Below are 144179 nucleotides of genomic sequence, written 5' to 3' on the forward strand. Positions count from 1 at the left end.
GAGATCCTTTTCACAGATGTCTGTGCTTTTTCTCACAGTAAACACAGTGATTGGTGCCAGGAGCCCGTGTCACCCTCAAGCATGTGTCACATAGAGGAGGTCACGAGGCTAATGCAGAGCATGAGGAACACGCCCTTCCCAAACTTGTTATAGGGCCTTTGTGCAAGGCATCAACCTGCATTCATTTCACTCAGTAAAGCCAAGCCTGCACCAGATCATTGTGAATTCATAAGTGTATGTAAATATCTCTGCTCACGTTAAGTAATGTGAAAGTAAAAAAAAAAAAAAAATCACAGGGAGGAAAAAAAACGTATGTTGTCTGTAGTAACTTCTTAGTTTGTGTCGACTTGTCCAATTGGCTGCTTCGCTGATGCTGTTGTAAATGTACTCCACCCTAATTCTAGTTCCTCAAATTTGACACCAGCTCTCCCTCCCACAGACTGATGCAAGTGTTTGTCATACACTGTGCAGCTCAAGGAGAAGACTTGAAACTCCTACACAGTGTATTCTGAAATAAGACAAAAGATTTCTTGCACTTTTAGTGATAGAAAAGTGATAGAATACACTTAAATACATTGTGATCTTTAATTCATGACATTTAAAACATGGAGCGGGTGTGTTTATATGCATATGAACACTGAACTGTTTGGGATGATGCAAACTCCAGGAACTGCATGATAAATATGATGGAATAAATATTCATATAATATTCAGTGGAATAAAAACCTGACAAACTCACTTCAAACTCAGTTGTACTCTTTAGCGGAAATAATCTGATCACCTCATCTCACTAATTATATCTTGAATAGAGGTAAATTACTGCACTCAATAACATCATTCATACATCAATGTCCACTGCCCTATTACAAATAATAGCCAGTCTATCTGGTTCTCGCTTTATGATATTCATTTTGCTGTTATTAATTGTAATTATATAAAATTGTATTTCTCATGAGAATAATAGTTTAATTTAGTCAATTATCAGTCATTATCAATACACTTTTCATTTTTGGGAAGAGAGCCAAAATATTGTCAGTCACGACTTCTTGGTTTTGAATAATGCGTGGAAGAGAACAAAGGTTTATTCACACTAACATTCTGTTATGCAATCCCACTCAGTCCCATCGCTGCTGTGAAGTCTGCAGCGTCGGCTCTGACCCTCCGTGTCCAGCCAGTCCCTGACAGACTGTGTCCATCCATTATGTTCGCTCCCACAGGAGAATGTTTCTTGCAAAAAGTGCACAAACAGAATCCAAAGGCGTGACAACTCAGAGCATTCTGTGCTCCTGTCCCTCACACTTGGACGGAGCATTTAGCACCACCTGGGGATACGGCACAAATTACAGCGCAGATAAAAAGTACACACAGCCCATGGACTTTTTCCATTTTGCTGTCACTGAATCACAAAGGTGTGACTCATTTGTTTCCATCAGCAAACAGGTTAATGACACAAAGTGAAAACAAAGCTTCATGTGATCTAAATTAAGAACAAATACGTACCTAGAAAATACCTCTAGCAGTGCATACATCCACCAATGCTGAACAGTCTCCTTATGAAAACACATTTAAAATAATAATTAATGTAATGACCGAGCACCCTACGGAAGTGGGTCCTATTACCCAGGTGAGCAGCTTTGAATACAGGAAAAAAGTCATAGGACTTCTGGTGGGTGGATGGTGAGTGATCTGAGAAGGAGGCAAAAAATAAACAGGAGAGAGACAGGAATAATAAGAGCAGAGATGGTTGATCCAGGGGAGTGAACATAGGACAAATCATGTCATTAACATACAACCTGAAGTGTTGAATTTGCAATGGAGAAATTGGAATATGAAATATCGCCAATGCAATCATGTCTAACATGAATGTGTTAAAGCAAATTCTACCAACCTGTCGAGCCAGGTGGAGACCATAGGGGAAGGTTTTTAGTTGGATCCGTTTCAAATTGCAAACTCATGAATATCAGTCCCCTCAACAAACCGGTTTTTCATTAAGATCCATGAATTATTCTCAGATGAATCAATAATGTTGGAAAGCGCCCAATCTCACAAAGTTGCAAGATTCCTGGACCTGCCCCCAGTTCCGGTCGTGCACCAAAATGTAATGGTTTCCTCCCCGACCCAAGTGTCATTGTCATCTGTTTAAGAGTTTTCGCACAACCTTGGCAACTACAGATAAAGAAAACATAATCTGCTTGGCAGAGGTAAAGTAAAGGTCATTTCACATGAATGTAGTTTTTTTATTTTTAAAGTCACAAAACTTGAATAGAGCTCACCTGTGTGTAGTGATTTCAAGATAAGTGCGTCTGAATGTGAAATGTCTTTGAAACGTAAAAAAAAAGGTAATTCCAGGCAATTTTGCAACAAAGCTTTTGAAAAGTAGCAATCTCTGGAAGAAACCAGCACATTTCCTAGAGTGACTGTCAGTCACACACTGCCCTACATAAAGCTACAGGTCTATGTGATAGAAGCTTTAGAGAGCAGTCACCTAGAGGCCTGTGGACACTGAAGGATCCTCAGGGTTCCAGAGTTGAGATGAACAACAACTGTGCAAGTGCCATAACTGGGGGAGTGTTAACCACAAGGCATGTGGAAGAGTGACACAAAAAAATCTAGGATGGGTCTTCCAAAAGTGAACTTTTTGTACATCTTACTGAGATAGATGCAGTACAGAGCGATCTTACAGAAAAACCTGTGTCAGAGTCCAAACCTCAAGAATCTGGTGAGACAGAGAAAATCACTGCTCACTTGGTCTCTATGCAATTCACATCAACTTTAAGCTGCAGGTGTTCCTAGTTGTCTCTTTAAATCACAATGTTGTTGAGTTATATAAATAAAGTCAATCTGGATCATTTCTAGATGTTTTTAGACATTTCTCTGTTGATTGTGTAAAAGCCCAAGTACATCTAATACATTCCACATTGTCAAATGAAAACATGAGAAAAGGGAATTTCTTGGCATTGCATCCGGTCATTGGAAGATCAACGCTTTTTCAAAATAAGGGGCTATAAAAGGGGCCACAATTTACTCAGAGGGGCCAATTATATGTTGAATACCCATGCACACTTCCTGATTCAGTTGGGTGCACATTTAAGTCATTCCTTGTTAACAGTTAGCTTTCTAGCTTTGTGTAGCACATTGTGTACTTCAAATAAGCTTAGAAAATACAACATATCATCACATTTTTTAAAGACTACTGACAGGACAGGGGCACTTCGGGGCCCAATCAGATTTCAGCTTGGGCCAGTGCCACCCCTGACCCCACCTCTAGATCTGCCTTTGCAAATAATCAAGTCACAATCAACCTGAAAACATTACTGGTGCAACTGGTATCTCTTATGTTAAATTTAAATAGCTCATAATCCATCGACTCTCCCATCATCCTCCCATCTGTGCAGTCCACTTAAAAAACACGCCTGTGGGCCAGTTTGGCTTTCCAAGTCTAAAACCCCTTACACAGACTAGGCAATGTCTCACTTATTGGAATAAAAAGAAACTAAATTAAGTTGGATCATTGTTGTCACACACCAACTTGACTGCCTCAATATGTTTCACACAAAAAAATAAAGACAAAGTCAAACCGACTGCATTTTAGTGATTTATTTGTACAATAGGAATTGCACTGTACAAATACCCCAGCTCAGATGCGAAGGCAAGAACATGTCAGCATCTGCTCTGTTCTGCCCGACCCGAACATCCCTCAAACCACACTGTGAGCTTAGACCGACGGAAACAGATATGCACAGAAAAACAATGATAATACAAATGAAGCTAAAAAAATAAATAAAGCAGCTGCCAGCCAAAAAAATTAACATTTACAGGGCAAGAAGAGACCCTTCCTTCCCAACTAAGTGCCAAAGCGTACTGAAAATATGGAAATTAAAAAAGGCTAAATAAAGCCTACAAAAATAATATCATGTCCACGTTTACCTGTCCAACCTTTATGGCAGTGGCGTGATTATGGTCTCAGTTTAAATAGCATGTAAAAATGGAACTCTCAGTAGACGAATACAGAAAAAGGCATATGGTGATATCTCTATCAGGTCAATGCCCCATGACACTTACACCACGTACACATGTATATACCATCCATAGACACACTAATGGTGGGAGCTTTTACACACATGATGGGACACACACACACAAAAAAAAAAAAAAATCCTTATCCATCCCACCCCCCTTTTAAATCACGTTTGACAGCAATGGAGCGTGGTGTCTGCAAAGTGTTCTCTCAAAGCAATATCAATTCACATTCACTCAAATGTCCATTAGTAAACCACTAATGTTACCATGGTAACTCAAAACGTCGTATAAAAATATAACAAAGACTGAAAACGGATGCACTCGACAAAAGTATATCTACAACGTCTCGAATGGGGGGTGGGTGGGGGGGGCTGAGCGACGTGGCTAAGAACAGCTCGACTTTCCAAATCTCTCCAGAATGCATAAGGACTCTCTCCGCATCAAGTCTGAGTAGCAGCAGATTTTCCCCTCTCGCCGATAGCGACACAGTGGAAGCCGCGGGTTCCGTCGGGACCCCTGGGCAGCCTCATGACGCCTGGTGGGAGGCCGTCAGCGTTCTGCATCTTGCGACCCAGCATCGGGCTTCCGACCGGGCTGCTCTCCTGAGACGCCACCTGCTTGCGCCGCTGGACCCACGGGCTCCCTGAAGGGGTGAGGCTGCTGTCCGAGGAGTAGTCTGCCCAGCGGCGCCCGGCCTCGGGGCTCAGTCGGCCCTCGCTGGCCAGGGGAGACTTGTGGGAATGTGGGGACTTGCGCTGGGGACAGGGGCTGCCGCGGGGGCTGGACCACGGGCTGTTGCGCGGGGAGATGACGGGACTCAGGTGATTGTTCTGGATGCTGATGCTGGCGGTGGTCGGGCTGAGCTTGTTGCAGGACTGGGACTTCCTGGCGAGCCGCGGGGACGTGGGGTTGCTCTCGGTGTCTGAGGAGCTGCAGGCGGAGTCGTCCCCGTGGTACTGAAGCTCCCGGATTCTGCTGTTGAGCGAGCGGCTCTTGCGCATCCCTCCCTCCTCCCGGGGCCGTTCTTTGGGCACCTTCTTCTTGGGCGGCTTGGTGCCAATCAGGACCACTTTCAACCCGAGCAAATTGGCCCTGCCATCGTCGCTCCCCACGGCTTCGTTGGCTTTGACGGCAGCCTCCACCTCCTCGAACTCCACGATGGCACACTCCTCAGAGCCCAGCTGAGTGTAGCGGCTGCTCAGCCTCTTCAGGTCAGCCGGCAGGTCCTTCCCAGGCTTAAGGACTCGGACGGAAGCAATGGCGCCGTAGGTTCCAAAAGCCTTCAGCAACAGCTTCATCAGCTGCTCCTGCTGGGTGGCTCCTCCCTCGTTCCCTCCGTTATCCTTCGTGAGAGTAGCCAGCTCTGGCCACTGCTGCAGATCACTTAGCAGCAGCATGCGGCTGGGCAGCGACTCGCTGGCAAAGACCGGCACTGCGGATTGACGCCGCACCTTACGGCCCTCTTCATTCAGCTCAAGTATCTTGGAGTGTCTGAGAGCATAGGCAGTTGTTCTCCAGTCACGAGTCAAGTGTTTCACCTGCAAAGAGATGAGGGGTTGTGTTACATGGGTGAAATTAAACGGTTTAGAATTGCAACCTCTAAACCACCAGGTCACACCTTTGATCGCTGCAACGGTTTGCACTTTGAAAGCTTTAAGGCTTGAAATGTTTAATAAAAAGGCTCAATAACTTAGGCTTGTCAGCATTAGGGCTGGGCAATGATTCAAACTAATTCATGATCAATAATTCTACCGATGTTATAATACTAATAATAGCACCATAGAAAAACTTCAATATTTATATCGATATGATGCTTTTGCATTGTGTAAGCAATGTGACAAAATTGATATACCTCAGATTTGTACAATATTTTATTATTATCATCATTCTCTGCTCATAAAGAATTTAAAAACACAACCTCTACTCAGGCAGGGGCAGATCCAGGGTTGGGGTGAAATACTCCTGTCCTGTAAAATAGTCACTTACTAATATGACACTTTGTTATAGAATTCTATCTTTTAAACTGTTTAAAATGTTTCGTGGCTTTGCTCAAAGCTATAGAGCAAACAGTAAACAAAGAGTTACTTAAATGTGCACCTTACTGAATCAGGAGTAAAGATCCGTCTTTAAACTTAAGATATAATGTGACATTTATTGTGATAATTATCAATATCGACTTATTTCATTTTTTATCTTGATATAATTGTTGGCCTCACCGCCCAGCCCGAGTCAGCATGATCTATGATTAGTGCCTTTCTTTAACTCATAGGTCCTGAATCAATAACTGAGTCTGTTTGTGGATATAAGCAATTCGATTAAAATATCCTGAATTCACTGCATTAGTCAGATCATCGCTGTATAATTTTCTCAGCTTTAAAATGTGTCACCTCGGTGTTGCCAAGCTCACAGTTGAATCCTTGTTTCTATTAAAAATCAGTGAGTGTGAGGGGACGCAGATCACTTGCAACATAAACAGAAAAACACAAACACGCAGTAGCACCCGCTTGTGAATCAATAAGAGAATAGCGTTGCATCCCAACAAGTCATGTTGATATTAGAGACATTCATTACTATTCAATTCTCACAAGCATCTGCATCATTGCAATTACAATGTCAAGCGCCTGGTTCTTATTTGAAAACAGATTTTTTTTTTCCCCCTCAGCTTTGTTATTGACGTTTTATTTGTACATTTATTTTGTCAGTGTTCAAAATACTAAATATGATTGTCGTTGGATACTATATGCAGCTGACTCTCAGCTCAGGGATATCAGTAGACAAGAGGAAAAGCCCATAATGAGCCACCAGCGAACAATTCAGCTTTCAGAGTGGACGAGAGATATATATATATATATATATATATATATATATATATATATATATATATATATATATATATATATATATATATATATATATATATATATATATATATATATATATATATATTTCAGCCTATAATAGTGAAAGGCTTTGTGTGCGCAATATGCAGCCCAATTAGCGCAGGGAATTCAGAGGACTTCTTATTGTGTTACTGGCTTCGAAGCCATGGTTACCTTTTTGAATGATGTGAGCAGCTTGACGCTGACAAATCCCAGTTTGTTACGCCGGACGTGTTTGAGCAGGAAGGCATCGTGCTCCAGGTTCTCGTCGGACAGGTAGTACTCAATCTGAGCGACCAGCTTCTGGATGAGCTCTGGATCCGGGGGCTGCCAGCTGTCCTCCTCCAGCTCCCCCCCACTGGTGCCGGCCCCGCTGCGTATGGGAAGACAAAACACGTATTGTCAGAATGTTTCATACCTTAAAACTGCAATCGAGGCGGTGGACTAGTGGCAGAAACCTGGACTATGGGCAGAAAAGGTCTCTGGTTCGTCTCTGGTTCGACTCCACGGAGAAACAAAAAAAAGACGAACCTGGATTGATCTGTCCAAAAATCCAAGAGGATTCTCCCTACCCTGTCTATTGCCCCTGAGCAAGGCACCTTGCTCCCCCAACATCTGCTCCCCGAGCGCCGTACATGGCTGCCCACTGCTCTGTGTCCTGCACCAGATGGGTTAAAAGCAGAGGTTAAATTTCCCTCCTTGAGCATGAGTGTGCTTGTGTTTGGGACAAATCAATGTATCTTAATCTTAATCAATCGAATACAGAGTAAAATCCGATGCAGAAATACCTTGCTACCTGAAGGAAAATGTTTCTTAGCCCAACTTGAACCCTGGTGTTTGGAGGAGGCAGTTGTTCTTTTAATGCAAAGGGAGCATTTTGTTAACCCAATCATATGATGGACTTAAATGTGTAGCTATCTGACATTGTTTTTATAAAAATGTTTCAAAACCCTTAAACTGCAAACATTACCACTGTTACACGTCTCACTTTCATTAATACAATAGGCCAGAGGTTGACAAGTTGTTGGCAGCAATGCAGCATTATCCCAGCATGCCTCTCTGCAACATGAGGGAAAAGGGATGGACTGTCTTCCTCCTTTCAGATTTTTGACTCAGAGCCTGTTGACAAGCTGCGTCTCCAGCCATGTCACCATGACTCGCTGCCAGACCTTGACCCACAGTGTCGCCCCTGTCCCGGAACTGCCAAGACCTCTCCATCTGAAGGCCGTGAGTCCCAGGCTCTACCTCCCACACATAATATGGTCGCTCACCAAATCAAATTCGCACACTTTACAGAAAACTGCTACCAATACGGTAGATGTTTAAAAAGGCAAAAAGCACAAAGATCTCCCGCAGGCACTTGGCCAAAGCTGTGAAGCAGCACAGTCGGGTAGACTCTGCAGATTAAGAGTGAGGGTCTGAATGAAATTTTTGTGGATGACTCATCACTGCCTCCCTCGCACACCCTTGGTGAGCAGCTTTCCAGCCGAATGACCACACAGCTGGCACAAGCCCACGGCTTCCACAGGATAACCACCAGCATTCAGAGGAAAAGACTGTCCCCACATGATCACAAGAGATGTGAACAGGACATGTGCGTTCAAGAAATCACAGCAGAGATGATAGATACTGGGAGAATTCCACACTTTTCACATGATTAAGATTAAGATCGATTAAGATACATTTATTTGTCCCAAACACATGCACAGACATGCAAGGAGGGAAATTTAACCTCTGCTTTTAACCCATCTGGTGCAGGACACACAGAGCAGTGAGTAGCCATGTACGGCGCCCGGGGAGCAGATGTTGGGGGGGAGTAAGGTGCCTTGCTCAGGGGCACTAGACAGGGAAGGGAGAATCCTCTTGGATTTTTGGACAGATCAATCCAGGTTCGTCTTTTTGTTGTTTCTCCGGGGAGTCGAACCAGAGACGAACCAGAGACCTTTTCTGCCCATAGTCCAAGTTTCTGACACTAGTCCACAGCCTCTCCCTCTACATACATCCATCACTGTTATTGCGCAATGTGTAGCAGGAATATGGGGTGCAACAGCCACATGAAAAGACAGCTGATAGACTACACTTTCCTTTATTAGTACCCAGCATGCCATCAGATGTTTGATGCTCTTCATGCCGTGTGGAGAACAGAAATGTGCACAGGTGTCTGTGCCGGCGAGTCACTAAAGGTGTGACCTGCAAGCAAAACAAGAGAGGGATGCATTTCCCTCTTTGGCCTTTTCTACAAATGACTCACTCTTGTCGCACGTTGTCCAAGTGAGGAACTTGCAGGTCAAAGGATAAAAATAGCAGGCCATGACGCAGGGGAATTAGATTGGTAGTTAAGGTGGCCATCCTTTATCTCAGGTCACAGGTGTCTGGTTAAACAGGACCGGTGCTGCCTGCAGGTGGTTACACTCCTCACTTCCCTGCTGTCCCGCCCAGGAGATAATAATAATAATAATAATAATAATAATAATAAAAAAAATAATATCCCTCTAGTATGTCTGTCTGTGAGGATTTGCACTCCCGGTTGGAAGCATCCATTGTCCTCCTGGGCACATTGCGATGCTGTTTCCCTTTCTTGTGGTCATCTGTTTGGATTGTCGCTCTGTTTGAACAGCATCTGTGTACACAACTGGCATTCTCCCAGTGGAACCAACCAATCTGCCAGCACATGAGCAGCGAGTGAAGCTATGGCTAATAGAGAGAGATGCAGAAACACACCGTGTAACCTTGCCACTGAGAGGAAAGTGTTTCTTAGCCCAGCTTGAACCCTGGGGCTTGGAGGAGGCGGTCGACTTGCAATCATGGAACTTAAACGTGCCAATGATTAAAAGCGCAGGTCTTTTAGTACAAAAGGAGGATGATGGACTTAATTGTTCAGTTATCGGACAGATACACTGTTGTTCAGGAAACTTGGAAGTATTGTGCAACACCAACCTGGATTTGTCATTCCTCCCGATGTCGTCCTCGCTGCAGCTTCCCCCGAGGAAGTCGATGAAGCTGGCGGACCCGTCGGGCTCCTCGTCCTCCGCCGCCTGGATGGCCACCGTGATCGTCACCGCAGCGTGCTGATCCACGGTGATTACCTCATCGAAGCCGAGCTCCGCTGACGCATCCGGGGCGCACGCCACCGGGTTCGGACAGAGGACGTCCACGGACCCGCTCATGGTGCCCGGGTGAGCCGGGGTGCTCCGGCCGGCTCCCCCCTCTCCTCCCCGGGCGGCAGCGGCAGCCTCCTCCGCCTGGTCGCTTCGGATCCGGCTCGGGTCGAAGGCGCGGGCAGGATGCGCGGTGCGTAAAGCCGGTCGACGCTTCTTCTTCTTCTTCTCCTCCTTCTCCGGGCTCCAGTAATGGCGGAGCAGCACCCAGGGGGTTCCGAGGACTCGCTCCACGGCTCGCCAGAGACCCCCGATCCAGATCCGACCCGGTGCAGGGCCCTGAGGGGCAGCGGGGCTCTCGGCAGCCGGCGAGACGCAGCCTGGACCTGGCGAGACGGACGGGCTGCTGGAGCCTCCGCGCTGTGCCTGTGCCTCCTCTTCCTCCTCCTCCTCCTCCTCCTCCTCCTCCTCCTCCACCGCCGCTGCTGCTGCTGCCACTGCTGCTACTTCCTCAAATGTAAGAGGCTTTGTGCTCTTGAGACGAGCTCTCGGATTGGGCCGCGGAGGCAGCGTGTCGTCGCCCTGGTTCCCGGCCCACAGGCAGGAGCCGACACACGGCCGGGAGGGAGGCAGCAGGAAGGCCAGGCAGCGCAGGAAGGCGCTCACCAAGGCGTGCATGCTACCGGCACTCTCTTATTTACCCTCCACACAAACACACAAACACACACATACACACACGCATATACACATGCACTCTGAGTGTTGTTTATTTCCCGCGAGAACACGAATACCCCGGTTTGCATGCGTCTAAGTAGGAGAGCAAATTCACGTGTTCCACTTCCTGCTAATTAGGAAAAGGCCGTGCCAAGTGCCAAGGACGACCCCCCCCACACACACACACACCCCACCCCCCCTCTAACGCTGCTAATTGGATGATTGGCTTTGGGCTCTTGGTCGCACGCAGGAAGGAAGTGGTTCACGCAGGAGGAAAACCCATAAATTAGTAGTAGGTGTCATTGGAAGACAAGTTAGGATTGCAGACCATTAGTAGCCTAGTTCTTGAAAGACAAATGATACATTGTGTTTGGTGATTTAGTGGATAAATCAGAATCAGAAGTATTTTATTGCCAAGTACGTTCACACATACAAGGAATTTGCTCTGGTAATTGGTGCAAACAATGAACATAGAACATAAAGACGCAATAAATACAGCATGCATGGAGAGCAATAAAAATGGGAAACCAGTATATATTTACTCACTGTTTACTTTTAATTTACTGACTTTTTATCAATATTTATACAAAGTAACATTTATTTTGAGATAAACATTTCTGAATAAAAATATATAAATCCTGACCAGGGCTGAGGATTCGATATTACATTAGATAGATAGATAGATTACTTTATTCATCCCCGAAGGGAAATTAAGTCGTCATAGCAGCCGGTATATTTGAATACAATAAAATACAATACAGTAGAATAAAATAAAAAATATTGAGGTAGAAAGAATAAAAACAGAAACACAAGATAAATAGGTAGATAAGGTGCAGTGGCAAGATGATGGTAATAGTATTGATATGATGGTAATGTTATTGTTAGACAGTATATAAAAATAGTACAGTACATATAGTATATAATATAACATTTTATATATGATAGTAATTATACCAATATACCATATATTATTAGACAAGTGCAGTGTCATTAACCTGGCATCTTCAGAATTATTCCTCTTCCTTATGAGTCCTCCTCCCACAGATCTACAATATTCTGTCACTGTTTAGTGTTTTAGTGCTGGATTTTGTAAACACTATTTTCATAGGGTGCAGAGGGAATTAGACAACTTTCTATTTATCCTACCTGGTTTATCTGCAGTGAAGATTATATAAGTCAGTGTTTTCCATTAAATGACCATGAATTAGCTTCATTACCGTTCATGAGTGGGGTTTATATATAATGACATATAATGACATGATTTACTTAATTGCTGTGCATGTTGGGTATTGTAGGGGTGGAATTAAATAAGTATATTGTCGTCCAGACTCGTGAGATACAATTATCGATATAATAGCGGTAAGTATTGTTATTTTTATTTTTTTTAATCTGACAATTCTCTGCCAATTGCCGGTTTATGGCTACTTTACATTGGAATGATGGCACATGTCGGCATTGACAAGTTTCAGTGTGTGATCTTGTACAATTTTTTGTACATTGTTTCATCTCAGTTTGTTAAACTCTGTGAAGCTGACACAAAATTGCAGTGACTAAAAACACAAATCCTGTGTGCCAAGTGTGAAGCTGATAAGATAGAGCTTTCTCAAGATTTGAGTTCAAGAGAGCAAGCACAAAATATCTGAAATACACAATTTCTTCCGCTTTAGTCTTAATGAACAAGCTCACGCTCAGCTAATTTGAGGTGGATTCAATTCTAGTTTTGTATTTCTTTAAAATTAGACATTGACTTCACCTATTTCTTTGACGGTCACTCACTATTCCAAACAGTTTGATTTGCTCCTGTAATTTCATTCATGCAGAGTTATTGTTATGTTCAGTGACTGCATAAGTCATGTTTTCTTTATTCCTCATTTATTCAGAGTATTTTATTTAGCTTTCTCTTACACCGCCTCTCATTTCAGATTCCACTTCCAGTCTTTGTGTTCCTCACCGCTGTGAATTTCTTTTTTTCACCTTTGTCTCAGTGTCTCCTCCTGTATCCAGTCTCCTTGCTGCCTTCTCTCTGTGCTACATGGTCTTTGTTCCTTGTGACAGTGTTTCAGTCTATCCTTGTGTTTAAGCTCCTTTGTGCTTTTTCACTTTGCTTAGCTTTTTGACTCTGCCTGGCCCTTAATTGATGTTGTTTGTGTGTCTGCCTGATCACATGTGGACCTTATAACTTGTTTTTATTTTCACACAAAATCCACTGCTTGTGTCAGTCACAGCTAAACACACAGACAAATTATACTGACTGGCACTTTGCTGTGTGTTTAAGACAGTTTCAAATGTTTTTTTCATGATCCTTACTGTATAAGTTGACATTGCAGCGCTGTTGGAAACTCCTGCAGGAGCGACAGTAAAGTGGAACCTTCATAGTTGTGAGTTGTAAGTTCAAACCGCTCTCCGTAATCAGCATTGAAAGACCAAGTTTAAAAGTAATTTGTGAACTCTCCCTGTACAGGTGGGTTATACACGCACAAAGTTAACTTTAGAAGCACTGATTGAATGCAAGGTGATTTATAGCACAAGAGCACATGTGGGTGTTGTCATGGGGGAATTATAATCACAGACTCTGTAAGGGATACCTCAAGTCCATTTTTGCAGCCTGTTGCCGGACTGTACTAATAACCCTGCAATCACCCACACCAGTGTTGTGGGCCGTTGCCATCCCTACATGAAATATCTTTAATACTCCCCACTTGCAAGCCAGGCTCACAGCTGGTGAGCAGTCTGACTCACTCTCCGCACCACATGCCAGTTTGTGTACAATGCAACATGGGGGCCTGCTGTGGGGGATGGGGGTGGGTTCCAACAATTATTCTGAAGACATTCAGGTTCTTATAGTTTGTTATTGAGAATTTTCTTTTCTCAGAGCAAAGTCTTGAAGGTAATTTCCACTATTCGGTGTGAGTAAACCATGTCTAACAGCTTATCATGCCTTGTTTAATTAAAAATATCAGCATATTTGGAAAAATCCTGAAGCAACAGAATTGAGACCAGCTCCTCTTTTCAGAAAACATCATTGATTGAACAGATGGCCTTAATCTCTTGCACCTGCTTCTTTTCTCACTTCTCTCACCTCTCTGACACGTTATTGTGAATAAGATTAGCGACACGAAGACAGATTTTATTACAGGGTTGTTCGGTTGAGTTGGATCAAATTGCACGGGGTGCATCTAAATCTAGAAACGCCATGTTCATATATCAGTCATGAAATAATTTCCTGGGCATTTTCAATCATTTTTAATAATTGCCACTTTCCCACCTCTGGCTCCTATTGCAACACCAACCCTCCAAGGAGAATATCTCTTTGAAGTATCTCCCCTAAGTGTATTTCTTTGGTCATATGAAATAGAAAAATCTTCACCGCAGGTACAAAAAGTAAATTACTTACATAATGCTGAGGCCAATTGTTTTATGTTGATGAAATATCTCAACAAGCACTGGATGGAATACACAATTTAGTACAAATATTCATGGTCTCCAGAGGAAGAATTATTATTATTTTAAGGGATTTTTTCTTTGTAACCTGCATGAGGTTGACATCTGTTTGATTTGCAGAGATGTAACAATGGATTACGACAAATCAGCAAGTGCCTGAGGCCCCGTGTAGAGAGGGGCCCCCTGAGACGAGCTGATTACCTTAGTCAACAGCAATGGCAATTTGTGAGAAACCGCTTGTTAGACTGCAGCAATGCAATGGTCAGAAACCCCCACCAAGGACAGATCTCAGCCAAAGTCTTTGTCATTCAGAGCAGCAGCGAAATTAACCATAAATGTTATGGTATGAGCCATGAAGCACACTTATGAATCACGGAGTTTGGTTTGATGTGTGTAGGCCCCAGCAGGTCCCTTTTGCCACCTTTTTCCCTGGGGTCCCCTCAAGACCCTAGAAACCCCCATGGAGGCTTGGCATGAAATTCAAATCAGCGTGTTAACGTCGTCGTCGTTGTGAGCATATTAGCACCTAGTGCCTACAGCCTCACAGAGCTGTTATCAGGGCACCTGACTTCTTTTGTGTGTCACTAGAAACAGCACCCTTTTAAAAGCAGTACTTATATAATCAGCAGATACATAAGACTTTTAAACTCCTCTGAACTGCAATAACTCCACCAAACCAGCACCCTGGAATATTTGCATATTTGCACCAGCACCATAATAAGCATATTTGAATATTTGCACTACTGAACAAATTGAACTATTGTTGCTCTATTTTTCTCTTCATCTGTAAAGATATATATTTAGATATATATATTTTATTTTCTATTTTAAATTTTTGATATTCTATTTTATTGTTAATCTATTTTATTCTTTTTTATTCTATTTTATACTATTTCTATTTTTATTTTATTTTTTTGGGTTGAAATGACTGAGCATTGCTTAAAGAGAGCCTGTGACCCAAGTATTTCATTGACAGTGACTGCTTCATGTTATCTCTGTTCATTTGACAATAAAAATCTTGAATCTTGAATCTTGAGAGGTTTCTATCTATCCAGGAATAATACATTTGATTGATTCGGTGTCTGTGTTTCCTCTGGGACGTATATTAAGAAATGTAAAGTGGAGCTACAACCTTTAGATTTAAACACAACTGGAATTTACATTGTATTTTTTCAATGATGGCCTGTCACACAAGCTGTTGATGCTCACCTCCCATAACATGTGTCAGAATGTGCTTCATGAATAGACAGTGACAGGCAGTGTGTGGGATGTCCCTTTCATGAATCTGGACTTCTCTGAGCAACCGCTTATTACTGCTCGAGTAAAAAGGCTGAAAATACTCGGCACCATCTATTCAGTCATTCGATTAGGTGTTATTAGATAAACTGACTGAGATTATATGTCATCTGGATTATAGCCTACTGTACATAGAGCAAAGAAAGAGCATCCAACATGTGGGTAGACAGAATCCAAAGTGGTATGTACTCACAACATGACGAAGAGTTTAAAAATGTCAATAAATTCCACGAAACAAAGAATATTTTAACTTCATAGGAACTCAAATGGTACTTCTTCGCATTTTCAGGGGTTTTCTGACTCGTCAAAAAGTTCTAAGCATTTAAAGTTTGGATTACCCTACATTGAAATGTTCACTCTGTGTACATTTAGCTGTTATATAGAACAGGACGTTCATGGCAGGAATGAATCAGGATAGAAAAAGACAGGTTCCGTGTATGGCTGCACTGACACGCCTACTGTAACCAAAGTAGAGCCATAATTTGTGTTATTGGATGCACCTATGCCTCTTTTCATGTAATGACAAGATGTCCATGGTGAAAGAGGTCTGTCATCAGAGCTGTTTGGGTTATTATCGCTGCAATCTCAGGCAAAAACAAAGCGGGAGGAAGAAAACAGGCCCAAATATGATGTTATCTGGTGCAAGTACAAGCAATCATTTGCTTTTTGAAAGGTTTTGTTTTAATTGTGTTTAGAATGATGATGGAAAAAGTCCACGCAAATATGACGCTATTACGTGTAATTGGCAAAAAGATCTGCAGTGTGATGTGAAATGCTGAAGGGGGACCCTGGTGTGACCTGCTGTTCCTCTCGCTCTCTGAACAATTGCAACTTGTCAAGTGCAGTGTATGCAGCAGACTTAATGGTTGTTGAGAAAGCTAGATTCACATGAGACCAATCATTGTGGGATGCTACCCCCAGTTTTTTTTATCCTAATTTGATTTAAGAAAATGTAATCATGGAATATAGACAATGTTCAAACAATATACAAACTACAGTAAATCAGGTTTACACTGCTACTACTACAACTACAACTGCCACTACTACTACTACAACTACTTCTACTATTACTACTACTAACAATAATAATAACAATAATAATGATGATGATAATAATATATTTTATTTGTGTAGCACTTTTAACAATGCTCAATGTTAAAAAATGTTTACTCTCTTCCAGAAGTCACTGCATCTATGGACATTTTACAATTTGTTGTTTCCAAAGCTCGAACTTAGTTAGGAAAGAAAGCTTGAAGGTTTTTGCATCTGATTCATGCAATAATTTACAGACTGATATTTAGCTTCAAGACCATATGTAAAGTTGAACAAGTTCTTGTAAAATCCAGGTTGCCGGTGTGCAAGTGTTTAATGTGATTGAGTTTTACTTTTACTGTTGAAACTGTGTTTCTTTTGTAAAGTGATTGATTGGATCTCACTGGGACTAACCTGGTTAAATAAAGTCTAATACATAAATAATTTAAACTGCTACAACATTAGGCAATAATACCTGATCATTTTTGGAGGAGCATAACAGAATAAGGCCACCTGGGGTAATCTGAGTAGTCTGGGACATTGGGTTATGTGGGACACCTAAGCTTCATTCCTTTTCTAACAAATCTAGCTACAAGGACTATAAAGTAGCATGGACATCATGTGACTGAAAGCACATGACTTCATGGGTGTGATGTTACATAAAGGGGAGGGGCAAATGTCCATCAGAAGCTCCCCCTTGGAATAGCATTGAAAAGGTCAATGACAGAAGATTCTGGCAAGATTCATTTAATAATGTAAGTCTGTGATAAATTTGACAAAGCTCCTAATTGTTATCAAATTATGTTTGTTTGTGATGTATTCAAGCATCAAAATATGCATTGAGCCGGGAAAAAGTGTTTTTTAAAACATTTTTTAGCCATCCCTTATGATCAAACATGATTGATAGTGTGGGACAGCATGCTTTGGTAATCTGGGACTGGGACAGTTAGTGAAAGTTTCTCAATACGGGAAATATGCATTTAGGGACTGAAGTAAAACAATGATCAACAATGAAGTAGCATATGATCTGCAGTTATCAGACAGGAGATAATGGTTAATACAATCTGTCGGTGTAAAATAATGCTTTTTAGAAATTGGTAATATTGACCTTGACATGCATAACGCTGTGGGCGATTCAGACTCTCTTTAAACGTGTGTCTCAGAATACAAAGTGACCCGTCCCAGATGATCAAATTCAGCCAGAAGTTTCTATTATGTCCCAAAGAATATGAGAGCTGTGTAATGTCTCCTCTGAGTATGACATCTCTATTCTTTCTCCTGCTGTGGTCAGAGAACATCTGCAGGATTACAGAAAGGTATAATACGTAGATCTACTGTGTAAAGTCAAGATTGAAAAATAAAGATTAGCTGAGGTCACCCCTAGAGAGAGGAACATTTCAGGAGCTGTTTCTTCTACGGATCCTTTTTTTTGGTAACACGGGAAGTGAGCGTAACCAAGCAACGCCGTCGTCACCATGGTTACAGTGCTTGCCAGAAGTGGAGACGAGAGTCGGTTCGGAGCGATCAATCTGAGACGCAGCAGTTCAGCAGCAAGTGAGTCTTTGCATTACGACGATTAACAGTCCGGAAGTGGGTTCGGATCGTGACTCAGCTGTTTCACCGCTGACGTCGCTCTGAACGGCTAACTCCAGCACACACTAAATGGAACTTAAGGGCAAAACTATGCGCTCTCACAAACACAACACGTGTGTGAGTGACAGAGGGATGCTTCCCACCCCCATGGTAAATATAACTTTGGAACATTCCTCTGTGTCACAGTGTAACTACACAACATCAAGATACTCACTGTTGTCTGTGTGTGTTATTCAATGCAACACAATTGATGTGCAGGTCAACAGCTGCAAGTTGCACCTCACAACTGACAGGTCACTGGTTCCACTGGTTCTGGATAGGGCCCAGGCGATGGTGAGTCAGGACAGACCACACATTAATGGTCCATCCCTCATTTCCAATGCTTCACTGTTTATTGTGTTCACCATTTTACAGACCGACCCTCAAGATACTGGGAAAGACCTGAACATGAATTGGAACCTAACAATGGATCGCTCCAATCAAGGTAACCATAACCCAGTCCATCCATTCACACACCTACTGGGAGGTTGTTTTTGTGTGATTCAACCTATGGATTCCACATTTGATTGTATTCATATTTAATTTATTTAATTTACTTTATTTATAAAGCACCTTTCAAAACAAAGTTACAAGGTGCTTTACAAGTTAAGAATGAAGGCCAAATATAGGAAACAATTAAAAAGCAAACACTACAAAATGACTTAAAAGCAATTTGAAGAGCACACAGAGCACAGATACAGAAATAAAAAAAGTTGAAGATGAGAAAAGAGTAATAAAAGGATAAAATAAAACATTATGAAATGACATTAACATTAACACAAGGAGAAAGCACACCTATAAATATACATCTATAAAAGAGATTTAAAAGAGGATAAGGAGTTTGCTAGATGGACCTTCTCAGGGAGATTCTTCCAAAGAGTGGCAGCCTTGTCAGGAAAGGCCTGGTCTCCACTGGTCCTCAACCGGGACTGTGGAGTATCGAGTAGGGCCTTCGGTGAGGACCTCAGGTTACAACCTGGCCTATACGGTGTACTTAGGTGAAAGTCCAGTAAGGGCTTTAAAAGTCAGCAATAAAATCATTTAGAAAATCAAATCGATTTGGAAATTTACTGGAAGCCAGTTAGGAAGAGCTCAAATGTGAGTTATATGCTCTGTTTTAGCAGAGTTGGTGAGGAGTGTGGCTGCTGCATTCTGGACAAGCTGTAATTTATGTAGACTCTATTGGCTCAGGCAGGTGACGAGAGAATTACAATAATTCGAGCGAGTAGAAATGAAAGCATGCAGTTTCCCCTCAATGGAAACATGCAGCAGCTCAAAAAGATTTCTGAGCTGCAGAAAATGCGACTGGTAAACTGTGTTGACATGATTATTTAAGGTGAGGTCGTAATCAATATCAAGCTGCAAGACGTTTTGGGCCATCCAGTCTTTTACATCCATGCTCATGTACGTAATCTATGATATCATCTCTGTAGGAGCCAGGTTGCTTGCGTGCAGCCAGAGAATATTTGTGAAGACAACACCACCCGTGCCATCATTTGTCAGTGACTCTACAGATATTGCACATCATGATGTACCACCAGCAGCTGCCGCTCTGTGTGGTCTGGCTACACTCTCACATGCTGCACAAGAAGCAAGCGACAAATCGAAGAGACCAACCAACAGCGCTCAAGCCGCACACTACCACAATGTCTTAAACCTTCCCAAGCCAGCTGGTAAGAATTGCAATATAACTCAACACATATTTTGACATAAGGAAACCGTTTTTTTGGAGATTTTGATATTTAATACATGACAGCATAACCTGTGCTGTTAATTCAGTGTGTCATGTCTCTGCCAGGTGGTTCTGGAGGATATAACAGTGCTGCTCCCGGGGGCCCCTTCACCCAGCTGCCCTGGGACAGTTTTGAGTCTGACTTTCAACGCATTGACTTGGACAGGTACCTCTGCCCTGTCATTTACTTTTGGTGTTGTAGAACATCTTGATTTAGCTGGAAGTTGCTGTAAACTGGACAAAAAATCTGCACGAGTCATATCAGTTCTCTGTGTCTTTCCTATTCTCATGTCATCCTTATTTTAGTGTAATGAACTCAGTTTGGCTGTTAATAGTATTTACAGAGGAAACCACAAGCCCTCATCTAAATTGGCGAGGGCTTTAGGTCGCCACCAGGGAGCAGCAAAGTCTCAATAAAAGCCCAACCCATGTCTCCAATGAGCAGTGTTCGCTGACAAATAATTGAGAGATCAGGAACATCCCACTTGAACTTTACAAGATTGATTGTTGTAATGGAAATAATTACAAGTCACATGTTAAATATTCTTTCCTGTAAAAATATTTTTTTGTTATACATCTGTAATAGCTCATCGATAAAAATGTCATGACGATGAAGTAATGATCAGAATAAAACCTACATTGTGAAACATTTGTCTTTTCCAGGCGCTGTCTAGAGAAATGTCCTCAGCTGGGCATCATGGAAAAACTGCAGCTTCTCAACCTCCAGCACAACCTGATCACAAGAATCCAGCATTTGTCCCATCTGCAGCATCTGGTTTTCCTGAACTTGTACGACAATCACATCTCTGACATGACTGGCATTGAAGCTCTAAGTTCTCTCAGGATCCTAATGCTCGGGAAGAACAGGTTGGTTTTCATTACAGACACAGTCACAAGCACAGGAATACAAATACAGGTCAGATTTGTCTGAACTGCGTCTGTTATATGTTGAAGGTATAACTGTAGTTTATATCTGTAGCAGTACAGCAAATAATGACTAATGACTATGTATTTTTCTTTATTGAACGTAACATATTTAAAGGAGGTCCCTGGTTTAATGTGAAATGCAGCAACACTTAAATATTACAATGTGGCCAAGACACATCTTTATTAAATGTGGATGTTGCTTGTATCTTATCTAAGACATTTTGGATTTAGAGTTTGAATCATTTAATAAACTACATGTTTTTCCTTTTCTAGCATCTTTATTTCAGTGTTGGCCATTTTTACACAGTGATTTTTACAAAGATCTTACAGATGCACATGTATTCCACAGCCATAAAACACGAGACCCATCTTTTTAGACTTACTTCCACGGTCAGGTGCAGTTTCCGAAGAGAAAAGAATTTTCTTCATATTCCTTTGGCATTTTTCAAGAGACCGCGGCCTTTCATCGTGAACTGTAACTTGATCTGAATCTATAAGGACAGTCCTGAACAATAGGTCACTGTACACTACTGTAAGTTCAGTTTCCCTGGGGAATGTAACCTTTTGATACGCTTGTTGCGCTGCCAGCTGTCCTCCGCTAGCAACCACACACAAACACACACACACTCTCTCTACCAGGTGTCTTCACCTGGTACAGTCATGAGAGCTGAAATGTTATTGATTTATTTGTGACAATTTGTATTTCATGTACATTTTATATAAATTATTCCTGATACTTCTCAGAATCAAGAAGATCCGCTGCCTGGGAAGCCTGTCCAAACTGAATATCCTCGATTTACATGAGAATCAGGTACCTACTCTCACCTACAGCGTGTGTTTGTGTGTTCAGTCTTGTTTGTTTTGTCACCAAAACTGTATCTGGATTCACAATGTAAAGCTGCTTAGTTCTGTAGAAGTGAATTGTCTCCTCTACCTCTTCCACACTGTTGATAACTGCTGGTTTGTAATGTGAGATGCAGATCTCAGAATGCTAGAGTCATATAGACTCAACAGCGCGAAACCTAGCAGGCGTGTGAATTTATGTAGTCTCAGCTTATTACACTGACCTATAAAACGAGATCTACCCAGTCCACTGGTATAAAATGAATTGTCCAGTTGTCAAATTAAACTTTAAATAGTGCAGCTCTATTTTGTCGTTCTGGTGTCCTGAACACTCTTGGGAACACATAGGTCATGCCTGGAAAACAGTGTGCCATATTTATGCCAGAAATCATATTGGTATTATGATCATTCTTTAACTACCTAGGGACCCAGTCTTCAGCTTGTGATTTAGTTCTCAGCACAGTGAGAGAACAAAGGACTGTTAATCATCAGGGTCTACTCCCACATCCATTTTCTCAGTGACCCCAGTATAAGTCGTTCAACAGGCACATTTTCTTTCTCTTGCATTTCACAGGTACACCTCACTAGAACAAATGCAGTCTAATAAATCCAATAACTCCTGCATCCATGAGAGCTATAATGTTCAGTCTGTGTTTTTGTGAAGTATTGATTTAACTTTATCTTCATTTTGGAGGCTGCAGTTTGGCAATGCTCTTAAATTTCAGTGCGTTATGTGGACACATGTTTCAATTTATCACCATTTTGCATATTGAGATCATATATATATATATATATACCATGTATACAGTTTATGATCTGCAAACTGCTCACATTAAATATAGGTTAAATATACATTATCTGATATAGTTCAAATAAAGTATTTGTTGCCATACAGTAACTGAAAAAAATATTTATTTATTTTGAATCATTATCCACCTGTTCATAGATATTAGCAGTCTGCACACAACGGATTCTTTTCATAAAGATCTCTGCATTATTTCTTGAGAAATTCACAAAAAAAGTCAAAAAACTATCTCACAGTGGCAAAGGAAGTAAAAAAAATCATCCAGCATCCCAAATCCTGATCCCTACCAAAGCTTAGCGGATTCTTCTCAGATGTATTTATATTTTGTGTGTAATCTTGCTTAAAATCATTTGAAAAAAAAAAATCATATGGTTGTATAAAAACCTTTGTAAAACAATTTCAATCAAACTTGAACCTTCTAGCCTCCATGAATGTGAGATTTGTTTCAGGGCTGCTGTGAGAGACTGCATTAGTTTAAGCTCCAGTAGGTGTAACTAAGAAGCTGCCAACAGAGTGTGTGTTTACAGCATTGGCAGTGGTTTTTAGCTGTGGCAGATTACACTATTCTGCAATCAATGTGAGTATACATGTATTAGTAGGTGCTGTTTGCTCAGCCTCTACAGCAGGGCTTGGCTCACTGATGTCAAAAGCCAGAGGAATGAAAACTATCTAAGTAACACAGATGTTAGGTGAGGATTTTAGCAAAACAAATAGAAGAAAGAAAACAATACGATAGATTAGAAAAGTGTCCCTTGGTCAAATCCGTGTTTTGCCAGCAGTCTGCCTCCGCCCCCTCCTCAGAGAGCAACTCCAGACCTCTCTAATGTTGGCTCCTCTTTACACGAGCAGGCGTCCCAATTACTATTCAATGACTGCTCAGTGTTATGTTATTTTCCCTCACACAGGACGCTTTGTTGCCCTAAGACCCGTGCATTGGCTCTTTTTCCTACATCTACATCTGCACAGTCAATTTAAACATTACTGATAATGTGACAATTAAGTGAGTGACTTTAGAATGAGGTAATAAATATACTCTTTCGTGCTGTCCTCGCTGGTAATGAAAGCACATTGTATATACAGGTAGCCCTTTTTTGGAAGGTGCCCCTTGAGGAGCAGATGATAAAGCTATTACTTCAAGCGGGACAGGTTTCTTTTCAATTACTTACACCAAAGCCTTCTGCTTTGTGCACTTAAACAACTGTTCAATCGGCCATATCCAACTTTTTCCGAACTCGCCAGAGACCTGACCACCCAAACGTAATGTGAATCACTATGCAATGATAATACAAGATGATGAAGTGAGGGAATTCAGCGAGGGGATTCAATAGGAGAATGAATTAAAATAATGAAGTCATGGTTTTTCTACCCACTCAGGTTGTTGTCGACTTCCTGTCGTCCACATAACACCAGCTGCTTGTCCTCTTACCTTTGGTTTGCTCTCTCTGACCACAAGTAGTACATCACTGTCATCCTTTCTTCCACACATTCTTTTCACACGTTTTTAGGAGGAATGCCGTTTCATTTCCAGTTTTTGAGTACTATTCAAGAGGAGATATTCTCTTTTGGAGTGTGCATCCAACTCACACAGTCTAAGTAAGAAGTGATGAGGTCATAGTGCAGAGTGACCTGACCTTGTTGGATAACCTTTTTTGATTCACATTCTGATTTTCTACTAGTGTTTCACAAAGATGTCAACATAAATCCTCTTCTCTCTCAAATTCTGCTCACAGGTATTTATTAAAATGAAATCTTATAACTGCAGCACAGATCAAACATTACCTTACTATATTCCGCAAGCCCGACCTACACCATAGGAATTCATGATGTGAAATACAAGGTCCTCAAATATCTTCAGACGAGGTCATCCAAAGTCTACCTTTTAGTTTGAGTGGAGATACTGTGTCCGTGTGTTGACAGATATGTGATATACAGACGCCTGTCCTGTGTCCGTCAGGAAAGCCCAAGTCTGGTTCTAAGATGATGTTGTTTCAATCTTTGCAAGTGTTTTTGCTCATATTACTATATACAGGGATAGTTCTATGCACACATGGTTACTTTACATCTTCTGATATTTAAAGCAGAAATCGTCCTGTCACAAATCTCTTACATGTGAAACGCTGTCGTCCTGTTGGTGTGTCATGATAATGTGTTGACTGAGGGTGTTCCCTCCTGTGAGACCATATACCGCACTATTCTAAAGCCTTTGGATGCAGCGTGATGATCTCACTCTGTTGTGTCCAGCACCAGATGAGGCTGTATTACTGTTTCTACTCAAATTCTTTTAACAGTGCTGCTCAATGCATATGTTCACATGATCAGTAGACATAATCATCTTTAATTAAAGTTAATATCTATATTGTCAAACTGACCATAATCTGTGTCTTGAGGTCTCATACAACACACAGCTGACACATTTACTGGAGTTGGACACAACTGGAGTTGTGCCTGTAAGAACTATTGATTGTCAAAAAGTCTAATTTAATCATATATACAGTCTATATATTGAGCTAGCAATACAGAAACAACAATGAAATCCCCAAACTTTATTTTTATTGTTTTTGACCTATTTCACATCATGTGAAATGTCATCATGTTTTGACAGAATCCTTGATAATCTTTTGACCTTACCTTGGCATGTACAGTGTGCACTACAGAGAGTAAACACATCATCCCCTTTGGGGAACAGCCACTGGGAATTCACAAGAACTGTGTCATTATGACAGAGGACCCTAAATAATCTCCCCCAGGGAGAGAGAGAGAGGAAGGGGGAAGGCCGGGGAAGTGTTCACTCCAGTATGGTGTTTGTTATTATGATTTGAGAAGTCAAACAGGAGTCAAGGCTTGTAACTTACTCTAAATCAGTTCTTTCAAATATGTGATACAGATAGTCCATGTGAAAGGGTTCACTTGCGGTATGCGAGAGGAATGGAAGCGCCATTTCTGTTTCAGTGTCAATTTGCAGAAAGGAGAAGCCTCGAGCATTGCAAAGAAAGGGGAGAACACTGCTTTTTGGGTTTCTTTCACCCCTCAACAATAAGCTGCTGCAGGCTAAGGAATTCTAAACGGATTTAATCTGATTATCCTCAAATACATGGCCTGAATGTGAGAGTGAGCACTGAATGTATACAATTCAACTGTGTTATGCTCTGCTGTTCCTACCTCCTTTGTTGTCACTCTACATGTTGAATATGATTATCTAGATCTGCTCTCTGACATAACACTCTGTCTTCACTGTGCTTTCCTGCAGATCTGCAGGATCGAGAACATTTCTCACCTGAGTGAGCTGCAGGTGTTGAACCTGGCAGGAAACAACATCTCCAGAGTGGAAAATCTGCAGAAGCTCGACTGTTTGACTGAACTCAACCTGAGGCACAACTGCATCTCTTTTGTGGTGAGGGGCCTCTTTTTCAATCACTGACCGCTTCAAGCATTTTATTCACTGCATGCTCACTTTACTTCAAATTCATACAGGGAAAAGGGCACCAACTGTTCAGTGAACAAAATCTCATTTTCAATCTAGGCTGAATTTACATTTAGCAGGTTCTCTTTTCTCCTATTTGAAAGTGTAAAGTAGACTTAGAAATATAAAAAACAATGTTGGACAAGGTAACCACAATATATTTGCAGGATACAGTAGATATGGACTAAATGACTTTTGTTTTGGCAGCTCCTATAGCAGGACTTAGCACATTTTTTGCACATGCCTTCCAAAGATGATGTTCACATGCATCATTCACATGTATTGGCTCAATGTCAATGATTCAAATCTAGTCCAAGATTGTATACATGGTACATGGTCTGTATTTACAAAGCGCTCTATAGTCAGTCACAGAGATGCACAGGCTTTTGTCATTCACCATTTCACACACACATTCCAACATTTCATCTATGAACAGCACTTTTTTTACCATGAGGAGGGCACAGCCGCCACACCTTGGCATGGCATGACACGCCACGTAGAATGGTGAAGGCTGGGGTTGGAAGACTGGGATTGAACCCGCAACCTTCTGGTTATAGGAAGACCCATATAATATATATTACATCCAGTGGTTTTTAAGAGCTAACCCAATGCTCATCTCAGTTGTGTAACATCTTGTGTGCCAATTAACTTCCTGCCACACACACTCACACAGATCCTGACAACTGGTCCTGAGAAGATGAAGGTGCTGGTGTCGTGCTTCATCTTTCAGTTTATGCCATTCCTCTGGATGGTTCCTGTTTCCTCTCTAATGGGATCACATGTAGCAGTTTTTGCTGTCACAAAATAACAAACAGAGAAATGACTTCAATAGAACCTTTGTCAGGGAGTCTACAGTGTGTGTGTATCTCACTGGTGTTACCTAGAGAGACGTAGCTCATTATCCACAACCTCCCACCGACTCTCTGGTGCAGAAAGAAACTCGATATTCTAAACATGGAAATTCACTTCCCTTGGTTACTATAGTTTTAATCTGATAAACAGAACAGCTCATGCCAAAACAGGCCTCTTCATTTGTATGCAAATCCCCTCAGCCCTTTCCTGCTTATTGGGGTAGGAATACGAAGTGAATCCAACATTGTGTTGTGTGAAACCACTTCCCATCACTCAGCCTGTCCTCTGCCTCCAAGTTCTGATCAACAACCACTTCCAACCCTAATTATTGGATGCCATATTTTATTTGATACATGGGCGGAAAAAATACTACCTCTCAGCAGTTTCTTCGGTCTCTGTCATTAGTGGTATTTGCTGCCAAGTGCGCAAAATAAATAATCATCCTCCAGGTGTCCAGGTGTTTCCTTAAATGAAAGAGAAATCAGATAAAAAGGAAAAACCAAAAGAAAAGCTGTCCCCGAAAACAACTGTCAGACGGTTATTTGCTTGGCCCAGTTATGAAATTAATATATTATATCTACATTTAAGTGAACATTTTAAAGAGGTAGGTGCAAAATTTGATCAGAAATGCTTTTGCATTATTCACATTATTTAATGCATACAAATACTTATCCTATTTCATTCGACTGGTTTGTATGCACTTCAAACACTTCGAATGTAATCTACAGCATTTTGACATCCGAAATTTATTTCTATTTAAATAATTTATATTTGCATATAAATTAAACTTTCACAATAATTATAACACGCTAATACATTAGTGATTCATTCCATATCCAAGGGGAAAATGTTGTCTACACTTGCTCTATGGTGGGTCTCCACATCTAGAGATCCTGTGGCAGGCAAAAAGTCATGCATTGGACAGCTGTGGCAGCAGCAACAGTTTGTTTTATAAAGCAGCAAAAGTTAAAGTTAAAGTTAAAAGAGACTTTGCATTAGCAGTTATATTTGATGGACTTGTCTTCTTGTGGGTCAGTATTGGATCAAGCAGCATCATAGTTGAAAATGTAAAGAAAATAGTGAGTGTCTGTTCTACATTTGATATACTGTCACAGATCTATGTGAATGAACAAACATGCTGCATCAAAGTTCTCAGGGAAATTGTCAAATTTAATTCAACTTAAACAAATTTGCCCCTATACAGTTACAGCAATATTAAATAATGACTGAGATACAATAAAATATTAGTTTTAAAAAGTCTTGCAGAAAAGAGGCCTTAAAAGTAGAAAATTATCTTAAATTCAAATTAAACTAATATTTTATTTTCATCGCATTTTTAGTCTTAAGTTTCATTACAAGTGGTATCAATAAGTGGTCTTATTAAGTCTTACATTTACTTGTTTAGAGTTGTAGACACACTCTTTAAAGGCAGAGAACATGGAAATGTTACAAAGAGAAACGCAATCATCTGTTACCAAAAAAAAAGAGGAAATCTATGTGACGTGTTACAATTCTAGTGCACAAAAGCAGAGGCTTACAAGCTGACATCTCAAGTCTTTGTTATTCAAAGAGCAGCCACACACAACGGTGTACAATGTTTGAAACCCCCTCAGCCTCCACATGTGCGTTTCTTTGAGCAGTTTCCCTGCCCTTTTGTTTTGTGTGTTGTTGCATGCAAAGGAGACAACAGTGATGAGAGGTAGGTGTACATTTGTGGAGTAATGCATCTGCCAGAGCTAAGTATGAGTGTGAAAAACATAGTCACGCAAGCTGTCAGTGAGAAGAGGGTGGAGCAGGAATAAAGAGGTGAAGGCACGGGCACACAGACACATAAATACACCCCTGCAGGCAACACACAAACACACACACAAACACACACACACACACACACACACACACACACACACACACACACACACACACACACACACACACACACACACACACACACACACACACACACACACACACACACACACACACACACACACACACACACAGCTACAAGCTACAAAGCTGTGCCCAATCTCACATCAGACGCTGTCCGCTGATTGGTTCTGATCAATCAGGTTTTCTAAATGAGACCATATTGTTGGGCGATTGTTATGCAGCACATCAGCTCAGTGATGACATCATCCTGTCTGAGAAAGAGCTGCTATATTTAGTCGCAGACAGTGTGCAGCAGCTGCCTCTTCACCAGCATCCACACGGGGCTGGGAGGGAACTCACTGGGAGGGAGGTGGAGGGTCAGTATTTGCCAGGACTGGATGGTGTGACTTGCAGTTTTTTTTTTTTACAAGGAAAGAACACAATCCTGTATTAGGCAGCTGATTAAAGAAAAAGATAAAAATCAACACTCAACTGTAGCCTCGATGTAAATAATAACTTTATTCACTATGTTCAATTATTTGTCCTGAGAAGAATTATTATTAAGTGTTCATGGATCTTGTTTCTGTTCTTGTGTGGTGAACTCAACATACACTGTAAACTAGTCTTCAGCAGAACTCCTCACTGAAGGTACAGGAGGAATTGTTCTGGAGAAAAGTCAGAAAGGTTTATTAGAGTGTGCTCTGTGTCTTAAAGTGAAAAGTTGGCAAAAATCCATCTTGTTAATGACTTAAAGCTGCATCTCTAAAAAAGAGACCCACGGGTGAATCTCAATTTATTAGTCATACTGGCATTAAGCTGTGGCTTTAGGCAGTCTCACTGTTAGCTTATCGCTAATCTTCTAAATTTGAGACATGCTTCCTTTGTGAGTGCCTGCGTCTAGCCAAAATATTCCTCTGTAATGTGTTGATTGGTTTAAAGGTGCAATGCAGATTTTGTTAGCCTTGGCCAAAGCCATGCTAGCTGTTTTCTACCCCCTTTCACACTATTTATGCTAACCTACTTAGGTTTTAGTTGCAGTTTCACCATTCAGACACAAGACTGGTATCAATCTTTTCATTTCATGTTCAGAAAGGAAATCAACACAGTGGTTGTAAAGTGAATTACACATTGAAAAGTGACAAACAATTCAATCTGTTCTAGCTTGTTATCAGATATTTAGTTGAATTGATTTACCTTTATTTCATCAGCTAAAATGATCTAATCACATTCATTCCAAAGGTCAAACTTCAAACGCTGAAACACCAATAGCTCTTTCCATCATTGATCCTTCCATCAACAGTCAGCAAGTTGGCTGCTAGGATGAGCAACTGGATGTGTGGATTGGCTTTGCTGCACTCGTGTGACTAATGTGACGCTGGTACTGTTCTCTGCAGAGAAGCTAGCGTAGCCTAAATGCTCAGCCAAAATCCAATTTAAATCAAGCCTGGCAACAGTGCCGAACAAGGCTGTGGGGCGTCGGCTGCGATATGGGCGGATGTGGACGCAGCTCATTCCGGCTGCTGCTGGGCGTGTCCTCTCTGCTTCCATGTGCATCACTGGCCACACACACACAGATGCACACGCAGCACAGACCTTGAAACCACCTAACATGATCTCCCTCACACTGCTATCTGATTAGCTGAAGTCATCTGGCTGGTGGCCCTGCCCACCCCCATGTGTCTGCCCCGGTGCCTGCCAGCTGGCCAGCTGCTGCTCATCCCCACCTATACACCTCAATAAGTGCTGCATTGATTTGGATGCTGCGTCTATCCGACAAAGAAACGACCCCAACCCCAGCCAGTTTCCATCTCATCCTCAGCATTGTTCTTGGGAGACAAGGTACAGCAGCTAGTGGGCGTGCATCTGTATGTATATGTGTATCAGTGAGCCTCCTGCAGCAGGGAATCTCTGCATTAGCGCAGCACAGGCTCTGCTCTCCCTCCCTTCCCCCTTTCTCTCTCGCACACTCGCTTTCCCCTGCCCCTCCTCTCCATGTGGAGACAAGGCAGCATGCTCTACGTGTGTGTATGTGTGTGCATGCGCAGGGTGGATGGGGATGCTGTGTGCTGGTGCTGAGCGCTGCAAGGTGACTGAGGGAATGGAGAGGGATACAGAGCTCTGACGACAGTGACGATGCAGTGCCCTCTTCCCGTCCACCTTTTCACATCCCTCCACATCTATCTCTCCCCTCTCCCTCTTTCTCCTTCTCTTTCTAGACAGAGGTGGACCGCCTGCCCTGCTTGCAGCGCCTCTTTCTCAGCTGCAATAACATCACCAGGTAAGAGCTTACTGCGCTTAACTCCCTCCTGCCCGCAGTGCAGGGACAGGGATGGTGGCTGGACAGTGCCACGTCCCCCTCCCTTGGCTCCTGGCTGGGCCTTGCCAACAAAATGCATGCAGAACACACACACAGACACACACAGACACACACACACACACACACACTGAAACATGCAGTGACACGCACAGGTTTGCTTTAGTGGGCAGTGTCTTTAACCTAGAAAAGAACATCCTGGAAGTGTGCTTTGTTATTAGTAATTAACATGCCGTAACCTAAGAAATGGGTGTGACTATTTTGTTAAAGTTCTGCAGACAACGCAAAGGCAGGAGGAGGTGAAGGTGGTTAATTTCCACAGGAAATTAAATGGGAGATTAGAGGGTTGAGTGAGTTCAGGAGCAGCACTGCTGGATAAGGGTGGATAGGATGAAGAGATGAGAGCTCTGTTATGTTCCTCAGTGCGAACATCAACCTGCCTGACACACTTTTTCCAATATCTCTCTGTAAGCTTCCCTGTCTCTCTGATCCAAGAAAAAGAAATGTCATAGACGTAACTTATTAAAGCAGCATAGATATCCCAGTGAATTAAGCTGGACGAAGGACCTGTATGTAGGATTCAGGGGGAGACTGTTCATAAGCCTCCTTGAGCGTAGTGCTGTGATACATCTGACCTGATGTTCAAACACAGCCCTGTTGTCATAGTGTATGGTTCAGTATCTGACACACTATCTGAGAAACCTGATAAAAAAAAATCAACAAATAATGATCAGTTTAGATTCTAAAACTTCTCTGATCATCACACAGCGACAGCTTCTTCCTGGTACAATATATTTATAAAAAAATAAAATAATATTGTATATATTGTTTTCTCCGCAGTATTGTACATTTAGTAAATGTAATGTTAATAATAGCTTCTCTTTTGAATTTATGGTTTAAATGGCAGCATAGAAACCTGGTACCTTTTTGAAACTGGGCAATGCTGATAGGAGAAGACTTGTGCTCTGTTGCTAGGTAGAGGGACAGCCCACATGCGTTTACTTGGTGCAGTCAGTTTGGTCGGTCGAGGATGTTGGGGTCGAAAAATCCCTCATTATTATTTCACTCACTATAACATTGCATTTTTAATTTAAACTGCTTAACAGTAGAAAATAACCGATGCGAATCAGTAAATAACAGATGAAGGAGTTGTAGTGCTGCTATAGATGAAGTTGGAGACGACACAGTTTTTGACCCAACCCCACTCTCCACACACACACACACACACACACACACACACACACACACACACACACACACACACACACACACACACACACACACACACACACACACACATTGTAATTCACTTCTCATTGGACCTCTGATAGTGTCCAGTGACTGGTGTGGAGAGAATTTGTATCACTATGGAACAATTCTCATGGACTAACAATTCCCAGTGGCATCAGTGACAGTGATGAATGCAAAAATGTGGCAAAATATGTATGAGATGCACCATTTGGATCCCTCAAGAAGATTCATAAGCGCTGTAAAAAACACAAGCCCATCACTTTTGGTATAATGGAGGGTAATTAATCTGTTCTGAAGAAACTTATAAAACATGCATGGGAATTAATAACAAGTGCATGAATGCAAGCCACACGTTTGTGGCTAAAGACTCCCCTCATGCTCTGCTGAGGAATTTTATGCATGATTTAATGTTTCGATTAACTGACTCAAAATGCGTGGTCATAGCGACCTTAACTTAGACCACAATACTCATCTTGTTTTTGAAAACACTGGGAAAAAAGTAAATATGTGTTTTTAAATTGTAATTTAATTATTTTTATTTTGTTTTTATACACATATGGCCCTATGAATCCAAAATAAAGCTTAACTAAAACTAACATATAACAAATACATTGATCTAGGTTACGGTTACTGCATGTGTTCGACCTATTATAGTATTTCCAGCCTAGATTATATTGCAGAAAAGAGGTCTGACTGTACCTTCTTGTGTGTTTGTGTGTGTTTTTGCAGTATGTACAGTCTGTAATGTCCTGTTGTAGTTCTTTCTAAATGACACAGAAATTAACACTCTGTAATAGAACTACATAAGAACTGATAAGTGAGCCTCCAAACCCCCGATCAGAATTCATCACAGTACCCTCAGCTCGGCTGTGGTTAAGACGATGGATACCTACTGTCTTTGCCTTTAGTTTCATGACTGGGCATTTCAAGTGTTATTTTCTACTTCTACTTTATCTTATCTTCAATTTTGGTTAAACTCCTGTATGTCTGATATTCCTTTATATCCGTTATACTTGAAAAGAGTTTGTGAATTACATTCATTACTGTTTTAAAAAGTCTTACATTTTACTTATTGAAACCTGCAGAAACCCTGAAGATAGGAAGACAAAACATCATATGACTCTCCTAATTGATATTTGAATTGTGAAATGTTGCTCTCTATTTGTTGGAGCTACAACACTGTCCCCTGATGGTTGTACTTGTGTTAATAGTTCAGCAAAGGTTAATATCCGGGCCTCTTGTGCATCCAAACAAACCTCTGGCTAGGTTCAGGCCCGCTGCAGTGTAGAAGATCCAAGCAAATGATTCATCAAAGTTATTATCACAAATTAGCAATACAAATATCTCCCCCGCCTGACAAAGCATGACTGTGCTTTTTCATGCCTCCTTTTGCCAAAGGCTGATATCAGCAGTGCAGCGGATCTGTCTTCGTTGCCTCCTGAGTGATGTCAGGCTGCCAGTGTGCTTTCAAAATACTACTACTACTTGTTTTAGCTTGGCTTAATTCTGTCGGTAAAAGCCAAGATTGAAAGTTTAACAATCTGAGGATAAATGGGGGAATTTGTTTCGCTTGACTTACCCAGGGGATGACTCAAGCTTCCCAGTACTTATTTAGGTCAGCATGCCTCTCTATCACTGTCAAGCCTTTTCCTTTTGGAAAAAAAGTCTCATTTAAAATGTTCTTTCTTCGTTTCCAGCTTTGATCAGCTAGCCTGCGTCGGAGACTTGCGCTCCCTTTCTGAGCTCACCCTGGATGGGAATCCTGTAGCCCTGAAGACATGGTACAAGCAGGCCGTCCTGCGCTGTGTGCTTCATCTGAGACAGCTGGACATGAAGCGTATCACAGTAAGACCGAATTGATTAACTGTGTCTGTGTCTGTTTACCAGAGTAAAACTGTCCAAATGGTTCTAACTACTATACGGCTAGTAGGTTTAGAGTTTGTTCTAAACTTGGTTGAACTTCCTTCCGGATATCTTTTATTTCTGCACGTTAAATACAGTGATCACACAACCGCAAAGGGCGACCATGATGTGATGTGACAGTTTTCATCATGCTGCATATGATCGATAGAGGCAGATGTTTGGCTCTGTATATTGTTATAGTTGATGTAATTAATATGTCTTATGATTTCACAGGGCAAAACAAATTAAATCATTCCTCAGAGGCAGACTCCCATATACTGTCCGTGGGGCATCTCTAAGCTCCTGTACATCTTGATGACGATATACTCTTTATTCTTTGTTTTCTGTCGTTGGCATAGCAATCATCATGCTTTTGGTTGCATATTAAAGGAAAAAATGTGTCAGAGACTAAACTGAGATTATGAACAAAGCATTTAAAAAACACTTAATGCATGTCAGATCCATACAAACAATGTGTCTATATATAAACGCGAAGTCATCTTTTATTAAACACTGTGTCAACAAAGTGATACAGTGCATATCTGCCTGCTTTTAGAGGCTGTCAGCAGATAGCACCCAGGTCTGAGCTTGTATTTTAAAGGAATCTGAAAGAGCACCACACACCTTGCCCTCAGAACATTCTGCTGAAATAATGTAAAAAAAAAACTCATAACTCCAATTTCAACAGTTTTCATGTTTTTACTTGAATTTTAAGGAACAGGCAGGTTTCAGGACCCATTGGCCCATTACATTTCCCCAACAAACTACTTTCTGTGGCTGTCAAGTCTGAAAACAGAGAGTTTACTTAAGGGAGATCCAAAGTTTTGATTTGAAAACAGAAAAGTAACCTGAGTGCTGCAGTTTCCAACTCATTTAACTGTGTCACAATATCGCTGTGGGGGAAAATTCGTAGTAGTCACTGAAGATCTTCTCCTCCAACTAATTTGGAAAAACCTGCCCCTGTGTGCACTATACTGTCAGTGGAGGTGAGATCAAATGATCTGAGATAAGATCTGTGCCTGACTGCTGGAAGATTGGCAATTATTTATGAATGAAATTGAAAAATGAAGTTAATAATGCAAATTAGGAGATACAGTGGTACTGTTGTGCTTTGGGGTGAACAAGTGAATGTTGTTCCTCTGTCTCCTTCAGGGATTTATATGTGCCAGCAGCATTTGAATTATTTACAACAGTAAATAGAGCAAGTTAAAACAACACGCATACTGTATACTGGAGCTGACCAAAGATATTATCAGGTAGCTTATAGTCATTATATTTTATGAAATTGATTAAAACTAATTAATCATATCATCCTAATTGATTATCATTTACCTGTAGTTACATTTAAAATAGCACACAGAGCTTCTTTATCAAAGACAACAATCAGGAATCTAAAATCCTATAAATACATATAATAGGAAATAAATCATGTTTTAATTGTATTATTCAGATGGATATATTGCACCGTATATACAGTTTAATGAACTTTGTGGCAGCTACCCAAACATGGAAATTGTTATTGCTGATATTGAGCCCTCACCGTTATCAATTGATCGATTTTGCGGATACACTTTCGTCATGTTTCCCATTAGAACCAGTCCTCCTCATGAAATTCTTTAATCTCATGTCGATCTTCTTAACCCCAACCCCCAACCAGCTGACATCAGTCCTTTACTCCAGTGAGGTTTGCACGTGATCTCTATTGATCAGGCTGAAGCGTCGTCTCTACCAACCCGTCGCGGACAGCTGAATATCCCCCATTGCTCTCCGCTGGCACACTCAGATTGTGTTGGCAGCATTGCATTCTGGGAGTTTTGGCTTTCCCCTAACAGCTGGGCTCAGATGATCCGAGACTGAAAATCAGACAGATAATCCTGTGTGATGCTGCAGGCCACTGTGAGAATTTTCTCCCAGCCTCCACACACAGGGAACAGTCTCTCTGTCGGTGTCTTTTGCGGTTCCCCCTTCTCATGAGTAATTCAGAATAACTCCTTGAATGGAGCGGCACTCTGATTGCACTGGCTCTCTGTTTCAGGACGAGGATCGGCGAATGGCTAGTGTGCATGCTCGGAAAGAGGAGGAGAAGAAGAGGGAGAATCACAAGCAGACGATTCATAAGGTACCTCTCTGTTCCGATCTCTTCTTGTTGTCTTTGTCTGCTGGGATTTTGAGTTTAAATTTACAGAAACTACGCAAGGATGCCCTGTACATCAGACCCTAGATTAACAAGTGTCCTGTGAAGGGCCTTTTTAATTAAGGTTTTCTTAGTAGAAAGAAAATAAAATGAGTTGCAAAGGTTTAAAGTACTAGAGCAAGCTTTGGTATCACATAAAGTTTTGATTGTGATTATTTTAGCCATCAGCTAAATGTTATGTAATTTAAATTCAACACACATTACAGCAAGAGGCCATTATCACCGTGGCTTTCATGGTTAAGTAAGGCAGTGGTCACTACAGGAAGGAGGATTTTTAGAAGTCTTATACAATTTAAAAACAATTCAATAATGTTGCATCATATTTTATCCATAACTACTACTACTACTTACAAATAACACAATCTAATTTGAATTAAATGTATTCAGATAATCCTTAGCCTTCTTTCTTGGTCTCCATGTGACCCTTTCAGTGATTATGACAGCACCACATGAAACATGTCCACGTGGGATTACATATTTTTTTTATGAATTTGCTCAAATCCATATTACTTGAGATAATGTGGGTGGCAAATCTGAAGTAAGGTCGTTTATACATTTGGACAATAACCAACCTCCTTGGCTTCATGATGGTACATTTTAATCTGCAAATTTTTTTTTAATCAGTTTTCCCATCATAAAACATTTGATGAGAAAATATTCGGTCATGGTCAGAATTTGATTTCACAGTAACGATTTACAGGACATTGAATACACGTTTCATATGCTGTCATGAACTTTGAACCTTTCCATTCTATCCACATGACATAAAGCTCTGTGGGAAAATTGTCAATGTATCAAGTTAAAGAGTCTATAGTGCACAGTGGTACTGTGTCGGTAAATGGGTCTTAATTACCCTATATTTCTTCAAATAGTCAAAGATATTGACAGGCGTCTATTATACAATAATGTGTGTGGGGGTGTGTGTCTGCGTGTTTGAATATTGATGTGTCATCCTGCTGTGTCTGCGCTGCACGGTTGTCTTTTGCTGAGAGGTGGTCCCTGCAGATTGCATTGTCTTTCTGTAACCGAACTCCTTGCTAATCCCTGGTGTTGAGAACATGTCATATTATATGCTGCAGCCAAGGGTTCATGAGGGCAAAGGATTCACTCTGAACTGATACTGACTCACCCCTGCGTCGGGGAGTGGCACATTCCATAAGAAAGCATAGTGAAACTGCAGCTTGGCGAGAAAAAGGACAGCAGCGGAAGAGAAATCTTCTTGCTTTCAGGGTCTGTGTCACTTTTCTTATGATAAGAGCAAATCATAGTTCAATTAAAATGCTGTGGTACACATGCATACGCAATATCAGACTAATGGGTTGTGATATCTGCCAAATTAAAACTAGATGCAGTGCAGGAGGAATAGTTTTATCTGTGACCAAGGCTTAAGAGACAGGTTCCATCAGATTAGTATATCCCCTCTGTGTTCTGCTCTGGACAACTGTTTCCTGAAACCCTCTCTGACCTCAGCTTGTGTGTGTATGTGTGTGTGTTACGCTCATCTAGGAGAAGCGGCGTCTGGCGATCCGTAATGCAGCACAGCAGTGGGAGGGTGTCAGGGCCTGCCTGGAGCTGCCACCAGTACAGGGTGCAAAAGAAGAAGTGAGTCCAGAGAACAGCCCCGCCCACAGCCCCGCCCAGACAAATGGCCTCGCACAGGAGCCTTCTCCAGATGAGCCGAGGTACACAACACATGACAGATACCAGTGTTTGGTGTCACCTCATGTTTATGTTGCACAGTGAATTGTTGTTTCCTTTGCTCTACCTGTGGTGGGTTGTGATGTAGATCGGGATCATTTGATACATCTTGATTGAATCATATAAAAATACATCCCACCAAGAATTGTAGGTCTCAAGTATTTTAGTTTTTTCGTCATGCTTGCAGCATTTGTCTAGGGATGGGAATGTCTTTCAGTGGTTAATGGTAAATATAACATCAACAGTAAGATCTTAGCATTTAGCTCAGAGGACCACTTTGCCTAGATACAGCCTTCAGGGTTCCCACGGTCAAGTCATGGAATTGTAAAATGTTTATTTCCAGGCCTGGAAAAGTGCTTGAAAAAAAATAAGATCCCAAAAGTTTTGGAGAAGTCATGGAAATTTGTTTCATGTTGTTCATTTACGCTGAGTTTTAAATAATTCATGTGCTTTTAAAAGAAATACGCTCAAAATATAAGCAGGCATACTCTCTCATACTAATTGAAAAGTTCTGTGGGGAAGCAGGCGGGATAATGCACTATTCCAGGGAAGTGTAGATTTAACAATGCTTGGCTACAAATGGAAAAGTATATGCCATGGGTTACAACAGACAAAGATCTCAATCAAACTATTGTCTCATTCATTTGTGTCATTGAAGGTATACTGTATGCTTTGGAATTCTCATTGTTAGCTTAAATACTACATTTTGTCACTTTTTCATGTATACACCGAGATCTAACAAAATGTTTGGTCAAGGAAATTTGGTTTACAGTTATTGAAAAGTCATGGAAAAGTCATGGAAATCCATTGGTCAAAATGTGTATGAACCCTGAGCCTTACTGGGCGTCTAGCATTTCTTAGTTTTATTCTTAAATATTTGCTCTCAGAAACGTCACAAATGAGAATCTCAATTTGATTGTGTTTGCTCCTTTACATTTTTAAAGCCACTGTTCAAATGAGTGTTTGTTTATTTGAGCTTCATCAGACCCAGTTCAGACTTCTGTCAAAGTAAACAGTTATAAGTACATGTGTGAACGCACCCAAATGAGCGCTCTGAGGTGGTCTGATTCTCTGAGAGGAATGTAGCCAAATTCTTTTATCTGTGTAAACACAAATGTGTCCTGGGCAATATATGAAGGACTGTCTACTCAGCTGACGTCCTCTGACTCTATACAGTTTCCTGTAGTCACTCACTTATTTAATGGTGGAGCTGCGCGCTGTGCACTGATTCCCTGAGATGGGAACCTGTGAAAATAAGAATGATGTATGTTGGGTTCAGATTTCATGTGTTTTTTTTTCCATATCCAACTGAAATGGTTCTGAAATTAGTTGTTTGCTCTTTTGGTGAACGTTTATTGTTATTTTTCTTTGTAGACGAGTAAGTCCAGGGTCAGGATCAGAGCGACCACTAGGGGGAACGGAGAGCAGACTGCGCACCAACAGCCGTCCAAACAGCCCGCGAGATCCCAAGTAAGACAAAGTCCACCGCCTAAGAAACTGTGTTACAATACTGGCCTAGAGTGCTGTCATTGACACATGAGGTATGCCTCCTGGCAATATACCCTTTTGACACCTTCCTTAGGAAACAATTGGTTTCAGTTGAGCGAATTTAATACTGTTTTGTGCACTGTCAATTGTCAATTCTCTTTCATCCATCCGTCATACATCTCTGTTTGTTAGATCAGAGCCTCTCACTTTCACACATGTAGAAATATCGTCCCACACTGTCATCCCACAAAACTATTCACTAGTGTTATTTATGTTTTTGCAATTTTTTTCTCATTCAGTAAACTCATGATGTGGCTACTGAGGTGGAGAGTTGTGAATGGATTTGAACTGAACGGCATTTGGCTCCTTCTAAATATCTCAGTCTTTCTGAGCTCATCATCTGTGTTTGGTCAAATTAAATACCTATAAGACTCATTAGCTCTGAAAGACTCACTATAGATGGACTCAAAAACTGTTACTCAAGCTGCTTTCAGACATGCACTTAAGCCTGGTCATTTTCCTGAAATTTCCCAGAGGTGCTGTATACTGTATGAGAAGGCAAATGTCTGAGTCAGTTACTGTGGACATTTTCAGGAACTTTTCCTACCAGCCCCCTAGTAAAATGTCCAGAAAATATGAGAGTGAGCCTATGTGAGAATACAGCAGCTGAGTGTCCAGAAAAGTCACAGCCAGGGATTGGGCATGTTTGGGACGTTGCTAGCACACGATGGATGGACTATTTAAGGCTGCCTGCCTATATGTGGCTTTAGACTCTTTTGTTGTTTCTGCAGATACGACCAAATGCTTGTAGTATTGTTGTCAACCCCAAATTAATCATTACCGATGAATCAGTAGCTTCGTCTCCCCCCATCTGCTATGTGCTGTAAACAAATACACAGTGATTTCCACAATGGGATTTATATGCCATGTCCTGCTTCCTCCCTGCTTTAGCCGGTCACCACTCTTCACCTGAATGTTAAGGAAAGGTTCCTGTTGTTGTTTTAACTTCTGACCCTGACAATGTCCTATCAGAAAGGCAAACTGTACAGACCCAATCACCTGCATTTTCCAGAGTTTGTGTCTGAAAATAATATCTTGTTACACTGGTACTCTGTCTATATCTCTTGTTATGAATGGACACATAATTGATTGGCCCTAAACTATAAGACAACACCTCACCTCAGAGCAGTACAGAACATAGTTTTCTTATTATAATAGGGAAAACCCTGCACTGTACATGGCTCCACCATTAATCCAAGCTGTTGCTTAGCTCCTCCTTACCGGACCTTCTTGTCCTTGTGTCTTTATTTTGATTATGCAGTGTTTCTAGCAGTTGGACTATCCCTTTTTTTCTTAATTTTTTAAACTGGCAGAAAGACAGACAGGGCATTTAGAGAGATCATCCAAATTATAGATGTGATCCCTGCAGCAGCTGGTTCATCAAACGCATCTTGAGCAAAGCAATGACACCTCTATTTACATAAGAGCCGCTGCACTTGAGCTTTATGAGTTCTCCGGGAAAACGGTGTCTAAAGTCTGCTCTCCACTACCTATACTGTTTCTAAAGTGATGTTGGAAGCCCTGTGTATCATCAGTCTGTGCTGAGTCTAATGTATAGAGCTCCGATATACTTTCCCTTCAGAGAATATGATCCAGATGAGTGATGAGGGGGAGGGTGGAGATGAAAGTGGGGGCTGTGTCAAGGACTGTTATTACACATTTCAGAGCTGACTTTTCCTTCCTACACCAGGATATAAAAATGCCCCCCCCCCAGCCTCCTGACTCACGATTACGTGGAATTCATACGATCACTTTTAGTAGTATTTCCTACGACAGGGTCTATCATAATTGCATGTGGTCTGTTTAAAATCTGTGTGGTCTAACAGGTTGTTGTGATGATGATGACTCAGACAATTCAGAATCCCACACACTTATAACTTTGGAATTTAAACACTGTTGCTGGTGCTTTATGAAAAGGGCTTTTACAAAGGAAAAAAAGAAAATCCAGATTTGTGACTAAAAGGTTAAAGGAAGGATAAAACCTTCATAATGTCTGTGAATATATACAGTAGGTGTTTCATTCTACAGTGTTTAGGTTTATAGAAAGGTTGTAACGCCTACACAGTGTAGCCCAGTTTGACTCAGATAGCTGTTGAAGTATTACACCATCCTCCCCCGTGCAGAGCAAGGAGGGACAGATGATGGATGACCTTGTCTCTGTTTGTGAAGCCTGTGTATCAACACTCTTGGCTGTCTGTTGTGTGACTGTCTGTTGCGTGACATCCCGTATCAGGTTGACGGGGGTGTGAACCCTCAGGAAAATACTAACAGCGGGAGGATGTGTATTCTTTCGCACCCGGAAGAGACAGAGTATGGTTTGTTATAGGTCATCCATAATCCTGCTACTTCAGAATCTCCACAGATTCTTGGTTTTCGCAGACAGGTCAGGGGCAGACCCCGACCCATCCAAACATCTGGATCTGCTCAGTGGGAACCAAGGGAAGACAGCAGCTTCTTGGCACTCGTGTGAATGTACAGTATGTCTGTGTGTTTTTCTGAGTAGCAAACTGGGGATTGCCCTTGAAACTCTGAGAGTTAACTTATGAGTAAAACACATTTGGAAAAGTCTGAATTATATGATTATTGTCACGTTCTGGGAATTCTGTAAGTGCTTGTTGTTTCAAACAAGTTTTGCTGGAGTATGGTTGGATGTAATGTAAATATGAAGTGGTAAATTATTGGATGAATCAGTTTGAAAGAGGCCTGGGACAAACATGGATCTTGATGGAATCTAAGGTTGCTGTAAACTTTCATTTCTGATTTCTATAATAGTCTCAGAAATGTTGAAAACTGGCCAGTGACGTGAAAAGGGGAAAAGATGCAGACAAAGAAAAAGTTGTACATATGACCTTAAAAAAAAAAGTTAATTTAGAATGAAAAATGTGATATGTTTTTTGTATTTCTGCTAGAACGATAGAATGTTAATTGCAAATCTGACAACTTTTCACACATTGACCCAACATTGCTGCCTCAAAAGTTAGTTAAATATGATGGAGAATAGGAGCAAAGATAAATCTGTTGCTGTGTTAACACAAATCACCTCATTTTCGTCACTATCTCGTAGGCCTCTTTAGACCAGAAGACATTTTAAATACTGTATAACATGAGTGATTGAGCTGTGCTAATGGTGCTTGAGAAATGTTGGTGCCTCATTGCTTATATCCAGTGTGGTAGATGCATATAGATGTAGTCTCAAGCCCACAAAGCAAAACCAATTTGGAAATGCAGGAAACCTGTACGAGTCGATAAAGTAAAGTATGCATTAGGGCGTGGATACCATGTGATTGACAGCCGAGCCAATAACGTCCAATGGGTGCATGCGTGCAGTGTCCTCGAGCTCTCACCCCCTGCTCCTCCAAATATTGTTACTTGTAGTTTCATAAAATCCAAATGACGCTGGCCAAAATGCCAAAACAAATGGGTGATGTCATGGTGGATTCCCACTTGGGTAGATGCGTTTCATTGGGTGGCTGTGTATTAAGGAACATTTTTTTGATATCTGTGCTCACCATTTGCAGCCTCGGTTTGGTGATCCATTAAAATGAGGTAAAAGGGAATTTTTACAGAATCACTGTCATGCTATGAAGAATTATAGAACATTAAGCTTGTGTCACTGCCAAACTTTGACTGTGTTTCAGGCCCAAGTTTATTCCTTTGTTGTTGTATTGAGGGCAGTTGGTCACCGTGTGGGGAGATGTAGAGGGCTTTGCAATTTTCATTCATTCATTTAATGGAGGGTTGTGCTGAGATGGGGATAAAGCTTTTTGCTGTCAGGGCCCCAAAGATCTTTTAAATCCCTTCTTAACATACGCTCATCCTGTCTAACTTTGAGTTTATACTCTATCTGTCTTGGCATTAAGTTTAAATCCCCAGTTTGCAATTCGTTTGATCTCGTATCACTGAAGTGGTTCTATTGTTTATCTTATGATTCTGGTTTATTTTGCTGCCCTCTTGTACGCTGATTGTACGATAATAATTACATCTGTATCATTTGAACCATTTTTCCCTTTTTAATGCGGAAATTTCTGAAATTCAGTTTCAGCTCCGAGAGTAATGTTTCATACACATCACCACCAGTATTAAGGCTATTACTAAATTGTCGAGAGATGGCCGACCTCTTTTTTATATGGGCGCCATATAGGCAGGCAGCAATCCTTAAGGGCTGTAGGATTAAGTGAGGGATCTCTAATTGAATTACATCCTGACACCAATAGGCCGCAGCAGGATCCATGTAATTGTGACAGATTCTTTGCCCTGTCCTCCGCACCTGTTCACTTCTTCTCTCAGTGTTTGTTGCTGGGTTCATGTCAGGAGGGTATGCAGGGCCACCTGGCAGCTTTTCAGTTGTGATTACTGGGAACAATGTGCAACACTCTGCAGTGTGTCGATGGCGCATTTCCAGGCAAGCAGAAGTTACTCCCATTCTTCATGTGACTTATTTACATGTTACCCTCAATGTCCTGCACGGCTCCCACTCCCTCTGATTTTCTGCCTTTGGCATTACCACATCTTGGAGGAGTGACATATCCTGACGATTTAATTTCCTTTCAGTGTCTGATGCCTCCCCCTCTAGTTCCAGCCAAGTCCCATGTTTCTGTCCACGTGTTGGCTCGTAAGAGGAAACAGTTCTTGGTTTGGTTTCCTTTCTCGTATTGTTGTTTCCGTTCAAATGCACATTTCATTATCTGGAGGAGTTCAGTCATCTTCAATCATTTATGTACTTGTATCTACTACTTTTTTAGCTGCCGTCACTGCTCAAGAGCTTACTATTCTGTTGACATGATAAGATATGTGTCAATTCTGGTGTCCGTTTTAGACAGTGGTAGTGAAGCATTAACATTGGAATTGTGTGTGTTTTTAAGTTGTCCTATAGACTGTTTTAGTTTATGGGGGGAAAGGCAATCTGTACTTTAAGAGGATTTTTAGTGGGAGTTCAGAGGGTGACCATTGGAAAAAAATGACAGCAGGGAATACTCTGCAACAGTGTGTCCAGTTATTTTAATATATCCACAGGATCCCTGCAGTCTGTTGTGATCACCCTTTGACATTAGCCTTGAATACACGGTGCATCACTTTAGGTAACGTGTGTCTAGATACAAATACTGAGACTGTGTGGGACATTCCCTGTCAGTCACTGGTTTGTTAAGAGTGATGTAGGCTTTATCACATGGTTATTCCGGATGATGTGTTGTTGTGTACTGACAAGATTCATTTGTGCCTCAGAGTTCAGTCCGTTTTAAATAATCTTCGGGGGAAATGTTACAAATCAAAACGAGGCACAAATTAATCCTGTCAGTAAACAACAAAACGCACTACGACCTCAAGGAGTTACTGACTTTTGCTTACTACAAAACACGCACACACACACACACACACACACACACACACACACACACACACACACACACACACATACACACACACTCGCAAAAAAGCTTTGCGGTCCTGCACTCTCCCGTCTCCTGAGGCTCAGGACCATTTACCTGTCATTTACACATGATTGAATAAGTAAACTGACTTGAGGCCAAGTATCATCAACCAAAATCCAGATGTCAGTGTTGTGTCACGTTCCTCCTGCTTAAACATTTCAAAGTAACTGGTGTTAAAGAAAAGACAATCACCTGAATCTGCTGACCAAACTCTTTTGCCTCTCAGTTGGGAGGGTTTGCTGCTTTTCTGCTCTTTTGTGAGGAAAAATATTATACGATAAAACCACATTTTGACATTTAGACCAACAGTCTTGAATAGATAAAGTGCAGATGAATAATCTAGTTGCAGAACTAACTAACTTACTTGTGTTTTACATGCTTACATATTAGTTACTTTTAACATGAATATTTAATACCAGCATCTAAATTACAGCTCATTGTTCAATGTGCGTTATCTGGTGTCCCTGTATGTAAAGTAGTTCAAACCAGCTGAGCCACCACTGGTGCCATACACTGATGCTTCAATATGAATCAGCTAATGATGTCATGTATAGTAATTTATTAGTCAGAGGCACAAAAACAGTTCTTTACCTCTTTTACTGAGGTAAGTTTTGTAATGCAGGAATTTCATTTTCTTTTGTTAATTGGTTGTTGCTCCTCACTCAACCTTTCAGTCTGAGTGTGTGAAATTTGGTGCAGTTTTGATTTAAGGTTGGGCCCTGGTGGAGGTATGCACCTTTCTCCCTCTGTCCCGGACTCAGAATTCTGTCTCCGACTACGCCACTCACACACATACTTTAGGAAGATTGGTCTCAACAAGAATCTCGGATTAGAGTTCTGCAATCAAAGGATTAGTCGTCTAACCACTATGGCTTTCTGTTGCAGCGAGATTGGAAGGGTGTGAAATATGAATAGGGGTGATTAGTTAGTTGGCAGACTGAGCCCAAAATGATCAGCGTTGGGTACTGTGTGCAGCCAGTAGCCATCTGATGCCCTGCTATGCTGAAGAGTCCTCTGAGTGTCAGCGGATCCAGAAGGCTGAGCACAAGGGGTTCGGCCGTGGAGTTTATGTCTCCTTGAGACTCGTCAAGATGCGCAACTCTCGCGACTCTCTTCTCAAGCAAGGGCACTTTTAGAAAATAAATCAATTAGGCAACACAAATAGGACATTGACTAGTTTTTTTGGTTGAGATATTCTTCTTTGTGTGTTGTCTGCAGGCTTGTGGAGTCAGGGAGCAGCAGCGTGCAGAGCTTGTCCCTATCTGACTGTCACCTAGTGGAGCTGGATGGAGACACCCTGCGTTTGTTTGGACTTGGAGCCCTGGAGGCCCTGGAGAGGGGATGGGGAGTTCAGACCGCCGGTGCTGTCACCGTAATAACCTTCCGCTTCATCAGCCTTGACGCCATCGTACCGACACTGCCACGAATAAGGGTCAAGTTCCCCAATCTATCGGTGAGGGCACCAGTCACATAGAATCACCCGTGGGGTGATGTTAAAGTTCCCCTAGAAATCGTGTGCTTTTTTATTTTAGCCTCTCACTTATTTTAAACACTAAATATCATTTATCACAAAAACTGCTGTGTCATGACACTGAGAGTGAGTATTTGGTAGGTGTTGGCTGATGCGTATTTGATATCCAGTTGTATTCATTTTAGAATCTCCTGCTCAAAAGCACTAGTTCCTTCTTTGGTACAAAATTACCTTCAACACATTCTTGGGGCAGATGGTCTATGGTCCGATGATGAATTAGCCTCTTGGGCCATGGCCAATATTTTGGGCTTCAGGTGTATAGACAGTGGAAAACCAGGCCACTGTTCATCGTACACTGTCAACAGACTAGTTTATTAGTGTAATGGATAGTCATGCTAAAATTCTCTGTCACATGTTTATTGTTTTAATTATTTTATGAGTGTGTTTTTTATTTGTTCTAAAGTTATTTTTTGGTGTTTTTGTTTGTGTGAAACCCTCTGTTTTAAAAGGTGTTCTATATGAATAACGATATTATTATTATTATTACTATTATTGTTATTACTATTAGAAGTAGTAGTGAAATAATTTGGAATTATAGGTAACATGCAATTAAGTGGACATTTTTCCAAAGCCCCTCACAGTTGTTCAGCAGCATCAATGACTTAAATGATTCACTGTGACAGTCGGTACCATGATCAACTCAGACAATAAAAACAAAGAGAACTATATCCTGTTGTTCTGCTTCTCCGAAACTGACTTGTTGCTTCTGCCACAGCACCTGATCTTCCTGGAAACCAACATCAGCCGCCTGGCGCAGCTGGCAGCCCTGGCTCAGGTGAGGCGTCTGGATCAGCTGACCATTCACCCGGAGGGAAACCCCGTGGTCGGTCTGTCTCTGTGGCGCTCCTTCGTCATCTACCGCCTCCACCACCTTAACCTGCTGAAGATCAATGGCCAGGAGGTGAGGAGCAGATAGATCATTTCTTCAGCCCTCCTGCTGGCATGCTGGAAACAAATATAGTAACCAGCTATGAATTTCACTCTTAATTATAGATGTTACATTTAGTTTTACATTTCTTACACAAAGGTGTCTTGATTGCTTAATATGTTTAATTGAAGCAAAAATGTTATAAATGCAAACGTAAAGGTTCAAGGAATGATTTGAAATATGCTCATTTGTCACAGCACTTTTCTTTTAGATGATTAATTAGCATGCTATATATCATTAGTTAAATCGTTAAAGACATTACAGGAGGTTATGTGCTGAATTATTCAAGGGTTCTTATGGGACTGCCTGGCAAGTGGTCCCAGCCAAGTAATAGTTGGACACAGCAACTCCCCTGGAAAGTTGTCCCCAAATTGTCTTTATCACACTTTTTGTTTGGATTAAACCATTTAAATATAGTGGGTTAGCTTTAGCACTTCTGGTAGGGGGATTTTGTATCTGCAGTCTGACAGACAGTCATGCTGTGTCCATTGCTTGCCAGGGTAGGCTAACTGGCAGTATAGATAGAGAGTGATACTGAATGTTCCATCAAAGTCAGAAAGTGTTTCTCTTAAAATGGCAAACTAATATTCTGCTGTTTCCAACCTTAAACTAGGAGCCCATAGATTTTGGAATGACCCATCTGAGGATTTTGCCTCTTAATCCATGTGTGTGTCTGCCTCAGGTGACCATGAATGATGTGATCGCTGCCGAGCGTGTGTTTGGAACATTGGGTCACATAGCAGCCACAGAAACTCCACGTTATCGGCTCCTGCTGCTACTGGAGGAGTCCAGGTGAGAACTTGATATGAGACTCTAAAGCATTACGTAACTTTAACCACAATTTAATGACAGGTGAGTGCTGGGTCCTGGACTGTGTGTATTCGCGTTAAATATTTAAAGAATGTGGGGATTCATAAAGAGTTACAGCTTATGAGTGCGTATGCTACTGTGCATGCATGTGCATGCCTGTACCTATACGTTTGTGTGTGTGAGAAAGCGAGACACAGCCTGGCACTGAGGAGCCAGGAGAATCAGACTGTGTGTCTCAGGGTAAGGGTGGGTATTTGGCACTTCCACACAAACATTCCTCTCTCTCCCCAGCCAAAAACTATTGAGAGCTGTCATTGTCGGTCAATGAAAAACATCCTCACAAAGAAAAATCCACTGAATTTGTCACGCACCAAAGTGCATCTTAGAAAAAGACAAAAATATTTTACTATTTCGCATAAGTTTACCCGAAAAATTGGGACCTTTCGAGGTTGAATCATCCACAATAATGTGCAGGAGAATATGAGGGATTTCCTTGTTGCAAAAAAAAGGAATGAACACAATTCATTAAACCCTCTCATCACATTTTGTTGAAAAGTACAGCAGTGTCTGAGCTTCAGTCGCCTCACTTACTGTCGGAATCATGTTGAAAATTAACTTGTGAACATTAGGACATCTAGCTCCTGACTGTATCTCACCCAGATTTATACACACTCTCTTATGAATAGATAATACACAAACAGCCCAAGGCTAAGGATTATTTTCATCAGTGATGAAATCTTAATCACAGTTTGCTGCATGCAGAATTACTTCCCTTAAAGTCAATTATATCCATTTGTCTCACTAAATGCTGTCAGATTTGAAGTCTTATCCCTAAAAATCCTTCCTGCTGCAGACTTTGTTCTCTGGTTTCAGTTTATTTGCACATATAAAAAAACACACAGATGAAACCATTATCTCTTTGTTGGAGGGGATTTTCATTATAGAAGTAATTTCAGGTCGTTTGATTTCTACTTCAGTTGATGTCTTGACCTTGTTCACATGATGTCAATGAGAAGAGCTAATGTTTACTTCTATCTCAAATGTCATCTGTCCCCACTGAAGAGAAGACATCACAAGATCTTTTTTTACTGAATGCTCCCACTATATCGCTCAATGCCCATGTTGCTTATGACATCATATTATACAAAAGGCCACTATACTGCACAGGACCTTTAAATAGACTTCATGGACTCTTTGTCTGCAATGCTCAGTCAGCAAGTGACATATCATGTTAAGTATAGGCTCACAGCCAAAGGGAAGACAAGTAAAATCACAGGGTTTGTATCAGACATTGTGTGTTGTTACAACACAAACACACATATACACAAAGGTCTGCTTTGCTTAAGCGCATTTCACCTTGTTAGTCAGTGTAATGTTTGATTCTCTCTCTCTCTCTCTCTCTCTCTCTCTCTCTCTCTCTCTCTCTCTCTCTCTCTCTCTCTCTCTCTCTCTCTCTCTCTCTCTCTCTCTCTCTCTCTCTCTCTCTCTCTCTCTCTCTCTCTCTCTCTCTCTCTCTCTCTCTCTCTCTCTCTCTCTCTCTCTCTCTCTCTCTCTCTCTCTCTCTCTCTCTCTCTCTCTCTCTCTCACACACACACACACTTTACAAACTGTCCATATATCCCATATGGAATGTTTGCCTGCAGCCGCCTCCACAGAGACTATTTCAGCATCCTGGCACCGGCCTGTGGAACATGTTGGTGCAGCAGTGTATCACATGAGATGACACTACTGCTTTAAGTGTTCACATCCTGCTTCTGAATGATAAGACTGCTACTATTATAAATAACTAATTATTTATATTTTATTCAGCCACAGTTTGATTGCTGTCATCTTTTTCAGAAGAATGGACCCTAAAGTGAGAGTGTTATTTGATGGACACAAGAACACACCTTTATTTTCTTGGTGTTACTGACTTGCTGCCACTGTTTTCTCCCAGGTGTCTGTGTATCTCTTCTGTGTCTGACTCACTCATCTCTCCGGTCTCTCTTCATCTTCATCAAGGAAGCGTCAGCTGCAGTTCCTGTTGGAGGGGCGAGGGCGGCGGCCGGGGCTCAGTCCGGAGGATCTGCGAGACAGCGGGAAGCTCCTGGGAGAAGGCCTGAGCAGAGCGCTGTTCAACTACCCCAGCAGAGACTGCAGTGCAGAGAGCCCTGAGGTCAGTCCTGTGTTAATCACACCACCCCAGTGGTTTGAGAGTCTGCAGCAACTCTTGAAACAGATTTAAGTTACAAGTTTGATCGACGCATCAACCCAAATTGTGCTCTACAAATTCTAGAGTATGTTCCTACAACAGCTCACAGTCTTGTTCATCAGTGAGGACATGATGTAGCACGAGATGGACTGTTGGGTTGGTTCAGTGTCAGCAGTAATGCAGACACTGGATTGGACTGTAACGGCAGGTTGCAAATACAAGTGGCCGAAATTATTCTTTTCTATTGGGTTGCTTGGCTCAGCCATAGAGATAGCGTGAGAAGGTCATATATCAGGAGGGTGGTCGGGTTAGAACCGCTGCTCCACCGCGTCGAAAGGGGACAGTTGAGGTTGTTCAGTCTCCTGTGTGCATTCCTTAGGAGATTTACAGGGCACACCCAAATTGGAGGAGATGTCTGGGATACCCAAATTGGCCACATCCAGTTAAGTGGATAGACAATGGATGGATGGACCTGTAAAGAACTCTTGATTTACAGTATTCTTCCTGTGGCCACTGTTCCACCAGAAATATGTTTCAGAATTTTACTTTGTCAACAACACGTACACTCACAGAGCACTTAATTAGAAACACCATACTGACACTGGGTAGGGCCTCCCTTGGCTTGGTGGCATGGATTCCACAAGATGCTGGAATCTTTCCTCTGAGATTCTGCTCCATGTTGACACGACTGCATCTCATCATTAACGGGATTTTATTAGCTGCACATTCAAGATGCCAATCTCTGCTTCCACCACAAAGATTCTGCTGGATACACATCTGGTAACTGGGGAGGGCACCGAGGTCGCTGAACTCATTGTCATGTTTGTAAAACCAGTTTGAGACTTCTGCTTTGTGCAAGGAGCATTATCATGTTGCAAGAATTCATTAGAAGATTGATAAATTATGGCCATGAAGGGAAGCACAGATTCATAATAATATGCCATCTAAAACAGCCTCAACTGTCACCCTAACTCTAGCACAAGGCAGTAATGGTTTATGGATTAAATCTGAATTTTGCCCAACCAATCTAGATTCATAGTTCAAATCTTCAATTGTCCAGTTTTGCCTCAGATTTCTGGTCTTGGCTGACAAGGGTGTATTTATAATAATAAAATAATTGTGATTTATAGTTAAAACCATTTCTATGTTCCACTGCAGTATTCCTTATTCAAATAGTTCAGTTGAGCAAAACTATATTGTTATGTGAATTTTATGTATGTAACACATTTGATTATATCCTAATGGATCAGAGAGAAGAAATCTACTTTACTGCGTGAATTTCCTGAAAGTCAAGCTTCCATCGATGCCACCTGACTTTTGCTGACAAATGGAAACTACACACTCAAAACAAAAACAAATAAATAAACACCAGACACCAATTTTGGAATCACAAACCCACTTTCAGTGACTAAATACAGATGATATTACTGCTTCTTGTTCCAGAATGATTAAAATCTTTCCTCTCTTCAGTTCTACAACGATAAATCCAGGGGATTTGGGACTATGGTTGATTTAGCCTCTGAGAGGCTTAATATTTTTAGTTTTTTAAGAAATTAAATGAGTGGTATGCATTTTAGCTACCTCTGCCATTTTTTAAGATGGAAAGCATCAGCAGATCTAATGCAGATGAAATCCAATTTTATTTTCAACTCTCAGTTTTTTCTTTGTTCTGCAGTATTTGGAAGCTGTTGCTTGTACCAGAAGACTATACTTTTTTTAGGCTGACATATTCTATCTTTTCCATGAAGATGAAAGATGAAGCAATATTTATGAAAAAGAGGGGGAAATACTTAATGCAAAGCATGTAGGACTGGAGTTGTGGCCAATTTCAAGGAAAATATGAAACAAAACAAACTATATGGTCTTGACCAGGATTAGTCATCTCAAGTCTCAACATAGACTGAACTTTATATCACCACTCACTCCATTAATGTATAATCTGGAACGCACATCATCTGACCTTGAAAGCATATGTTTGGTGCTGTAGAAACATTTTGAACATTACTTTTGCACATGTACGTTGACATTCTAAAGAACCAATATCGTAATTTTCAACTTTAATAAACATGTAATAGCTACATTTAAACAATGATTAATCTGATAGGTGCACATTTGACAAATTGTCAATAAGATCAAATGTTCTTCATCCAAACTTGTTGAAAACGTTGGCAAAGATATATTGTTATTTTCTGTTATTACAGTAAATTTCTTACAACAGTCACAACAAAACAACAAAAATGACTTGCTTTTCCTTCCCTGACAGGAGAGCTCAGCGGAGTCGTCGGAGCGCTCCACCATGATAGAGCAGTACCTCCAGGAGCTGGTCCAAAGGGCATCAGACACAAACCTGAAGGGTGAAGCTCTTCATAAGCTCTGGCCCTCCATGTTTGCAGAGATGGTGAGAGACTCTGTGTTGGAGATGAGGGACCAAGCGGCCTTCCGCCAAGCCAGCCTTGCAAAACTCTCTGACACCAAGTGAAGAGGACCAAAGTTTCACTCTGAGATCACTCAAACACACACACATAAACACGTGGACATATTTCTCCTCGGGGCCTCCAGCGCTCACTATTAAAACGCCATCTCTAACACATCATCACTTAGCGACTTTATCAGTTATTAAAATCTTTGAAAGCTGAGGGTGCCTGGGTGTGTGGGAAACTCTTCCTTAAGACTTAGATTGTTTTAAACAAGTCTAAAGAAGTGGCGATGACAAAGGCATCTTGATTTGAATGTAGATTTTCACTAAAACCAGGGTCTGATTCTTCTGTGCTTAGAGCAGCGACATACTTGAAGAAAGCGAATAAAGGACTCACTGTGCATTGTGGTCCTCCCGGAGAATCTTCTGCACTTTAAAAGCCTTCTGAATGACCCCTCCTCACCGTGACTGTCATCTGCTGAAAATGACTAGTGTCTCTTTTGTCGAGACTAGAATGATTTTCCTGTCTCAAATCTTGTGTTATCCATCAATCTCTCACTTTCTCCTGCTTGATGTAAAAAGAAGGGCACAAACGAGGACAAGGAGTTTTCTTGTTTATCACTTATTTTCTGTATTGTACTTAGAATAAAAATGATTCTGTAATAACACAGGTTGTGTACATGATTCATATGATTGTTTTTTATGCCTCGACGCGGATGGCAGCAAGTAGCACGTGGTGCAAACATTCAGTTGGACACAAGGATGAACTGATAAGATGTTGTAAATCAAAGGTCCAAATTCTAGGAAGTTTTTTACCTTACAAAGTACAATTTCTTTCCCTGTTACCATTTATCTTAACAATGCTTCGAGAGAATCCTTTCAAATCTGGCACAAATGTATATTTGGACTTAAGGATGAACTGATTAGATTTGGGTGTCCAAAGGTCAAGGTCAGGGTGGCCTCCAAATTATGTCTTTGGCCTCTATAAAATGATATCTGAAGTTTGTCTGTAGTGAATTTCTTCAAATTCTTACCAGCTGCTTAAAGATGAATTGATTTAGTGGTCAGACGACAAAGGTTGCAGTGACCTCATACTTGTGTCAATGTTATATGTCAGGGACACGTAGAGGGACTGGGAGTACACTGGATGTTGAAGGCATACAACAGCCGGGTAGTAATTTAACTTCTAGAATTGTCTTTTCTGTAGAAATCGGGCTTTAAATCAGTCCAGATCAGCAGTTTTTTTCCTCTGTCCAAGGATCCTCCTGTTCCCCAAACATGAGTCAACCTCAAAACTATGTAATTTGACTTTGAGCATTATCACACCTCACAGCCACTGGTCTCCCATGAGGCCGAGGCTGTGTGTGTATTGGAGGTCCAGGAACCATGCGAGGTCCTCTGGGGGGATTGAGCTCAGACGGGAATGTCCCTGAAGGCACAGACGCTGCACCAGCTCCTCACCACCTGTCCCTGTTGCCCTCACTCAAACCAACCTGAAAAGAATTTCTTAACCCTTATTTAGTCAGGCATGAGAACACAGCACCGGCCTGGACGAGTAACCGCAGAGGGATGAAGTGTTAAGTGGCTACACACACATGCACACATGCACAGGGGTTGACAGGTACTTCTGTCCAATGTCATCCACTCCACTGGCGATCAATGCCTTGCTCGAGGAAATCTACATTTGAAGAAGACAAGAACATCAGGTTGTATGCTAAAGGTTTTTCTTTCTTCTTTTTCTACTCTTCTAGTTTTCAATAGCATCAGTGACCAGTAACTCTCGATGTATTTTTCCATTAATCAGTGAATGTTTTAAGTTGATGTTAAAGACAACGGACTCAAGAAAATTCAAACGATAAATCCAAACCAGACTTTTGGATGGTTCCCTTCCTTATTTCAGTATTTTCAGCACTTTACTCCAACATTAGCACTACACCACAATATCTACCTATTTCAGTTGGATGGTGGTTGACATTAGACTATTTAATCTTTTGGAAATGTGTTGGCCATAATCTCGCACATCTTCCCACAACAAAATATGTTTTTTGCTCCTGCAAAATAGCTTAATACAATTTCTCTTCATCAAACCAGTTTATCTGAATTAGAGGACAAACAGCTAAATGCTGAACAGAAAGTATTACTGCATTATTCAGCTTATACGGAGGTTGTTTCCCCTGAAGATCTCGTGCAAAAATACTTTGACAAGCAACAACACAGTGAAAATGTTTGGTGTCAGAAAGCTATAACTGGTTTATTTTTAGCAGCTCTCATAAATAACATTGCTTAGTGCTGACACATGTTGTTTTGTGGCTATCAACATCGTGGGGGGGGAATCTGGTCTCAAATGACTCTGTGAACTGGTGACTGCCTGCAGGCAGAGAGAGAGTGTAAGAACAATGTGTCTCATCGCTGGAAAGAAGTCAAGAAGTCTGGACAGTGAAGCACCAAACAGCTAAACACTTCAACATGAAATCCTGATGTCTTAGTGAGCAGTAGTCCACCGTAAATCTACTGCTCAAATACAGTATTTGTTTTAGTTCATTATAAAGAGGGAGGGCAGTGACTAAGTGCATGAGAATATCTCAAGTTATGATCTATTTCTCCATCTTACATATTTGTTAAGTTAGTATATATATATGACCTTTCATACTTTTTATGGATATTGCGGAATCAAGCAAGTTACCATGCTGATTTGATTATTTGATTAATTAAGATATAATGCAAAGATCTTTATGAAAATAATAAAGCATGTGTAATGTGCCAATATCAATGCACAGTTGACATCTAGTGCAGATCCAGATAATGATCTGGATTTTGTGATCTTGCTACTGTATGGTAACAAATATTCAACCGTATCAAAGTATGGATATTTGACTATCTTTAAATATTTCAGTTTGCTGGTTCATGCAATGTGGTGAATAAGTGGCCAATAAGCTATGGCAGAGGTATTTAAATTCAATTCAATTTTCATTTCAAGGTAGTGGTTCAAGGTACTTTGCATAGAAGGTTGAGACCTTAAGTGCGCCCATCATGTTATAAAATCAATAAAATTTTCTTTTCTCAAACAAATATGTATGTTCAACGCAGTTTTGGCGATTTCAGGGCTCAAGTACATCCACATACACTCAAAGGTATTTTTACAATAGAGTCCATTAATGAACAAAACGGGCCCGTGAGTAGATTGGTGGAGGAGCTGGCAGACAGAGTAGAGCTGTTTTATAAATTGTGTTCACATAGAGTAGGTCAGTGTACTAGAGCAGCTTTATTATAATAATATAATACTCACTTACCAAGTGATGATGGCTGAGCAATATTCTCTTCAAAATTCGTGTTTGGTTGAAGGACAAGCAATAAACCTAAGCACTGGTTTGGAGGCTGCAGTGTTGACGTGCTCGACCCTCTGATAAACCTGAGTGAGATGTGGCTGCCAGCTCGTTCCACCTCACAGGACCAACTATTACTTTCTCCTGGAATGAACAGAGTGCATTGTTTATTGTGAGTCATGCCCTCCAAAAAAATAAAAAAACATAACCACCTGAAACTGGAATTTCTTTCTTGGTTTCAAAATCTGGATTTTATTTAACATAAAAATGTAATTACTGCCTTGCGGTCGTACACCTCTGCCAACCAAGTTGCAGGAAATATGGTCACAATCACCTCTTCTGTTCCTAAACTATGGTGTGGAATCGTGGCCAGAAGAGATGTTTTACAGAATAATATGAGCTCAAACTGAAGTTGACCTTTGACCTCGGACAATATATTGACCTATTATTAATAAGTCAGACAATTCTAGGAATGAGTGTTGAAAAGATACCATCAGATTAGGCAGCAGTGCTGATCCTCTTTCAATGCTGGTGAAAATGAATTTATTCAGCTGAAGTGACTTATAGATGGATCGTTTGTCCTGTGTGAGACGTCCAGTGGCAGATCAATGCATATCTTGTGTGATGTCCAGTGTGAGACCATAGTAATGAAGTTCTATGGTGTCACATCACGTAATGAAGTTCATAACAACACTTTAACATTGTAACGGATTCTGAGTTTTGAGTTGTTTCAAGACATTGGGGTTAAACCAGTCAGGATGATCCGTTAGGGACCAGTTGTCTACAGATACATGCAGACACACAGTAGACAGACTCAAATTCAGAAACATGTTGACACACAGGTTTAACAATATTGACAGATTCATAATGAAGCCACTGTCAAGCCAGAGTTACACAATGGCTATAATGAGCTGCAGTGCAACACTGTACGTATCATGGCTTGGCTTAAACCACTGAACTTCACATAGATCTGTTTTGTTCTGTTGAATGAAACAAAGAGGCGAAAGAGAACAATGCACCAAGTCTTCCAGTTAATTAATTTTGTAAAAAATCTCAGCCTATACATATAATTACACTGCACTGCTCTAGGCTGTACATGCAAAAACATCCAGACCACTTTTTTAAATTAGGAGGCTTTCAAACAAACCATGTTCCATTTTCTATTATAAATGAAAAGCCTTTACCTTATCCAATTGTGTCACTGTTGAGTGATATGCACCCACTTAATTAAATGTACCTTCATGAACTTGGCCTGGACTTTAGGTTGTAGATTATAAACCACTACATAGACCACTGCAGACTACCTTCATACATCAGGTATTTCCAGGAGATTATCGTCAGTGGACTCAGGGTGGACAGACCGTAAACTAATTTTATCAGCCATTATAAAGCCATCACAAGCAAAACTGAAGCGGAGTATTACCTTTATGATGAGGAATAATGTTTATATCATTGTCGAACCACCTTTAACAGCAACAACCTCAAACAAGCACTTTCTCTAACTGTGGATCAGACCTGCAAAACATGAAGGAGGAAATAAAAATGACCTATGTTGCAACAGTCTTCAAATGTCTCAGCTCTCTTTAGTACCACAGCATCTCTATGGGTTTAGGCTCTGGACACGCCCACTCCAGAAGGTGGCTTTTCTTAAGGTGAGGCCATGCAGTAGATTTATTTCAATGTTTAGGGTTCATTGGTCTGTTGTCCTTCTGAAATCCTAAAAATCTCTTTTCTTCTTTTGCAAGTGATGCTTCCCACTAACAGGTGCTTCTTGTGATATGTAAACTCAAAATGTTCGAGTGTTTTTTTTAACCAACGCCTTTAACTTTGTGTAACTGATATGACTTGGACTGACTCCAGTCACCTTTGTTAGCCTCACAACTTTGATTTTATAAAATGTGGACAACAGTGATACAATGGGGATTTTGACACGTCCCTTTAGTGTCCACCTTTGTAGCTGCTGCCTGGAGCTGTCCACATTGTCCTCACTGAAAGTAATACATTAAATAACTGAGGTTGGCTTAGGTGACTCCAATCTGAACATGTCACTGTGTCTCTGTGTGTGTGTGTGTGTGTCTGAGAGAGAAAGCTTCTGAAAAACTGTTTAACTCTAGCTCTCTAACCCCCTCTTTCATCTTTCACTCTCTCTGTTCCACAAACACTCCCTGACTGGCACACACACACACACACATGCACGCACGCACACACACACACACACACACACACACACGCACACACACACACAGAGAGAGAGAGAGAGAGAGAGAGAGAGAGAGAGAGAGAGAGAGAGAGAGAGAGAGAGAGAGAGAGAGAGAGAGAGAGAGAGAGAGAGAGAGAGAGAGAGACATAACTTTTATAAATCTATTACAATCTCACTCTCTGCACACACACACACACACACACACACACACACACACACATGACCACAGAGAGAGAGAGAGAGAGAGAGAGAGAGAGAGAGAGAGAGAGAGAGAGAGAGAGAGAGAGAGAGAGAGAGAGAGAGAGAGAGAGAGAGAGACTTAACCATTGTTGCAGTCCCACTCTCTTCCACACACACTCGCTGAGTGCCTCACGCATTGGAGGAGAGACACAGAGAGAGAGAGAGAGAGTATTATTAGGATTAGTGCCGGCAGGGGGCGCAGCAGAGGTTGTTTTCTGTCATCCTGTGTCTCAGTGCGTCAAAGCAGACTCGCTGGAATCACAGTGGTGACCGAGCTCCGCACTTTCTCTACTGCGCCAGGATTTCAGTCACAACTTTGATCTCGGAGCTCCTGAGCTGCATGGATCCCAGCAGCTGGAGGAGGAGGAGATACACACCTGGACTCCGACCATGAGGATACCTGCAAGAGGAAGTGGATCCATGAAGGCTGCAGCGTAGGACACACTGAACAGAAAGTTCACAGAACTCCACCATCAGTAACACACAGGTACGACTGCTTATCACTTGTGGATTTCGTGATTATTTTGCTACGATGATGATTATAGTCATCATAATAATGAGTGTTAGTGTGTTTACTGTGTTTCTGCTGGTTCACACACTGAGAGGTGTCTGCACGCCCCTCTCCACCATCCTGTCTCCTTCAATCAACTTCATTTAGACAAGGTGCACTGCAGAGCTAGGTTATATGGTCCAGGGTGAGGGGTCAGAGTGCTTCTCTAACTGGGTCTCAGACCTGCTGCTGAGGAGGGTGACAGGTTTTCAGTCCCTCATTAGGAGCCAGGGGTCAGAGAGGTCAACTCACACGGTCAAGTGGAAAGAAGCCCTGTATTTATCTAGTCTGAGTCAGTGTCTGCAAGGATTGTCAAGCAGGTTGAAAGTTGCAAATGAGAAAAGTGTCAAAAGTTTGACTTGAACTGCCACAGACCCCATTTGACCAGAATTATGGATTTAAATGTTTTATTACCGGACGTGTAGGAAATTAATTACTAAAATAATCATACATTCCACCAGCGTGTTGCTAATGGATGAAATTAAAGTTAATTAAGTTAAATATATAGCATTTTTTTTTCATTTTTGAAGTGGAACCCCTGGAACCCCTCAAGGATTCTTGGGGGTCCCCGGACCCCACTTTGAGAACCCCTGATTAGTACAGTCACAACTACAGGCACAGTAATGTCATTTTCATGTTTTAGTACTTTTTACTGTTAATAATCCAGAGAGATAAAACTGTGGGAATCAACTGTAGATGGACAGAGGTTAAAGTTAAAGTTGGTCTTCACCCTCTTGTGCCTCTTGCCACACAGACAACCATTGTGTTGAAAATGCCAGGTACCACTCAGGTGTGCGCTAATGTAATCTTCTGTCTTTACACCTCAGTGTCCTCAGACTCCAGGAGAGCTATGCAGGGAGCCTGTATCTGGATTAACAGGTAACATCGGTCAGATTGTTTTTATTTCTTTATTCATTCATTTGTATTTAAATGTGGATGGATGGCTGGATCTTATTTTTTGTGTGATTGGCTCATTCTCTTCGCACCATTTAAATTTCTGAAACCATTGAGGCCATTTGAGTCCAACTACCTCTGTGTTTTGTCTGTAGACTTTCTGTGCTGCTGCTGTTGCTTTGCTCAGAACTCATGGACTGCCAGCAGACAACAGACCACAGGAAGGTGAGCAACCGTTGTGTAGCAGGTGGTGCCACTGGCAAAAAAACCCTGTTTAAACATGTGTGATCTGTTTTTTACTCTCACTCTCGTAATAGAGTACTTATACAAATATTTCCAGGAACTCTTTTATCAGCCTAATCGCGCGTGGTTGGCACAGGCGAGTGGAAAGCTCGTCTTCAATCATGACTGCATCTTGTTAACGTAGCAAAATGCCACCTCAAGATATAGGCTTTCAAAACACATTCTTTTTTCCCAGGGGAAACCTGACCCCGGTGCTAATCTGTGAAATAGCAACTGCAGAGTGAAATGTTGTGTTGATCGCAGCGAGAACCAGAGGGCTGATGTCGGCGGACCACCTCTTGATCTCTGGGGCCACAGGAGCTGCACGGAGCCAACAAGTGTATGAAGATGACTGACAGATCAACTATCATGTCAGGGTGTAGGGGTCTTGGTGCGAGTCAGCCCCATGTGTTTCCATCGGGAGTCCAGCTGTGTGACCTGTGGCTGACACGGGAGTGACAGTGGCGTAGAGTTACAAAGGCTGAGACAGGGAAAGGGGAGGTGGAGGGAGGTCTGAGGTCTCTCTGAATAGCTGCACAGGCTGATTGACAGTCGAAGAGCTTCCTGCCAGCTCTCCCTACTGCTCCTGTATTCTCTTTCCATCCGCTAAAAGTCAAAGCCAGCTGAACTTTTTACGATGGCCATGTGTTTGCCCAAAGAGGTTGCTGTGAATGGAGACAAAGTGGCCCTTAAAGAGCAGGATTTCCACGCGGCTCCACGGACAAAGCTTCCTTGGCACAGGACTCCTGCTGGCAGGTTCCTCAAACAGAGAGCTCAGTGATCACTGCTAATACGTCCCTGGCAGGGCTGCACAGGGGATAGAATCAACAGTGAAAAGTGCAGGTAGCCAATGGGGGATAGGCCACTAACAGAAACCCACTAATCAGCCAAATCACGGTTTTATAACCATGAACAGAGGTCTGTTTCACGAACAGTGGTAGGAGGCAGAGGAGCACGATAGTCATGATGATGAGATTAGGTCACTGACTTGTACTTTTATACAAGGCCATTATCTGGCAGAGATTAAAGTACCGTTGATGGAGGCTTTTCATCAATCCTTGGCATCCACATCTTGTAGTGCTATCCTGTTTCTTTGCACTTGTGGTGTGAGTAATTGTGGTTATTTCTGTCTCTTTACAGGTTCATCAAAGGGCAGAGCGCCAACAGGAGTTCAAGGCAGAACATGGAGAAATTCAGGGCTCCTGGGGTGCCTGGGGGTCCTGGTCTACCTGCTCCCGGAGCTGTGGAAAAGGGGTACAGGAGCAAAGCAGGCCCTGCCTGCCTGCTTACACTCCAACCCAACATTCGTCAAGAAGATCTGGAAGTCATCCTCAGCAGCCGGGCCACGTCATCTCATCCACGCAGCCGACACTCTCTGTGCACAGTGACACGGGTAGGCCTGTCAACAGCAGTCGTCGTGGTGAGCTGAGGAAGGAGACTCGACCAGGTGGACGAAGGTATCACTCATGGTTCTGACAAATCTGTGTTGTAATCATTGAATCGATTAAAGCAGGCAGGTGCCTTTATACAGGGCACAAGGATCACTGAATGCTTTGAAATGAAATAGTCTATCTAAATGATGTAATTTGTAAGAGAGGTGATGTACAGACAAGTAGAATTTAGCAGGAACAAGACAGGTCTGATGGTTATTGGTTTTAAACTTAATGATGATTATCCAAAATGTTTCCTGATTTTATGACGGTGTAAACACGAAGTGAAGCGTGGAACCATTTGGCCATCACCATTTGAATGAAAAGATCTGCTGCTTCTCTGTACGCTGCTCTCGCTCATCCTCTTTCTACCAACTGAGAAGAAAAAGGTTCCAGGTTCACCTTCATTCATAATATTCTGATTACACCGACATTCCTTGTTGGGGCTGTTAGGTGGCATGGATTCGTTGGTCCCTGGCACCACACCAGCTCCCCTGTGATTGCCAGAAATCCAGAGTGTAGCCTACAGCCAATGTATGATTTATCTGAAACATTCATCAAATCGGACAGCAAAAACATTAAGCTTGATTACCTTCCTACTGTCCTACATACCTTGATTACCTTGACTACCGTCTGTAGTTTCTCTGGTATATTGCAGCTCATGTCTTTGCTTGGATATGCAAGTCCTTAAAGACCCTGTAGGGCCATGATGCATGCTGAGTAGCCTGGTCTAAAAGTGACTCTGTGGAGCCGTCACTGTGGGTCATCTGACTTCCCTCCAGTGGAAAGCTAGTCTTTTATGGCCGGAGTCAAAGGCTCCGCTTGTGCTTGGCAGCTTTGTGACCTCCTTCCTGTTGTGCTTTCCTTTAAACAAACAGCACTGACAGCTGAGTAATGGATTTTTTATTTAGTTGGAATCTAAGGAGCCAAATAATAACAAAAGCTCTCATGATTTCTGGTACTGGGAGTCTGGTGCTCCCCAAAAGTTCTTGTTTGGGTAAAGCTGCTTGACAGTTTTCTTAGTCAATGAGGACATTTAGCTGAAACACCCCAACAGAGGAAGCAACTAGCCAAATATACTGCATGGCCCCTGAAGTACAGGCTGTAGTTGGGTCTTATAGAGTTAGAAGGCAATCATTTCCAAAGTGAGACAGATGATAGGTAAGTGGATTCACTTTAGTTATTTTCAGCTGGGTCTTATGTTGCTCCAGGTATGGAAGTGATTATTGGTATACTGTCCCTGGTTTAGTTGTTTGTCTTGTTTGTATTTTCAGGAGGCTCGGTCACATCGTCCCAGGGAGGTATGGCTTTGGGAGAGCTCCGTATGTTGCTCCGCTGCAGACGGACACAGGCCAGGGATCGGGGACGGCTGGCTCCCGCAGACAGAGACGCTCGGCAGCTGCCCACCACCCCACAGCCGTAGGCCAAGGTGGCCACAGGTCAAACAACCTGGACCCTTCTAACAACCTCCACCGCTACAGCATACCCTACGTTCAACCAAGGGCACAGCAGCCCAATAACCAAGTCTGGGCCCCCCTCTACCAGCCGGGATCAGTCCACCAGTCTGAGGATCAGCAGCTACAACCAGGCAGCCAGACCTCTGGGCCCCAGCAGCACCACGCAAGACCCTATAACCCTTTACCTACTTCTCTCTGTACGGGGGAGCACGCTCGCTACAGGATCTGTAACAGTAATGTACGCAATAATTTCATATCATCTGTGTAGGTCTGCTAGTGAGAGGCATTTAAAGGATTTTATAACGTCTAAGCACATCATTGATTACACTCAATACTGAAATGTCTCTATCACTTTTCATTGGTGAAAAACAGCACATGCAGATTTTGACATATTAGTGCTTTAGTTTTATTGCTTAAACTCTGATGAAGGACATTTGAAGTGCTACTATAACCTTTGTACATTATAAGGAAGAGTAAGAAGTGTTAGAAAAAGTGTGTACACTATTAAGCATTTTAAGTGGTGATATTTTCACCAGTGTGTTTCATATAAATTGTACAAATTGTTGTTTTCTTTACCCTCGAATGGGCCCTTTATATTTAAATACTTTATATTTACATCGGGAGCGGGTCCTCTCTACGGAAGCCGCCATGTTTTTGACAGTAGCCCAAATTGGACAAACTAAACACATGTTTTGAGTTTTTATGACATCTTTCATGTTTGAAAGGGGAGGGTGAGGTGGGGGGTATTCAACTGCAACATGCAAATTTACCAACAGTTGTCACCAAATTATTTTACACTGACCCTTTAACTCTAACCATAAGAGTTAAAGTAAGTCTGGTGATTCGTATTTTTTCTATACTCTACTGGTCCATGCCAGATAAACATATACAGCTCTAATTTTATCCAAACATAAAAACATAAACGTTGCCATTACAATAAAACAAACTGGAGCTGGCAAATACCTGAGATTCTCTACATCGTTCTGGATCTAAATATTTACTTGAATTTAAAGCTGTTATTACATTAAATCAATCCTTTGCATCAAAATACATCTCAACAGAGGCTGGTTCTGTATATTTTCTATGGTGTGCCATGACACAGATATTTAAGCAAAGTAAAGCAAGCCAGCGGCTTGTTTAGACAAAGGAGATATGAAGAGACACGAGGGAGGTTAGGTTTCACTGGCGAGCCTTCATAAATACTGGAATCTAACTACTTTTTGGCAAGAACGAATGAGCCACAAGTGGAAGGTTAAAACAGTTAAAACAGGGCAGGTTGACTCCAGCAGTCAATCAGAGGCTGCAGAGCATGACAATGAGAAATGTGAGCTTCCTGCAGCACTGAATCTTCATGGAAAATAAATGTATGTATGTGTTTGTGTGTCTGGTCCTTAGGCCTGTCCTCCATCCAGCAGAAACATCAGGGCTGTTCAGTGTTCTTCTTACAACAACCAACCTTTCATGGGCAGACTGTACGAGTGGGAACCCTTCAACGAGGGTAGGTTTTATTAAACATATTTATGTACTGCATGTGTCCACAGCGTGTGTACATATACAATATATGTGTATGTGAGAATATTTTCACATTTGCAAAGACTCAATTTTAGTCCTTCAACATGCTGTTTAGGTCTTGTGCTGGAAACAACTAACAGTGATCTGGATTTTAACAAATGAGTTGTAATAAAAAAATCTACTTGAATTAAAAAAAATATTTACAATGGATAGTGTTACATCAAACAAGGATACAAGTCACAGTCAGGTGGTGCTATGAGGCTACCTAGGCAGAACAGTGCTTAAAGGCATATTTCACCCAAAAATGAAAAATCACTCATTATCTACTCACCACTATACCATTGGAGGGGTGGGTGAAGTGTTTGAGTCCGCAAAACACTTTAGGAGTTTCAGGGGTAAACAGTGCTGCAGCCAAATCCAAATTGAATTGTAGTAACTGGTGACCTTGTCTTCAAACGTTAAAAAAATAAAATAAACATAAAACATAAAATGCCTCCATACTGCTCCTAGGGTGTCAAGTCTCCTAAGCACAGAGATTCAGATTCATAGGGGAAAGGTGTGTTGTGCAATAGAAGGGTGACTCGTTGTTGGCTAATTATCAATAATCATGGAATATGATTATTGAAACAATAAAGATTATTTATCTAAAAATAATTAGATTATTAATTGAAGATGATCAGTAATCAAATAACAATAAAACTATTAATGAGTAATTAAGAAAGTTTAACAATTAAGAATTATTAAATCACTAATTTGAGAATAATAAAGTTTATCAATTAAGAATAATTAAATACTCAATGGAAAACTTAACAATAATCAATCAATGAATAACAAACTATTAATGAAAAACAAGTAATTATCAATTAGAAAGTACAAGCTGTCAATTAACAATGTTAAGGTTATCAACCAAGAATAATGAAATAATTAGTCAAAACAATAAAATTATCAATTTAAGAATAATACTATCTATATTAATACTCGAAGAGGGCACCACCCTGGTAAACAGGGACCAGCAACTTAGTCTATAAATATCAGTCTCATCTGATAAAGTTAAATTGATAATCTCAATATTGGATATTAAGGATTATATAATTAACAGTGAAGGCTTGAGTTCGAGCACTGGCTATAGTTATCCAACTGTGTTCACAATGTCATGCACAAATAATCACAAGATCCAAATACTTTAAGTATAAAAGAGGATTTATTAAAAAGAAGCTATAAAAGTCAATGTTGTTCAAAATGATTCTTCACTTAACACAATCCGCTATACACAATACAGCCACATCACATTCATCACAATATATCACACTGCAATACTTCTGATAACGCTGTGTTTGTATGTGTATGTGTGTGTGTGAGTGTGTGTGTGAGTGTGTGTGTGTGTGTGTGTCTGTGTGTGGGAGAGAGAGAGGAAGAAGGGGGGTCGATGACTCACGAGTCTTAAGAGGGCCGGCTTAACCCTGGTGGTTGACTACAGAATTGGTGAAGTACTAAGCCAGAACTACAACTCAAGATGGCGGAGTCGCCTAAGAGGTTTAGAGTCCTGAATGGAGGCAGGCCTCGATGTGTATTACAGTCGATGGCCGCCGGACCATGTGGCTTAGAATAAGACTGATCAAAGATGGCCGACTTGAACCCACGGGAGACAAAGGCCGAGTGAGAACAAAGGGGTTCTTTATCTTAGCTTAGCTTTAGCCGAATGGCGTCGAGGGCTTAGAGCCAAGATGGTCAAAGATGGCTGACTTAAACACTCGTGAGACAAGGCTGAGAGAGGAGAAATGGGGTTCTTTGACTTTGTTTAGCCTTAGAGCCGAACGGCGTCAAGGTGCGTTCAGGGGCCCTAGATATCAGAATGACTATGTATAAGGTGACTGTGTGTGTGTGTGAGGATGTGTATGTCGGCGGATGTGAGCGAACAACAGAGAGAGAGAGAGAGAGAGAGAGAGAGAGAGAGAGAGAGAGAGAGAGAGAGAGAGAGCAAGTAGTAACACAGATCGGAGATGATCTTAAAAACGCCGTCAGAGGCGATCTCACAGTGAAACCGGCAAACCAGTTACGTGAGAGGTGTCTTTTTAACAGATTCACGACTCAGTGAGGCCGACCTGAAGGGAGCCGAGTCAAACCGGAAGCGCCGGGTCGTCACCGCGCGCTTTTCACAATAAGATCGACACGGCGGTCTTTCTATCAAGTTACACTCAAATAAGACACACTAAGTATAAAACTAAACTATGCCCAGACATATGTCTCTTACTTCGTGTTGCTTCGCGGGGTTTCGTGCACGACCGTGGAAGCGCGAATCCCGGAAGGAGGAAGTGGATGATTTCCTGGCCTCAGGAAGATGATCACGGAACCGCGGCGGCGGCGGCGGGATGACGCTGGGCCGAAACGGAGAGGATGCTTTTCGTTCTCCTTGGCAAAGTCTGTGCCCGTCTGCAGGAAGGGACACCCGTGTCCGGATGGTCCGTAGATGGCGGGGGAAATGTCTCTGAGCTCGGCCAGCGAGTGAGGGGATTCTCTGCCGCGCTCTCTTCAAAATAAAAGCAACTTAAAAAGAAGCTTGTTCAAATTAAAAGCTTTAAGGAAAAATAAGGAAAAATAAGCTTACGATGTACTAAAAAAGAATAAGTTAAGCTTAAACTGGATTAGAAAAGGGTAGCTTTAGACTAAAGTGAACTACAAAAAGATAAAGTTTTAGAAGTAAAACTTAAGAAAGGTCAAACAGCTGCAAGATGTGTTTCCTTTGTGTCCTCTACACTAAGAACTAAGCTGAGATGGTAGTTCTACTGTATCTGGAACTGGAAAGAAAGATTTGAGATGAGTGGGAAGTTAAATAGTTTCTGTGAACTGGCTCCCCCCCTCCGGCGGGGCTAAAGGTCTCAGGCCAATAGGGGGGTCAGAGATCAAATCTGAGGCGCGGCTAGAGACACAGCAGGGGTCACTGTAGTTTGGGGAAGCTCAAACTTTTCCTTCCAGAATACTGTTACATGGATCGGAATGTCACACAAGGCCTCAGTTCTGGGGCCTTTGTTCCTGTTAGGCCCCCAACAGGTGTCACTTACTCCAGGTTTTTTGCCTAAATATGTACATTAGCATGCTAACGCTAGTAATTAGCAATAAAAACAGACCAAACACAACCAAACTAGTATTGCTAAGACACAAAAGGTCTGAAACATAGACTGTTTATAAAGATTGATGATATGTCAGTCACCAAAAAGTGAAGCCAAAGCATCTTAATCGCCTCCTGGTGGTTGGCTGTGATATAGGTCAATAAACCCTGCTTTCTCCATTTTCGTGGGTGGGACAAGGACCAAGTCAAAATGAAGTACACGTGAAATAAACTTTTCTTAAAGATGGGTTCTGTCATTTAAGGTAGTTCTTATAACACAGATGAAAGTGTTGATTTTCCGTGTAAGTTTGATTTGATCAGTTAGTGGATCAGCATGACCTCACTACCATGGCTCCATTCCCCTGATTGCTACTGCACAGACTCTGGCTCCAGATGCACAAGATGGGTGGGGGGGAGGGGCATCTGTATTTGGGATATTTTTGGGCTTAATTTCTATATAGTGGGAAAAAGTGGAGACATGTTGTTATATACAGTCTAAAGTTTAAAAGGTCAAAATATAGACAAAACCAAAATTACTCAACACAATAAAAAATGTATTAGTTTTAAATGTGTAGCATCAGCTCCCTGACCTATGAGCCATACTAACGAAGGTGTGCTGTGATGTCAGACCTTCAGTATTTCACCTGTCTGTAGCCTCAAAGATAAATGTTCATTCACACAAACTCTCTGACCCCACTCACTCCACGTATCCAGGCAACAGTCAAAACACCTCATGAAATCTCATTTCTCAGTGAACCCTAATGGAAATAAAAGTTTCCAAATTAATATCCTGTCACACAGATGTGTATTTTGAGATCTAGTCTTTGTGCCGCAGTATTGACTGACAGCTAATGCAGATGTAAAGATGAAATAACCCCAGGTAGATATATGAGCCTGGATCATGTGATACCCATCTTGAAGAGTGTTTGAACATACTCTTGTGTATCTGTCTTAGAAATATTTGGCTTTTCAGGTTTGAGAAAATATCTAATTGATTAAGCACCTGAACATACCGGAAAGAGCAGGGATCGGGATCCTTTCACTGCTGTTTTTTGTGTCATCAAATAAAACAGGGAATGTAGTTCCAAACAAATTAAAACATTTATTGCTTTTTAATGGGACATTATGTTACTATATAAGGGATTTCAAAATTATTTTCAAAATGTTAACTCCTTCAGGCCATCTAGCACACAATATACCTAAACTGTTTAAAATGAAAATTTAGGTCAAGTCACAAATCAACCAGTCATTTTGTTACTTTTCAATCTTCTCTGATGTTGTTTTAGATCTGTGACTGACTGAAATTAAACTCATAATTTGAATCTAACAGAATACAGCGTGAGGGTCGGACTTAAGCAGACGGGCCAACTATTTACATTAGTACGATGGTAGCTGTTATGGAAATTTTCTGGAAGCTGAAAGGAGAACTCAGACAGCAGCTTATGGACAATAATTTAATGTAGACTTGATGCATCAAGGAGACCAGAAGGTTGAACAATAAAGAAACGCTAACAGAGTAACATGATATATTTTTCAACATTTTAATTGAATTCTCAGAGAATAATAATTCCTTGAGGGGACTGATATTTATGTGTGCAGTCTGGAGCAGATCCTAGTTTAAATCTGGCCTCATTAATATTGTATCAATAATATCCCATCTTCAAAATTGCAAACCTGAGCCTCACAAGAGTTTGTTCTATGAACTTTGGTGGAATTGATCTACAAATGCAAATGCGGAGGAATGCAATCTACTGAGTTCCATTGCAGTTATAAGTTTCTGTTGTTCATCATATTTTTGTTAGTCTTTTTTGCAGTTTTGTTGCCCTCTATGTTTTGTCACTGTGTGCTGTGAAACTAATATGGTGTCAAATCGTCTCTGGATACCTAAATCAATATCAACAATCTCCTCTCAGTTCAAGGGGATCAACACTGTGAACTGAACTGTCGGGCCATCGGGTTCAGGTTCTACGTGCGGCAGTCGGACAGGGTGGTCGATGGGACGCCATGTGGACAGAATGATACCTCTCTGTGTGTGGCGGCAAAGTGTAAGGTAGGTCTTTTATAATTTCATAAAGAATCCAGGGAAGAGTTTTGTTGTCATGCTACATAGTCCCATAATTGAGTTTACACTGTATATGTGGGATTTTTTAGCTCTGTAATACGTTTTCGGGCTTTGCTTAGCTTCATTGCTGGTACCAAAGACTCTTTAGGGTATCAACTTTTTTTCACGTTGAGATTTGATCCAGCAACCTCTCATGTTACTTCCTTCCATGGTGCTTGTAAAGACGTATACCTGAAAATAAAGCAGGCATGTGTTTTGCAGAAAAAGTCTGTTTAGCTTTCTCAGGCTTCTGTTTTTAACAGTTGTCATGTTGTCGCAGCTCTGCAACCTTCACATTTCAATGTCTTCCAAACAAAGTACAAATAATATAAAGACATGGATGATGAATGGAGACTTAACTGTCAAACTCATTAGTGGATTACTGCTTTCACCCAAATGTGCATTGTGAATGAGCAGGTTATTTTAGTAAACACATAATTTGGATATTCCATGGTGCAATCTTATCATATGAATCATATTTGACAATGAGTCATTTTTCTGGTATATGCTATCTGATATACTGTATGTATATCTATGTCTTATAATCAAGTAACCCAACCAAATCCAACCCATACTTTAACAATAACCCAGTCTGAAGATTTAATCTCAGCCCAGACTCATGTCTCATTTAACTCACGAATCACAGTCACTTCATTATATAAGGTTTGTAGGAGCCTGACAGTTCAACTCTGTAGTGGGACTGTTTTGCACGTCAGGCAGCAACTCTGACGCAGTGATGGTTGTGAGCAGCAGAGGGCACTACAGCATAGGACAGCTCCATGAAAAGCATGGAGGAGTGAAGTGAAGGTCAGGGTGAAGCTCTCACTTCCCCCTTGGGCCAAAGCTGCAGATCTGGGATCTCAATGTAGCACATAGTTGCACTTGTGACCCCATATTTAATGTACACCATGAAAACACACCTGTGAGCACAGAGCTGGAGAGACATGAGTCGCTGTGTGGGTCTGCTTATAGCTGGCAATGTATTCAGCCCTCTGGATTCATGACTAAATTCTTTTCAGCAGAGAAATATGTTGAAGAATGGAGGTCATTTCCAGTTGCTTGTGCTGACCTTGCTGTGTTAACCCCATCTCTTTCCCATGCGCTGTAATCCAGCAGAAATCTATGCAACAAAAAGATTTAATCAAAACAGAAAACCCTCTGATCTCTCATTTTGGCCTTGATCAGAGTCTCACTGTGAACACAGTCAACACCAAGACCCTCCACGTGGGTAGGTTGAATGATTACAAATAATGTTAACTGAACAATGATTTATGGGTCTGAATCAAGGAATTAAACACAAAGAAAGTGAATAATTTATTTTCCTGCCTTCTACTTTGCTGGATGATTATTTTAGGTTTCAAACTCATCATCAGCTTTTCAGAAAACTGAGCTATATCCCCACTGAGATTTTCTCAGCTGGTTCAGCCATTTGAATTGGAGATCACCCAATAAGCAAGCCAAGAGATAATATAAAAACATCTGGATAATTTAATTAAAATCAGAGCTGCTCTCAACAGTGAAATTAAACATGATTGTTTGGTAGTTGACCCGACAGACTCTGCACTCCCCTCCAAGGGTAACAGAGTAACAAGACTCAGCAGATACATACAATGACATATGGAATATACATAAATGCACAGGAGATGTGATTGTATGTATTTTGATTTAAAAAGAGACCAAAAGGGGGGAGGCTGGTAAAGACACAGCTAAACCTAACCCTAGCAGCAGCAGAAGAACCATAGAGCATGAAGGAATCACAGGGAAGAATAAGTGTCATTCACTCATCTTCGGTCCACTGTGCCTGACCTAACGCGATACTTTTCAAAATACTATAACAACAAGCAAAGCTTTTGAATTTAATGTTTTCTAAATACAAAATACCCAGTCATGACTGTGGATGACACAAAGACTGTTTATAAAGATGGACGACGCGTCGCCACTTCCCCGGATATGTACGCTGCTATCTGTCAATTATTTCCATCTTTATATACAGTCTTTGGAATGGCATTGTTGGTATGTTGGTTCACCATTTCTGTTTTTACTAAAGTATAGGATGCCATAAAAATACCATGCAAAGCTATGACATTTGCTCAAGATATCCAAGGTCTCTGGATAATTGCTAAGAGTTCGGTGATGCCATCATCTTTTCTCGAGTGCCACCAGCAGTTTAAAATACCAATTTGTCCAATGTTTTGATTTATAAACATGACTGTAAGAGTTATATTTCTCTCACCCTCAGCTGCACTCTGTCTTTAGTAAGTAACACATTTTTGCATGCTGATGGAAGCATTGATCTCAAAGAATTGCTTTAGAAATATCATTGAGCCATTAGCATGACCGTGTACTCTACAGTCTAAAATACAGATGACAACTGACATCCTATTATTGAATCTTGTAATATCATTTAATAGCTGATTGGAAACCAAAGCACACATCTGCACCACAGTTACACCCTCTCAGATGAGTAACTGACAGCGAGACTGATGCAATTTGTCTGGAATATATTTTATATGAACAGGTTTGATTTCATTTTAAACCCCTTTGTGAATGTCATTACAATCTGACATGTTGTTACATCATTCAGCTGTACACACTTATCTAACAGCTGTAATCGAATAACCTTCAGGCTTTAGTTTTTTTGGGGCTGCAGCAGCAGCAGTAAGGATCCATGTGGGAAGTAACTAGTTTTGATGTGGTCCTGGCAGCCTCCAGCTCTGCCCAGAGGCCAACAAGATTCTGCACAATCCAAGTGTGTGTTTTTGTTTGTGTGTGTGTGCGTGCATGTGTGTGTGTGTGTGTGTGTGTGTGTGTGTGTGTGTGTGTGTGTGTGTGTGTGTGTGTGTGTTGTGTGTGTGTGCACAAATAACAATGTAAATAGTACTTGGGATATAGTAAGATATTGCTCAAGATGAGAAGATGATTTTAGAGCTGATTAGTGTGGATGTGTGGGATGACCTCCCTATAGTAAAAAACAACATGCTTGTTGCTTGAATGTGCACAGCATTAGTGGTATCCACTGAGTTTAGGGTGAACCCTGCCTTCCTACCAAAGACGGTAAAATCTTTATGGATGACTGTAGTCCACCGGCCACCCACACATTTTTCCCAGTGCTGTTGATGGTTAATCTGACTCTGACTTCTGGTCAGTTTGTTTGTGTAGGAGAGAGAGGGGGAGTGAGTCTTCTGGGTCTTTTAGATGCCACTCGGTTTCAACCTTTAAAAATAAACTGCAGAATTAGTTAGTAGAATTTGATATAGGATGCTCACCTGCACGCGCACATTTGCTCTCTGCACGTGCAGCACCCTCTCTCAAAGGTGATGGTGGGGTGGCAGAGCGTGGATGGCAAAATTGACAGGTCATTAAACGGATAGTTTGCTCTGAAAATTCAATCATCATATACTCACTTCTATGTCAATGGAGGTGTTTGATTCCACAAAACACTTAAAAGCTCCTTACCCTTAAAACTCCAAGTGTTTTGTGAACTCAAACACTTCACCAACCCCTCCAGTGTCATAGTAGTGAGTAGATAATGGGTGAATTTTCCTTTTTCTGTCAACTATCACTTTAAGAGGGATTGTGTTTTTGTCATTTTGGTGCAACACCACCATATTCTGCTCTGGATCTTAAAAGTTCACCTTTCTTTGAGTCTGTCTGAGATACATTTACTATATGTATTTTTTTCCCCCTAAAACTAATATGGGGGTTATGTTAAAAAAATAACCCCCAATAAACACAATAAACTAAGCATTGGTCTAGTATTCCATTTGAAATAAAAGACTTGTGCACTACATGGTTGAGTAGTTGTCTCACACACAGCTGCTGTGAACTGGTGAACTGTCCCTAAGGCACAGAGCGCTGTTACTGATATACTCCAACCTGGAGCTGTGCCAATAGGAGAAATGCATCTGATTCAGATCAGATCAAAGCAAACAATTATTTCAAACTAATTATGCAATAGAAGCATCCCGCAGGTCACAGCCTGTCCTCACACAGATACTCAACATTTTTCCTAGAAGCCCAAAACACATAGATGCCTTTGCCAAAGGAAGAGCTATTTGTCATTGGGTATATGTCTCTTAAGGATAATTTTGAGTTGACTAGTTGTTTGTATACTGTGGAGGTGAGGGGGCTGGGAGAGAACCCTCACCTGCACCACGGAGGATCAATCAGCGCAGGTGAGAGCTGTTAGCTGATTGGTCCTCCCACTTTAAAAAGGCAGCAACTTCGCTGCCTCAGGGCGCCTCAGAGAATAGAGACCTGAGAGGAGCCGGACTGAAGATTGTCACTTTGAGTTTGTATGTTTGATCACGTGTGTGGTGGAATAAATATGTTAAAAGTTAATCACGACGTCTCTGGCTGTGTCCGTGAGAGCCCCGTGGCATGCACCACTGCCACATATACGTATTTATCCTGCTCATTATTTAAATAAGCAGGCTCTTTGTTGCGCAGTGCTGTGATTTCTTCAGAGGATTTTATACACCAGACTTTCTCAACCATTGGACCCCGGCCCATTTGTGATACTAGTGGGCCTCGATGGCCGCATACGTCGTCAGTTTTAGACGCCCAGTGACAGGTGAGCTAATGCTAACCGCTAGACTGTAGACTGAGTGATGGAAAAGTTCCTTAAGCGGAAAAAACAACTACAGTAATGCTGCTAATCCACCAAAAAACTTAAAACTTGTATGTAGGTACAACCCTGTATCATTTAATATGGTTTTGTTAACGGAGCTGACGATGGAGAGCCCAGAGCCCAGCGTGTGAAGTGCGGTTTGACGCTTTCAAACCATCATCATTTACCTCCGAACCCGTACATTGAACGGAGCATAAAACAACCAGTGGAGAAAGCAGAATTGCGGGATGACCGTTGCAGAGAAATGTGTGTCCGGTGTGAACAGCTAGGCTTTGTTGTAGATATTTAATACAATTAAGTTACATCAAAAACTAGAATCAATTAGCCCAAAACAATTAGGGATATATATATGTTAATGGACCCTGGACCACAACATGTATGACGAGGTGGGCCTTGAGGTTGAGAACCCCTGTAATACACCATGTCCTGCCTCCTGCTTGCTCTACGCAGACACCACCCATAACCTGAACACTCGTCATATTCTCCTGCTGTTGTGAATGCGTCTGACTCCTGCTTCATTCTTCATCGAAGGTCCAGACCCAGTTGTCCATATGTTTTCCCAAGTTCATTTCTGAAAAAAGGCTATATTATATGCACTTTATGCAAATCTATACCCAATATGATACTGAACATTTTGAGTTTTAAAGCTTGAGTGTCAGTGTCATTAAATCCCACAAAAAATGTAGATCCTTGTTTTACCACAGTAGTGTACTGCAGAACCAGACTGTTGCTGTGTGTCTGGCTGCTCTGGTGTGTTCTATTGCATTGTTTATTTTTAACTTCTGCCCCTGTCGGACAATGATAGAGTTGTCAAGTCAGAAGTCAGACAGAGTCCTGAGCTTCACCTCAATCACATCCTTCAGCAGCTCACAAGTCACCTTTTATTTGTGATTAAACTTAAGTTGAATTTTTGGCTTTTGTTTTAGTCCCTTTGCGTTTTTTCTCAGGCAGTTAACAGATTTTTCCATTTAGAAATATAAACATTTTGACTGTACCTTTGTGTTAGAGAGAAATGTGACTTAAATATGCTGTTATTTTAACTTTCCATAGAAACCAAACCATAGAGGCCATGTGATCGCTGTGGCGACACATTGCTGTTGATTAAAGGAAACACTGTCATGACCTTTGGCTCCTGGTGCCTCTGCAGGCGGCCTCCATCTCATAATTCTGAATCTGACACTGGGCCACCATCATATTTGCCTCTGACAGAGACTTGTGACTATCTTGCTTTACAACCTGAAACTAATGAGACAAATGAAGGTCTTTCAAGGTTCATACCCAGTAATTTGCAGTGTGGTTTTTGGACAGGACCATTAGCGCATGGATCGTTGGCTTCCATAAATTATCTGTGATATTGGAGCCTAAGTACTTGTACTGAACGCTTTAGGTTAGAGAGAGAGGAAAGGAGCCAAGCCCAATCTGATCCCGACAGGCTTTACAGGTTAATTTGTGCCTGAAAATGAGGCGAGCAGTTAATGTAAGCTGCACTGACTCTGTTTCACTGAGTGTGTCCTTAATAGACATGGCTACTTCTTGTTTTCTGTGATCAGCCTAGCCAATGTGATCAGCCCTAACCCAAATACTTCAAAGGTTCAGTAAAAGTACATGGCAGATTTCAAGGTAAATCTGTATACAATGTTTAGTGCTTGTGCTCAATTATACACTATCTACATTGTTGGGACATGGTTTTTGTGCAAAAAGGCAGGCCTCTCTTTCAGGCCTGTATTGGAAGTCAAAACCTGAGAGCACATGGCCTTTGTCTTGAGAAAGCCACAAGCCGCATGGGCTGGAGAATACTCAATCTCCCAGAGTGCAATGTGTTCTCTTTGTACTGAGAAGGTCAAAAACTCCGTCTCCCAGGAGGCAACATGTCCCCTTTGTTTCAGCATCTTCGCACATAGGTGCGAATATCTACCAGGGTCAACTCCAATTGGTCAGTCTGGTCCCATGACCAAGGGGCAACCGGGTCTATAAAAGATCAAGGCTCCCCCAGAGTCACTCTCTTTCTCCAACCCCTCGGAGGGCCGAAGGCTGCTCCAGCAGCGCTCTTCTCCACCGACCACCACTGAGGACAGCAGGCCGCTGGCCTTTCCTCCTGCATCGGCGAGTGGAGGAACCGGATTCCTCCAGCTCAAATATTCTCTTTCCAACAACTGGAGGTCAAAGGTCGAGCTTCCAGCTCATCTTCTCAAGAAAACCTCCACGCATCTCAAGCTTCTTCTAAACTCCTTGCAGCGACTCGGTGTCCTGCAGGTAAGAACTACGGCTTCAATAAGCAACTGAACTGCACAGCTCAACAGAACCGCGGAAGCAGAGACCACACGAACCAGAGACTCCAAAAGCCTGAACTGCTAACCGAACTGCACAGCAACTTTCTCCCTGTCCTTGGACTGGTAACATAATCTGGGCTTAATAATTTTACTAGGCTAAGCAAGACTGTTTATTTGATTCTGTGTGGAGTTTATAAGTTTGATATATGTGGTGATATTGTGTTACAAGTTAAATCAAGGTTAATGTAAGTCGGGCTCAACACAGACCCTGCCATTTTCTGATTAGCATTCTCACAGACCCCGCATATCTCTTCACCTACTTAGCTACGTCCCCCGACCAGAAGGAGGGGGGGGGGCCTGCTAGCTTAGAGATCTTAAAAGATCACAGGAAGGTGTGACTCTCTTTGTTAGCCACCAGCGAGACCCTCACACACACACACACACACACACCCACCCACACACACACCCACCCACACACACACACATCTTTATTAGTTAGTATATTGTTTAGTAATTGGTGTTTTATACTTATTATGTTTATAATAAATGCTTTCTTTTAACCTTGTCCTGTCATTAATGTTGCATAAGTGAAGTTTGCCAACCTCTACACTGTCAAGAACTCTATAAACCTTAACTGTTCATTATATAGTCTTTAATAGTAAATATTAAGATTTCTAATTGAACTAGATCTAAATGAGACTGATCTTAATCAATAAATTGGCTATCTTTTCCCTTCTATGAAGGGTGGTGCCCCGCGAGAACTTAGTCAAACTAAAGATATGATTTAATATTAATATTTTAAATATTAATGTTTTATTTTTCTATTTTTGATAACCAAATTTATTGAACGCCTAAAGGCCCACTAGCTTATGGTATCATTCCTAACCATTATTGCACAACAACATCCTGACTGTAAGGGAGTGTAGGCAGCTGTCCACTTTGAAGGACACACAGCTTTGTGTGTGCTGCTGGGTCTTTACCTTTCTGGGGGCTCAGAGGAGAGACTTCAAACCTGCTCAGCAGCACTGCACTGTGGATTTGATGGCTCAGCAGACAGCTGATGAAATATATGGGTTTGGACCAACAAGGAAAGGAGAAAAAGATTTCTCTCAGGGTGAATTCAGTGGTGGATGTAAAATCAATTTTTCTAAAGAAAGTAAGAGCAGGAAAAAATACCACACAGACAAAAAAATTACATGAAAACTTTATGACATTTTTTTAACATGCTAAGAGAGGGGAATGATTGTAAGTTTAGGATGTTCTGCAGTTCAGGAAGAAGACAAGAAAAAAGTACAAACAGCTATAAACCTGCACGTAAGTGAATGGAAAATATACAACTGTAAACGTGCAAATAGGAAAAATAATTCCAGCTTGAACAAATGTGCAAAACAGGAAACAGAAATTGAACAGTTAATCAACTGTAGGTGAACTGAATGAAGTGTAAAGTGGGTCAACAGTTAATTTAGACGAGTACTGGTGACAGTCTGCAGTAAGAGGAGTGTATGACAAGTGTATAAAATATCTATCTGCCCCAAAAATAGATTGATATGCTGTATGATTCTATTCTGGTTCAAATAACTTATATATCATACATAATCATGTATAATTATTTAGTTTCAGTGGTTTTTATTTCATTAAAGAAAACACTGTACATCATTTTAGTAATATTGTAGGATTATCTCAAATATTTGTTATTGTTTGATCAGTTTCTTTGGCCTAACTTTTTGTCCTCGAAAAGTAAAACACAACATTTCTCAGGGACTCACACGTCGACATGAGCACATTGAAAAAGCCGGCGCTGGAACTCCCCCTGAATGCAGTCACTCATTTCGGATGAACAGTGGAAGAATGATCCCTTTATGGTGGGAATTCCATTCAGCTGCCACTTCTCTCCCTTTATACCAAGGAAGTGCATTTGAGAAGGTTGTGTGTATTTTTAAAGGGCGATCACTGACCACACACTCCTCTGCTGGCGGTGGTGGGCCCAGCTGAGGGTAAAAAAATCTATCTCGCCTGGACTATTATAGACTCTGTGCTTGGTTTGCAGTGCTGATCACACTGAAGTCTGAGACGATGATGAAATAGCATTGTGTACAGTTCTGAACGATGAAGTATAAATCGCTTTGATTCGTGCGGATGATAAATGGGCCACATTTTGCTCGAGCCTTTAAAAACTATTTTCATTAATATTAATGTCTGCTAATATGCAGTGCAGCATTGACCTGACAGTTGTCAGCGCAACGTGTGATGTATTGTTGTCTCCTAATAAAGTGTTGTGACAGATAGAATGAGGCTGCGTCTGACCCGGTGTCAAGGTCTCAGGTGCAGTCCTCTCAGACTGGCGTGTTTCCCAGCACCCCGAGCGTGGCCCCGGCACAAACTCATCAAACAGGCCACTCCTCACTTCTCTGCTCTGACAGCTGCATCTGTTTTATTCATTCTCTCACTGGGGTGGACGGGCAGACTTGTTAAAAAGGGGGATGAGTGCTCTGATATACAGCCTGGCTGGCACATACTGGTCGAGGTGCCTCCATCCCATCTCTGTCTCGACAAGCACCAGCTGTAGGCTCACAGGGTGTTCCCCATCATCACCCGCAGCAAATTGTTATGGATTCATGTCAGCACGACCTCTCATCAGTAATTGGACTCAAATTAGCGCTAAATAAATTCAATAATGTTATTATCTGATGCTATAAAAATGGGGGAAATCATGATGACAGCCAAGACTGACTTATGATTGGTCAAGCACTTGTATCAGGGGGACATCCAGGAATCGGAATAGTTTGGCTTCATTTCTGGACAGTAGGAGTAAGTGGAGACACGTCATCCATCTTTATTTACAGTGTATGGGTTTAACTAGTTTGGCTACCCCCATTGGTCATGTGACCCTGATCTGTGGGGTTGTCACAGTCGGTCAGGAGTCTCCTGTGGCTCGACGGATGTCAGTGGAGGTAGGTCAGCTGCTCCATCACTTTAAGACTGAAATAATGCAACAACTAGCCAATTGGATGGCTTGTCATATATTTTGTACAAACCTTCATTGTCTTCTCCTCAAACTTTTCATCTAGCGCCATCGAACAGACAGAAGGTTCAGTTTGTCCGATATCTTTCTCTATCTAATAAATACCGGAAAAAGGAATACTGTTCCCATGAGCCACAGCTGTACTTCTCTTCTTTACCAGCGAAAGCGTGCATGCTAATTTACTGGCCTGAGACATTGATTGATTGATTGATTGATTGATTGATTGATTGGCATCATACCTATTAAAAGTCAGTAGGTGTTAAGCATGTAGCATTCAACGCAAAGCACAGCTGTGTCTCAGTTCAGCATTACAGAGCTGCTAGCCTGACTGTCGAGGCTTGCTCTTGTTAAACTGTTAAACCATGACTTCAAATATCTTGAAACACTTTACTGCCAGGAATCGCCTCTTAGAGTGCCAGTATTACTTTGACTGCATTGTAAAGAGAGAGTATAAATGAGCTGAATATAGGTTGTTATGTAATGCTCAATTTATCCGTGGAACAGAGATACACTGTGTCTTCTAACTTTCCTCCGGGGAGTCAGAGTTCAGGTTCAGCTGTGGAGCAGCAGCAGCAGCTCTGGAACAGGGATGATACATTATCCTTCTTAGTTGACACTTTTCAGGGCACTTGTTGCTGTCTTTTTGAATATGAGAACTCCAGGTTGGAGGATAGTTCAGACACTGAGAGGCTGAGATGCGAAGAAGAGGACAGATTGATGTCTTCGTTTTGGTCTAAACTTCCTGGATCCTGACGGGATCTGCAGTCCCCCCCGCTGGCTCTCACTGGCCCATGTCGGCCCTTACTGGCGCTGTGTGGCTGGTGCTGTGTTTCCATTACATTTGATTTATCTCTGGCGACAACATGCCCCATTGTGGGACCAGCCATCTCACTGGGTCACATTGGGCACCTGAAGCACTGGGATGGTGGCCCAGTCTGTAAAGAACCCTCACCAGCCTGACATGATAGAAAGTATTAACTTATTGCTTTGTCACAAAGTGGAGTCTAGCTCATTGTACGTATTTGATAATAAAGACACCCCTCGCTGACATCTAAAGCCACAAATAGAATCAAACTCTGCACTCTGGGAGGAACACTGAGGTTTAACTCTGGTAGTCTTGTTTGCTCTGGGTTCCAGACACTTGCTCTACCCTGCCACACGACTGCTGCGCTCTGCCACAGCTCATTAAGTCTTTCTTCAGGAGACAGGGGAGTGTCCAAGCTTCTGAGTGGGGGCTCGTTCAAGCCGCTGACCCATTTGATGTGTTTCCAACACATCGGTGGTTTTACTTTTCATATCCGGTATTTTATATTAGGTCTGGTAATTTCCCCTCAATAATAGTTGTGTTTCCCCCCCCCCCCTCAGTTCTGCCTTTTGTCACTCTTGAAATGATATTGTAAAGCATAAAAATAATGTTTGTATAGGCACATTTTTTAATAAATTGTCTGGATTATGTTGGTTTGGTGCCACACAGGAATACAGGACCACACGGAGAGCAGAAGTTGAGCCGGTGCTCGGCTCTGTGTTCCATTTCTTCCAACTTCCATTTCCTGATCATATTCTCATTCCTCAGCACAACAACAACTGGGCCAGCACCCGCAAATACTGATGTCAGCAGATATAAAGAAAGTATTTGCACAATCAGACCTGTGTGGATTTTCCTTTTTGGTCTTTTGTATTCAAAGGAGCACCAACAATACCTTTAGTAGTGATGAATGGAGATAAAACAAAGTGTAAGAAAGGAAATGAAACCCTGTGTGGAGGATTTTTTATGATTTATTGTTCTTTATTGCCATTTTGTTCTGTTTTATATTCTGAACAGCTCTTTTGTGATGTATGTTGCATCGTCTCAGTGATGCACTTTGTAGTCCTGACATGACAACATGCAATATCCTCAGTTTGCAGACTCTTGATATCATTAACTGCCTCATGATGGTGTGTTCAGTACGTGTGGAGACCCAGCAGGTGGACAGATCTGATAGATTGATACGTGGCCGATAAACTGGACTGATGACAGTGTCTGGGGGACAGCTGATGCGTATCGTGCTAGGTGGCTGACACACAGCAGGTTGAGTGCAGTGAGCCCCCAGGGTCCAGTCTTAGAGTCAGATTTATGGGGGTATACTACACAGATAGGAGGTTGTATATTTAGCACTCCGGTGTCACACAGGTCTTCCTCAGACAGACGGCCGTTGACAGGGATTGGCTGCTATCTGGGTGGCTGTCAATTGAAGGGACAGTTGAGCACATTTCATGCCTCGTCGGTTTGTTTGGAATGTCAGCGATCTGGAGCCGTTGATGTGTGGTCAGCACTCACTGGGTGCCAGGAATTTAGGGTCGTTTGAGAGTGAGATAAAAGATGAAGAGGTGTGTGTGTGTGCTTGTAATTGTAGGTGTCTGAGAACGTGAGAATATACGTTATTTGTGTGGGTGCTAGTAAATGTGTAAATCTATTACTAAGTGGGTGTATCTGCACTGTAGGTTATCTGCTGCCTGAGGTTAAACCCTCTGGTAAATGTGTCTGTTATCTGAAGGCGTCCAGCTGGACTGTATAGACATTAAACACAGAATCTGCTCTATTTGTTCCTCTTTTTGTCAGTCAGTCACAGTTTTGTGTTTCACAAAAGTCTCTTGTTAAGGTCAAGTCTGCTGAGTAACTAGTGGGGCTTGGAGCCTTCACTGGCCACATTCTGTGACCTGCTATCAAGTCTCCCTAGGTAAAAAAATGCAGTTGTCACTATGCCGGCAGACTTGGTTTACAACATGTAAGACAATAACATTCATTTTGGATTCATGTCTGTTCCAAGCTGAAATCATCAAGTTTCCAGTTTGAATCAGTTTTTAAATGTCCAGGCGAATGCAATTTAATAACAGTCATTTGCCAATTCAGATTCACATGCTGTCTTTGTCATGGTTCTGTGTGCCATAATGATGAGGTTGCAATTTTAAAGGGGCATTCCACAAACTGTATTTATGAAGATCATTTTAGTGGTTTGACTTTTATACCTCCACCAAGGAAGTTCTGTCTGTGTTTCTTTGTTTCTATGCAGCATTACACAAAAACTACTCAACCATATTCTATGAAATGTTATGAATGGGCCAGAGGAAGAATCATTTCGGCGTCAATCTGGATCAGGGGGCAGACCCAAGATTTCTTTCTTTCTCTTCTACTTTCTTATCACTGATTAATTCATGGACCTCATGAAGATTGTTCAGCTTTAGTGCTGGTATGCACTTTACTGACGTTCTGCTTTTTGTACTTTGCCATCCAGACATGACACCCTGTTGTGGAAGCAGAATTATGGAAATAAACACTTTAGGAGCAAACTTAAACCAATCAATCATCCTAGGAAGCTAGAATATACTGTGTGTTCCGTTGATGGCCATGATGTTGATCCAAACACCACAGACAGAGATGGGAAAACAATCACAGACGTCAGCTGCTGGAGTGTGTGATTGAAATGAAAGCCCACAAGCAGAACCTGTGCAGATGCTCCACGATGGCATCTGGTAGGAGACCTCTGATGTACAGTAACTGTTTTATATCTCCCTCTGCAGACCAATTTTTTTTTTTCAATGAAGCAAATATAAACAGCAGCCTGCCTCAGCCACACCTTGCCCCTCCCAGCACCAAATCCCCTCAGTCCACATGCTTTATAGATCAACTCTCCTCCCTCCTCTCCACTCCTGCCTTCATCAGTCAAACACATTTCTTAAAGGGAGCAATCATGGGACGAACAAGCCCGGCCTTGCTGCCTAATACATATCCCAGATGCACAGAAATCATGTGTTCTCTCTTCCTGTGTTCTTACTAATCAAGTTAACAGATTAGGCTGTTTTGGACGAGATGGATACAAATGAATGGAGATGTTGGAGTTGACATTTGTTGGATATTTTGAATAAACCTGCCAAGAAGTGGAAGTGCTGTGTCCACATCCTCTTCCCTCATCCTTAGCTGTGGACATGTATGGAGAATGATGTACGGGAGATTAATGACAGAAGCATTACAGCTGCCAGGTACAGTGTTTCCCTCTGAGGCCACACCTGCTAAAGTGTTTGCAGTCATGGTGACTTCTAATGAGCTTTGGTTTGAAATGTCCAACAAAAGCAAAGCGAGGCTGGAAAGGTGACAGAGACTAAGAAGAGGGGTTGAGTACAAATATTGTGTGAGTGTGTGTCCGACAGTGTGCAGCCCACCTGCTGTAGAGCAGGACTCTGACGTGTGTGCGTTGGCCACTGGAGGAATCAGGCGCCTGGAGCCAAAACCGATTCGAGGCCGACTCGCTTGTTGAAGGAAACAAAGACCCGCGGATGTACTAGAGCGTCAATCTGGCCTCTGGGCGCTTTGCCTCCATAATGAGATGTGTCCAGATCAGAAGCAGCTCAGGGGGAGCTGGAGAGCACGTCTGTAGGTCCTTCATAACGGATGGGCCGCTGAAAAGGGCCGTTCCTTCCTACGTGTCTGCAGCTGGACTGTGTTTTACTAGAGAGATTACTCAGCCGCTCACTGTGTGTATACTGTATGTGTTGCTCCATGGTGTCTTTGGTGTGTACGTGTGTGTTTATGTCTCGGTTGAAACCGCTCCAACATAAGCCAAGCCCGTTGCAGGTGTGAAGATAGTCGTCTCAAACTACTCCTCTGCCGTTGGAGAATATCATGAAAGGGGGACAGGTGGTAACTTGACATGAATATCATTACCCAATAAATACTTTGCAATCTGTTCAGCTAATACCTGCAGTCCCAAGGTTCATAGTAGCTGTTGATTTGACTGGTGTTTAAAGCTTTACAAATTTTCACATGGTAGTGTCTAAGCCAAGGGAATCCTGTCGTCCATTAATTCAATATACAGTATTTATCTATTTACTCATCTGTAATTCTTCTCTTTATCTGCCTAATGGATTGTAATAGCGTGTTTTATTTTAAACATCTTACATCTTTATTAGCTGAAACTAAACCTGTGTGTTTTTAAAGTAATTTTTCATGCACATGCAAAAAATGTCCATTCTTATAGCTGTAGTTGTTATCTGCTGTGTAGTAAAGCAGTTTTTAAAATGACAAAAAATGTAATTGCATACTAAAATGACCCTCAGGAGAGCACATACAGTATCTGTATCAACAGTCCCCCAAGCTGCACCAAATTTCACACACTTGTATATATTAGCTACCTCTTTTTTAATCAAGATCCGTGAATTATTCCTTGGAAAAAATTTCACAATGTGAAAGAAAGTGAAAAAGAATCCCTGTTTCCACCCTCTGAACCAGATCAGGTAATTACAGACAGGAATCCGACTTAACTTTTCTATATTTCAAGTAATACATCACATCTACATTATGATCTATTTGAAAAATAAAATAAATGTCTTGTCCTGCCATTCTGCTTTGCATTAATTTTAAGCTAATTTCATCAAATCTATTCCACTGTTAAGAACTTTGAACATTTCATTTTTTTGCTAGCTCTGACTGGGCTTAGTTAAGTTAGCTGGTTTACATCATATACTGAAATGGATAAAAAGTTTGTAAAAGTCATGGAGGATCATTTTAAGTTATAAGTAAAACTCATCATAAAGATTTGTAATAATGGTGTATCGTATCATCTTGTCCATCCTTTAGTTTCCCTCCATCTGTGCTCGGCTGCTCAGCCCATCTGACTCACAGCCTTTCAGTGCCTGTAGTAGTTGATTGTGCAGGGGCCTGTTGTGGTCTCAGTATGCCACTTCAAACCATAGAAGATTTCAATTATCTCATGTGTATCGAAGGCCCAGAAGTCTCTTTGTGCAGAACCAGGTCCAGCCACAATGTCCCAGGTGCGTTTGGGCCTGTCCGTGCAACTTTATGAGAAAACCAACTGTCAGAAACGAGGATGAAGAGCGTGGCCCTTCTCTTCCTTCAGTGTGTCCTGGTGAATTAGGGTTAAATGTTGTGGAAACAACAGTGGGACAATAAGAAAACCATATGATGAGTTGGGTCTCCTTTGCTGCAGCAGTTGAGCTTCCAGTGATGCCACGTGGCTCGTAAGGAAGTATTTGGGGCTCAAAGAGGGAAAAGGGTTCTTATTGTTTTTGAGTTTTTGTTACTGTATCTTGGGAGAGAGCAAAGAAAAGTATTTTATATATTCCCCTCAGGATCACAAGACCGTGAAACTTTATTATTTCCCTCTTTTTTTATGGTGTGGTTGTATTATTAGGAACTAGCATGAAGGCAATCCCCTGCTTTAGTGTGTAATTCTGTACTTCCTATTTGCTGGCATCCCTTAAGGATGTCAAAGACCACATGCCAATTATTTTCACACAGTGTAACCATGGTGGTTTTGCTGACACATTCATTTCAGCCGCCCTGCATAGTATTTCCTTCTTCTCTTAATTTGAAAATATTCCCCAAAAACTTCCCCCCTGACATCCAATTCACTTTCAGCTGCTGCCCTCTCCTCTCTACCTCCTTTCCCTGCTGTCTCCCTTTCCCTCCCTCCTATTCCTTTTCTATCTCTCACTCTCCCTTCTTTAAAAAAAACTCCACTCCCCCCCCCAATTCCTCCCTCAGCTGGTCCTCCCCCAGCTCAGTTTACAACGGGAGAGCTCCGAGAGATCTGCTCTGTAGTGAGAGAGCTTCATTTTTTTGGGCATTCTCAAAGCTGCTTTGGCGAGGAGGAGGCTGACGGGAGCGGCCGCTGGACTCGTGCGTGAGCCTGAGTGACTGGTCGGACCATTGGCGTGGCCACATGAGAGAATGCTGTCAGGACTGGCTCCTCTGCTGCTCCTCTGCCTCCATGTGCGTGCGCAGGGGAAGCTGCGGTCACAGGTAGGACCGGCCTCACCTATGTTGGCTCCTGGAAGCAGAGAGGGGATTGCCATGGATGCTAAAACTCTGCCTGTAAGAGTTGCATTGCATGATTTGTTGCTCAGTGTTTGCTCTCTTTCTTCAGTTAGGTTCAGGACATGGTTGATACATTGCTGCATGCTTGTCAATAAGATAAATGTTTGGTTTTAATGGACACAGTGATGAAATTAGCTCAGATTAGGAGGTCAAAATCCCTGGATGTAGATGCAAGTAGGCCTGGATCTCATTTCCATTTAGTTTTAGTGCTTGTAAGCAGAATTGGAGAGCGTCACTCTATGATTCGGAGCGTCAGTGCAGCCCTGTGAGCTGGTCCATCTCCTGAGTGGAGGTATTTACAGTATGGCTGTTTTCACTGTGGCTCTGATCACTCTTGGAGCTGTTTATTTTTCCACAGCACATTCACTGTCGGCTTGTGGGATTAGATTTCCCTCCGAGTGGAGGACTGGCCTGTCCTGGGACTATAAAGATGAACTGAACTCTATTAGGGATAGACTGCGAGCCTGAATTAGCCCGTCGGTGCCTGTGGCTCGACTCAGTTGGTTTTAGCTCACCTGTTTGCAGATGATTAATGACCCCGGTGTGAGGTGCCTGAGGTTGTAAATGCAAACTTGTGACGTGCCAAGGTCTTGATGAGGACGTCTGCGCCAATTCTACATGGTTTTATTCAAATATTGGAATCTTTCAATGCACAGAAGGTGGGTTGAGTTATGGAAAGTAATAGAGCAAATATTTGGTGAAATCAAGCTGAAAGAAGGAATTATGAATATTGGATAGAATTTGATCTAGCTATTACTACTGTAGCATGATGAGTCCACACAGTAGTCTTGTGGATATCAATTTTGCTGTTGTTCAGTCATGGAAAAAAAGTTTTGCTGTGCCAGACACACGGTTTTAAAAGGTTCTACCTAATCTCTTAATTATTAATGGATTTTTTAGTCGTAAATTGCAATGAAACTATCTCTGTGTCATCTCCCTGTCCCTTTAAAATCCAGGTGTACTCGAACTTGGCAGATTTATGTTACAATGGTGAATTTGCCAGGTAGTAGGAGAGAATGCTTCTCTCCAGAGGAAATGGATCTGCTGGCTCCTGAAAGCACGACAGCAGGTCATCAATGTGTGTAAGAAGTAAAGTGTTAGCTCGACGTGCACCTGCCCATGTACTCACATATTACTATCTTGACAATGTACTTGTCATTGACTTCAAAAGTTTTTGTTGGTCAACCATGAAATCGCTTTTTTTCGCTGTCTCAAGATAGCATAACGGCAACAATGCACCTGACCACACCTAACCCTTACACCGGCATGTCCACGGGTGCTCAGATGGACATACGTGCATTTCGTTTTTAAACAGCATGGGCGCTGAATGAGAAAATTACAAATATGATGGCGTGAAACTTGTGCCACGTGTAAGATAGAACCCATTATCTTGTGAGTCAGTTCAACTCAGTCTCACTGTCTGACCTCTTTGGAGCAATTCAAAAACTCCAATATTATACATTTAAAATAAGGTCGGCTGTGGCTCAGGAGTAAGAGAGGGACTTCCACGAATCAGACGGTACAGTGCTTGGTAAAACTGAGAAGCGCTAAGTGAAAACAGCACATTTACCATTTAAATCATGGATGTGGGATTTGGGAGGCGTAGTTCTGCAGAAAAAGATTTGTCAAAACCAATCGCAGATATACAAGATAGAGCGGAACCAACATTGGATGAAACAATCAGGAAAGAGGATCTGTAACAAACGTACAGAGCCACATAATGCAGCTCCTATCCAAATGCCAACAGTAATGTAACTTTTAACTGTAATCTGTTAGTTTTGTTAACTGCATTATACGTTGAACGTCCTCCCTTTATCATGTCACCAGTCCATTATCTCCTGGTGTTAATCCCTAGAAAAAAACATTCTGTCATCCAGATCCCAAAAACAGTCAGAGCAGTGATGTCAGCTGAAACCCTTTGCATTTTAAAGGCTGTTGATCCACCGTGCTCACTGCTATTTCGGAGTGCTTTACAAGCATGGGAGCCTTTAATGAAGACGCTGTGCCCTTCGCCCCGGGTTATGAGGGCAGCTGGTGGTATGGACGAGGCCTCTTTTTTACTGTTAGGATCAAAGGTCTCACCGCTGATTCCTATCTGCCGTCACCACTTGGCTTTAAATGATCATGTCTGCAGTTGGCACGATATCCTGTCAAGGGATGTTACAATACGTAAGTTGGAGAAGCTAAATATGCACAAACATATGTAAGTCAATTTGTAGATTCGCTGGCGGAATAACTCCCCCTTCGTTTGTCCTCAGCTCGTCTCATTCTTGTTACAGGAAATAATCAGAGTGTCTGTTTTCCTATTTGAGTTTGACACATGTTGCTACTGACTACAGGAGATATTATGTTGTGGAGAGTGGAAACTGAGAGATTACTGTCCAAAACACCAAAATGTGTTTCTGTTTGTCGCTAAAAATAACCACTGTTAGTCCTCTAGTAAGTGTTGCCATTATACCAGAGCCAGGAGGGAAATCTGAGAGACAAATTGAAAAAATTTGAGCTACTGATGAAGTCACATCTTCCGTAAAGAAGCAGCACAGAGTCAGAGTTTGATTCCTCCTGGAGCATCCTGCATTAAAAAGCTGCTCCTGCTTCACTCTTTACTAAAAAGTCCACTGAACACACACACACACGCACGCACGCACGCACGCACGCACGCACGCACACACACACAAACATATTTATACTGTTTATTCCAAGGTTTACATCCAACACCCTAAACTCTTATCGACCTGTTTCCACACAGAAGAGAAATAATTAAGAGTGAATAGGACTATGGAGGAAGCTAGGAGAGCTCCTTAACATACACCAGAGAGCTCCAAGGCATGGTCAACTGCCACAAAGACCTTCATGAGTGGGACTTTTAATGTGACATCTTGCCTCATATATTAATGTAGTTTCTTTGGTCTTCAAAGGAACCCTCTCTTGCCAATGGTAGATCAATGAAGTGAAGTCAATTCCTCTTGCATATCCTATATTATGTTGTATTAATGCAAATTACTATTTTGACTTTTGAGCTCATATACATGTACTCCTATAATATTTTAGGATGTCTTCAGAACATCATTACCAATTATTGAAGGGCCCTAAATCATGTCCAGTGTGACACTCACAAAGAGGAAATGACACTTCACTCAGTAAAGACAGTTAATCAGGGTCAGTCTGTGGTTCACTCCCTTTATTAATGAGCGTGTCAGATGTGAACTCGCTGGCAGGAGCTTCCATAGATGCAGATGTGTTTGAAGTGCTGACTGAAGAAGAAGCCGTGTCGCCTGCCCCTGCTCATTAAAACCAGCTGAAGGATCCACAGCTTCCCAGCATGTGGGAGGCAGCTGCTGGTAGCCATGACGACCGCAATGTGCACGTCACATGAGAGAGAGGGGGTCTGTTATCGTGACATATTTCATCCTTATCTAAACCTTGCTTTAAATCAGTCATAATCTGATTTATACATTTTTTTTGTCTTTGAGATCTTTGTCAGATCTCAGTAATGTCATTTCCAGACGCAGCGCCGTGACTCGTGGTCACTTCCACTATAAATTCTTTGTCTTGTTGCTTCTGTATTCTCACCTGGAAGTCAAGTTAGGCCCTGATCGCTTCTCCAGATGAGCTGGTGTGTCACAGCTGACCAAGTCGTGATAACTTCACGGGCTGTTGCCAAAGAACCCTGCACATTTTTGATGTGTGAAGAGCTGTGGAAATCCCCAGTGTTCAGCACACAGCCCCCTTTGACCCAGCGCTCATTAATATGTTTTAAAATACTGCACCTCTTCCATCCTGACATGTTTTTTTTTTTATGATAGGAGTGAAGATTATAGCATGCCTTTATTCCCAGAGGTCTCCTGTGAGGAGCTGTGCTAATGTCGCAGCGTCACCTGTCGGACAGGAAACACACTGACATGAACAAGAGAAAATCATTTAGCAATGGAATGGAACTTGTACATTTTGTTTGCAGCAGGTTTAATGGTGCATTTTAAGTCACAGAGAATATGCTTTTAAGGAGACAACAGTCCGTGTCTCACAGTAGGGTTTTTTTTTGTTTTGCTTTTGGCAGTCAGTGGGAGAGCTGAGCAGTAAACCTCCCAGACTCAGGTTAGAATGTTCTGCTGGGATCAGACTCTGAGCCTCAGCCAGTGTGGTTTCAGACTCAGGGGGGAGGGGGGGGGGGGGTGACCACTTCACCATTTCAGACTAAGAAAACATCCTTTTATTCATAACCCCATGATTTTTCTATTGTTTTACTTTTTTCTTTTTTGGCCCGGGCAACATGTAGCCATGTTAGTTTTTAGTGCTTGTTAGTTTTTTATCCGGTATTAAAGGGATAATTAACCAAAAAAAGTTATATTCACTTATTATCTACTCACCATTACGCTGATGGAGGGGTGGGTGAAGTGTTTGAGTCCAGAAAATACTATTTTGGAGTTTCAGGGGTAAACAGCATTTCATCCAAATCCAGTACAATTGAAATGACTGGGACCCCTTCTTCAGACGTAAAAAAACATAACATGCCTCCATACTGCTTGTTCGGTGTCATGCAAGTGTCTGCAAGCCCCGGCATTCAATTCAACTAAAAACTGAATAATTTACACTGTGTTTTAAGCATAAGTGTCCTCGGTTATCCTCCTTGGATTGACACCAGACAAGCAATATGGAGGCATGTTGTGTTTTTTTTCAGTGGTTTTATTACCTTTGAAAAATTGGTCACCAGTTACTCAAATTGTATTGGATTCGGCTGCACCATTGTATACCCCTGTAACTCCTACAGTATTTTGTGGACTCAAACACCCCCCCTCCACCGGCACAGTGGTGACTAGATAATGAGCGAACTATCCCTTCAAAAGCTGCTGTGACACAGGCTGCACCAGGGAAATACCAAGACATTACTTCAGTACTGAATCCTTAGATTCTCTTGGTTTTAATATTTTTTTTACTTTGTGTGGCCTCGGTAGCATTATAGCTCCCTGACCTACAGTGTTGTGGGAATTGGACATAAGAAAGAGGCAGCAGTCACATAAACTTTATATTTCCATTGAGTTCTGTCAGAGCCCCTATAAACATTGTATGTTGACATACTGATGATTTACTGTGTGATTTGGTTACAAGACACCTGATTTATTAGGAATTGCTGTTTGAAAGATATTTCTATGTTTTTATATGTTCATGTGATACAATCTGAATTGTGTGTTTACTGAATAACTGGACTGGATTGAGTTATGATGACCACAAAAAAATCATAAAATGCACCACACAGGCAGCTGGATACATTTCAGGGATAGAGGCAGAAGGTGAAAGAGAGATACTTGTTAAACCTTGTGCAATATGTAATATGCATATGCTTCTGTGGTTATAGTTTGTTTGTATGTTCCCCAAACAGCTGCCAACATCTGGATGCTGCTGATGCAGTGTAACTCGGTGGTCCAGCCATAACCATCTGCTGGTGTTAACTGTCAGCCTTGAGCTTGATGCTCAGGGGCAAATGATTCGGTCTCAGCAGCGTAAAGTCTCATTGACAGACACACCTTCCAAACTCTCACACATTCATTGTCATTTTTAAATACATGTTATATCCATAATTCCACACACTAGTTTACTTGCCAATTATCAGACAGAAAGGATAAATAATTACTAAATCAAAGTCACAGAAAAAAGTGCTTTACTGTGAATATTACCCCAGTTTGTGCTTCTCTCAATGAGTAACACATACTGGAACTAGGTTGAAAGGGAGCAACCTGAATACACTTGTGTTCCATACAGTACTTACCACTTGCACTGTAGTCTACTCTCCTGTGGAACTTCCACCAGCTCAGCTCTCTGTCCCTCACCATCATGAAATGTGGCCACTGCAGACGGAGGCTGCACAGCTTGAACATTCACTTCTTCTCCCACTCAAAGTTTCTTGTCCAAAACAGGTACACTTATATGAGTTCAATATGCTTGTTGATCACTGTGACTGGACAGAGAAGAAATCATCATGTGGGGATTCAGTTCTGTATCATGTCATGGGAATAAAACACCCGTTCTGTTTTTTATATTTACGTGGGTGTGTCCAGTTGCAACTACGAGTTTGTGTTGCTTTAAATGTTGCTTACGCGAAGAATTGTGGGGCGGCCTTTTCTCCCTTCCTTTCATAAAGGACGTACTGTGGCAGGACAAGGAAAGGCAGAGACGCAGGTACTGCTTACTGTTGTTTAATCAGTAGTCAGGAAGAACAGGCACATGTTCCCCATACGGGAAGTATATATAGCTACAGACTTTACATTTCCCATCGACCCACTGGGTGAGAGGACACACCCATGAGTGCACGCCACACAGCCCCCCCCCGAACACCCAGAGGGAAAAATACAAAATGGGACAAAAGTCAGTACCTCTCAGGGGGTTTAACGAGGCGACCATAACGGCTACGCCGATCCCCGTCCGCAAACGCAGGGGTGAAACAAGCAGAAGGGACATCATTTACAACAGACACAGGATCAGGAGGCACAACTGGAGAAAACAACACAGGGGTCTTAGAAGGGGGGCGACCACGACGGGGAACCCGGGCCGGTAGCACCTCTTCGCCGGCCAACAGATGAGCTGGCTTAAGTCTGTCTAACGAAACACGCTCCCTGCGCCCGCCCATGTCCAGAATGAAACTTTTAGAACCCGCCTCTAACACCCTAAACGGGCCGTCATACGGGGGCTGGAGGGGAAACCGGTGAGCATCGTGACGCACGAAAACAAACCGAGCGGTCGCGAGATCCGTTGGCACGAAAGACCGAGGAGAAAAATGATGCACGGGCACCGGTGCACAAGCGGACTGTGACGCAGGACGCGGAAAGGGGGCCGAGCTGTGAGGCAGAAACTCCCCTGGGACGCGGAGCGGCTGACCGAGCACCAACTCTGCAGGCGAGGCATCCAGGTCAGCCTTAGGAGCCGAGCGCAACCCGAGCATCACCCACGGCAACCGATCCAACCAGTTTGCATCTGAGAGCGCAGCCCGCAATGACGCCTTAAGCGACCGGTGAAAACGTTCACACAAACCGTTAGCCTGGGGGTGGTAGGCAGTGGTACGGTGAACCTGTGTGCCCAAAGACTTTGCTAGCGCCGACCAGAGCTCCGAAATGAACTGCGGGCCTCTGTCAGAGGTGATATCAGACGGTGCACCAAAACGTGAGACCCAAGCTGAAAGAAAAGCGCGTGCCACGTCCGCAGATGTCGTGGAAGACAGAGGAACCGCCTCTGGCCACCTAGTGGTCCGATCTACCATGGTAAGGAGATGTGTAAAACCCTGGGAAGGGGGAAGAGGCCCCACAAGGTCGATATGCACATGATCAAAACGCCTGGCTGGAATCAAAAATGGCTCGAGGGGCGCCCTAGTGTGCTGGTGAACTTTAGCTCGCTGACACGCCACACATGTGGCCGCCCACTCCTTGACCTCTTTGCGAAGGCCAGGCCACACAAACTTCGAAGACACCAACTTCACCGACGCCCGGACACCCGGATGAGAAAGAGAGTGCACCATATCAAAGACCCGACGGCGCCAAGCAACCGGCACCACCGGGCGGGGGCGGCCCGTGGAGACGTCGCAAAGGAGGGCAGGCCCACCATTTTGCACAACTGCCTCCTCCAGCTTCAGACCGGTACTCGCAGCTCTCAGTGCAACGATACCCGGGTCCCCAGGTTGATCGGCAGCCAGAGCGGAAAAATCAACCCCAAGATGCACAGGGCACACCAACACCCGCGACAGGCAGTCTGCAACCGGGTTCGCTTTACCCGCCACATGTTTGATGTCCGTTGTGAATTCGGAGATCGCCGCTAGATGGCGCTGCTGGCGAGCAGACCATGGCTCTGTCACCTTTGCCATAGCAAACGTCAATGGTTTGTGGTCAACAAAGGCTGTGAAAGGGCGGCCTTCCAGCAGGAAACGGAAATGACGCGTAGCCAGGTACAACGCTAACAGTTCCCGGTCAAACACACTGTATTTTCGCTCACTGTCTCGCAAACCGCGGCTAAAAAATGCAAGGGGCTGCCACGCACCCGCAACCCGCTGTTCAACAACTGCACCAACAGCCACATCTGAAGCATCGGTCGTGAGGGCGATGGGCGCCCGAGACGCGGGGTGCGCCAGAAGCGCCGCGTTAGCCAGGGCAGCCTTAGCCCCCTCAAAAGCCTGGATCCTCACAGGGGTCCAATCAACCTGGTCCTTGGCTTTCTTAAGCTTCAAAGCACCATACAATGGTTGCAGGAGTTGGGCCGCACGCGGCAAGAAACGATTGTAAAAGTTTACCATGCCCAAAAACTCCTGTAGCGACCTGACCGAGACCGGACGGGGAAAATCCGCAACTGCATGCACCTTCGAGGGCAAAGGAACCGCACCCTGCGACGAAATGCGATGGCCCAAAAAGTCTATGACAGACAGCCCAAACTGGCACTTGGCTGTGTTGACAATGAGACCATGCCCATCAAGGCGCTGGAAAACCTGCCTAAGGTGCGACAAATGTTCATCAGCCGACGAGCTGGCCACCAAGATGTCATCCAAATAGACGAAAACAAACGCGAGGTCACGTAGCACCGAGTCCATCAATCGCTGAAACGTCTGCGCTGCGCCTTTAAGGCCGAACGGCATCCGCAGGAACTCGAAAAGCCCAAACGGCGTAATGACAGCAGTCTTGGGCACGTCCTCTGCCCGCACAGGCACCTGATGATAACCTCGCACCAAATCGATTTTAGAAAAAATTGTCATGCCCGCCAGACGAATCGAAAAATCCTGAACATGCGGAATTGGGTAACGGTCATGGGCCGTAATGTTATTTAAACGGCGGAAGTCGCCGCACGGCCGCCAAGAACCATCCGCCTTGGGCACCATGTGGAGCGGTGAAGCCCACGGGCTGTTGGACCGCCTAACGATCCCCAAACGCTCCATGGTAGCAAACTCCTCCTTCGCGGTGGCTAACTTCACGGTGTCGAGGCGACGCGAACGTGCGAAAACGGGCGTACCCGCAGTGGGAATGAAATGTTCCACGCCGTGTTTAGTAACCGCGGCAGAAAATGCGGCCGTTGTCAGCGAAGGAAATTCCGCCAGTAAGCGCTGGAAGACATCCTTTGACGCCGCAAAATTAGCGCGTGTTAACGGCCCGGGTCCCCCTGACTGACACGGAAAAGACGCAAAAGACACAGCATCAATGAGCCTGCGATTAGTTACATCCACTAACAACCCATTAGTGCACAGAAAATCTGCTCCGATAATAGGAACCGTAATGGAGGCTACAACAAAATCACACAGAAATTTGCGTCCATTGAAACACACAGTCACAGACTTGGTACCAAACGTCTCTATAGCCGAGCCGTTAGCCGCTGTCAGACGCGGACCACTGCCACGGGCCGAGAGGTCCGTAGCTGCAGGAGGGAGAAGGCTCTTCTGCGAGCCGGAGTCCACCAAGAACTGATTACCTGATATGGAGTCATGAACGAACAGCAGCTCCTCTTGATCACCAGCGCCCACGGCTGCTACCGAGCGCCGGCTCTTCCGTTTCCCGGTGCCTGGAACGCGCACGGAGGAACGCAGCGGCGCGCCTTGCTGCCGAAGCGCTGATGGAAGAAACACAGCTGGCCGCGCTGTGTGCGGGTGGAGACTGCAGCCGTCACTGCCGGAACCTCGTTCTCCAACGTCGACTGCGAGGACTCCACGGCCACACTCTGCACGGAGACGTTCCTCGAAGTCAGCAGGATCCGGTCCGCCTCCTCAGCTAATCCACGGAAGTCGCCGGCCGCCAAACAGGAAGAGTTGGCGAGGGCTGCGCGCACCTGCAGCGGGAGCTGGCGCAGAAAGATGTGCGGGAACAGGAAACCCTCATCCTCGGAGCCCAGCAACGACAGCATCTCGTCCATCAGGTCCACTGCCGAACCATCACCCAAACCAGGAAGCGACAGTAGCTTGTCCGCTCTCTCCGCGGCTGACAAGCTGTAGCGCCGGAGGAGAAGCTGCTTGATGGCGGTGTACTTTCCCCGCAGCGGCGGGGCTCGCAGGAGCTGCATCACGCGCCGGGTGGATTGCTGGTCCAAAGCCGCGACCACCAAAAAATACCTGGAGTCGTCTGCCGTTACTCCTCGCAGATGGAAGAGAGCCTCGATGTGCTGAAACCACGGCGCGGGGTCGTTCTGCCAAAACTCCGGGAGCTTAACGTGCTCCGCGGAGCTGTTCGATCCTGGAAGCTGCTGCGCCATGGTCGTCGTGGAGACACGGTCCACGGGAGCCGGGGAAGAAAAAACGTCTTCCCCCGATGAGGAAGGGACACTATCCTCCTTCACCTCGAACATGTTCAAAAAAACGGGGTCACCAATGTGGCAGGACAAGGAAAGGCAGAGACGCAGGTACTGCTTACTGTTGTTTAATCAGTAGTCAGGAAGAACAGGCACATGTTCCCCATACGGGAAGTATATATAGCTACAGACTTTACATTTCCCATCAACCCACTGGGTGAGAGGACACACCCATGAGTGCACGCCACAGTACTCATGTTTCCTATGCTAAAGGAGAAGAGTGACTTTTGCTCCTTTCCAAATCATTTAGGGAATTCGAACAGCTGTTATTATGGCGGATGAACTACTTCCGGGGGCATTTAAGAAGGTTCCATAGCACACTGGACTATTCCAACACACCCATGCTCTCAGGTATTACTTCTTCTTGGGTGATAACTTGATGCACAAGAACCAAATGTTTCTAGTAGTGCCCCCTGTCTGAAATTAGGATGTAAGAACAACAAATACAAGACAATTTCCCGAAAACTATATTGAAATTGTCACTGGTGGCGAACAGCTTTTGCTCTTTGCTGAAACTGAACCTCTAAACCGCCACATCATCTACCAATCAGAGATGTCTCCCATCCTCTCCTGCCCCTGGCCTTTTTGGCAAACACGCCATTTGAACCACTTGCTGAGACACTTGGGTGACAATTACACTTCACGTGGTGGACATTTTTAACCCTACACGTTACATCTGACATTAGATATCATGCTGAGCAATAACCTTTTATCCATATTTACAAGCCACAAACCAGGCCTCATACATGGATAAAAGCTCAAATATTGTAACATTATGCCAAAGCGGTCGTGAAGAGATTTAGTGCCGGTGCAACTCTATATCTCGACATTGTGTATGTTGACTCTTGGGAACGATGCAAATGGCTCACGTTTGCCACTTTCTCCCCCACACTCTCTAATATCGGATTAGACAGTTGTTCGCTCGCTGCCTTTAAATCTTTATTTCAGAGAAGAGACGCCTCCGCACATGTGTAGAGAAACATGAGTGAACCAGCAAACTGGGAACTTTTCTTCAGTTACACTTTAACAGACAGATCAAGGGGCCTGTGCAAATCATCACTTCTATCTGGGCTGCAGAGCGAGGCTCGGCAGTGAGTATGTGACCTAGATAAGAATTGAACTGCTGAAAGTTGTATGAGCTGAAAGTTACAACTTGGATTCAGTGTGATACAGGACTTTTTTTTTACACCAAAACACATGGATTGCATATGCAACATATCAATTGCACTTGTCAATTTACCCCGGTCAAAGCTGCACTCATCATTATTTATATATTGTAATAATGGTTCAGATAAGTGTGTGTGTGTGTGTGTGTAAACTGGAAGGTGTTTCTCATAGTGATGAGCCCACTGTGATTTATCATGTGACTATTGAGCATGGTGTTGACATTTGTCTAGTCGCCATAGACATAAATGGACAATGTGACAAATCTAGCAAACTCGCCCAGATCCCACCATTCTTCCTCCTCCTCCTCCTCCTACTCCTCGAACATATCTTACTGACTGAGCCTTGGGAGAGGCACACAGAGATCCCATCCAGTCGTAATGGGTAAGTGGATGGGACATAAACCAAACTGTAAAATAGGCTACAAATCAAGTTTTTTATATAATTATGGTTTCTGTCACTTTAGGTAGTTTAATTTAAGTTGATTGCTTGATAAAAAACAGGTTGAATATGATTGACAGCTGAGACTGACTCGTAAACGGGCGATGGTGGATCACATCTGTGCAGATTCTGGCTACAAATGTGCAAGATCGTGGCGTTCGTATCCAGGATATTTTAGCTTCATTTTTGGACAGTGGGAGGAGACTAGATGTCCTATGTCTGCTGGATGTGTTACTGTTCGGCATTTTAACTTTATAAAATCAGGAGAATGTCATTGTTTTCTTCTTTGGTTGTTTCCCAAGTTGCCAAGAACCCTTTTTCATACTGCTCTAAAATCCTGTTTCCTATCACTAACAAGCCAAACAGTAGCATTTCTCAGTCGCCTGCAGACATACAGGGGCTATGCCATAAGCCTGGAAATAAAGGAAACGAAAAACAGCCGAGGGTTAAAGAGGTTAAGTGAAAGGCCAGTGAGAGCCCTCCCTGATATTTTCAAGGTCGCGAAATTCGCATGACCCCAGACGATAATTGTTATTTTATTAATTTGAAGAGCCAACACAGCCATTTTGTGTGATATAGTAAATATTTAACCCCACTATTTACAGTTCACATGGTGGCTACTAACCCTAACTCTGAGCACTGAAAGTCAACACTATAGGCCCAGACCTTTATTTAGATTTTTCTAATAGTTTATTTTTAGTATTAAACCATTAAAGCTGCACAGGGAGGAGTGCCACCCTCATCCATCTGTAGGTCAGTGTGGAGGTTACAGTACGCTTCAATAAGAACCAGATTCAAACTTACGCCTGAGAATATGTCTAATTCCTAATGGCTTGTTTTTTTTTCTGGAAGCCTGTGGCAAAACGTGTGAGTGGCTTCACTTTATACTCTGCAGTACGATGAGTTTAACCCAGCTGCCTCTTGTGGGTGCATAACGGCAGAATTAATTAAAAGATGATGCTGCCTTCTGTGGTCATGAGTTGACTGATTCAGCTCTCCTGACACATACATGTAACCAGTTCCAGATAAAGGTGGGTTTTTTCTAGTGAAAACTGGGCAATTTCCCTCAACAGATGGCCCAGGCCAGTGCCACCCACAGAGGGTGGCACAAGTCTCAGTGCAGAGAAACCCTACCACACTGAGACTTCTGCTTCTGCTGATGGGAAGAGCCAGCGAGCCGTTCTCCAAGCCGGGGTTTCACTCATGTGTCCCGACATGAGCGACACCTCGGTTTGACGGGTTCACAGTTAAGGTCACGTTTGTCAGAGACAGCCTGGAGAGCAGATGTGACAATCTGGGGGACGGGGGTTTATTCGGGGACAGATTAGTTTGTTATTTTGTGCTGCGTGCTACCGCAAAGCTGAAAAGTTTGTCCTGACAGTTTAGCGATGTTAATGGTGCAGCTGTCCAAATCACTAGATATCAAATACTCCCTCGACTCTCTAATGCTTCCTGCGCTGGAGGTGCAAAACCTCCCGGCTTTTCCCACATCAGAGGAACAAAAACCCTGTGTGAGTTTAAATCCAGTCATATTATATTAAATCAACTGTTCCGATTTTGGGGGTCGGGTAAGTTACTCTGCTTATTTTCCACTCCAAGGTGAAAATGTTTTATTTTCCCATCCCAATGGCCACAGACGACCTCTGACCATGTCAGCGTCTGTTTTATGAGAGGAATTTGTTTTTCTCCACTTTTTTCGGGCAAATGCTGCTGAGCTGCTATAACTCTGTTGGTTTAAGTCCTTTATGGTGGGAATGGAGATTTTCATTTGTAGTCATGTCACCAACAGCCCTCCTCGACTGCATTTTTATTTGTTTTCCATGGTGGACTTACTGTAGCTAGTTCAAATGCCCACCAATGTGTTTTACCATGCATTATGCATTCCTTTATCTCTGCACTGTTGCTGCTTTACATCCACTGATGTGTAAACTGAGCGCATGAGACGCAGCAGTGTGTCCCTGATTGTTATCATGTTGTGTTTAGTGATTTCCATCCTAGCCTTCATTCTTGCCCCATGCTGTAACTGCCACATAATTCCACATTGACCACAGGAGCATTTGACTGTGCTATAGTTTTTTTCCCAGCACTCTCACAGTTTTCTGTTCTCTTCTCTCATCACCTATTTCCTGTGTGGAAGGAGGCACTTCATGTTTTTTTTGGCACAGGTGGTGTTTTGGCTCAGAACGGAGTGATCTGCTGCGGCTGGGAGCGAGCCAGACTCTCCTCATTTTTACTCCCATCTTCTCATCCCTTTGCTTTATAGTTTCTCATCCCGCTCCTCAGCTTCTTTTTCGCCTCTCTGTCTTTCCGCTGGTCTGCAGCTAACTTACGGCCGCTCTCGTCCAGTCCAACCTACAATTTTTACGACTTATTAGACACTTGCTGTAAATTAGTTTTAGAGTTTAACACCTCACAACCACATGTAGTGCTCCATAGTCACACATTTAGTCTGCCATATTGTTTACGAGCATTCAAACCAAGTGCACGCAACACAGTAGCTCTGAGGGGAAATGTGTTTCTGTTGCAAGACGGAGCAAGAGAAATATGTCGACTGCGATCAGGGCATCCACGTGGAAGCCAAGCGAGAGCTGCTCACTAGAAAGCCTGGAGATTGGCTGCTGTCCAATCACAGGAAGGCTTTGGTTTATTACGTCTTTCCCCCCCCTGATGATGTCCTCTCTGCTGGTTTCCTTATTGGCGACTGTGGTCTCTCTGCGACTGACCCGGTGTCCCTGAGTGTACGGTAGCTCCGCCTCCACGGGACCAGTTTTGGCTGATCACCACCTGTTTGCACAGCGAGTTGCTTTTACTGCCAGTTTGAGTGAATTTATGGACTGCTTATGTTAACTGTTGTATTTTTTACTGTACCCACATTTCTTGTAATGTATAACAGCCGAGGGGACAGAGCAAGCCGGGGTCTTAGAGATAATTCAGGGGCCAAATTGATGCCTTCTGGAAACTTAACAAGATCCCTGGTTAGTTAGTTATTGTATGGTAGCTACTAATGTAAGTTTATAGAGTTCATTTAGCAAGTGCAGCTGGGTTTTTAACATTTTATCCAAAATTAGCTTTTTATGTGACCAAGTACAGACTATGTGGTTGGGAGGCGGCTGTGGCTAGTGGTTGGGGGGGTCATTACTTGCCAGACGCTTGGTGGTTTGATCGCCTGCTTGCCAAAATATCCTTTAGCAAGATCCTGCACCCCCCTGATTGCCCCCTGTATGCTGTACTTGCTGTGTTTGATAAAAGAGGTACAACATTTAGTGCTGTATGAATGTATGTGTGAAGGGCTGAGTATGGCTTGCACTGTAAAGCCCTTTGATTGGTCAGTAAGACTAGAAAAGCACTATGTAAATGAAGTGAATTTACTGTTTACACATCCAGTAAACCTTTTAACAAGCTATTTTATTGAATACTGTCACTCTGCAACGCTCTCACAATCACAATCTTTTCCCTCCTCTGTGTGGCAGAGTCTCGGCTGCGATGACTACCTCGGATCAGGGAGGGTGACGGACAGGTGCGGCATGTGTGGAGGCGACAACTCCTCCTGCAGGCTGGTGTCGGGACTCTTTAAACACAGTCTGACCAAGGTCGGCTACCACAAGATAGTGGAGATCCCAGAGGGCGCCACCAAGATCAACGTCACAGAGATGCTGAAGAGCCGGAACTACCTAGGTGGGGAAAAAAGAAAAGCTGGTCATGTTGATTTTGTACTGGAGTTTTACAACATGGACTTAAATTATCCAAATAGAACAGTGGTCCTTAGACGTCTCGCTCAAGATTAGTTTGCTTTCTTTTCTTCTCGCTACTGTTTTACATCTGGTTTACATCAGGCGGTTGGGAGGAGCATCTTGAATGTTGTTGAGAGTTCAATAAAAACCTATAGTCCAGAAATGCTGAATGACAGAGATATATGAAGAGTTTGTAATCACACTGGAATAAACCGGGATCCAAGTTTCTGTTCTGCACTGGTAAATCTTGGTTAAATTTATATTTCACATAAAAAATATTTTACATTTGAGGCTTCTCACTATTGGCTGAACTCCTTGTGTTGAGCCAGGTTTACAGTTTCATCAGCTACAGCTAAACAAATGGAAATAAATGGAAAACTACAGTGTATATAACATTATGTTAACAGACTAAATGTATGTAAAAGAAATGATTAAACAACACAAATTAAGGAAATGTTTTTAATTTGATACACAGACCTTAGACAACTTCTTCTTCCAGCTGTTGAGGCAGCAACAGGCAACATCTGCTGCTAAAAGTAATTCAGTTAATCTGATTGAAAAGTGAAAACCAAAGATGAGTGGTGGCACTTTTTCAGGCTCCATGCTGCATGGAGAACTCCACTCAACGCTGTGGTGCAGCCTTTCAGCTGATACTTACCGCCAGTAGAGCCTTTGTGTGTGCCCCCCCCGGTGCGTCATTTTCAATGCTCTCTCGCCTTGCTGTCTTGCCAAATTAGCGCATTCATCAGGGTGTCACATTTCCATCACTGCCGATCAGAGCGGATAAAAAAACCCTCCACTGTGGGAGTGAGCCATGTCCCTCTGAGTCAAACCCACTGTACAGATGATTAGTGTCTTTACAAAAGTGCTAAAGTGGACCACTGTGTGTTGTTTAATGAGAACCATTGCCTCTCTGAACAGTAGGTCTGGAAGTAGGCATTGATTTTTCCCTCAAACAGCACGGAAAGTGCATGGACAAGCTTTCAGTAGAGGATCTTACCCATTGAGCCTCACCTTCCTTTTTAATTAAGGTGCTCCGTAAACCAGGAACACAAGGAGGATGGATTCAGTGGCTACGTCTCAAATCCCAACTCACCTGGATGCCAAGTTTGCTCTGCTCTCCCTCCTTCTGTTTAAAACATGAACCTTCTGCAACATTCTCTCTCTCTCTCTCTCTCTCTCTCTCTCTCTCTCTCTCTCTCTCTCTCTCTCTCTCTCTCTCTCTCTCTCTCTCACACTGTTCTGTTAGCATGGCTTTGGATGATACTTGTAAGGCAACAAATCATGCATGAACAAAGACTCCATTCACTGTCACAATGTTAGTGAAACACAAACATCCTTGAGGATAAACAAACAGACATCATCTTAGATTTCTGTTTTTGCATTGATGATCTGGTCACAAAATTGCAGGTGGCAACTTGTTTTCAGAATTTTCTTTATAGGTTTCAAAAATATTATAGCAGACAAGGGCAGAAATCTCACAGGAGCCTGCTACTGCATCCTCACCAAGTCCATGATTTCCCCTCAATAGGCCTCTGTTCTGCACTGAACAAAGTGCTTTTAGTTGTCCAAACACTCCTTTACAAGCCTGTCTAATGTTACACTTCTAATGCTTTTCTAATGGCCTCTTGTCCATAATCCATGAAATCAGTGGAAAACATTTTCGGGGGTTTTGTTTCAGGATTTGCATGAAAGACTTGCCAGCACAAACAGATTTTCATGTTTATAAAAGGCATCGCTTTGAAAGAGCACGTGAGAGCGTTTATTCACTTAGCTGTAATTACTTTTCTTCGGGTGGAGAAAGTCGGTGTAAGACCTTTTTTTGTTGTTCTTACCACACTTCTCATTTTGTCTAAATGGTTTTACATTAAACGATAATTATGTAGAAGAGGCTGTGGCGGTACTTTCCTCCTCAGGGCTGTCGTGGTGATTGTGTGGTTGTTCTCTCCGTCTCCTGCAGCTCTCCGAAGCCGATCGGGCCGATCCATCATCAATGGAAACTGGGCCATTGACCGACCAGGGAAATATGAAGGAGGGGGAACCATGTTCACCTACCGGAGACCCAATGAAATCAGTAGCACGGCCGGGGAGTCCTTCCTCGCTGAAGGGCCCACCAATGAGATCCTGGACGTTTATGTGAGTGGCGAATCAGTTTGGACTTATTGTAGTGACCCTCTCCTTTCATTCATACTAAAACTCACATGTTGGGCCAGGAAAATTCGACCTTTAAAGCAGGTATCACATTTTGTGTGAGAAAATATTTGAAGGTCAAAAGTATTATTTTAGGATTGTTGACTGAGCCTCCTCTACTTTCTGTCAGATGATTTTCCAGCAGCCGAACCCTGGTGTTCATTATGAATACATTCTCCCCTCAGAGGAAACTGCCGGCCCTCAGCAACCAAACCACAAACCTGAAGGTAGACGAGAACCACTCTCTACTCCCACACTGTTTATTACTCTAGCTTCGCAATTCATGTCATTTTATAAACACAGTGATTATTCAAGACAAGAATAAGTAACCCTAAACTCACCCTACCCAGGTAAAAAGAATTGCTCTGAAATGCATTGAAATGGACTCATAACTTATTATGTTTATAATACATTTGTATCTATAACATGCTTACTTGAAATGCACCTAAACATACTTATCAAAAGTACACTTTTAATACTTTGGTAATAAATATATGCTATACAATGCTTTTGAGTAATATACTAAATAATAAGCAATATTTTGCAAAATTCCAATTTATTTACTGAAATAATGTTCTTTCTAAGTTTCCTTTGTGTATGGACATGATTCATAATTCAACTTATATTGTGTTAAAAACACATGAATGCCAATAATGCTTAAATGTGTAATGCAACACATTTTAAACATTTATGTGAGGAACATGTGCCAGTTTAAGCACTATTTGAACATTTTAATATATTTATTTTACTTAAGCAACTATATCACTCACACTTAAATGCAATAAAGCAGTAAGTCATGCATTCATACAAACTTCTATTGTATAATCAATATAATCGTGTTGGCAATTGTGCCTGAGTATAGATTATAAAAAATTTAAAAATAATACTTTTTCTACTTTATCCATCCTGTTACCATAGTGACTCTGATATATCTCATGTCCTGTGTTCATGTCTCAGAGAACACTGTGAATGGTCAGGGAGGATACGACCATCACAGCAACACACACCAGGAAAACGTTGACGCAGTGGGTGGAGGGAGGTATCCTCCTCGTCTCCCTGACAACCAGGTACCTGCCGTACAGCCACCTAGACGAGAGAGAGACTACAACTGGAAACTGAGTGGTGTTACAGAGTGCAGCTCCTCCTGTGGTAAAGGTAGGGAAACACAACACTTTAATTTTTTATTTGCATACATCCCAAGTTAATTAAAATTGTAATAATAATGCCCTAATGTCACATTATTATCACACTGTTATACTAGTATATAATGGGCATATAATATGTATGTACTAAATAAAAAAGTATAAAGAATCAATACCTACTAAACAGTCTTTATTTCTGAATTTATTTATTTCTATGCCAATTCGCTGTGCTTTTAAACACAGCTAGTCTTCCTGGGGTCCAACATAGACACATTAAATACAAATTTTTAAACCATATGGAAGCACACACCACAAACAGACAGTAATCATTTGAAATTATACAATAATACACCAAGGCAATCCCATGAGAGCTAAAATAATCAGTTGTTCTTTTAGTGACGCCTTGAACTCTATTCTCAATATGCACAATGTTAATTGGTTGTTCTGTCTGTTCCACAGTCTTCATTGTAATATCTGCTCTGTGTTACTTTTAAGGATTCAGATACTCCGTCTTTCAATGTGTCCACCGGCTGAACCATGTCCAGGTGTCCGATGCTTTGTGTGACAGCAGCAGCAGACCGAGTCCACAGGAAGAGGCCTGCAACCTGCAGCCCTGTCCAGCATTGTGAGAGACCACACTCCTCTGATTTCACACTCATGCACATCACTGAAAACTGCAAAATATAAGACTTTCTAAAGTTGACCTAGTATAGTATACAGGCACTACTACTAATGAGCCCTTTTTGAAAACTGAAAATGATGCGAAGTTTGAAAATCATTATTCAACATCATCTCTGCTGCAACTGTAAAATTGCAGAATCAAATTATTTAACCCCTTATTGCCTGAATTAATTTCCAATTATCCAAAAAATATATTATTTGTGTTTCTGGCTAAATTAAGTGGAGATTGTTCATTTCAATATAGCATATACAATAGATATACAAATTTAGGTATGAGGCAAAATAGCGACATTAGGCATAATGGGGCATAACCATAATTTAACACATTTTCCAGTCTCTGGTATGTAGATTATTATATTGATGCTGCTTTTGTTTGAAATGTAATAACAACATATGTTTCTGTACAACCATTGCTGTTCCACCATCACAGTATTTCAAATACAGCTTAATACCTCAGAATAACTTTGCTGCACAGTACCAAGGGGCTAGTATGTATTTTCCACTCCGACCACTAGATGGCGGCAGAGTGCTTCCAATACCTTCATGGTATGTGTAGTATTTGCACCATCAGGCATTAGTGGGATAAAAAGACCGGAATGGGGTTTGATGCGAATTCGCGACATACGTCTACAAGGGGTTGATTAAAATAAAAAATGATTTACAGTTCATTTTAGCGTCCCTAGCTTCAAATGATGGTACTCGAAACAAAATCTCCCTCAAAACTCTCACCATTTCGTGGTCAAAGAGAATCAGAACAACTCCAAATGAAAAAAAAAACATGTCAAACAGCTAATAGCAGGCTCCTCTGATTTCCTCCTGAGCAGCTGGGATATTGGAGAGTGGTCTGAGTGCAGCAAGACCTGCGGCCTGGGTATGCAGCACCGACAGGTTCTGTGTCGCCAGGTGTACGCCAACCGCACCCTCAACGTCCACACCAGCCGCTGCCGACACCTGGAGCGGCCGGAAACAGCCAGCACCTGCCAGCTGAAGATCTGCAGTGAGTGGCAGATCCGCTCCGAGTGGACGGCCGTGAGTGCAGCAGTCAATCACCAAGTGATTCAGTCAGAATGTTACAACAACACCTATTTCTATGTGTCTTTAAATGTTTTATCTCTGACATCAGGGACATAACTTCTGTTTTTGTTAGTTTTGGTGATGCTCCCATCCTTTTTACTTTGACGCTGTGTCAGCATGTTTTCAAAGGTGATGAATGAAAAACACAATGTTTCCAGTTGTGCGTTCCTCCACACTTCAGCATTAACCACGTGCGCTCTGTCTCTGTAGTGCTCTGTGCCGTGTGGGCTGGGTCAAAGGTCGCGGGAGGTACGCTGTGTCAGCAACGTGGGCGACTTTGTTCCAGATGAGGAGTGCAACATGAATCTGCGGCCCGTTGATTCAGAGAACTGCGACATGGGAACCTGTGCCAAGAGCTGGTTTTACACTGATTGGGGGAATAAGGTGGGTGTTAAAAGTCAGTGTGAGACACAGCAACCTTCATTCATCACTATCAACAGAGGGAGTCATTGTACAGGTCTGTCTTCATGCGTCAATAAGCAGATAAGCAGATTCTAAAAAGATCTTTTAATAAAGATTTTGACAGCTAGAAAAACCTGGACAAGGCTTCTCTTGTCTGTGCTGATGACACGTGAGGATCCTCTCCTGCTGCCAACAGTTTCTCTTTTGGGTGTAGCTCTTATCTACGATGACATGACAGCTCTCCTAAAATGAAGCCAATGCATCTTGATCGCCACCTGGTGGCTTGGGCTGCAGTATTGGTTTATGAATTCTGCTTCCTCCATGTTTGTGGATAGGACATGGGCCAAACTAAAAAGACGGAATGGAAAAGAGTCAAATAAGAGCTAAGAAATGGAGGAATTGGGATTTCTTCAACATACAGAATATTAAAATAATTAAAGATAGAAGACACTGAACATGTTTTCATTTTTGTCTAAAGTCAGATGGCTGCAGAGACATGATCGTCTGGTATGTTACTGCAGAGTAGGACGAATTAAGGAGATAACAGGATAGGACATAGAAATGAACACATATCTGTGTTCTACAATAATGATTCCACTCCACTGCACAGCAATATCACAATCATCACTAAACAATCATAATACATCATTACTGTCAAAACTGCCCTTCAATTGGCGTGACTCAAACTGACCAATGGCCTCTCCTGTCGGAGGCTGGGACACTGGGAGAAGGGCTCGCTCTGTTTTTTTTTTTTTTTTTATAGCAAATAAATGTATCTTCGATCCTGTCTGCATAGCAGAAATCATGTTAATAATACTCATAGAAGAATAACAAAAAGGTTTTCAAGACAAATATCTTTTCTAAATAAAAAAAAAATATGATATGAACCACATCAAAAAATTATAAAAATATAAAATCACTAAATGTGCCCGAAAGTTAGGCATGACACCCCATTGCAATAATAAAAACTAGAATTAGGTAAAATCAGGGAATGTGATACGTATTTAAGTCTTGATTTGAAGGAAGCTCTTGATTCAGCCGTCCGTATTTACGCAGGAATGGTTTTCCTGAGCCTCTTCTTTACAGATCTCTGTCAACCTCAGTCTTCAGCCGAGAATCTATGACCAGTTAAAACACCCCGGTAACATGTATGTTTTCATTTCAAGTGGTTTTGGCCTATCTAGCCTCAGCCATTGATCACTGAACACCATGAAATGTAAAATTGAATGTTCACCCCACAGTGCTCTGCTGAATGTGAGATGGGTGTACGGACGAGAGGAGTCCTCTGCCTGAACAACCAAGTCAGCAGCCTTCCTCTGGAGGGGTGTGGCAGTCATCGCCCCGCCGACTCTCAGGTCTGCAACAACGGCCCATGCGAGAATCGCATAGAGTGGTTCACAGGCCCCTGGAGCCAGGTATGAAGACGACAGGAAGTCAGCCTGGGCTTAACAGAAAGTTGTCTGGAGTATCTAAAGACAGGGGATTTTACAGAGACTTTACATCGACTCTGTCTCTCTTTTGCAATGCTTCATTAAATCCTTATGGTCTTGTTGTATGTGACCCAGTGCTCTGCAGAGTGTGGTGCGGGCAGCCAGCAGAGGTCAGTGGTGTGTCTGATGAGGTCAGATGAAGGATTCAACGTCATGCCACTGTACGAGTGCTCCTCTCTGGATCGACCCCTCAGTCAGCAGAGCTGCAACCTCAAGGACTGTGGAGCCAAGTGGTACCACACTGACTGGAGTGCTGTGAGTACAACTTCAAACCATCTCTCCTTTAAACAAAGCATGTGGTTCTTACTCTTTACTACTCTGAACAGATGATTAAAGGCCCTGGATCGTCCCTGTAGTTTAAAACCTCTGTAGATGATTGAATGCTGTGTTTACTGGTATGTGGTTTTGTACACTTGCCTGTGACTGTGTGACATTTGGTGCAGTTGGACTGGATTTAAAGAGACTGTTGGGCTTGTGTTTCACTGAGTGTCATTCTAGTTAGTTTGATTATTAGCAGGATTACGCAAAATGGAATCGGGCATGATCATGATCCCAAAATTGTTTTCCACTTACTTTAACATTGCGAGATAGGTCTTTTTTTTTAAAATAAAATAAAAATTGATTTCTTAAAAGAATCATTTATTTATCTTGATGAAAAGAAAGATTTTACATGTGTGTTTAATTTGGTGCAGATCCAAATAAAAATCTTGATTCATTGAGTTTTAATGTGTTTTCATTAGGGGACTGTAGGGCCGTGTTGGGTGTCTGTGCTCTACTGAGAGATATTCTAGTTTTGTGATTTGATTGAATTTATTGTGCAAAATAGTAATTTTCATTTTCATCGTAAAAGGAACAGTTTTTTAAAGAAAAGGATAAACATTGGTCCCTCATCTCTGAATGCCAGAATTTAAAGCTTCTTGAACGTGTTCATATATCGTATTCCTTCATGCAAATCAAATAAGTGTAAACAACAATAATAATCAACAACAATCCCTTTTAATGAATAATATTAAACTCTGCTCATCTGCTTCATCAGGACCATTGATCAGATTTAATTAACAGCTATTAAACAGCCAACAACTGTTTCTACCCTGTTAGTGGTGCCATGAAGTACATTCCCACATCAAAACAGTGACAAGAGCAAAAAATAAAATATTCTAATCTGTCAAGTGAAAAGAAAAAAAAAGATTTATAGGAACCCATCAGACAGTGAGGAGCTACTTTGGGAAAATAAGGTTTCAGTGCCTTTTAAATGTTTGGATATCGACATTAATCATGTTTGCATACTAGCATTAGTTTTAGCACTGGACTAAATTCAGGTTGGAGCTTTTATTAACCTGTCCGCCTTCACCAACTCCTGTTCTTCCAGTGTTCAAAAACATGTGAGGGAGGTTACCGTGTGCGGGAGGTGCGCTGCCTGTCTGACAACATGCTCTCCAGTGAGGGCTGTGATGAGCTGCAGAGACCACAGGAGAAGGAGGACTGCAACCCAGAGGCCTGCTTACCCAGCATAGGTCAGACATGTTAGCTGGAATATTACTCACCGGGATGAATGCATTCCTATTGTATTGTATCATCATTTGAAAGATTACTGTTGCCAGCTGAGAATCTCCAGGAATACGTGTGTGTTCCATCTCTCTTGCCCCGGACAACCTGAACTGAAGTTGTACCTCGAGAAAACCTAAAACTGTGTCCAACAGAAGAAGCTCTAGCAGCACTGGGGAGCTATGAATGTTCATAACTCTCCCATCCCATGTTTCCATGTGTTTTCTTTGAATGAGTGTCAGACAGTATTTTCTTCTCTTTGTTTCAGATGAGAACTGCATGGACAAATACTTCAACTGCAACGTGGTGGTCCAGGCTCGCCTCTGCGTGTACGATTACTACAAGACCACGTGCTGCGCTTCCTGCTCACGTGTGGCCCACAGACAGATGATTCACCGGGGCCGCAGCTAGCCCTTTCTTTTTCTACCAGGGTCCCTCAGCTCCATGTTGGGGGCAGACTCTAAACCCGCCGCAGGCATTCTGGTCCGGTGCTATCCCGGGGACTGGACTGGCCGGACCGTGCCTAAAATGGACATTTGTTTTCTTTTGCCAAGGATGGAAAGTGAAGAAGGAACATTTCTGCTGGCTCTCTTGGAGACAGCTGCTGGGAGGAAGGCAGAGCTAAGAATAGTGGAGGGCAGGGATCCTGTCAGTGGATTAGCCGAGCCCTGATGGGGTGAGAGAGATCAGTACCAAACTGAGAAACTCACAAAAAATGTATTTATGGATTATAACAACTTTCTTTTTTTGTTTCATGGGAAGCAGTTTGCAGCTGACTGAAGTGGATAACCTATGAAGAGGAGAGCCTGTGTAACAAGTTTAACATGGACTATAGACTGGTTATGCTCTTTACTCCATAATGCTCAGATTTATGGCACAACGTCATATGAAGTTGGTCCAGTTTCACCTATAATCAACTATTTAACTTTGTTGACCAAAGATATGTAATATCTTACTGTGCATTCACGGTGCTGATCCTCTACACAGAATGGATCCACAAGGAAAAATATCAGTTTGAATTCTTTGTGGCCCCAATGACATTTGTCGTTCTGATACCTTGAGCAATCTGCAGACCACTCCCTGCACAGCCCTGAGGTGCTGCAGCCTTTGTAATATGTTTGTATATATGTATGTATGTATGTATGTATGGTGAAGTGAATCAGACAGTCCTTACAGCAGCTGAAGAGAGAAAAAGCCCCTTTTATTTATTTGTGTGGCTCCCTGGGGAGGACACTGGTTTATCGGCCACCAGTGGCCCCTTATTGGCTGTGTGGATAAAAAACCTTTGTTTTGCGGTCCTCCACCAATCCCAGCCCCTGAACTGAATGTAGGCATTCCACAGCCTGTTTGATGGTAGAAGCAGATGGTCAGAAATCCTAATGTATTTCCTGGAGCGGTAAAAAAACCCTGTACTTATTATATATATTTGTAATTTTTCTTTTTGTTCCTGTGGGATATGATCATCCCACCATCACCAATCATAACTACATAGAATTATCCATAGAATATGATTAATATTTGATTGCAGAGATAAATCATGGCAGGATTTTACAGCTGGGATTGCAGGTTATATATGAGGTTTACATTCATAGTAAATTATTTTTTATGGAACAATATTCTGACCGCACTCTTCTTTCCACAGTTCCACACAGCCTTTGTTGTATTCTAGCTGTTATCATATCCCTCCAAGCATCAACTTACCTCGGATCCATAAGTACTGTATGTATCTATGTTTAAGTTAAACAATCAAGACGAGCGGAACTAAAATAACACACGACTGGAACAAATGCAACATCAGAATTTGCCTTTTTTTATTTTATTGCAAGTGTTAAGCAGTTGATGTATTGTTCTTGAGATTCTTTTAAATAAACAGTTTTACTAATTATTTGTTAACTCAACGACAGTTTGTCCTTGTGTCATTTGAAGACGCATTGGTTGAGGAGAAGGTGATGTAATTGATTGTGGTCATCCACCTAGAGGACAAAGGAAGTATTACAGCAAACACATGCACAGCAGAGGTTGCACTTCCTGTAATATATTTTATATTTAATTTCCGTCATTTATTTAGGAAGTGTCTTTCTCTCTGGTTCAAAGACTCAAATATAATCCAAGGGAATCATCTGACTGGGAAATGGTTTGTGAGAATGAAGGAGACTATAGTACACACAGTGTTTGTTCTCATCCTTATTGGATTTATAATGTACATTCTGCAATGACTTGGTGTAAAAGCTGTTAAGAAAAATCAAACAAATGCCATAAAGATCATGAATATCAATGCAGATGATCTGTTATCCAAATGGATAAATAAAATTTAAAGTAATTAAAATTTAAATAGGGTCACAGTGTAAATTAAAAGGATACTTCATACAGTACTATATGTCATAAAGAACAAACACCAGAGCAAAGAACTACACTGACTTTACTACTAATTGACAACTAACATGCAGAAACAAGATTATTTGTTTAATTAAATTATATTCAGAATTAAATTAATTAGTTACAATCAATATAAATGAGATTCAAATGACTTTAACGCAAATTTACATTATTTAATCACACCAACTCATTCTGTCAAAGGAAGCTTCACTGCTCTCTGGATTCTGTCAGATATGCATAAAAAGAATTTAAAAAAAGTCAAATTACGTCACAAAAGTTTCCAAACTCCAACACGGTGAATTACATGAGTTCATCTGGAAACTGAAAATCTAGTCTGGCCTCAAACTGTCACAATCACCTAATATAATAACAAGAACTTAATCGTATTTGTTGTATTCAGAGGAACCTGCGGTGCTGTCCTACCCAGAGGATTCCACTAATGAATGATAGGAGCTCAATGCAGTGAAAAGAGCAACACCCCAGTGTTACTCCCCATCTATAGAGAAGCAGACAGGGAGTAATTGAGAGCCAGAGACAACAAGCGCCAGTCTGCGCCGCAGAGTAAATGTCACTCTGGTGAGCTGGCAGCGTGGCATTTCTGGAATAACTGCCGTGAATAAAATGATTGAATATTTGTTCCTCCATGAATGCCATGAAAATATCCTGTATTTCATTATAATGAGAATCATTCTCGAACACAATGACTTTGTGTCTCAAAATAACGATTGAGATAATTAATGTGATTTAAGCTTTCAGGACGTTCGGGAATAAAAAGGTTCCTGTCAATGGCTCCATAACTGTCAAGCTCCAAAATTCCACTGGAAGAAAAACGATCAGCTGTGAATTATTATAGTCAAAGGGAAGAAAGCACGATGTTTGCATATACCAGATTAATACATGAGAGAAACAAAACAAATCTTTAATGTGTTCTCTGAAGTATGTTCAAATTCAGTCACTGTCTCAAACTCAGCTGGAAGGTGGAGATTAACAGAAAAATGATTTGTTACTTATTTTATCATGACAAGTTTTTAATGGGAATTCATGTGTTTAAATAAAGCTTCTAGGGGATCCTAACCCCCAGGTGATGTTGTCCAATCCCTACTTGCCTTGATTACAGTTGTTTTTTATGCAAATAAGATAAAACCAAACTAGTCGACGGAAGTAGAAGGATGTGGTACTTGTCAGGAAAGAATTTGTCAGGTAATAAATCAGACATTTGAGTGTATGAAGATCTGAATAAAAATGGAAATCTAGTGAATTTAAATATGGCTTCATGAGCCGATTCATGGGCCATTCTAGTTATTATAGCACTTGACTTACATATAGGATAAAATACATTAAGTACATTCCAATGTAATGAGAGTCAGCCAGAATCAACTCTAGCCCGAGCTGCCTGAAAATAAGTTCTGCTCCTACTCTACTCCCTGCAACTCCACCACTTTGTCCTTAGTGTCCGGTTGTTTCACTGTTTGCACTGACCAAAGGGAAGTGGACATGCTTGTGTTTTGTGTCAAGTTGCCCAGATACACTTGTGCATCTCCTGAAGATACTGTAACCTTGATAAATGAGAATCTTCAGATATCCTATGAAGGATGGAAGTTTGGTCGGCTCAGGCAGGACTAGAGGTTATGGGATAGTTATTTACTCAAATCAGATCTATTGGCAAAGACATTATTATTAGTGACAGAGGAAATAAAAATGACTATCACAAAATATACAGGAGCTGCACTGTAACTAACATGAGTTGAACATTTTCTGACTTGTTGAACTGAAAAGGACATTGTAGACGACCATGTGTCTCATGTCCCTAATCCGTCCTGACTCCTCCTGCAGATGTCCTACATCAAATACAGTGCTCATGTGATTATTGTAGTTCTGTTTAAATTGGCATTTCAGTGATTTCATGATGTGTTCTCTCACTTTTGGCCAAAGATTTCTTGCTTTTAAATTATTGACTTTTTCTCTTCAAAGAAATTCTATTGAATCCGCTGTGAAAAATATTTCGAGGTTTACATGCAAATATGTTAAACATGTGTGCAAATGAATGAGAATCATCTGCCTACTTGGCCCTGACAGAAGACACATTGTGTGTATGTAGCATGTGAAGTTATCCTTGAGCTTTACGAGGTGTGAAAGCCTGACTAAGCCTGACTAAGAAAGCATGAAGTCCTCAGATTGACCACCTTGTAATCCGGACATCTTGCTTATAAATCTTGGTCTCTGGCCTGTGGTTTTACTGATAAGACACAAAACACATCTGATTCAGTCCACACTCCACTAAAGACTAAACTCTAACCTCACAGTGTTCTATGGCTCTGTGATTTCTGCCTCCTTCACTGAGTTTGCAGGTGTATCAGTGAAGACACAGTAAAGTGGAGTATGGGGTTGGTGCTGTACCTGCAAATGATGCTCTCTGTTACTCTGACAGTGTAGATATGAGTTAACACAGGAGGGAGTGACACTAATGGATGGTACAATACGGTGGAGGGGTCTTTGCTGTTTGTTCCAATCTGATATCTTGACCGTTATCTCCTGTGGTTCGTTCTCCCAAAGAGGATACAATTTACTTGTTCTCCTTCCTCTGGCAACTCTTTTTTTATATACAGGCACCAAACTCAGCATGTCTAACAAAGAACATTTCAACAGTTCAATTCTGAAGTTTGTGAGAGTAAAAGTAGTAATCCTTTTATAGGTCATAGGTTTTATCCCTCAGATTCATATTATTTTCACCGTGGTGGCAATGTGGTGGCCCTTGATATTTTAATAGTATTCCCGTACCTGCTTCTCAATAACACAGATGGAAATAAAGAATGTTATTCCATCTATTATTGTTGCTCTGCTCCACACCTATTTCACATGTGACTTCCCTTCCCCACATCTTAACCCATCACCTTGCATGTTTTCATAAAACAATCCTCAGATATAACTTATATCCGTCATATCGCTACAGAGCTCAAATAGGTTTTTAAAACATAAGAGCTTATCAGTTTTTTCCACATCGTGTTGTGCTGCTATGACACAATCATACATTGTGTTGAAATAATTCTTAATATGACGCAATTCGGCAAGAGAATATGTGTTCCGTTTTTCTCTATTAGAAATTGTAGTGCACATATTATGTTGGCCCAAAATGAATTGTTGTGAACTTACTCACACGGTTTCCCACCTGACAGTCTTTTTATGCTTCACCCCTGCAGTTTGACTCAGTCAAAGTTGAAATAAACATTTGTATATAAATGAACGTAGCTCATATCTCCACTTTGCTGTTGAAGAAGTCTGTGTTAGCCAATATAATAAAACTAATAACAGCTAAAGACGTAAATGGAAATTGTGAGGGGTCCAGTAGTAGTGGTAGTTTGTATGAGTTTTATCAAATAATCTGCTGCACACATTTGCAAATTGAAATGTTTAATTTGACAGGTCAAATCAAGGTTTACAAAGAAACACACAGTAAGAATTATTTTAAAAAGACGTTATTTTCCTTTGACGCAGAGAAATCAACTCCGTTTCTGGGTAGAGATTATCTACCCGAGGAGGAAAAGCTAAACATGACACTTCTGAAGGTGAGGATTTGTTCTGGCTAAGTATAAGCGTGAGTAGCATAATCACTACCATCTGACATCAGAGGACTTGCCAAAGAGCAGCAGTTAAAGCCTCTCATGAAGAGGTCAGACTGCTATTAATCAACTATTTAGCCGGGCTGCAAAGGATGTTATAAAAACTGAAATGGCCCTTGATAGGAAAAAGGTTCCTACCACTGCCTTAAAGTGACTATTGAAAAATTCACATTAGAAACATACAAAATGAAAGTTAATGTTTTTGCTTGTTAGAAATCTTGTCATGTGTTGATTTTACTTCTTAAAGGGCTACATGTAAGTTTTTGAATTTGCATCTAAAGGGCTGAATTTATTTTTCCCTTATATGTTACACAATGGATGCACAAGGTTTTGCTTGTGTAAGTGTAACAACACAATTGGCTTGATATGTTTCTCATATATTTAATGCTAACCCTAACCCTAACCCTAACCCTAACCCTTTCACTTCTATCCAGGTTTCATTACTTATTTTTATACGTTCTTATAACATGTCTGGCTTTGCTATCACCTCTTGATGTGTATTGATTATGTCAAATAGAATGGGCTGGGGCTAGGTGGGAATATTTTGTGACAACATTATACACAAAAGGTCTTTCCACATAATATCAAACATTTCTTCAAATTCTGTTGATAATTGCACTTCATTTTCTACTGTTTTAACCAAAATACTTACATATAGCACCTTTAATTATAAGCTTGATTGTGTTTGTTATGCAAGTCAGATATGAGAGTAATAACTTGTTTCCTTGTTCAGCTCAGATGTTATGAGAGATGTCATTCAGAGCCATTCACTTCAGACAACAGGGCTGAAGCTTTTTTCAGGGTCGGCCATGAAAGCCTCGATCTCCTCCACAGTGCGAGGGACGCAGGTCAGCAGCTCCATACCAGTTGCTGTCACTGCTATGTCATCCTCAATGCGAACCTGCACACAATAGTGACACAATAGTTTAGTTAAACATGTTAGAATTACACAACCAAATAAATCTGTGGTGGCAGACTGACCCCTCCAAAGCCTCTGAAGCGAGCCAGCACTTCGTTGTTGATGAAGCAGCTCTGGGTGGCGTTGGCCAGGGCCTGGTCCAGCAGGTGGTTGATGAAGTATATGCCGGGCTCCACGGTGAGGACCATCCTCTCCTGCACCAGACGGCCCATTCGAAGACTCCTCAGTCCAGGCTCATCGATGCGCTCAACCCCCTGAGAGGCAGAACAATTTGTTACACCCAAGCTAGATAGATATAGGAAATACCTGACTGTTAAACAGTATTGAGCCTAGTATTTATACATCAGTATTTGCATTCTGGATGGACTGAGGAGCACAGGCATAGCTCCAGGAAACCATGCGTTTTTAGCTTAGACTTTAGGATCATTGCTTCAAACCTTTACACAGAGATAAAGAGAAGAAGCAAATACAAGTTCATACTGGGATTTTAGGTAAATTATCTATTGTTTGTCATGCATCTCCAGAAGATGACTGAGCACTTTTCATCTTTAGCAATGCATTGTCTCACAAGGTACTTCATACACTGATACTTTCTGCAGTTGGTCAATCAGCAGATTCACTGGAGCTACTGTGGGTGAACTGTCTACTTGACAGAGGTGCGTGAGAGAATAAAACCTGACAACATCTGTGTTCAGACTTCCCCTCTCCCTCAACCTGTATCAGTTGCTACAGCTTGGCCTCTCTCTGTTCTTCGCTCACTTCTGTATCGAGAACTATTTTATTGATGACACATGAATAAAGGAGAAACAGGAGTCTGTTTTTTCCTGATTCCACTGGATGGTTGTTATGTGTGGAAATTGTCAAGTATCTTCCATCCTCACCACAGGGTAGCCTCCAACGTCGTGCACATCAATGCCCAGCAGGTGTCCCAGTCCGTGGGGCATGAAGACGGAGCCGAGGAAGACCTTCATCATGTCCTCCACACTGCCATTCAGGATGCCAATCTTCACCAGCTCCTCCAAGTGAACCCGGTCAGCCAGACGGTGCATGTCAGTCCACTTTACACCTTCAACAACAAATAGCTTGGTTAATAAAGAACATAAATGTGTTTAATCATAAAGTACGTGAGTTGATATTTCAAGCCCAAAGGTTTTCAAAATATAGCTATGAATCTAAATAGATACTTGGTAGATGCAAATAAAAGTTAAGCTGTACTGAAAACAACTGAGTAATTAATCAAGTCAAATACCACCACAGTGGTTACTATATGACCAAAAACAAAAAGATGAAATTTATCTTAAGCATTTGCAGTTTACTCTGCGCTAGTAGTAATTACTGTATCAGGGCAAAAGATTCATGTCAACTTCTCAACACTTTTTTGTTGGTTATTAATGTGTTTAACTGAAAACAGATGATAACCTGGTTTGATGGCAGCCATGACGGTTTTGGAGGCCTTGAGGACGGCCTCGTAGATAGCCCTCTGGTCTGGAGTGAACTTGCCGTTGGCTGGGAAGGAGCAAGTGATGTCTGATGAGTAGCAGTAGTACTCTCCACCCATGTCAAACAAACTGCAGGGGAGAAATTATCAGATAAATTTTATTTGATATTAATTTCAGAAGTACTCTTGGTTTGTGTCTAAAATGTTTTTTAGTATGTATAAAGTGTAAATAATATCCAGAGACCACACCACTGACGATTACAACTTTAGCAGAACAGTTACAATGCCAGAGTACAAAAGACTTTCTTTCATTCTAATCAGAGCAAAGATAAAAGATGTTTCCTGAAGACATTCTGCTGGTGGTGTCCACCTCTGCCCCTGCTAACATGCTGGCTACATTATTAATTATGATCTCCCCGCTCACTATGCCTTGCCCTAGAACGCACTGGCATGGCTCCCACCATTCGGGCCATGTGCCCCCAATTGAGTTTTTCCATGGCAGAAAATCAGCTGGGGGGCAGATAATGATGCTAGCTGGGTAGAGGTGACGGCTTTGAACACCCCCTTCCCAGTCTGGAGGGTGAAAGCTATCCATGGCAAGAGTCCTCTGACTCAGCCTCCAATGCTGGCTCCTCTCCCAGATATTCTCTCTTTTCACTGGAAGAGATGGAGTGTTAATGGGGCTGTTGTTCCATTGCCACTCCTGCCTACCAGTAACCTGTCAGCCTTCAGGGCACTGCTGGGCTAAACTGACAGTGGTCAGCAGGACAGTGTCTGGTCCTGGAAAGCTCAAGGCACCAGTCACCCACAATGTCCCTATCACCAGGCTGCAAGCTGACACAGAGCCTTGTTTTCCTTCTGTTCCTTTCCTGGAGCCCTGCCTGACGGCCCTTCTGCTCCCTGGGTTGACCTTTTTGGCAGATGTCGACCTAGTCTTCCATCTCCTTGTGTTCAAGTCATCTCCTTAGCAACTGCTCGACCAGTGTGCAGCTCAAATAGAACTGGCTCGCCTCACTGGAGGGTCCACCAGAGAGAAAATAGAAGCTGAATCCCATTCTTGCCCAGATGTTGTGGGGCCAGGCTCAGAGAAAATAAATAATGGGGCGTCTTTTTTGTGGGCAGATATCAGATTACTCAGGTATTACGTCCGGTAGATGTGGACCTGATTATGGCTTGAAAAAAAACAATAGTGAGAGCTCTTAGATGGGATTCATAGAATCTTGGGTATCTTTATGTAACCAATGATCTACAAACTGATGAAAGTAAAAGAAAAATCAGGAAGCTACTCACCACATGTCTCCATCCATGATTAACTTGTCATTGGGAGCCCCAGCATGGCCATAGTGGAGAACGGAGGAATTATTGCCCCTGGGGTGGAACACACAATGCTTGATTTAAAAAGACATAGGTTACATATAACCACATCTACACTACACGGTGGTAATTGTGTTGAATGTAAAATTGTTTTCATAGAAGCTGTAAATTATTTGAAGGGTGTATTTCAGGACATTATCCTCCTTCAAGCTATTAATTCGTACAGGGAAGTAGTTTGCATACTCGACCACTAATCTCTCTGAGATGCTCATTACACATGGCCTTCAATACAAAAGGTCAGAGCGTGATTAGCAACGTCTCTAAATTCTTCATCCATAGTGATGCTGCTCGCTGGCTGTAACCAAACAACAGAGAGATAAGGGATGTGTTGTTTTAACAAGCATACATTTCTTCTGGTCGGCAGGGTTACACACTGCTGCTTCCTCTGCATCCTAAACTCTGATTGTGTTCAAGGCTTTGTAAGTGCCATACAGAATGTGATACTGTCAACATCTAACCTTTATCCGCCTGGTATTCCAGTGGGAACTAAAGTAGGTCAGACATAAAGTTGGTAAAAAGCACATACGTTCCACAGATACAGGTGTAGGAGGTGTGACGCATCCCTCCTTTGGTGTAGCAGTAGTGCTGGAACAGGCTGTAAAAAATAAACAAAAAGACAGCTTTACATTTTCAGCCGCTGTTAAATAATTCATTCTGCACTCATTTTAAATCATCACACAGTCAAGCACATCAAATGCCATTATTCTTTTAATGTAACACAATTTTTATCATCATATAAACTTCTTAATCAGGATGGATCAATTAGATTTTGTTCCAGCACATTGCACGTCTGTCTGTCCTGGGAGAGGGATCCCTCACATGTGGCTCTCTCTGAGGCTTCTAGCTTCTTTTTACCCTGTTAAAAGGGATTTTTAGTAGTTTTTCCTCACTCTTGTTGAGGGTTGAGGGCAGAGGCTGTCACACGTTGTTAAAGCCCCATGAGACAAATTGTGATTTGTCAATATGGGCTATCCGAATAAAATTTGATTGATTGATAAGAGCCCTGAAATTGTATTCTCTGCTCAATGAGTCTTTTGTTTTTGTTATATACCTATTGCCCATATTAAAGCACAATAGACACCTGATACGGCTGTTAGTTTGGGACTGTGATAAAATGCCACTTACCTCTCCATTTCATATTCTTTCTGTCCAGGTTTCACATTCTTCATGATCTACAGTGAAAACATGTTGATATATGTGGTTACCGAACTACTGGATAAATAATTTACTGATCTAAGTGCTCCTGTGTGGACCGGGCGGTACAGTGGCTCAAAATGATAAACCCTCTGTAAAACAGTTTGCAATGTTGATTACTTGCTGTTCACTTGAACTTTATATAGGATAGTATTTGCATTAATGCAGTCTAAGAAGGTGAAGCTTTGTTATAACCTAATTCGTTTTCTGGTATCTTTCTGTCCCTGTTTATTTGATGCTGTTTCACTTCCGTATCATCTTCAGTTATAAAACAACATTAACAAATGTGGATTAATCCTCAAACATAATCTGCAGCATTTATGCAAAATGGGTATAAAGAGTTCAAATGTCAGTGAGGGCGCCTGCAAGCAGATGCTGATTAGAGATAACACATCACGTCATATCTGAAAAACTACCAAAGTTAGAGACTTTGGGGACTTTTGGGTAAAAACATATAACACATCTGATCAAACTGGTGATCAGTAGAATTAGCAAAATAACAGAGGGAAACAATATTGAGTGATTTCAGGGACATAAAACTCTGAGGTGAACTGCTGCTCCACCCCTGAAGGTTATTCATGGTAATAAAGTTAAATCCTGTGCCCAGGAAAAATAAAGCTTTAATGTTACAGCTTATTGGTCAAAGGCTATCTGTGTTAACCGCTGGGCTCTAAGCTACAGGATGAAGTTAAAATCAATAGCATTTACACAGTTTAAAGCCTCAGAGGATCCTGATGCTCTAAACTCAATGAGCCGCTAGTTACACTTTGATGCCGAAGGTTTTTAATTTCAAGCTCTGAACTTTACATTTCTTTGTTTTCATCTTTCTATTGTTCTAAGATTAAAATATACTAATGTGAGTGTCCTGTCTAAAAAACAAGGATTCTCACCATTTTGTGGGCTTCACTGGAAATCCTGTTGGTGTAGCGCAGGACCTCCAGCTCCATATCGTTCTTAATGAGACGGCTGCAGAAACAGAGGAAAACATGAAGTCAGAATTCATTCAACTGTCACATTAAGCTCAAGGAATGCAGAATCTGTACTGTGGTGGCTGAAGAACTTCCATCCATGATCTAGACTCTAGATTCTAGAGTCTAGATTCTAGACCACTTATCCTGTAAGGGTCACAGGGAGGCTGGAGCCAATCCCAGTTGACATTTGGCGAGAGGCGGAGTACACCCATCACAGGGCTGACACACAGAGACAATCAAACATCCACACTCACATTTACACCTCTGGGCAAAATAATGAATTGGACATTGCTGAAGACATTTTTTGAAATTCCTGTAATGTCCATTGTTAATAAAGTAGCTTTGAAATATTTTTCAGTATTTCCTGGACTGAGATTTTTATCCAGTTGATAGTCTCATGATCTACGTTTACAATTCTAGAGATGCACCCAAAGAAATGCGTATTATTACAAATTAACACATGTAGATATTTATTAATCTCTGGTCTAAGACCATTTGATTTATTTGGGTTAGAAAAACGGTAGCTGCACCTTGTATGACTAGTAATTAAGAACAAACTAAAGGGTATAAAGGATTTCTACAACAATAGAAGCAAGTAATTAACACAAGGCAGCGGTAACCAATAGTAACCCTAATGATAGTAAAAGAAAAAATAGCCCATTAAAAAAAAGAAAGAGAACCATGCGAGCTGTGGAGAGAAGAGGGGGTGAAGGGGTTCAATCAAGTCCTTCTCCTCAGGAGGTGTGCCTGAACAGCATTACTCCTCATTTCAGAAAATGTCAATTCATCTAGAGGCTGCAAACTCTAATGCCAAGGACGACCAGGTAAGCACGAAGTCCATTACAGCTGTGTAGACCGACCTCTGACTCTGAGAGGGAAAAAAGCCCCAGTTTCTTATTACACACACACACGCGCACAGTCACACACAAACACACACGCACGCACGCAATAACCTGACACGGCAGCTGTAATAACAGAGGCTTGTTTATTCAATCAGAATCTGACTGAAAAATATGTCTTGGTCAATAAAATTATAAAAGAAATTCTAATTACTTACCATTCCACAATGATTGGGTGTAAGAGAGTGTTGTTCACTTCGAACCTGATTAAAAAAATGTGACAAGAAACAGTATAATTAAAGATATATAAAGTAATCTGATGCTAATGGTTATTTCACTTTGATAATAAGAACAGAGACTTTTCAAAACAGCAAAGGTCAGAGTGTAGAGGGAATAAAATAATGAAATATATTCAGTTCAAAGACAAAAGAAGAAAGACTAGTGCGAAGGACAACTGTATCATCACATGAATTGATTACTCACAAACAAAGTCAGCTTAATTACATTAGTGTGTTCAGAAATAGGTTAATCTGCAGCAGTGTGCATAAGAGTCTTCTGTATCCTTGCTACCCCCCACACACAGTAAAAGAAAGTACAATGAAGTTCATGCAAATTGATGCCAAATAAACATACCCACTAATTCCATCAAAGGAGGCTTCACGGCAGGTGCTCCCACTATCTGTATTCTTTCCTCGCTGCATGGAAAGAAAAGCAAACAAAATCACCACCAACTGCATTTAAACAGAGAAAGAGAGCACGAGGCTGGTTTAAATTCATGATGATCATCTACTCTGTTTTGGAAAGAGAAGTTCGCATGAATTATCACATTGCATCTTTAGCAGCTGATCAATAGCAGATTTTTTGTCGCTATCAAACACTAAACTATTAGACTGGAAGAATTCTGTTTTGTTGATATGATGAATAATTAAGCTGGCTGTTAAAATAAAGTAAGATGAGATGGAGTGAAGGACATTAAACTGAAGCTTTTATCACAGGCTTCCATTCCTAAAGACGATTATTTAAAATACTCACACAACTCACTCGATTAGTTGATTTTGTGATTAGTCATCTGATTTCTACTAAATGTATCTAACTTTCCTTTCCTCCCAAAAATCCTGGAAGGAGCTGTAGATGCCCAATTCCATCAGCTCCAGACATGAGCTCTATTAACCCTTTCAATCCACCTTCAGAACCCACTACAGCACAAAGTGCCCTCATCATCAATGACCTCCTCATCGCTGCTGATTCTGGTCACATTAGAGACCTCTCCACTCCACACACAGTCTCCTGCAGCGGTCTCCTCAACTGTGTATCCAGATATCTTGTTCTCAATGGTGCTGCCTTCTACTTGTTTTACTCGGAACTCTCCAACAGAAAACAGTTTGTTACCACTGTAGTCTAAAAGTCCACCAAATCCTCAATGGGGTACCCCAGGTCTGTGTGCTTGGATTCTTCACCATCTGCATACACCACCCTGGTCCAAACTTCCACTTCTGTGCTGATGACACACAGCTTTATTTCAACACCAAACACAATTAAGTCCCGCATCCTTTACAAAACCCTCCTCACCAATAAATTCCTCCATGCCTTGAGCCCCCAGTGCCTGTCTGACCTTAAATTATTTATATACTCCATCCTGAAACCTGCTCTCCTCAGGTGTGGGTCTACTCGTTTTCCCAACTCTGTGAATTGCCCTCGGAGACCTTGAAAGGTGCTATATCAAAGTTATTACCAATATTATATCACTAGGTGTAATCAGGTAAGAATGAGTGATGCATACCAGTGTTAGGAGCACTGCTGGTGTCAGCTTGGACAGGACATCAGCAATCTGAAGGGAAGCAGGGAAGAAGTGATTAGTAGACTGACATCCACAGTAGAGCAGCAGAAAAAACAAACATCATCATCCCTTTTCTTCTCTCAGAATAAAGGTCACTCTGGCAGGCGCCATTGTGGAGAGGTGGTCTCTCTGGATCTCTGCAGCACGCCGACTCCTCTGCTAAAAGCCTAAATGTCAAGATTTCTGACAAAAGACACCGTAGTGATCCTGGAGGATTGTTTGGATTGATTCAAACTGGCTTCTTTCTAAATGTAAAGCAAAGCACCTAAATCATAATTTTAATATCTAAAGTTTTGCTGTGATTCTGTAAGTCAGTAATTTGAGATCATATTCGACTTGCTGAACAAATTCTTTCCTGAAGATGTTGTCATAGAGATACAGGATCTGTTAACTCCATCTCAACCGGTGATCAATTAGCACATCTAACACCTCAGGTAGGTGAAGAAATGTAAAAATATGAATGGATGAGTCATCAAAAGGTCATAGTGTAAATATAGAAGTGATTAGTTTGCCAGTAGATGCTATGATATTATAATCTGAATATATTGCTTTGATTTGTTAACATGCAAGTTTCCATAATAGTTCCAGAGCTGTCAAGCCTCCAATATGGCTCCCCTAGGAATCTGCTGTCAACACCTCTATACACAACTGTTTCCAAAACTCTCAGCATAAGCAATTATTGATGAATTGTTCCAACAAATACATTTTCAGTGTGGAGGTGCACATGCTTTGGGTGAGCTCAGCAACTCGAACATGTTATGAACGTCCCCCCAGAGCTTTTACATCGCAATGTCCAAAACATATAATCAATCAATGCTCATCTCTACTTTAATCCTTTTGAATTACAGGTTCAGTTGAGCAAATAAAAACGATGCAGGTCCAATGTTTTTGCAGCCACTGATCTTTTTCTTTGATAAGAGAAGACGACTTTCACCTTTAAAAAAGTCTGTGAAGTCACTGATGTCATTTCCTATAACTTCATAGCTCGGTGACATTGCATCAAGGTTCAGTTACTGCACATGACAAAGGTCACACACTCACAAAGAGACGCACACAAACACTGAGTGACTTACATCAGGGGTGTATTGGACCTCATCAACAGCGTACTTCTCCTTGAAGTGCTCTTTAGTATAGATCCTGTCAACAGATACAAAAAAGAATAGTTGAATAAATTATATTTATGTTGCAGTTTAGGGAATATTAACAGAATATATGTGTTTGGGAGAAATCAAGGCTGGGCCATATAGCCAAACATTATATCAAGATAAAAATGTACATGTGGATATTGATAATTATCACAATAAATGTCACAAAATGAAATTCTTTATGCTTTAAATTTGAATCTTCTTAATGAAAAATAGCAAAACGTTTTACAAATCTGAGGTAGATCATTTATGTGTTATACAGCCTTACTGAGGTTGCACAATGCATACGCAACATATCGATATGACAATAAAATTGCAATAATTATTGATATTTTTTGTTTGCCAGCCCTAGGAGAAAGTAAAACTAATGATGAACTCAGTACATTAAAGTGCTGATCAAGTAACTTCTTTTAATAGAACTTTGGGCATTTTGCAAGATGATGTATCATTTCCGAATCAAGCAATAAGTAAATCTAAAATAGTTATCACTTAGTTGATTTGAGCCCTGTGTGTGTTCTAAAAACTGCAGTTAGTGTAGTCAAGACAAATTCATTAAAATAATTTTGGCTTCATTTTAGATGAGACTGAACTGTGGAGCAAATGACTCCACAGATCAACCCTGTCGAGCTCCCAGCTCTGCTGTTGCTGGTGAGGATAGCTGGCCATGTACACAGCTCTGTGAGGATTGGTGGGACTTACTCTCCCATCCAGGTGGCATAGCTGTCAGGCAGTTTGGGAACGAAGAGGATGGATTTCCCCGAGTCCACATCGATGGCTCCGTAACAGTCAGCCTCAGTTACTCCAAAGGCCCAGTGGAAGAAGGACTCCTGCAGAAGGGGAACCAGCAGTTGGAAATTATAATAGCCAGATAAAGAAAAGCAGGGTGTCAGCTTATTCTGGTCAGGAAATAACTGCTTCCTCTGTAGGGTGGCTCGCTAAGACTTTTGACGGAGAGGAAATTAGAGCTTTGCCTTAGTACTGTCTGACAATGAAACAGTGCAGTTGGCTGCTTTATTATATACATTTTTGTTACTGATAAAGTTATTTTGATTTTACAATCACTAGTCTCCAGGCAGACTTGGGCACAAGATCGGTAGATCCTGCTTCAGCTGCGCATGTGAGAGTGACAAGCATTCAGGCAGATACACCTCCCCTCACTGTGCATCAATTGTGGATGATAGAGTACTGTGTTCATGTTCAAAAAGACAAACCCCCACCCCAGGAACAACCACCACCACCATAGAAACACATGAAGAATTCCCAGACAGGGTACACCCTCATAAGACAGGCTACTTCAGAAAACACAGGAAAGTTAAGATATCACAATAAGCATCAAAGATCAAAAGTACACATAAACACCAGGACAGGCAGATGGGAAATTGATTCACTTATTCAGTGGCTTGGGACCAACACGGTTCATGGATGGAATATTAATTACAAGACCTTGCCCCCACACCTCAGCCTTAGTTTTCAATATTGTCAACAGTCAAAGACAACCTACCTGTCTGAAAAGGACGTCTGTGTCGGTGCAGTACCTCTGGGTCTGCTCTCCACCCTGCAGCACCACCACTGACTTTGGCACCAGTCCCTCTTTGGCTCTCAGCCCTCTGCACAGTCCTCGTCGGTTCTCTGCAAAAAGGGCAGCAGACACCCTCAGGGTTTCCTTACCCAGCCAGAAGATAGGTCTGAGAGGACAGGGAGACAGGGAATTGGGTGGCATTAGAGAGACTGGGCTTTGGGTCTATATTAGGATTTATGCCATAGCTCGCGTTAACTGTGAAGTAGACTAAAAAGTCAGAGAAATGGACAACTGGATAGTTATAACAAGGGGACTGTTTCACTTTAAAGCAAGTTCATGTGATGGCCACTGCGAGTATTAGCTGAACGCAAAAGTGACATTTCTGGATTTTTTTCCCCCCCTCTGATGTAATATTAAAAAAATATCAGTTGAAGAACTGACATCTTGGTTATTTAGTTATTCCAAATGAGTTAATAAACCAGGAGCTAAATCCAATCATGATGGAGAAAAACATTGTCATGGTTTGGTTAGAAAAAAAAAGAAGGTTTAACCTTGTTTGATTGTAAATTATTTCATTCGATTGAGTCAAATGATGTGGACACTGACCCCAACAAAGAGATTATAGAGATAAGCCAAAGGTACTTATATACTTATATGTCAAATACAACCTAAAAATCATCACTGTAGAAAATACTTTCTCTCTCTACACAATAAAAATCCTCCTCATCAATATCATAGGGCCTGCAGTGATAACTGGCATTGTATTACTAGTTCCATCTGGAGTAACTCCTCAGGATTTGGTCGGTAGGTTTGAGCCCTGGCACAGCTCGGCCTTCAGACTGACTTCAGACATGGGGACAGAACGATCAGCCTTGGACTGAGAGCTGTTGGTTATAAATCTAAGTATCTAGTTGTGCTTTGATTGATAAGATAAAAAAAGACATCATATCTGATCCATCGTGTCAAAGGTTAATCCATAACCTCACAGTATTGCATGCATCATGAGTTTCTGTATCATCCACTGTGTGGATGAGCCACAGTGAGGAGGCGTGTCAGTGAGGTCTCTATAAAACTAGGTTAATGTTTGTCTCTGCTGTTGGGCTGGATTGCATAACACTGTGATTTGTGGCCCTATGAGCTCCAATCTCTGCAACCCGAGAAAAGCACATATCTGACAGAGGTTGCCTTATGTCTGCTGATATTTTTTAACCATTAATCACATCAGAATATGATGCAATTTAACCTAAAGATCAGTGTGTTGTGATGGCAAGAACGTAAATGATGTTCTGATGAGACTCTAAATACTTAACACAATATTACACTTTCTAAAGTGAAGGCATGGGCATTATAACCAGTGTCAAAACCAAATATATACATAAATATATCTAATTAATTAAAAATAAATAAGACACATCACAGTGGTCCAGGAGTCTAATATGGATATTGATATTCTCCGTAATTAAATTCTTTAAATATCACATTTCCAGCAGCTTCAGGTTCATACACCAGTTTAAAAATAGGAAATTAGGTAAACAAAATGTTTGAGCAATCAAAAATTTAACTGAGAGCTGGTTCCATTTGGTCTAACAAAGTAAAAGTTTCACGGTCCATGTGACTGACAGCTCTGTTATTACCAGGCGAGTTTAAATCTGTAAATTACCCACATTTCCCTCTGGATCAATAAAGTATCTATTACCGATCTATCTGTGGATCTGTCGGTCACATGTTCATGTTGATGTGCTCTGACAGAAGAAATGTGAAACGACTCGAATCAGACTTTAACAACTACATGATGTGTAGCAGCGGAAGCGAGTGGAGTCAGAGGAGGGAACTCACTGTGCAGCTGCAGCCATGGCGATTCCGGGTCCGGTCTGTCACGTGACGACAGAACTGACGTGGGTTTTGTTCATCCGGTGACGCTGATCAGCTGACGGGGCGTCGTGCTGCGTTTACGCAACATGGGAAATATCAACTTCAAACGAGAAGTAGTATTGTAAACGGACCATAGACTGTATATGGGTGGATGACATGTCGCATGATTTTTCTGTAACTAAGTGTGAATGTTTATTTAGATGCATTTAACCACTTAAACAACACATGGATGTGATGTATATTATGGTACTTGTTTTAAACTTATGATTTTGTATGAAATATCTCTTATGTTTTGATTATATTTTAAGGTGAATACGCAAAATGTCCTGCGGTGTGACCGTAACATAGGTGAAGCATTAAACTTACATATTAACAAAATAAACCAGAAATATCTGGTGCAGGTAATAACTGCCTTGGCATTATATTGTATATAATGACTTTATTAATATTAGGTTTAAATATGAAAAAAAACTAGTATATTAGTATTTAGAGCTAAATAACTTTCGTAACACAGATGCTGTCCTGTGGCGTGACATGGAAAATCAGATTTTTGATTCAGCATTTGAACATTATAATTTCATACAACTGTAATCCTCATTAGAACTTTATTAAAAAAATACTGTTTCACCCTTATTTGTCAACTACCCATATAAAGAAACTGAGTCGTGAGGTTTGTCTTGGGTTGATTTCACAACGGCTTTAACAAAGTCAGGTGGCTGGAGACACACACTAACATCACATTTCTGATGGTTCTGCAGAGAAACCTTTCAGTAATGATGGCTTGTGATGAGAAGGTTGCTATTTTATCAGTACCAGGACACACACACACACACGATAAGGTATAGATAATGGTATAGATTATTGAATCCATTGAATAATGGGGAAATAACAAATAAATATGAGTGTTACTCGCACATATCACAGGAAGGAGAGTAACCCTGGATCAGTAGGAAGAGGAACAATAAATGTGTTCCCAGCAGTTTTGATATGCTGATATATCAATTCCTTTAGAGTCATACACAGCATATAATAAATGTCCCCACTTGTTTGAACACGGAGAATAAAGTTGTATATTTTTCAGCATATGGATGAAAAACAGATATGTTAATCAGGAGTGGGTTGAATGTCAATTAGCACTTTTGATATGCTGATCCATTTCAATGTATTTTCTCCACTGGAGTCCTGTAATGTCATACACAGTCTATAATTGGGCTGAAGTTTCTTGTAGAGTCAGTCATGAAAACCTCTATAAATTCTCCATGACATGAGAGACGCAGGTCAGCAGCTTTCAGTTCCTCTCTCACTTCTGCACCAAGGACTGTTTTAATGATGAGAGGAGTTTGTTTTGATGTCTTCTTGAATCTAGCTTATATCATCTGTTCTCACCTCAGGGTATAGCCTCCAACATCATGCACATCTATCCACAACAGAGCCTATAGGTGAACCGTCATCATGTCCTCCACACTGTTATTCTCCTCCAGGGGAACCCGGTCAGTCATATATACATATTGAACATTCGAAAGGCAAGGCTCACTCCATTTGTGTGAAATATACAGACTGGCAGTACATGATACACACAAATAAAGAGTCTGATACTTGACAGTCCTGTATTTATACTCCAAGGTGTCTGAGAAACAGGGACATCTCAAAACTACCAGAGGCAAGCAGTTGTCCACATAGATATCCTCCTGTCCATCTTAGTGGTCTTTGACATGTTGTTGTGGGACATATAAGGAACAACAAATACTTTATGTTACACTGAATGTAAAAACGTGTATTTCGTAGACATCTGACCCTTTGGTCAAGAATTTGGTAGTGATATGAACAATTGAACTACAGGTATTGCTTGCCATTGTGTTTTTACAAAATGACGTGGTATATGCCGTGATTCATTGGTGTGTGCCACTTCCTCAGCACTGAGATTTTAAACATATCTATCCTCCAATCTATTAATCTTGTGATTGTAAATGGTGACCTACTCTGGTTTTTAATTTAAGGTTCAGTCTGTCTGATGGTTGACAGGACAACTCCTTTAGAGCTTGAAATTTCTGGGAAGTAATTTTACAAAGAAGTGGGGTTGCATAATGATTACCATCTCCATTCTCTTTCAGTCTTACTATTATGCTCTCAAAACAAGCTAATCTTATGCCTCTTTTTCTTTCTAAGAATTCGTGCTTTCTTTCATACTTTGATAACAAAGAACATCAACCGTTCTATGCTTCTGAATGACTAAGGTCTGTATCTTGGGCTGTGCAAGAAAGGAACCTGAGTTGGAAAAGTGATCCTCAGGGGACAGCTGAAGGGCCAACCACTGGAAAACTGATTCTTTCAACAGGACACAGAAGATTTGGCTGGTCCAACCAATATGAGTTCCACAAGTCTCTGGAAAGCATGTAGTAATAAACCAATCAGAAGTCTGTATCTCTGAATAACTTCAACAGGATATAAAGAACTTTTACATTATCTCAGAAATAACTCGAATGAATAAATCAAGGAGGGCTTGAATGCTTTTGTTGCAAGTTAATTTAATTAATCACTCCCAGATGTTTCCTTCAGAATTGGGAAAAGGCTATGGGCAAATTATAAAGAAACATTAAACCGGGGACGTACAAAAGAATGCCAAATTGAAAAACTTTTTTTTTTATATGAATTAATTAAAAAACTTGTCAGCAGAATGAGTTGAAATTTCATAGGATAATTATCATGGTCACATTGGAAGAGAGAGAGATTAATCAAACCCAATTTGGGGAGATTTTTCTTTTTACCTGCAGAGAGATTGCTCAGATTGCATTCATAAAAACATTTCTCTTATTGTTTTTTTTGAATTTTCTAGCATTCTTGATAAACCCTGACTGTTAGTGAAGGTGTCTGAATACTTGAATACTTTAAGCCACAGTGTGTCAAGGGTTACAAGTACAGGGTAAACTTGGGCCAGAGCCCACTCGAGCTATGCTCTGTCTCCTTCGATATTTGATTGTATCATCATACTTTCTCAGTAAACCTTATATCATATGAGTCTTGATAAGTAATGTTAGAGGTTAGTTCTATCAATTATATCAGTATTATCAAATATCATATCAATACAATATTAGATTGGTAACCTGCTTATAGTAGTTATGTTTGTCCTGGGCCAAATTGATTCCTATAGGCAGATGATTACTATAACGGAATTGCATAGCTTCAGTATTTCCTCTACCTCTCTCTCTCTCTGGCAGACACACATCGACACACATACACTCACACATGCAAACAGTTTCATCGGACACACAGAGAGGGACGCAAACACTGACTCAGCTGAAATGACGTCACAATATCAACCGTGATCACCACATAACAATCCATACTCTTCTTAATGAGTAATTTCTTTCTTGATAGCCGTTTGTGCATCAATTCATATACCAGCTCATCTCTCCCGCTGAAACTCACACCGACACACACACAAACAGGTTTATCGGAGCAGTGAATTACTGACAGAGATGGTTAAAACGAAAAGATGTATGAAAAGATCCAAACAAGCAATGTAAGCTTGATCACTAAAACCAAATTATTTAAACAGCTTTTGTATGGGAACGATTCTGCCCCAAGCTTAATAATAGGATCAATACTATCATTAGCTTCACAGCAGTGATAACATTTTCTGTGTGTTGGTATTTTGATCTCTTGGTGAGTAGCCCATTGTACGTTATGAGTATCAAGCTTTTACTTATAGGTGACTGTTGACAGATGTGCCCCCCATTATCTGCTAAAAGTCTTGAAACCATGATCACAGATAATATTTTTTGTCATTATAGCAATATTATAGGAATATTAATAATGATACTTCAGGCCTCATTTCATATTTGTTTTCATATTTGTTATGGAGTCCTGCTTCATATTATATAACTTGAATTACCGCACTGCAGTTTGCCTCTGCCAACCAGTGCAATTTCGGTGTATATATTTTAACAAACCTTTTTTCCAGATTTATATAAAGGTCACTGTAACCTTTGACAACTGAAATATAATCATTTTATTTTATAGTCCAAGTGACAACTAATTAAAAGTTGAAGAAATTTACCCAAGCAGTCTTGAGATATCGCATTCCGTTACCTTGACCTTTGTCCACAAATCAAAATAATTTATCCACGAGTCCGTGTGAATTGTGCCATATGTAATCAAATTCCCTACAAGGAGTAATATGTCACATTCACAGTAACATGAGGTCACTGTGATCTTGAGCTTTGACCTCCAACCACAAAAATATAATCAGTTCATCTTTGAGTCCAAGTGAAAGTTTCTACCAAATTTGACATTCCATCAAGCTTATCTTAAAGGGATAGTGCACCAAACAAGGAAAATTCAATCTGGGTGGGTGAAGTGTTTGAGTCCACAAAACCCTTGTGGAGTTTCAGGAGTAAACAGTGTTGCAGCCAAATCTGATATAATTGAAGTAGCTTGGGACTTCTTCTTCAAACGTAAACTTCTGTGGTGTCATCCAAGTATCAGTTAGCCCCGACATTCAAATTCGACTGGAAACGCTCTCTGATTCGCAATCCACCATCATGATCTGCAGCTGCGGCCCTGGATCTGCAAACGATAAAGCACAAAGACTCCAAGGAAGACGTCAAGCTAATTACATGCAATGATGAGACATTAATGTCTTTAATTTGATAATGAGGGAGAAGAGGAAAGAGAAGCTGCCTGTATGTCATGTGTCCCCCGCCATTCTAGAACTATTGCAGCTATCCAAGAGCAAGTCCATGACAAACCTGAGCCAGCTCTAACTATAAGCATTATCACACAGGAAGGTTTTAAGCCTACTCTTAAATGTACAGATGGTGTCTGCCTATCAAACCGAAACTGGGAGATGATTCCACAGGAGAGGAGCTTGCTAGCTGAAGACTCTGGCTCCTACTCTATTTTTAGAGACTTAAGGGACAACAAGTAAGCCTGATTTCTGGGAGCCCGGTGCTCTAGTGGGCTTATATGGTAATATGAGCTCTTTAAGGTATAATGGTCCCATATGGGCCTTGTAGGTGAGGAGGAGACTTTTAAATTTTATTCTAAATTTAACAAGAAGCCAGTTGAGTGAAGCTAATGCAGGGGAAATGTGGTATCTTTTCCCGGTTCTTGTCAGGGCACGTGCTGCAGCATTGTGGACAAGCTGCAGAGACTTTAACGACTTACTACTGGAGCCTGACAATAAGGAATTACAATAATCATGTCTAGATATAAAAAAGGCATGGACTAGTTTTTCTGCATCTTTTTGAGACAGGATTTTTGAGATGGTACATAAGTGAAAGCTTGCAGTCCAAGAAATTTGTGAGAATCAAAGGACAAATCGGGATCAATGATGAGCCCCAAATTCATGACGGTTTCATTTGAAGCAAGGGCAATTTCATCCTATATAATTAGATGATGCATTTCTAAGGTGTTTAGTGTTAGAACCTCTTTTTTATCTGAGTTTAATAAGAGAAAATTGCGGGTCATCCAGGTTGTTATGACCTTGAAACATGCTTGGAGTTTAGTTAATTGATTACACTGTTCTGGTTTTATTAATAGGTATAATCGGGTGTCATCCGCATAGCAGTGGAAATTTACAGAGTGTGTCCTGATAATGTTTCCTAGTAGAAGCAAATATAATGAGAATAGAATTGGGCCGAGCAAAGAACCCTGAGGTACACCGTGGTTAACTTTGGTGCGCACATATGACTCATCATTAATTTGCACAAATTTGAATCGATCTGAAAAAAGGTTAGGGCGGCTCCTTTATTGAAAATTAACTATTCTAGTATCTGTAATAAAATGTGATGATCAGTAGTGTTGAATGCTGCACTAAGATCTAACAGGAAGAGGACAGACACAAACCCTTGATCTGAGGCTATTAGAAGGTCATTAGTGACTTTTGCCAAGGGTGTCTCCGTGCTTTGATGAGCTCTAAAGCTTGACTGAAAGTCTTCTTAATGATTACTTTCCTGGAGACATTTATTCAGCTTATTGGCTTCAACCTTCTCAAGGATTTAAGACAGGAAAGGAAGGTTGGATATTGGTCTGTAGTTGTCCAGAGAGGGTTTTTTGGGAAGAGGTTTGATTACATCTAGGATTGTGGTACATATCTTGATGATAATGAACGATTGATTGTATTCAGTAAAGTACTCTTTATTAGGGGCACAATTTCTTTAAGTAACTTTGCACAAATGGGATCTAAGATACAAGTTGCGGTTTTAGACGATGTGATTATTGTGGTCATCGGATCAAGGGTGATCAGAAAGAACCTCTCTAAATAATTGATAGGATTCTCAGCTGCTCCTGAGATTTATGTGCTTAATGATGTATTCGTGTCAACTGAGGGCAGGAGATGTCGATTTTATTTCTAATAGTAGGCAGTTCATGCTTTGTGGAGGGCCTTCTTAAATACTTTAACACTATCTTTCCAGCATAGGTGATTTTCCACACAGTTGTTGCCGTACCACGTCCTTTCTCGTTTCCTGACACTTGTTTTAATTCACATATGTTGCAATTTTACCAGGGTGCTAATTTGCTATGTTTTACATATTTCTTTTCTTAGAGGCAAATGTTAATCGTTATGAGTTTACAGAGCTACCGACAAGATAGTCAATTTCACTGGAAGAAGGGTTTTTACTACATAATTGTTCATTGTGAGGTAGGATATCAAGTTAAATGTAATTGGAAGTATTTCCTTAAATTTTGCTACGGCACTCTTAAGTAGGGCTCTAGAAAATGAGTTTTGTATTTATGGCAAGTAGTCTGATGAGAAATCAAAGCTTATTAAGTTATCATCCCAACTCTGGGTTGTCATTTGGGTTTTACTCAGTGAGTTATATTCCTAGATAAGAGAGCCGCTCAATTCCAAGTGGGATAAATGTCTTTTCTCCTCACAAGACCAGGTCTCCTCCAAAAAGTTTGCCAATTGTCTACAAAGCGTCAAAGCCCACACCATTTACAGGACACCACCGCAGCAGTTTAATAATAACATGTCATCTAAAATGTCGGCTAAACATGTCATCTCTGGTCGTATTAGAGGTCCAGAGAGTACTACAGTCTCCGACATTGTTTTTGTTAAAGCACACACCGACTCCACAATAACTTTTAAAGACCTCCGACATAGGAAGCCTGGAAGCTAAAATTGAGGGTACAGTATTATTCATCGCCAGTGGAAGGAGCTCATGTAAACCACTTGTAGGTGTCAATGTCGCTACACTGTACACATATGTGAGAACTGAGGGTGAGATAATGAGTTTCTCTGTGTGTCAGATGAAAGCAGACAACACTGTGTGGCGATTGTCAACATCTAGTTATACTTCTTTATTTTGCAGAAACTGTAAATATGTAGCACCAAACTGAACCTGTGTGACATCATTCTTTGCACCGCGATAACAACACAACAGTATAAGAGATCTTGTTATTGAAGCATAATTACAAGACACATGTTCAAATACCAGCATCGAAATCCTTTTCTATGCATGGTTCTACTTACTTTCTTCTGATATTGGGGAGAGTCTGTCCTTCATTACATTTTTGAGATGGGAAAAAGGGTAGAACGATAACCACACTTTCAAGTTTCACAATAATTAAAATTTTGATAAGAATTTAAGTGCACTGCTTTAAATATTAAGGATTTTGTGAACTCCTCTTGTCAGGGGACTATGGTATATAAGCAAAACTTCCTCAAAGATACTTGAATGAACATTATCTCATCGTGGCAACAATCTCTGTAACAAAATCCAAAATGCTCTTTTACTCTTTGCTGCCACCAGGTGTCAGCGTTTCTCCCTTACCCCCACTCTTTTCGGCTACATTGAGGATCCTTGTAGCAGCTTGTGCATTGTCAGTCAATTTTCATATCACACAGGGAGTGTGCAGGATAAATATTCATAACCTGTTTAACAGTGCTCTAGATATTGAGTCAAAGATATATTAAACTTAGTATGCCAGGCCTGTGCAAGGTAAACTTAAACACCTGGTGTGGATCCTCTCGGTTACTTGAAGCTGAGGATAAATCGTATCTTTTAGGATACAAGTGCATCTCTCTTCCTCACTTTAAATGGGCTGAGATATCAGAGGAGTGTTTGTAAAAGGTGTGCTGTCAGAGGTTTTATATAGGAGGTAAATCCAACAGTGTTAGAGAAACCTGTTAAAAGTCTAGGTGGGTGGTTAAATGCAGTGCTTGGTGATAAGCAGCACATCCAGGGCCTGAGACAGCAGGTTATGTATGGTATTTGGAGAATAGAGAAGTCCGATCTTAGCGGAAATGTCAAACTGTGGTGCCTGCAGTTTTTTGCAGCCACATTTGTTGTGGCCATTGACCGTTTAAAAAGAAGCTGAAATTAATGTCGATTATTAAAACTGGAAAGAGGAAGCGAGCCTCATGCTGCCTCAGCAGTGAGAACCTGTGTGGAAAATGAATTCTGGTGCTCCCTATAACCACAGAGGACTTTAAATGTGCAAAAGCAAGGTTGCAGGTGGGGGTGGTTGATTTAAGCCTGGGAACAGCTGAAGATAGCAGGTGTAAAATGGATGTATATCTGTTATGTCAGCCGCTGGTTTACTTCTAGGTCATTTCACTCATTTAGAAACCATCCTCAGCAAAATACACTTTTGCCAACACATCCACACTGAGAATGGTGATGGTTGCCCTGGAAAGGAATTCTGAGAAGACTGGTGTAGTGCTCCATCTGCTTGCTCAGCTCCTCCAAGGTTTGGGCCAAAATCATTCTTTCTCATGTAATGAAAGTGGACAGCTTACTGTCAGTAGGAGATGATCTGACTGTGTCGTATAGATGAGAGACTTGTTGTTCACTCAAACATAGAGGGGCTGTTTTTTATGGTGAGATGCCGGCCTTGACAGGACTGTTATCACAATGTAACTGAGAAGAAATCAGGAGCTCAGAGGATCATGTCAGGATTAACATCCTTTCCGGGTCTGTGAATAAAACAGATGTTTTGTTTTTGTATATTTACATGGGTATGCTCAGGCACAAACACGATGTTGGATCACTTTAAATGCTGCCACCGCTATGAACTGTGAGATGACATTTCTCCTTTCCTTTTATAATGGATAGTCCTGTCTTTCCTCGGCCAAAAGAGATAAGATAGAAATCCATGAAGCTTCTTTCCTTGTCATTTAGAGAATTCAAGCAGCTCTTATCATAGCGGCTGCTGCAATACTTGATCAGGAGAGTGGAGTTGTCAGTTAGACCAAGTGAATCCACACCTTCATTTTCCAGAAAAAACCTGTAGGTGAACACAGGCTTTAAAAATTGACATATCTTCCGTTATCTAGTTACATATATAGATGAATTCATGTAGAAGACAACAGTGATCATAGTTTGTAACAGGTATGCTGCATCATTGTAAGGTTGGACCAAGCGGTAATGGCACAAACACTGAGACTGACCCAGTTCTGCATTCCAAGTGTATTCATTTTTATTAGTTGAAACATATTTCCTCTTTCAGTGATATTTACGGTGCAGGCCTGATTTTTAAAGAGAATAAATACAGAAGGGAAAAATACAAAAATGGTACTGGTAACTACTAAATATATAAAAAGCTAAACTTGGGTTAAACACAAAAAAACCTCAGCTCTGCATTAGACAATGCCCTTTAATTATTGGTTCCTTGAAGTTTGCACTGGCATGACTCAACTCCAGGTAAGATCATCACACTCTCCCCCGAGGACCTGCAGCCTCCTCCTTTATACTGGCTGGATCCCACCAAGAACCTTGATTGTTAATAAAAAATACATTTGCAAAAGTGAGATTACAATTGGTCCACAAAAAAATATGAACATCCTCTACTGGATAACAATCATAGCAAATATACTTGTGGGTCCATATTAGTCCTCAAAACAATTTAAAACAGCATGTATCCTATTACACACTCAACCCCCCTTCAATTCTACTATACTTGGTGCCTTCCCCCGGGAACCCCTGTTTATAATCAGATGTTATCCTCCGTTACGGTTTCAAGGGTCTAACAGTGGAGCACGAGCACAGAAACAAGGCAGCAGGTGACAAACAATTCAGTTGTTGTAGAACACTTTCCAACAATAAATATAATGTTTAATGTGCACACCACTTTTAAACATATACATTACTTGAGATTTATTAACCACCAGAACTTGACACAAAAACACATGAACAGCTTGACCTGGTGATCCCTGCAGAACCATTTTTTCACACTGGTTTTGGGAATTAGTGAGTCTGGACAATATTAAATATTTCGACACCTTACATAGGTCGACAGTACAATAGAGGAATCATTATGCAAAACAGCCTACCAGTTTTTATGACGTGGTACTCTGTGTTTTGTGCACTGTTGTTTCTGATTGACATGTTGTGTCACTCAAATGTCCTGAAACCAGTTTAAAAACATGGGGTTTACTTGAGCTGAATGATGGGAGAGAATCATCGCAGAGTGAGACCACATCTCTCAGAGCCTGAAAGAGAGGCATCTGAAGCAGAGCCGAGGTCTCATCAGAGAACATCTACTCCCAGGTCATCCAGAGCACATCCACAGGATAAGACAGCTGGTCTTTGTGTGTCCCTGTAGCTTTGCTGGTTTTCTGCCTCTTCAAACAAAAAGCAGCACTGAAGTTCGGACAAGAACAGGATCTGTAGGTCCACTGTTTGTTCTGAGTCAGGTGTTCTAAGGTGTTCTCAAGTGTGGCTGAGGTGAAACATCTTAAGGAATATTTAGGTGATTTAGATATATTGTTGACTCTCCAACTGTCAAGAGTTTTGGAAGTTTTCTGGAAGCTGGTGAAAGGAGAACTCAGGCAGCAGCTGATGTCATATGCAGAAGGTTTAATATAGACTTGATGCCTCAAACAGAGCAGAAGGTGCAACAATATATAAACGCTAACACAGTAACATGAGCAATTGTCACCCCCAAGTCTGAAGATGTCTCCCCCCGGGCATCCCCATATATCTTCCTCTACTTGCGTCACCAATTTCAACAGCACATCCATGAATAGAATTGCTGTCACTCTCTATGTTACATGAAGGTGTTTCGCATCCTTTTTACTTTTGGGTGTGGGCGGTCTCTTATTATAGATATCTGCAGTTTCTTGAACTATTACTACCTTTTAAGTCTAGTTTCAAATATCTACAATTAAATTCTGACAAATCACCATTCTGACAAGTTTACATGTGCATGGCATCTCAAATTGAGTAGAATAAAAGATATTGAATTATGACTAGACAGAATAACATTTTAAGTATATGAAACTGGAATTGTAGTCATATGATGTTGCAGATGTCTTTAATACACATAAAAGAGCAGTATAAAAGAAAAAAAACGTAGCTTTTCTATTAATCTTCATGTAAAAATGTAGCGCTTGACTTTATATCCAATTAATATTTGAATAATAAAAGAAATGATAAATCAATTATCAATATAATTGTTCTTTCCAGCCCTACAAAAATCTAAACAGTGAATCATTCAAGTTACTGTCACAACACATTTTCCTGCTCACATTGCTAATATGGTCTTGTTTGTCCTTTATTCACCTGTACTGGTTTTTAAAATATGTCCTGTTTGGAGGCTCATCCAAACCAGACTGTGATGGACGTACAGAGAAGACACTCAGTGGTGCTGGACTGTGTATTTCTGTGATGAGTGATCATAAGTGTGGTCTGCGATTGCCGTGAGTCATGGTCTGAGACAAACTGAAAGAGACTGAGTTGATGGGATCAGGTGTCATTGTTCATTTTCAAACACAGGGGCAGATTTGTGATATGTGAAGGTGAGCTCCGACATGTGTTGACAGTGTGTCCTCCAGCTCTCTGTCAGCTGACTGCTCTCCACCAGTATGATCCTCGTCCTGGTCTACCTGGCTGCACTAAGCCAACTGGCTGCGGCAAGTTAGAACACGCATGACTTCAACCACATGGCAGCCATTTTGAAACCCTCCCAAACTATGGGTTTAGGGACGTTAGCTGAACAGACCAAGAAACGAGTGGCAGAATTATATGAAGTGAAACAGGAAGATCATTAACCAGCTGAAGAGTTGGTGATAAGCTGTTGTTTGAAACTACAGCTGCTGTGGGCTCCTGGGAGCTGTATGTTCCATAACATTTGTATTTGCAGCCTTTTATGTGCTCCAACCTGCTGATTGACAAACTGTCTCTAACCATGTCTCCATGTCAGCCTGTGGAAGTTTTGGAAAACTCTATGATCTGATTCATCCTGAATGTTCCATCAGGTTCTAAGTGAGTAGTGAGTTCAGCTAGAGTTGAGACCTGGTCACTTCCTGAATGTCCCACTGACGGCTGCACATATACAAACCACTTGGAAGTGTGTGTTTATGTGAATGAGTCAGGCCCAAGGGAACTCCCCTGACCCTCAGCTGTTTGCTTCCCCTCTCCAGCTGTAAAATGAATTACTCTGAAACTGCTGACAGAACCATCAACTGCACCAGAGTGACTGAACAGTGAGCAGGGACACGCCTAAACACACACTCAGTTCTCCAAGACCAGGTATTACTCTTTGTCTCATGATTATCTGTGAGGAAAATAACTTGCTCCCTTTGATCTGGAAAGTAACAAAGAACATTTACTCATGTACTTAATGTAGTATCTTGTCTTTAATGCTACAGTTCAGCAGAGTGAAGCTGTACAGTTCTGTTTACCCGCATATTTACATTACTAATATAAAGTACAACCAAAAATTTAGGATTCAAACTATATATAATATATACATCATACATAAATTGATGATATATATATACTTGAAGTGCTTGCTCATTGTGGGTACTCATAGGTTTTTCTATAATTTGCAAGGTCTTGACCTATGTAGAGATTGAGATAATATTGTGATTTTGCACCACACGAATAAAAATGTATTGAATTTGAATGATTGTGTAAAATTTGAATGCAGGACTTTGACTTGTAGCGGAAGATTTATTTTCTGTGGTTTTGTTACTTTAATGAATTGTACAATATTGGTGCTTATTCCCTAACTGATGAACAGGGATGAAGCTGAAAACTAAAACACAGGTGCACCCAGACGATGCATATCTTTTCTTCTCTGGACTTTTTTAGTGTTTGTGTTTGTTTACAGGAATCAGTGCAAGACTTGGTTTTAGTTCAGCAGACATGACACTTGTCCTGTGATTATACAGAATGTGACACAGCTCTGTTCACCAACACACCTTCATCTTGTCTGCTTTTCTTCATTATCACTGACATTGAATTTTCACACACGTCGATTGAACTTTCTATTTCCAACAACAGCTGTAACTTCCTGAGGGAGGCGCCCTTCACCACCTGCCACAGCCAATGACATAATTAGCTAAGGGAGCTAGCTTCCGACATACAGTCAGTGGGTAGAGCAACAGGAAGTATTAGGCCAGGTGACAGAAGGAGGGGAAGTGGAAATAGCAGGGGACTATTTGAGAGACATTTTAAGCCCAAAAGCTTGTCAAAATCTACATACTTTAGAAATATGTGAAAAACCCAAGGAACTGCAATTAAATTTAAAAAAGCAGAACTGTAATAAAAACTTTGGAAATTTTAACTACTTGAAAGTTATTCTAGTTAAATGCCATCTCAGTGGTCATTACTGTGACTTGTACTTCACAACAACCAGAAACACATGATTATATTCAACATTTGCAGTTCACTCTGTGCTGGTAGTACTTACAGTACTTTTACTCAATTGACCTTTTTTAGCAACTGTGACCATCACAAATCAGGCAGAAACGTAACATTTAAGAATCAATCAACATTAAACAGAGGCTGTGATGTTTGTCACATTGAAAATTACACAATAGCTCCCCCCACGGAAAATCTGTAGTCAGTTACATTTCAATGCCATGGAGTGCTTGCATATAAAAATTGCTGATAGTTACAAAAACAAAAAACTGAATCTACTCACCACATGGTTCTATCAATAACTGAATTTTCAATGGGAGCCCCAGGATAGCCTAAGTAGATTGCAGAGCAATTATGTCCTCTGGGTAGAACACATAATGAACTCTAAATTTATTTCTGCTGATCAACTGTTTAGCCTAATAAGTTTTCTGGTATCTTTCTCTCCTTGTCTATTTGATGCTGTTGCACTTTCTGTGCCATCTTCAGTTTTTAAAAAACAACAATAACAAATGTGGATTAATCCTTAAACATAGTCTGCAGCATTTATGCAAAGTGGGTATAAAGAGTTCAAATGTCAGTGAGGGCGCCTGCAAGCAGATGCTGATTAGAGAGAACATTTTC

At 41.6% G+C, this 144179-nt stretch overlaps 4 protein-coding genes across 6 annotated transcripts; 2 read left to right on the top strand and 2 right to left on the bottom strand.

Moving 5' to 3' along the window:
* Positions 1 to 4448: 4448 nt before the first annotated feature.
* larp6a (La ribonucleoprotein 6, translational regulator a) lies at positions 4449 to 10681 on the bottom strand. Of its 3 annotated transcripts, none has more exons than XM_061068732.1 (4): positions 10496 to 10681; positions 9837 to 10423; positions 7074 to 7272; positions 4449 to 5558 (listed from the first exon to the last, which is right to left on the bottom strand). In XM_061068732.1, exons 1-4 carry the CDS (start codon positions 10673 to 10675, stop codon positions 4461 to 4463), a joined length of 2064 nt encoding a protein of 687 aa, XP_060924715.1. In that variant the 5' UTR covers positions 10676 to 10681; the 3' UTR covers positions 4449 to 4460. The 3 variants fall into 3 exon arrangements, with proteins under 3 accessions (XP_060924715.1, XP_060924714.1, XP_060924713.1); XM_061068731.1 differs by having other exon boundaries at positions 9837 to 10429; positions 10475 to 10675; XM_061068730.1 differs by having other exon boundaries at positions 9837 to 10441; positions 10475 to 10675.
* Positions 10682 to 18163: 7482 nt separating this feature from the next.
* Positions 18164 to 52875, top strand: LOC132998883 (leucine-rich repeat-containing protein 49). The gene is made up of 18 exons (XM_061068626.1): positions 18164 to 18223; positions 18332 to 18406; positions 18488 to 18557; positions 19546 to 19785; positions 19911 to 20010; positions 20508 to 20711; positions 21516 to 21582; positions 25667 to 25810; positions 30817 to 30878; positions 33863 to 34010; positions 36103 to 36186; positions 37768 to 37943; positions 39334 to 39429; positions 46155 to 46389; positions 47183 to 47368; positions 48078 to 48187; positions 50207 to 50360; positions 52660 to 52875. Exons 1-18 carry the CDS (start codon positions 18164 to 18166, stop codon positions 52873 to 52875), a joined length of 2427 nt encoding a protein of 808 aa, XP_060924609.1.
* Positions 52876 to 59975: 7100 nt separating this feature from the next.
* LOC132998891 (thrombospondin type-1 domain-containing protein 4-like) lies at positions 59976 to 111273 on the top strand. The gene is made up of 17 exons (XM_061068635.1): positions 59976 to 60004; positions 60175 to 60244; positions 61442 to 61758; positions 63006 to 63426; positions 64584 to 64686; positions 69720 to 69856; positions 102078 to 102282; positions 104299 to 104474; positions 104659 to 104755; positions 105486 to 105683; positions 106166 to 106295; positions 107176 to 107380; positions 107636 to 107809; positions 109069 to 109242; positions 109393 to 109572; positions 110687 to 110831; positions 111131 to 111273. Exons 1-17 carry the CDS (start codon positions 59976 to 59978, stop codon positions 111271 to 111273), a joined length of 2904 nt encoding a protein of 967 aa, XP_060924618.1.
* Positions 111274 to 116629: 5356 nt separating this feature from the next.
* On the bottom strand, positions 116630 to 129965 carry pepd (peptidase D). The gene is made up of 15 exons (XM_061067619.1): positions 129928 to 129965; positions 128074 to 128257; positions 127272 to 127399; positions 126501 to 126564; positions 125371 to 125418; positions 124224 to 124285; positions 123809 to 123853; positions 122671 to 122746; positions 121712 to 121758; positions 121113 to 121181; positions 120503 to 120580; positions 119194 to 119342; positions 118656 to 118840; positions 117837 to 118028; positions 116630 to 117756 (listed from the first exon to the last, which is right to left on the bottom strand). Exons 1-15 carry the CDS (start codon positions 129942 to 129944, stop codon positions 117628 to 117630), a joined length of 1473 nt encoding a protein of 490 aa, XP_060923602.1. The 5' UTR covers positions 129945 to 129965; the 3' UTR covers positions 116630 to 117627.
* Positions 129966 to 144179: the final 14214 nt, after the last annotated feature.

Source organism: Limanda limanda, chromosome 3 (assembly GCF_963576545.1).
Source record: "Limanda limanda chromosome 3, fLimLim1.1, whole genome shotgun sequence".
NCBI lineage: Eukaryota > Metazoa > Chordata > Actinopteri > Pleuronectiformes > Pleuronectidae > Limanda > Limanda limanda.

What these genes read in the sequence shown, in the direction of transcription:
- larp6a (XM_061068730.1), bottom strand. Translation starts at nt 10,675, where the DNA reads ATGCACGCCTTGGTGAGCGCCTTCCTGCGCTGCCTGGCCTTCCTGCTG. An exon ending in TGGCAGCAGCAGCAGCGGCG is followed by an intron (nt 10,442 to 10,474) that starts GTGGAGGAGGAG and finishes GAGGAGGAGGAG; the next exon opens with GAGGAAGAGGAGGCACAGGC. An exon ending in GGGAGGAATGACAAATCCAG is followed by an intron (nt 7,273 to 9,836) that starts GTTGGTGTTGCA and finishes TCCCATACGCAG; the next exon opens with CGGGGCCGGCACCAGTGGGG.
- LOC132998883 (XM_061068626.1), top strand. Translation starts at nt 18,164, where the DNA reads ATGCGCTCTCACAAACACAACACGTGTGTGAGTGACAGAGGGATGCTT. An exon ending in TCGATTTACATGAGAATCAG is followed by an intron (nt 21,583 to 25,666) that starts GTACCTACTCTC and finishes GCTTTCCTGCAG; the next exon opens with ATCTGCAGGATCGAGAACAT. An exon ending in GCAGTGCAGAGAGCCCTGAG is followed by an intron (nt 50,361 to 52,659) that starts GTCAGTCCTGTG and finishes CTTCCCTGACAG; the next exon opens with GAGAGCTCAGCGGAGTCGTC.
- LOC132998891 (XM_061068635.1), top strand. Translation starts at nt 59,976, where the DNA reads ATGCAGGGAGCCTGTATCTGGATTAACAG. An exon ending in ACTCGACCAGGTGGACGAAG is followed by an intron (nt 61,759 to 63,005) that starts GTATCACTCATG and finishes TTGTATTTTCAG; the next exon opens with GAGGCTCGGTCACATCGTCC. An exon ending in ACAGGATCTGTAACAGTAAT is followed by an intron (nt 63,427 to 64,583) that starts GTACGCAATAAT and finishes TCTGGTCCTTAG; the next exon opens with GCCTGTCCTCCATCCAGCAG.
- pepd (XM_061067619.1), bottom strand. An exon ending in CAGACGTCCTTTTCAGACAG is followed by an intron (nt 127,400 to 128,073) that starts GTAGGTTGTCTT and finishes CCCCTTCTGCAG; the next exon opens with GAGTCCTTCTTCCACTGGGC. An exon ending in ACGTTGGAGGCTACCCTGTG is followed by an intron (nt 118,029 to 118,655) that starts GTGAGGATGGAA and finishes TCTGCCTCTCAG; the next exon opens with GGGGTTGAGCGCATCGATGA.